Source organism: Equus caballus, chromosome 3, assembly GCF_041296265.1.
Source record: "Equus caballus isolate H_3958 breed thoroughbred chromosome 3, TB-T2T, whole genome shotgun sequence".
In the NCBI taxonomy this organism is placed as follows: Eukaryota; Metazoa; Chordata; class Mammalia; order Perissodactyla; family Equidae; genus Equus; species Equus caballus.
This window is the reverse complement of record NC_091686.1, coordinates 25,582,308-25,725,742: the sequence shown is the minus strand read 5'-3', so window position 1 is coordinate 25,725,742 and position 143,435 is coordinate 25,582,308. Positions and strand designations below refer to the sequence as shown.

The following is a 143,435-nucleotide window of genomic DNA, read 5'->3' as shown; positions in this document are numbered from 1 at the left end:
AAATACAAACCAAGATGCAAACCAACGGTCCATAAACAGTATAATTAGTAACTAGATTGTCACATATTCATACCATGGAATACTCTCCAGAAATGAAAAGACAAACGACAATTACTTACAATAACAAGGATTAATCACACAAACATAATGTTGAATGAAGGCAGCCAGATACCCCCCACCTCCACCCTGCACCACCACCATCAAAGTAAGGCAAAACCGATCGATGACATTTGAAGTCAAGATACTAGTTACCCAGTCTCTATACTGAAAGGAGTCATAGAGTATTTCTGGTGTCCTGGTCATGATTTGTTTATTCATCTGACAGTTGATCACTCTGGTTTCATTTGTGAAAATTCACTGAGCTATAATAGTTATGATGTCTGCATTTTTCTGTATGCACGTTATACTTCAATAACATTTTCCCCCCAAAAGAAGGAAATAATCAATATAATTCACTACTTAACAAAATAATGGAGAAAATAAAATATTCCCATTGTTGCAGAAAAAGCAATCTATAAAATTCAGCCTTCATTAATGAAAACTTTCTTACCAAAGGTGGAATAAAAGGGAACTTCATTCATCTGATAAAAAATATAAGAATCTTCCAGAAAACGTCATATTTTGTTGTGAAATACTGAAAGCTTTCCCTTGAGATCAGGAATAAGACAAGGAGGGCTGCTATCATCAGTTCTCCCCGACATTTTACTGAAAGTCCTGTGCAATGCAATAAGGCAAGCTTAGGAAATGAAGAAATAAGACTGCCATCATTCATAGATGACTTGGTACACATAGAACATCCAAATGAATGAAGAGAGAAGCTATTAAAAGGACATGTGAGTTTAGCAAGGTCATTGGATAGAGAGTAAATATAGCAAAAATCAATTTTGTTTCTAGATATGCACAATAAAAAAAGAAAATATAGAAATACAAAGAAGAAAAATACATCCAAATTTCAGCTTTGATCCATTACAAAGCCACTCAAGAACTTCATAGAGAACATTTCAAACCACTATTTTAAGAAATGAGAAAATATTTAAGAAGTCCTCAAAGACTATCAGGACTTCCTGGTCCTGATCCAGGACTTTAAGTGTTGACCAAAGCATTTTAGACTCTTTTTCCGAGTTTCATTTAGAAGTAGAAATGATTCAATGCCATATAGCTCCACTTTAGAATTAATAAAATATAGTCTACTTGGGTTTTCTTGTGAGGAAGATTGGTCCTGAGCTAATATCTGTTGCCAGTCTTCCTCTTTTTGCTTGAGGCTTGATGAGCGGTGCCAGGTCTGTGCCTAGGATCCAAACCTGCGAACCCCAGGCCGCAGAAGTGGAGTGCACGAACTTAACTGGTACCCCACCAGGCCAGCCTCTACTTCTTTCTTTTTAGTAACCAAATGACTTTCAGCTTCTTATAAAACACTAAACTTTCCATTTTAAGAAGGGAAAAAAGATAATGCCATAAGGGAAAATGGATAATGCCATAATTGGAACTATTGAAAATAATGGATCTCCAATTCTAAAATACATTTTAGAATTTCAGAAAAGCTTGTGTTTGAGCATCATTGCTGTAGCCTTTGAAGGGCTGGGGCTCTGGATGAAGGGCCAGGCATCTGGATGATTGGGAATATCCAGTCATCATTTGCGGCCACTCTCAATAAATGACATTGCCTTGAACTTCAGGCATCTTGTAAGCATGCATTTATTCAACACATATTGTTTGTGCTCATCAGTGACAGGCACTGTATTAGGAACTAAAGATATAATTGTGAGTCTGGTCTTCTCTAGAATCCCCCCTCTCTGCCCCTCCCTTTTAACTTATTCTTTCTCCCTCTCTCTTATATTTCAACTTCCAAAAAGGGCTCTGTTGTCACACTGCAGTGTTGTTTAACCACTGACATCCCTCACGAGTTTCTATGCTTTGCTTCCAGATTAAATAAGATACTCAAATTTGGCTTCCACTAATAATCTGAAGGAATTACCAAAGACAGGAAGAGACTCATTCCAAAACATTAAAATTGTGATAGAGCAGGTACCATTTCATTTTAATGGATTATTTGGTGGCTAAACACACACCCTCATGATATACATTATGACTAATTACTACAGATCACACTATGTCTTAGATACAGAAGTTTTCCCAGATACAATTTTCTCATACTGATTATCAAAAGGTAATTTGATAAGACTTGGAATTTTTATCTTAAAATATTGAATTTAAAGGCTCCATAAAGCAATGAATTGGGGATCTATTAAGTTTCAGCTTACAGTATTAAATAATTAAATTTACTTTTTAGAAATTTGTCTTCCTAAATGTAACACAACACAGAAGACGGTGATTAAGACGTGATTCAAGATATGTCTCAGCTTCCCGTAAATCTCCTTTTGATAATTATATATAAACTTTACAAACAAACAAAAAAAGGAAACAGCAGCTACTATTCTTGGAAATATCATTTCTTCTGTTTTCCTTACTTTGCATAAAACTTTTTCCAAATTTGTTTGTTTGTTTGTTTCTATCATGGCCATTCTGATGTCTTACTGGTGTTTTGCAGGGTTGCTATCGCAAGAGATTGATTTTTTTTCATTAAAATATCTGTCCATGTTTTTGCTGCTCTTTCTTATTTTTAGTGCATAAAAAAATTGTTTATTGATTCTAAAGTAAAAAAATGCATAATTTGACTTAATTCCTCATTTCTAAGATTTAGGATGTAATAAACTCTGGATAATCTAAAAGTAGTGTAATCTTATGACTTAGATTAGAATTGTTGAACTTGGAAATCTAAAATGTGCGTATGTTTTAGGATCTCTGAGGAGGATGGATGATAATACTTCCCCCCCCCTAAATACGCTTTTGAATATTGACTTACAATCACCAAGGGTTTTGAAGAGTTAAGAAACTTGATGATATTTATTTCTTTACAATATTTCTAATAAAAATAAACTAAAACCTTGTTGTACCTTGTTTGGTTCTTTTTCTAAGAAAATGAATTCAGAGTCCATCTGTAGTGGGTTCAATACACAAAATTCATGTCTACTCAGAAAATCAGAATGTAGCTTTGTTTGGAAATAAAGTCTTTTCAGATTTAATTAGTTAAGGATTGAAAGAAGATCCTGCTAGATTAGGGTGGGTTCTAAATCCAATAAGAACGTCCTTAGAAGAGGAGAAAAGGCTGCAGAGAAGCCCAGGGAAGAAGGCCGTGTGAAGGTGGAGGCAGAGGTCGGAGTGATGTGTCCACAAGCCAAGACACAGCAAGGATTTGCTACAACCCCCAGAGGCAGAGAGAGAAGCTGGGGACAGTCCCTCCCTCAGAGCCCCCAGAAGACACTCACCCTGTCAGCGCCTTCATGTCAGACGTCCAGCCTCCAGAACTGCGGATGGATACATTTCTGGGGCCTGAAGCCGCCCAGTTTGTGGTATTTTGTTCCAGCAGGCCTGGGAAGCTCGCCCACCATCACCTACAGGAAAGAATATTTGTTTACTAATAAAAACCATTTTCTTCATAAAGCCAAATGCCCCTTGGTTCCAGTGTCTCCTGAAATAAGTAATGTAGATTTTTCTACGGTGACTCTGGCAGTTGTGAGGAAGCAGAATCATTTATAGTATTTAGATTAACTTGCTGCTTTCCATTTGCAATTGCAAACAAAACAGCTAATTTGTGGTTGGTTTTATTTGAGGTATAGAGGCTCCTTCTAAATTTCTCTCCAGACTTCGATTTATTTTCTTATATTTTTATTCAACTGTTCTTCCTTTCTCAAAACAATTGAATTACAAACTCACTGAGAGCAGAAATCATGGCTGTGTGCATTGAGTTGATTACCTGTTGGACTGAACAATTGAAATACCATCCACTGCCTTTTTATCAATCCAAACCCCTGAAATGCATCACATTGTTCCACTTATCTCTAACTTCCTGAACATTCTACGTGTAACAAAACCCTGAAGAGAAACTTTTCTAGGGCTAAGAAAGAGAAAAATAACAATACTTTCTGTGAAGTTTTTAAATGTTGTGAGTGCAGGGCAACTTGCTGTCAGGCTCGGTGACCCACGTCTTAAATGCTTGCTTTCTCAGATTGAGTTTGCCCTTCATCTTGTCAATCATACCGCCATTATCCTACACAGGATGCAATGCATCCCTGGCAATCTTCTCATCTTTTTACCTCGCCTCTCCAATCTCACACAGCCCTTCCTTTTTATTTAAAGTCATATCAAGTTCACTTTTTTCCTGAAACTCATCTTCAGCAAAAATCAAAGTCATAATTCTCCAGAGAAATAATAATAAAGAATAGATTATGGCCCCAAATTTAATATTTTGAATCGGCTCATTTGTACAGCAGTTATGTAAACACAAGACCGTTTCTTTCTTGACCACTTCATTGTGCTCAGGGCTGAGAGACTGAGTATACAAACGGACGAGAGCCATGACACACATGAGAACAGAACTGACCCACAACCCGCAGCAACTAACATCTGCGGGAAGCCCGCCTGCAAACCCCCAACATGCAGCAACCAGTCCAGGACGCCTAACAACTACTCCTCTAGCGACTGGCCCAAAATGGCCGGCACTTCATTAATAACTGACAGGCTCCCTAATTTTTGCCCGGACTTCCAACTTAGGACCAGCAGGAGAAAGGCTCACTCCATGCAGCAGCAGGATGCGCCCCTAACCCATCACACAGGATGTCTATTTGGGTTAGCCCAGGGACAGCTTCCCCCAACAGCCTCCAGTCAGGCCACACCTGAAGTCTCTCTTTTCCGCACTGTAAAGCTTTCCTTCTCCGCTGCCTGCCTTTGAGTTTCTGCCAAATGCAAATCATGGTGGCTCTTGCCATAGCAGACTCTGAAGAAATAGCTTCTGCTTGCTCTCATTTGGGTGGTCTGCATTGTTTCCACAGGGTGGTGAGAAGCACTGTTTTCTGCTTGATTGGCACTTGAAAAAGAGGTTTCAGTGTGACTGTTCCAGGAGCAGAAACGTAGATTCTGCTCCTGCTGTGCTCAGGGGCTGGTTCTTCTCAGTAACTTGGGCCTTTGCAATAATTTGTCCTGTTTTTCAACATACTCTGTGCTCATAATCCAACTTTATAAATATCTGTGCAGGGGCAACTTGGTTCCTCGGATGTGGGATGTGTTCTCTAACACGTGATTCATTTTATTAGGTTCTCTCTTATAATACTTGTTTTTATTTTTATTTCTACTCTTCCATGTGGCTTCCAACGTATAAATGCCAGTATGCTATAAACTGAAAGGGAATCGCATAAGGGCTGACTTCTTATTTTCAGTTTGTGCCATGTATACAAGGAAAACTGAGGAATTATTTTGCATGATCCTCTGTTGTCTTTGCCTTACAGTATACAAATCGATACTTTAAAATTTTTTTAAAAAACTGAAAAATGGTAAGTGCTAATGTTGTAAGGGGAGCTGTAATCCCAGGGAGCAGAGTGAGGGGAAAGTGGCGAGAGGCCGGGACTGTTGGGAAGCAAAGACCACGTAGTGCGCTCCTCAGGTGGCCGCTGCTTCACAAAGAGAAACAGCTGGTCATCAGCCACACAGGACATCGCTGGACTGTGCACAGCAACTCCCGACTTCAGACCAGCACATCAGAGGACGGAGAACATGTATGTCCAGCCTCTTCTCATCTCCTGTCTCTCATTGGTCCAAGTTTGCCCCACTAAGAGTTGACTCCTCCTGGTTTCCAGCTTGTATCACCTGAGCTTTTCAGATCCCCACTGGTGATGATGACATGGCACACTCTGCCATGGCGCTTCATTCTTGCCCAGCGTGGGGGAAGGAACCAGAGCCTCATGGGTCCACCAGGTGGGGGCTGCCTGCCGGAGCTCCTGTGTCTCCCATCCAGTGGTGACACAGGAGTCCTTCCAGATGCCAGCAATGACCCTGGAGGAGGACAAGATCGCCTGTGCTGCAACTAGATGATGTGGCAGTGGCCATGGTTTGGAGGTGGCAGCAAAAGCCGGGACTCTATCCATGAACAAGTAGCCAAAAGCCTAAGATACAAAGAGGCCAAGAGAAATGTGACCCATCTAAGTTCAATATGGAAGACTCTGACCAATGAAGCATCAACACAGTGAAGCATCTGGAAAAAATAAATAATTCTGCCAAAAGTGGAAATAGAAAGCTATAGTTCCCCAGAATTTCCCTTATCGAAATATACAGCCACCTGTCCTCCCAACAGAGTGAGCAGAACACAGTCATAATGTTTAGTAGCGGTGACCCCACCATTTGTCTTCAGCTGGTGTCAGTACAGAGAAGTGACAGTGAGAATTAAATTAATCCCCCCCGAGATTAAGGATTTAAGTTAGGCTGACCAGGACTAAGACAAAATAGAATATAAGAGAATATAAGACAAAAGAGAATATAAGATCATTTTTATGCCTGAAAGTAGTTAGTTTGAGGGAAAAGATTACTAATGCCTTTGATTATATAAACATTCCTACATACACAAGGAAAGAGCATTAATTTAGGGAAAAGCCATGCTATATGAGATGCCACAATGCTTTCAACTGCTTAACTGCGTAAGAAAATATTAATATCATTTTAATTAATAGGTATTTGTGTTACAAGAACTTAGAAAATTTCCATTGAAAAATGATTACAAATTGTGTGTATGTGTCAGCCTCTGAATTATGAATGAATCCGGTCCTGGGCCACACATGGTCCTATAAGACTGTAATCCTCAAAAGTGGTCCTGGAGCATGTTAATATGAGCTCATATAGGTGAGACATTAGAGCCAATACATGTAGGATATGCAAATACTTGGATATTAGATTACTTTTCCCTCTGTATTTCTGTGATCCCTATAGCAGTAGCACAGCAATGAGCTCCCTGTTTGTGTGCAATACAGTCTCAGATGTGAGAGGACACTGATGCAGCTTGTCCTCCTCCCCAGCTGCCCAGGCAGGGCCCTCCTCTCACTCTCTCACAGGTTGCCTTCTTCACACTACATCATTTACTTAATAGTAAAACATTCCCAGAGACAGGACCACTAGTCAGTCAAGAAGTCAGTCAAGAGCAGTCTTGCGCCTCTGTTAAATCCCCAAGCTGGATGCCAGCACTGATTAATGAATGATTGATTGATTGGCTATGCAACAGGATGTAACGGAAATCACAGTGGACTTGGAGTTCAAAGATGTGGTTTAAAATGCTGAGCGTGCGAGTTTCAGCCCTGTGATGTGGGGAAAGCAATTTTACCTCTCTAAGCATCGGTTTCCTCACTTTCTAAGCATTTAATTCGAGTGTAGAGCCAATTGTTGTAACAAAAGCCCTAAATAGGAGTGGCTTAAACAAGGTAGAAGTTGATTTCCCCTCGGCCTAATGACAGGATCAGAGCAGGTCCAGGCCTGATGTGGTAGCTCTGCTGTGCAGGGAACTCAGGCTCCTTCGTATTGTTCTCCCATCCCCGCTGATGGAGTCGTGCCTACAGGGTGAAAAGCGGCCCATGATCATGTCTGCCGGGTTCACATTCCAGCTGACAGGAGGAAAGAACTGGGGAGTGGAACACATACCTGTCTCTTTTAAGGGCCCAGCCAGTGTTGCGCTGGGGGTGGCTAGCACCAGCTCATCAGAGCCGGTTAACTTTTCAGGAATTACATGAGCTGGTTGTTAAACACAGCCTTTATTAAAAATTAAATTACAGGGGGCCGGCCCCATGGCCGAGTGGTTAAGTTCGCACACTCCGCTGCGGCGACCCAGGGTTCAGATCCCGGGCGCGGACATGGCACTGCTCGTCAGGCTACTTTGGGGTGGCGTCCCACATGCCACAACTAGAAGGACCTGCAACTAAGATATACAACTATGTACGGGTGGGGGGTGGTTTGGGGAGATAAAGCAGGAAAAAAAGAAAAGAAGATTGGCAACAGTTGTTAGCTCAGGTGCCAATCTTTAAAAAAAAAATTAAATTACAGAAACTCACAATTAAACAAATTATACTAAAAACAAGTGCAGCAGATACTGAAAACTCAACCCTTCCTAATTATTTCACTATTATCTGTGCTCTTCTGGTCATTTACTCCTATTGTTTATACATGGAAACACTATATACAATATACTACTGCATCTCTTGTTCTGACAGTGAAGAAACTTCCTGTTGGCAGTTGAAGCCGACCATGGTGGGTGTATTTATGGTACAGAATTGGCAAACACTGCAGTCCAGGCCTTAATTTATTGTTTGTTGATTGTCTAGACCAGGAGCTGGTTAACCAGCCCACAACCTGTTTTGGTTCAATCCTTAAACTAAGAATGAATTTTTTACATTTTCAAGTACAAAAGGAAGAAAGGAGAGAAAATATATGACAGACAGTACATGGCTGCAAAGCCTTAAATATTTACCAGCAGGCCCTTTGCAAGAAATGTTTCCAGAACCTGATGGAGAAAATATTAATAATGCAAATGAGACTGAAAAGCTTCCTTGCTGGCTGTCAGCTGGATGTCACCCTCAGCTTATGGAAGCAGCCTCATTCCTTGTCACGTGGCCCCTTCTAGCTTCAAAGCCAGCAAGGGAGACTACCCCTGAGCTGAAGGAATCCCTCCCACACTGTGAATCTCTCTCACCAGGAAGCGCCCAGTCCCTTGTAAGGGCTCACCCTGGAGTCAGGCCCCCTGAGGATAATCGCCCTCTCTTGAAGGCAGCTGTGTCGCACAGCAGACTCTAAACACGAAGTGAGAGCCCGCCATGTTTATAGGTCCCCCACAATCAAGAGGACGGATTGCGCATGGCCTTGAATCACTGGGGTCATCCTAGAATTCTTCCTACTACAAAGGGAGCCTTATAGTTTCTGCCACATCTACCTCTTTCACTTACATTATTATTTTGAGAATTTAATGAGATCAAGGATACATAAAAGCACTTTACTACAATATAGAATCTACAGTGTTAAAAAGTGCTCTATAAAGTTAAAAGTGCTATAAAGTGCTATAAAGCATTGTTATGGACCTCCATGACTTCTCAAATTCACATATCTGAATTTTTGATAACAGAGTTCCTTTCCAATTCTTAGTTCAGAACCCAGGATGGAGGCACATCTTTGACCCCGCTTTGGTTTTGTAACTTCTTCCAAGTCACCCTGAAGAGCTTATTGAGTCCAGCCATAGGATGGGGTCTGGGGACATAGGTAACACAAAATCCCCTCCATGCTCTATCTAGCAAGTTCTCTGCTTACTGAATAATCCTTCCTTTGGTATCCCGAATGCAAGATTTTCCATTCTTCCTTCCTCCCCTCCTCTCCTTCCTTTTCCCCCTGCCTCTCCCCCTCCTCCTCCTCTTCCTCCCTCTTTCCTTCTATTTCTTTCACTAACATACTTAGAAAAGTCTGTAAACAACCAAGCCATCTAGAGTTTAGCAATAGGAAGTTAGCATGTACCTTTAGCCAGTTCCCAGACACTGTTTCTTTGGCCAGAGGCCAAAAGATAATAACAGTTATTAAAAATCCTCTCTGTAATGTGTGTCTGTTGCCCTTGGTGTCCATTCATAAGCTGTTCATAGATTCTGTAAGGAAATGACGGGGAAATGTGACAAATTCTTCTCTGAGCTGAGCCAAGCCTTTCAGCGAGATGCTTCATGTGCATGAACACTAGAATCTGATGCTACTTTCAGCAGAAAGAGTGATGACATCTGACTCCAGCTTCTTTTTAAACGAAAGCAGTACTTTAAGCCTTGATGGTTAACAGGAACTTACTTCAGGTGCAGAAATAAAGCAATAACCAACAAGCTGTGTTTCTCACGAAGTCTGCAGAAACACTTGGAACCCACGTGCACACAGATGCTCTATAAAGAAAATCCGCAACTGCTATTTCAAATGCCCAGGATGTCGCCTCCACTTTATTTTTTTTTTTTTAAGATTTTATTTTTTTCCTTTTTCTCCCCAAAGCCCCCCGGTACATAGTTGTATATTCTTCGTTGTGGGTCCTTCTAGTTGTGTCATGTGGGACGCTGCCTCAGTGTGGTTTGATGAGCAGTAGCCATGTCCGTGCCCAGGATTCGAACCAATGAAACACTGGGCTGCCTGCAGCGGATTGCGCGAACTTAATCACTGGGCCACGGGGTCAGCCCCTCCACTTTATCTTTTTAACGAGGGTAAAGCCTCCAGCCTTTGTTAAAAACAAGACAAAAGGCCCAAATGGAGTCAGTTATGCTAGGCCCCATGTCAGCAAATCAAGACTTAATTACAGTTTTGGCTCTGCCAGAAATGGAATCTTACACCAGGCCATCAGGAATCACCTGACCAGCTCTAGATACGTAATCTGCCTGACAGACCCCTGCCATCCCCTAAAGGAAAGTAACTTTGCAGTAACCAACCCGCTTTTTCGCCTGGTAAAACTTCCTTGTTCCCGCTCCCTTCTGCTTATCAAAATCTTTCATTTTGTACAGCTCCTCGGAGCTCCTTTCTATCTGCTGGATTGGATGCTGCCCAATTCAAATTGATTTTTGTTCAAATAAACTCTTTAAATTTTTCATACACCTCAGTTTATCTTTTAACAGTTCTAGTGCCAGAGAGGGAGCCCAAGGAGACCCCCGACAGCCCCCAGGAGCAAGGAGCAACCAGGTGAGGTACCTGCTGAGGGCCTTGCGCTCGCTGGTTTCTCGCTGCCTCCGGAGTTGCTGGGCACGTCTCTAGCATCCTGGATCCCAGCTCTGTGGCTTTTGCCATTATGAGCTTTAAGACTGAGCGTTTCTTCTTCTAGAGTGGATCCAAAAGGGCCAGGAGTAGAACCGGGTCTGACTTAAAAGCCGGACTGGCTCTGACTTAAGTTGGACCGGAGCCAGGGTGAGGCTTCAGGTGAATAAAATTTTGTTTTAAGTCTGAACAAGCAGGTTAACCTTATCAAAGACAAGATTGAATTACAGTGGCCACAGTGGAGACTTTCAGCCTAGATAAGCTTATCCATTTACCAGGTGCCCTGGAGAAAAAGGGGTCTCAGCCAGACACTCACCATAAAGGGTAGAGGGAAAATTATTTTTTCCTCCTCTGCAGTGTCTGGTGACCAGGATGAGACCTACTGGGACTTAAGGTAGGAAGACCTGGGCTTAAATACTAGTTCCATCTTGATTTTAGTTAAGTCGCCATTAGTTTCCTTTACTCACAAAATAAACGCTGTTGATTACCTAGAATTGATTACTGGGATGATGGCCAAATGAGGATATGAAAATTCTTTGTAATAATGATGGTGGCTACCATCAACAGAGTGCTGATGATGTGCCAAGTCTTGTTTTAAGCACTTTCTATCTATTATCAATTTATTTAACCCTCACAACAACCCTCTACAGATGAGGAAACTAAGGCAGAGAGAAGTTAAGTAACTGGCCTGCAGTCACACAGCTAGCGTGCAGCAGAGCTGGGATTCTGGGTTCTATTCTGTTATCTAGCATGCTCCACCACCTGCCCTCGGGGAGGAATTATTATGCACCTGGAGAGGTTAATGAAGTCACCTGGCCACTCCTTCATCCAGCTCATCCAGCTCAGGTGCGCACCTCTCCTCTGGCTCCTCTGCCTGGTTCTCACAGTTTCTCACATTCGTTAGGCATGCCCTTCAGCCTTTTGGCAATGCTGAGCTTCCTCAGGTCCATTCACATTTGAACCTGAGAGATAAAGATGCAAAGTTCTGCGAACAAATTATGGGAACTGAATACCAGGCCTGTGGACAGAGGAGGTAGGCAGGGGAGAAAGGAGCGCTATGGGAGGCAGTGAGTGAAGATACGCACAGCAGCCATCAATCACTTCAGTGTAAAGGGAACTGGCCCTGCCTCAAAGGTCAGTTGAGCTGGGAGAACACAGGGCAAATCAAAAGCCAAAGGACACAGATTTGCTGTTGATCAGGAAAGGCCACCACTGTGAGGGCAGAGTCATTTCTTGATGGCGGCTCCCATAGGGGAGGCAGGCTTCATTCTCCTTCTTAATTCCTGAACTCCCTGGCCAAGGAGAGAGTGGAAATATCTCCTGACAAGCAACAGAGATTGGGGAGAGATGAAAAGACCTTCGGTAACAGCCTGAAATGCACTTCTCGTTTCCAAGGCACTCAGTACCAATAAAGAAATTTCATTAAGAAGGCAGAGTTGGGCTTGGACCTAAGAAGAACATCATAAATGAGCAAGTTCAGTTCTGGAAAAAGAGTTTGAAGGAAGAAGTGTGCGTGTCTGGGGGACTCAGGGTAGATTCTCAATCCAGTTCTATGTGCTCATGGAAAATATAAAGGCTGCCATCTCAGGGACTCCTCCTTGGGAAGTCTGGGAGATAGGAGGGGCCACGGAAACTGAGCCCCAATTTACCACTTATTATTATTGGGTTTTCTTCCCTCATTTTTAAGAATTTCAAATCTACCAAAAAGAACCATACTATGAACATCTAGATTCAATGACCATTAATGCCTCTTCACATCCACTTCACCCTTCCCCCTCTCTGAATATGCACATGCACACACTTCCCCTCTGTCAAACCATCCAAAAATAGGGGGCAGACATCACAAAACTTGAAACCTACTTCAGCCCTCATCTCCGCAAAACAAGAACATTCTCCAACCAACCATATCGGCAGTGGCAGTACATCTGTTAGAAAATCAACACTAATTCCACAATGCCATCCAGTCTTAAGTCCGTACTTAAATTCCCCAAAGGCCCCCAAAAGGTCCTTTGTAGCTGTTTTCCCCCAGCCTTGATCCAGGCTGCAATCAATTTCCATGAATTGCCTTTGGTCTTTTTGGTCTCTCTCATTCAAGAACAGTTCCTGCAATGTGGTAAGCAGAATAACGGCCCCCAAAGAAATCCACATCCTAATGCACAGAACATGTGCATATGTTATCTTACGTGCTAAATGGACTTTGCAGCTATGATTTAGTTAAGGATCTTGAGTTGGGGGATTATCCTGGAGTGGCTAATGTAATCACAAGGGTCCTGATAAGAGAGAGGCAGGAGAGTGTGAGTCAATGAAGATGTGTTGTGGAAGCAAAGATCAGAGTAAGGTGAGTCAAGGACTTCAAGCAGCCTTGAGAAGCTAGAAAAGGTAAGGAATAGATTCTCTCTGAGAGCATCCAGCAGGAACACAGTCCTGAGGACACCTGGATTTTAGTCCTCCAGAACTGTGAAGTCTTCCAGAACTGAGACTTCTGACCTCCACAATTGTAAGGTAATGAATTTGTATTTTTAGCCACCAAGTTTGTGGTAGTTGTTACCACAGCGATAGGAAACTAATACCTCAGAGCCTCCTCTATTCTTCATGACACGACTCCTCTCAGGAGTCCAGGACAATTGTCCCACAGAACTTCTCACTGTGTCTCTTCCATGTTGATTAAATTGAAGTTAAACATTTTCATCAAGACCCCCACATGGGTGATGATGTGTACCTCCCACTCATTGCACCAAGAGGAACGTAGGTCAGACTGTCCCGCTGTTGGTCGTGCTCAACCTGGCCCTCGGTTCAGCAGTAGCACTCCGATCTCCCCACTGTAAAGGCACATGCCCCCTCAGAGTTAATAAATAAGCCGTAGGATAAATCTTTAAGAACACCTGCTCCTCAACAGCCATTCACCAGTGGTGGCAGCATCCATTCACTAATCATCCCTGAATCATTTAGTTCATTGTGGGTTACAAAATGGAGATCTTTAAATTCTCTCTCCTTTCTCATTTATTAGCTGTCATCATCTGTAAAAAAGAGCTCTTCCTTTTCCTCTTTCTCCTTTTTATTTTTATCAGTATCTTTATGGACTCTTTTTTTTAAATTTAGTGTTACTTGGCTGTTATGTCTCTTTAGTCTCCCCCAGTCTAGAACAGTCCCCTGCCTTCCCCATTACTGCCACTATTTATTAATGCTTGAACCAGCCTCAAACCGACCATTTTTGATGTATCCACTGTAGCAGGGCATAGGATTCACCCCAGCTTTACCAGGAACAGGCTGCAGGATCATGGATAAGTCATATCAGTTACACTCTTCTTGAAATAAAAGCTTGACACGAGACCCTTCAATAAATACACGTAAAGTAGCAAGTCTGTTGATAACACAGTTTGACAATGTACATGGGAGTTGTCCGTCTATATGTCTTATCCACTAGCTTTAGATTCTACACAAGTGATATTTACCCAGACGAAACAGACTGGGGACGGGGGGGGGGGTGTGTGGGGGGTGGTGGGGCATGTTTCAGGCAGAGGGAACGCCATGAGCAAAGGCAGGGTCGTGGGAGACAGCACTTTGCTGGTACAAGACCTCTAAGTGGGAGTGGGCTGAGGCGGAGACAGATGAGGCCGGGAAGGGAGGTGGGCCGGGGCATGAATGGCCTTGCATCCAGGCCAGGGCATTTAGTGATTTCTGTGACATTCTAAGCCCTGAGACGTTGTACCAGCCTTTGGCTTGCCACTTCACATCAAAGCCCAATATTTATGGATTTCTATCAGGCAAAGCCCAGAGTCTAAATAATGAAGGACATCAAAGGGAGGATGCAGGTAAATGGACTTGCAGTTTTGGTGGCACAGCAGAAGCGTGAAATGCATTCTGGAAGCCCAGTAATTTTGTAGTCTACAAATTTTGAGGTTCTTGCTAGCGGCATTAGAAGAAACTATCCTAATCTAGGTGTCCAGGGGATAAAATCAGCACTTTTGCCTGAGCTAGTGAAGAAATCTGGTTATACCAAGAATTTCCCAGCAATGTCCTTCAGATCCATAAAACATTTTCTGAAATGCAAGACTATGTGATCTCTTCATCCACAAATTGAGATACGTACACAGAGAAGGGAGCAGGGCGCAGAGACTTGTGTGTGTGCCCTGTGTACATGTCCATTCATCTCAGAGTCAGCACCCATTTGAAAAACTACTGCTCCGCTCTTCAGTGCTGCCCTTGTGGCACCAAAGGGATCAAGCTAGATCAGGACATTGGGTGGATCAGGAACCACAAGGCCTGCAGATAGTGGCTATAAAGGGGCCGGGAGCATAGCAGATGGCATGGCCCCACCCCCTCCCACACTCTCTAATAAAATAGTGCTGTCTGACAGAAATAAAATGTTGAGCCACGTATGTAATTTTAAATTTTCTATTAGCCACATTTGAAAAATTAAGGCAAAAAAGGGTGAAATTAACTTTAATATTTTATTTAATTCAATATATTAAGCATTATAAATATAACTATTCACAAAATATTATCATTTGAACATGTAATCAACATAAAAATCATTAATGATATATTTAAATGTTTTTTCTTGTTCCAAGACTTTGAGATCCAGTGTGTATATTGCACTTCGGGCACGTCTCAATTTGGACGAGCCACCTGAAAGTGCTCAGTAGCCGCATGTGGCCGTTACTGTCATATTGGATGGCACAGCTCTTACCGATGACCCAGTGTTTTAAAAGTGCAGTTCTCACATTGCTGTTCAACATTCCCCAATACCATTCTCCTGTCCTTTTTCTCTCCCCTTCCAAACCCACAATCCCAACATAATAAAGACGAAAAGCCTAAAAAAAGTTCCCTGACTAGAACACAATTCGATCCTTTCCTTTCTGGGGAATATATTTGACAACTGCTCTTACCTAAAAAGCAGATGACACAAGGAGACGTGTGGGAGCAAAGAAGAACCAGCCAAAGTGTAAGCCTTTGGGGAACTTCAGGAATATGGAATAAAGCAGTATTTATTTTAGATGGGAGAAGGAAAATAGTTAAGAATAAAACCTATCAGCACAGGGAAACAACAATCATCCTCAGCCTTCAGATCCAAGAAATTTCAGTGGCATTTCACACACGTCCAAAAATACACGGGCGGTCATGGAAAGGGGCGCTATTTTTAGTGTGTTTTCAGGCCTTTTACTAGAACCCAGGGAGACAGAGTGGGTGGGGTCAGTCTGGGAGAGACAATCCCGGGCTCCAGACACCTCCTCGCACCACACTGTACCCACATGAGGGGCAGTGTAGCTTATCGAGGGGTTCAGGGAGGTTTCTGTGAGGAGTGAGGAGTTGGCTAGGCTTATATGTTTTGCGCGGTTGGTATCACCATCTTGCAAATTTGGCAGTTGGGTTCTGGAGACATTAAGCAATTTGCTGAGGTCACTCAGCCAGTGAGCAGGAAAGCCAAGATTTGAATCCTAGGAGGAAAATGGTAAGTCAGCAGAATATCCAGGCTGTCCCCATTTGTGTGACACAGAGAGGATGATGAAGAAGACACTAAGGTTCCATAAAGATCCCTGGGGGCTGGCCTGAAGCAGGCGGGCAGTGGCAGTGGGACAGGGAATCGGAAGCCAGGCCCGTGGTCAGCTGGGCCTGGTGAGAGCTGTGGTACAGGCACTAAAGCTCCCTAGGCCTCATCTGTGGACTTGGAATGATAATAGCAAGAATGGCCTGAGACTCAACATTTATTGTGGGCTTACTGTACACATTCACTGCCTCAACTTTCCTTATCTCTAGATTGGGAATAAAAAGACTAGTATTGAGAAGAGTGAATGATAGGTACCATTCACTGAGCATTTACTGCATGCATATGTCTGTTCCAAGACATACACACAACTTGGTCTTCCTCATCTGTAGTCTGGGAATAACAACAATAATAATAAATTAAATGAACCATTTATTAAACACTTAGATTACAAGCCCCTGTTAAGTGCCTCACACACCTCAGTTTCCCTCACCGATGGACTGGGAATAAAAATGAATCCTCATCATGATAAGTGATAACGGACATTTACTGAGGGTTTGCTGCGTGCCAGGTCCTGTTCCTGGAATACTGCACAGACTAGACAGACAGGGCCCAAGTGGACTGGGTCCCCAGCAATTCTCCGCTCTTATCTCCCTGCCCTCTTCACCTCACTCTGCTCCACCACACTGGCCCCCTCCAGAAGCTCCTCCAACACAAGGAAGCTCAGTCCCACCTCACAGCCTGTGAGCGCCCACTCCCTCTGCCAGGTGCACCTTCCCCAGACACCCATAGTGCTCGCTGCCTCACCTGCCCCCTCACCTCCCTGCTCAGGCACCACTCACTTCCTCAGTGAGACCTTCCCTGACCACGCTAGTTACAACCCGGGGCCTTGTTTCATCCATACATGCTTGGTAAGCTGAGGCACCTGGAACTGGACCCCGCCCCCCCGCACCCCCCCGTACCCCCTCCCCCCTCCGCCGGCCAGCCCCTGGAGCAGCTGCCACTCTTCACAGACTTGCGGTCTGAGGAGACGGGAAGAAGGGCACCCCACCTAAGAACACAGTAGGGCAAAGGCCCTGGGATGCCACGGTGCTTAGAAAAGGATGGGAACGCAGCTGTGCGACCAGAACCGAACGTGCGAGGGGAGCCCAGGCAGGCGGGCAGGGCCCAGGGGTCCAGGGCGTCAGCAGGAGTCTGGGGGAATGCAGGGACTCTGGGAGGCTGGGATTTGACTCTGAACCCCAGGAGACCGTCAGGACCTCGCGTAAGTTTTTAACATGTTCTCCCCGGCTGTTGCGGGTAAAACAGACGGTACCGGAACCTGAGATGAGGCCGTAGAGACATAGTGACCTCCTCAAACCCTGCTCATTCACTGAGCGGCTCAGGAACATCTATTGAGCTTCTGCGGGAGCTGGCCAGGAGACTGAGGGTGCCCGGGACCCCTCCCACCTCCCGAGTCCCCTCCTTCTCCCCCCAAACCCCTGTCCTCCCCAAGGAGCTAGGGACGGCCCCCCACCCCCAACCACTCCTGGAGCACAGACTCAGCCCCGGAGGTGGAGGACGGTCCGCGATCATCGCCTTTATTTCTTGGCAGGCCTTGAAGGAAGGTGGGGACGCGCGGGAGGAGGGGAGGTCCTTCTGGCCTAGAGGGGGCGTCAGGGCCAGCTCCCCGGCCTCTCCAGGTCGTCCTCGTGGCGGGCGCGGGGGTGCTGGGGGCCAGCCTGCGGAAGTCAGGAGTCAGGCTGCGGGGCGGGGATCCGGAGCGCCCTGGTGGCTGCCCGGCCCCTGTCCCCTTCCCACTGCCCCCCGGGCGCCAAGCTCCCCACGCATCCCTCTCAGAGGGCCTCCAGGGACACCCCAGCGCCTCGCCTCCACCCCAGGGCTCCACCTCTCCGTGGCCGGCCCCGCCCTCTGCGGTGCCGTTGGTTTGGGCGGGGACGTGCCCCCCGACTTTCTCCAGCTCCGCCTGCAGCCTGCGAGGAAGGGGCACAGGAGAGAGGAGGAAGCAGAGAGCAAGTGTGGCGGGGACCGGGAGAAAGCCACTGACACACAGACGGAGGCCGGAGGACGCCAGGGAAGCCGGGGCAGGAGAGAGCCCACTGGCCCCCGAGCCAGCAGTCCTGGGGGGGGGGCTCTGGGGGCGGTGCTGGGGGCACGTCGGCCCACTCGCTCCTCCCAGCTCCTTCCCTCTCCCCAGGCCTCCCTTCCCCTCTCACCCGTCGTGCATTGCCGGGGTGCCCTGGACCCCAGGAGGCGAGCGCAGCAGCCGTGCCACCTGCTCCAGCTTGGCCTGCGCCAGTCTCTCTGCGGGAGGCCGGGCGTCATGGGCGGGGCCAGGAACTCCGGCAGGCCAGGCCCCGCCCCCTCGCCCCCGGCCCAACGCTGGAGTCCCACCTTCAGTGAGCAGCTGCTCCTTGCTGCTCTGCAAGGCACGGATCTCCCAGGTCAGGCGCTGCTCCAGCATCTGCGAGGAAAGAGAGGAGCCCTGTCCGTCAGTCTGTCCTCCTGGCCCCCTCCTCCTGCGCGCCTCTCAGAAAGTCCTTATCTGAATTAGGTCATTCACTCATTCATTCATTCATTCAACTATTTATTAACTCAATGTGCAGTGTCTGCTGTGGCTGGATGCTGATGGAGATGCATTTCTCGCCAATCGCTCCCCATGTCCCCTTGTAACTCTCAGACCTCATCTCTTCCCACTTTCCTCATCCTTTCCCCCACTTTTACTCTTCCTCAAATGCTTCAGGCTCAGTTCTGCCTCAGGGCCTTTGCACTGGCCTTTCCTTCTGCCAGGAACATTTACACCCAGATCCCTGCATGGCTTCCTCCCTCACTTTCTTCGTGTCTGCCTTCAGATGTCACCTGTTCAGAGAGTCCTTCCCCATTGACATTACATGATCTATCTACTTATTGTCTAGAATCTGGCTATGCCTCACCACCCCCGCCCCCCCCCTGCCCCCCCCGCCGCCCCTGGCCCGGCCAGCCTGGAGATGGCATGGATTTGCCCCTTTGGTTCCCACTACCTCCTCCTGCCTGAAATGCTGCCAGATGCAGCCAGTGACATTAGTTGAATGAAGGAATGCCCTGACCACTGCTTTTTCAGGGTTCCCGCTTGCCACTGCAAGGTGAGCACTCTCAGCGTGAGCAGGAGGAAAGCAGGATCAGCAATGGCTACTGCAAGAGTCTGGACAATAGATGCAGGATCTAGGGGGGTGATGGTGAGAGGTAGCCACATTTAAGGTAAAAGCTGAAGGATTCAGTGGGTAGCTGAGAGGAAGAAAGGAGTCAAGGGGACTATCCCACGGAGTTGGGCCTGAGCAGTAGGTGGACCCTCGGCCCGTCAGCGGAGACACTGAGGCCGGGAGAGGAGGGGCTTTGGTTGGAGGTGATGAGGATGACTCACGTGGAACTCCCAGAGGTCCTTGTGCTGACCCATCAGATCTTCCAGCTGTTCTTCCACATGCAACCTCGGGGCGGAAAGAGAGAACACGTGCTCCGACCGACACCCAGCCTGGCCCGGGCTGGGGTTCCTCATGCACAGGCCTTCAGGTCTTTGCTGGGGCTCCCTCTGCTAGGTGCCTCTTTATGGGCTTTATCCTCCAAGCCTTGGTTCTAGTAGCTCCTCTGCCAACAAACGCTCCCTGATGCAAGCCCCATTCCCACTCCCCACCCAGGGCCACACGAGGCCCTAGACCCGGGGTTACCCTAGCAGTTACCCCGGCTTCCTCTGTTTCTGGCTTTCTGCCATATGAGAGCTATGGATAGAAATTTGATCCGTGCAATCCTGCAACGTGTGCTTCCTGGGAAGGGAAAGATGACCCTCAGCCATGTTCTCTGAATGATCCCCGCTCCCTCCTGCAGGAGAGGAGTCCATTCATAGCCTTCGTCATTCTCCTTTCCTCTGTAGATTGAATGTGAAACCTGATGGGCCTCTATTGAGACCATCACCCTGTCCATCCCGTTCCCCATCATACCATGCCTTCCCAAGAAAACTTTGTGAGGGGGGCAGTGGTTTAGTTTCACAGATTTCTAAAGTCCTGGCTTAAAGCCTGGATCTGCTATTCCACTGTGACCCTGGACAAGTTGCTCAAATCCTCTGGGTCTCAGTTTCCTCATATGTAAAATGGTGGTGGTGATGGGAGGGTGACATTAGCCCTTAACTCCTATAATTGTCATTGTCAGGATTAGGTTGAGAAATGAACATAAAACGCTTATCAGACATGTGTGTGTGGTGTGGTTAAACATACACACACTTAAACTATCCATCATCAGATTTTCCCACACAATTAAAATCATGGTGTACTCGAGTATGAGACTTCTGGCCACAGGAATGTGTTAAGTAAAGGTTCAAAGGATGGAGAGATGGATGGATAGATGGTTGGATGGACAGTTAATTGGATGGGTGAGCGGCTGGCTGGAGAGACGATTGCTAGCCAGAGAAATGATGAGTGGAGAGATGGCTGGATAGAGAAATAGAGGAAGCACTGCTGGAAGGAAGGAAAGACATCTGGATGGCTGGCTGGGTGAAGAAATTAACAGACAGATGGACAGATGAGTGGAAAGACCGAGAGAGGATGAATGAATGATTACACGGACGATGATTAGATGGAAGGCTGGAGAGAGAATGTCTGGCTGGCTGGCTGGCTGAAGGGCTGGAGAGTAGAATAGATGTATGTATGAATGGACAGGTGGGTGAGTGGGTGGATAGGTGGATAAATGGATGGGTGGGTAAATGGATGACTAAATGAGTGGACAGATAAACACATGAATGGATGGCAAAAGAGCTGGATAATCAATAGGGGAAGACTTAGAATAATACCAGTGGATGAAATTTGATAAAGAAACTAGCAATGAATTATTAAACGAGTCAGTTAATCTTAACACCAGCACCTAATATGAGAGATGAGCAGAGAATTCTCTTGTGTAGTTACTCCATTTTATAGAAAGGGAAAATGGGGAGTGTGTGTCCAAGATTTATTTTCCCTAGCTCTTGCTCCCTCCTCCTTCAGGCTGGGAAATAAAGTGGGGACGAGCTGGGCAGGACGTCCTACCTCTGAGCTTCACTTTCCTTGCTTTGGCAGTGCAGCTGGAGGATCCTCAGTGCCTCTGTGGGGAGAGGAACCAAGGGTGCCCTGTGAGAGTTCTTGGGGAGTCAGGGTTGGGTGGAGGTAATGGGCCCCACATCACATCGGGCATTGGAGGGCCCTGAAAGGACTTTAGTGTTAACTCCAAGTGAGGTGGCAGCCAGGGGAGAGATCCGAGCTGAGGGGGAAGCACCCGGACTCAGGTTTCCACGGGATTCCTCTGGCTGTTCTGGGGACTGTGGGCTTTTGTGGAGGGATGGGGTAGAATAATGAAGACAGAACAGCTGGTAAATACCTTGCTTTTTGCTCAAGACCTCCTCCAGGTGCACTTTCTCTCCATTCACTGGAAAACAGAGTGACACTTTGAGCCTCCAGGGCACATTCTGTGCCCCCAATGCAACCTCATGCCAAGGGCATGCCCACTGTCACACAGGAGGGATGGTACAGCCCCAGCGGAGGGGAGGTATCTTCTTGCCACCCTACACCCATCTCCTACTGGGGACCATCCTGATCCAGCTTCTCCCCCTCGGTGCCCACATTCCCTGCAAATGCTAAAGGAGTGAAGACTCTGCAGAATGCACAAGCTTTATACTGGTGGGAGAAATGACTAGAAATAAATAAATACACCATGTCAAGTGGAAATAAAGGCTGTAAAGAAACAAATCAAGCCCTGGAGGGAGAGTGACAGAGAGAAGGTCATATCCATTTTGAGGTGGGACCAGCAAGTTAGACCTGTTAGGCGGAAGCTTGAGCTGACAGCTGAAAGATGACTTGAGATAGCAAGAGGCAATCTGGCTTCTGCAGGGTAAGAGCACTGTAGGTGGAGGGAACAGCCCATGCAAAGACCCCGAGGCATGCACAGGAATATCAGCAATGGTCATGGGATCTCTGGGTCCCTCTTTTGGTCTCACTTACAGGAGTCCAATTCCCTGTGCAGGGCCTCCCAGAGAGCTTGGGCTTCCCCCAGTTCCTCACTGGACTTCTTCTTTGCTGGGCCAAAGAAGGGAAGAAGACAGTGTATGAGCACAGCCTCTAGGCTTGCTATTCTCTCGCAGACCATGACATTGCACACCCATCTTCAAACAACCTGGAGGGGCCTGGGTTTTATAGATGAGGAAGCCGAGGCATTCAGAGTCCAGGTCCTTCCTGGCCAGCTGGCCAGCCAAGGTCCCGGAGTTTACCTTGCTGAAGCTCGTTAATCCGGTTAATCAGGTCTTCGATCTGTGGCTCCAGACTTCCCTCTGCAGAAAGAAAGAAAGATTGAGCCAGAGAAGACAGATGCCTGGTTGTCCAAGGCAGATGGAGGGTGTGGGTGTTGGCACTGTGCCTCTGCTGCTACCAATCAATATGCATTTATTGAGTGCCTGCTGTGTGCTGGGCCCTTTCCGGGCTTGCATTCCAAGTGGGAGAGTTGGACATTGAACAAAGATGTACGATATGCATGCAGGTAGCAGTAATGACTGTGAAGGGGTTGAAGAGTGCTTCTTGAGACGTGGAAAGGGCCGGAGGAAGTGGGGGAAGGCAGCCCTGCAGTTCTGTGGGGGTGGGGAGAGTGGAGGGGAACCATGCCAGCTGGAGGGACAAGTCAAAGCTCCTGCAGTGGGAGTGAGCAAGGCACACGCCCAAAGTAATGGCTGAGGGGCCGGTGTGGTGGCTGTGAGTTTGTGAGCAAGCGGAGAGAAGCAGGAGGCAAGGGGGGGATGTGGTGGTGGCAGGTCACACAGGGCCTCCTGGGACATGATGGAAGCTGCCAGATATAAATCTGAGTGTAGGGGAGCCAATGAAGACCTCCCGCCTGCCCCACCTTGTTAGAAGCCTGGCAGGGTGGGTTGTCACTTCTGCCCAGCTGGAATCTGGTATTGGCCACATTTGAGAGATGGGGCAAATTCTGCTTCCATTTTGTGGGTGACAGCTTTCAAGTTCTCCAGTGACAGGGAGATTGCTGTCTCTTTAGAAGGCTTCTCTAACATCTCACAGCCTCAAGTTCAGGGCTCCGTCTGAAGAAGCTCTCCTCCTCAGCCCTCGCTGGCCTCAAGGTCAGCAGCATGGAGTTGGGGCAAGAAGCTTCCCTACCCTTGCTGGGTCTCACTACCAACCCCAGACACTCTTGAGCTGATACGTTCAAGCCCTTGGTTTTCCGAGGCCACCAACTCGAGTTCCTGTGACATCTGGGAGAGTGGGTGCTGCAACAGATCCCGGGGGGTCTTTGCTTTACTGGAGATGGTCAGAGTCACTCTGCATTTCAAGTCTGGCAATTTCTCTACCTAATTTTAGCCCAGGCAGCAGCCCCCAGGCACTTCTGCAGGTGGCCACAGGGTAGGGGGAAGCAGGTGTTTCCTTTTATTTGGAACTGATAAATGGATGGTAAAATTTAACCTGGGAAGGGGCTGGGGGTGGGGTCTGACCTCAAACCCAACCAGCAGTGTGCTGTAGCCCTGACGTAGGCTGCTCACAGGCCCTCTCAACAAGCCAAGCAAGGTGCAAAGCCATTTGCATTGCCATTTTCCATTTGCATATACAAAGGGCAGACAAAGAATATACACCCACGAGTGTATTTAAAAATAAATCTCTGGAAAAATACCTAAGAATTTAAAAATAGTTGCTGCTAGCCTGTTGGTCAGGGAAATGGATGGCTAGTGTGTGTGTGTGTGTGTGTGTGTGTGTGTGTAAGAGGGTAGAGTTTTCCTTCCTCTTATACTTGAATTTTGAACCTGCATTTTTGGTTCAAAGAATTAAATTGTCTAAGAGGGAGAAAGTGTGGTGGGATCACTTCCCAAGGGTGTGAGTTGAGGGGCTGAGTTTGCACCACATGCCTGACTCCAAACCCCAGACCAAGCCTCAGACACAAGGAGACACGTGACCTTTCTGCAGCTTTTTCACCATTGCCAGCAAGTCTTCAGTCTTCTTCGAAGACCTGGTCTGCCCTGTGGAGATGAAAACAAGAATTACAGGATCCCGGGAGAGTCACAGGGACTGGGGAAAGGTCCAAGCCTATCTGGAAAAGGAGAAAGAAAGTCCCAGTGGGTTCTGCAGACCCCTCTGGGCTGGAACGGAGGAGAGGCTGAGGGGCAGGTTTCCAGCCAGAGTGGGGACCCTGCAGGACCCTGTCCCTGTGCCTGCAGTTTGTGGTGTGTGCTGGATAAATCAGCTCAGGGTCAGCTTCTCCCCGAGAGGTCAAAGGACACCACAGACATCCCCTTAATGAAACTCAGGGATGACAGAAGGGGGTGCACTTTTACTGCTGCTGCTGCTATTCAAAATCAGCATCAAGTTCTAACCAATGCAACAGGGCCGAAAGATTTCATGTGAATTTCTTTAAAATCATTATAGACCATGATTTGCAAATTCTTAAAGAACTCATGGATCCAGGAAACAGTTATTAACGACTGCTAATATCAAAAACAGAGAACCAGATACCATAGCCCCTGATGGAAGAACATAATATCACCTATGAAGGACCCTTGCCAACAACAAAAAGAATCTTATTAGGTTTCTATGTCTAAATACCGATTCAGGGGAAATATAAGGGGCAGAGAAATATGTTAAATGACATCATGGGAATGCGATCAGCATCATCCAGACTCTGGGAAACTCCACAGGACAATCTTGTGTCTTCAACAAATAAGTTGCAAAGAAGAAAAAGAGGGAGAGGGGAAACTATAGAATAAAAGAGACATGAGACATACATCAATTGACGGTAATGAATAGACCTTATTTGCATCCCGATTCAATCACTTTTCACCATATATAATTCTATTTTTAACATGAGCCTGTGTTACCTTTAAAATTATATGTATAATCCGACAATGTATACTGGTGATATTTTTATTCTTTTTAGTGGCTGCATAGTGGGCCACTGAATGGATATACGGTAATGTAAGATTAACAATCATAACTAATCTTAGATCATTACTATCATCCATTACGCAGAACATCCATGGTCTCCCTTGATTGTCCCCATATGTCATTTCAGCCAGCTTTTGCAACCATTTCTGCTAAAGATCTATTTGTGTTTTTCCTCCCCACTGCATTCCTAGTCCTAGTCAAGGGGTAAGATCATGGGTGATCGGTAAATCTTTTCAATAATCAATCTAACATCTGATAAAATTCTCCAAAAATCCACATTACAAAACAAAACAGCCTGTAGAGCATAAGCCCCCTTTTTGAACATTTTATTTTGAAATAATTTCAGACGTACACAAAGGTTGTAGAAATAGACCACAATGCTCCTATTTGCTCTTGTATCAGATTTCCCATTTGGGAGCGTTTCTGTCCCATAAATTGCACGCATCATTATTCCTTAGCAGTCCACTGTATATTTCCAATATACAAAGGGACTCTACCAGGTAACCACAATATAATCATCAAAACTGGGATGTTAATATTTATTAATATATCATCCTCAAATGCCATTCAAATTTTTCCATTTTAAAATTATATAGAACTACTTACATTTTCCCAAAAAACAAAAGTCACAAAAACGCCTCAACCTGTGTGCAGCCCGCCAAATCCAAGTCCCTTGTTTGGGTCATCTGGTAGGTCTTTAGCCTCCATTTTTCTGTGCTACATACACAGGGCTAGAGTTGACAGTGCCCCCTCTTTTTTTTTTTTTAATCCCAACTTGCTTTTCTCTCATAAAAATAGGATCTCTTTTGGAGCTCATTCTATGTCAATAAATCATGATCTTATCCTTTTAAAAATTAATTTTTCATCATTTTAAATTAAGTTAGAATTTAACTATTTTTTCCTGCCACTTAAAAAAAAAGCCCACCACGTGGGCATTCCACAAAAGGCATGGCTATACCTCAATGCAGCTATTTCTGTGATTGCTCCTCGTGTTTTCCTTCCATCAACAACACTCCAATGACCCTTCCTGGTCCACAGGTCTGTGTAGTCCTCCTATTACCAAGCACGGTGACTGAAGACATGGAGTAGCATTTGAGATGCTAAACATATTCTGCCTCCAGCAAAGCCTTTACTGGTCAGTTCTCCCAGTGAAGCAAGAGACGGCCTTTTTGCCCACAGAGTAATCAATATTAGATATTATTTCTCCCTTTATAAAGCCAATTTTGATGGGCCGGAAATGGTAACTTGACATGCTTTTATATTTTCTCCATTGCTGGTGAAATTAATAACTTCACTTTTGATGAATTTGAAAGATTGATATTAACATAGTTTTTTAGCACAGTGTCAGCTATAGTAAGTGCTTAATAAATGAGATCTATTTGCATCTATCTTATTTTTGTCTGTCCTTTGTTGAAAGCTGGCATTCAATGTGTGGTCCTAATCTAAGAGAGCTCTTGGTTTTAAGTTATTTCATTATTCACACAATAAAAAAAAAAATCATGGAGCACCCACTATGTGCCAAGCAGGCATTGTTTTAGGAGTTGGGGAAACAGCAGTAAATGGTTCTCATGGAGCTCACATCCTAGGACAGACAATAAACAAGCAAGTCATTATTATTGTTGATGTCTGCATAGATAGGTCTGGGAAAATGCCATCCAACGCGTTTATTAATATAGCAGTTGAAAGAGTCTGTAGGAAGAGGGGTTAGAGATTGATGAAAGGAGGGCAGAAAGTCAACAACTGTTGAAACAGTGATGGGGAGATGGACGTTCATCATTCCGTTTTCTGTACTTTGGTACATTTTGAAAATTTCTAATTAAAAAATGCTAGTGGCATAGTAGTGGCTCATTGTCTTGGAAGGTTTTCTTCTTTTGACTAGACTGCAGTTTCCAATTGTCTCCAGGATGATTTTATTTTTTCCCCTCTCACTAGGGGTTGGGGGACTATTATCCACAAAATGCCCTGGAGAAAAGAACCTGTCTGTGGAAGCGGCCGTTCTCAGTAAAACCGAAGAGTCCATGCACAGTGTGGTATGGGCCAGGTGTGAAATGATGATATTGGGCAATCACTGTTCACTTTCTTAGATGTGGCAGCAGCACGGTGATTTTTACGAGCACATCCACCTCTTTTCTCCGTTGAGATGCAAATTGAAGTACTGAGTCTATTGTTTACTTTAAAATACTTACCCCATATATCCAATAAAGCTGACAAGAGTTAATCTAGATGAGAATATTCATGTTATTTTTCTCCACTTTGTTGAACAGTATCTTTTTTTATAAAAGGCTTACAATTTTACCTTTTTTTTTAGTACTGCTATAAATATTTCATTACTGTAATGGGACGAAGGCTCCCTCCCTTCTGCCCCAGGAGAGAGGCCCGCCTGCCCTCGCTACCTTCAGTCTCCTCAGACTCCTCCGCGACTTCCAGTGGCTCCACTTTCAAAGGCTCCAGCTTGCCCGCCATTTTCCAACGCGAAGCTTGCACGGGTACGCCTTGTAACATGATGGGTTAAAAAAAAAAAACAAACACCACGCGAGGGCGAAAGGCCCTGCAACGCGCATGCGTGCAGTGCGCGTTTACCCATCAGTAGACCAGGGTGAGGAGCCATGGTCCAGGCAAACAGAGCGCGCCAAGCCCCTGAGCAACAGTTAGCGCGCATGCGTACACCACGAGCGAAAAGGAGGGCAGAATTAGGGTCTTAGTCGGTTGGAGAGTGTTGTGCACACACATACAAAACTGTAGGGAGGTCTCTCCCTCTCCAGGTTGCCTGTGTTGTGCAAGTTGTGCAAGGCTGGGACAAACGTGCATGTGCTCTGTAGTGGTGCACAAGAGTTTGAGTTCCTTTCTGTTCACACACTGAACAGCCTATGCGAGGTTAGTTATCTCCATTTCACGGATGAGTAGAATGAGCCTTAGAAGCCAAGTGCACATCCTGTGTAGAAATTCTGGATTTAAGCCACTGGGGGAAGTCAGGGACTTTGTCCTGGTTTACATAGACAGGGAGACCCTGAAGGGTACATTTTCGTTCATATTAGCAGCAGCCAGCGTTGATGGTCATTTTGGACAGGGTACAGATGAAGTGCATGAAGGGCAAAGAAATGTCCCTGTGGGGACGGGTTTCCAGCCTTTCATGTAAAGTTTTTCTTTAAAATATCCTCAGGCTGGTTCCAAGCACAGGCTGGCCCTGTACTCCCAGTTCCAGAATCCCTGTGGGCCACCCAAAGAGACCTTGGGCAGCTCTGGACACTCAGGGCTGAGATCCCCTCGCAGAGGCAGACTCCATGCAGTACAGAAGGGGTGGTGCCCAGGATAGGAGGAGGCAGCCCCTGACAGATGTCTGAACATCATCAAAGTGGAGAAGGTGAGGCAGAGAGAGGGGAAGAGGTTTTCCTAAGGATTTCCCCAGAGGTGGAGGTGCATGAGGGGGCTGGGGAAGCAGCCTGCTCACTGTGTGCAGTCGTGCTGCCACCCATCTCTCATTTGTGGGCAGACCCTCAGATCTTGCCCCTTTGTCCAGGGAGACAGGGACCAGCCACAGACACCACCACTAACGCCCCTGCCGCCCCACCCATGCCCCATTTCCAGGGTGGAGACAGAAGGTAAAAGCCAAAGGTGGTCCTTGCCAGCACTTCCCAATCTGGGATCTCCACCTCTCAAGGGCCAGTGAACAAGCCATTATGGGAAGCCTGGTCCGCAGAGGCAGCTGGGGCTGCTGGGGGTGTGGAGTACTTGGGTGGGTAACGAATAAAGAGCCGATCCTCTTCCTTCTTCACCCAGCGCAGGAGTTTGGTCACTACCAAGATGGCACCTGCCTTGGTCACCAGGGGGCTGAGGCAGGTATAGAGCTCAAATTTGGAAGTCACCTGTGGGTTTGAGAGGAGACAGAGTCAGCTGGGCCGGAGCTGGCCATGCCCAATTGTGTCCCCTCACCCTAGCCCCATGCCTATCTCCTGTCTGGACAATGCACTGGTACCAGCTCCACCTGGTGCCGCCTGGCCACTGTGCTAAAGCAAGTAAGTTGACATTATTGTGTCATGGGTGGGCCTGGGGTTTGCAGATGGGCCAAAGGATCAGCTAGATCTGGTGGCTTCAATTGGGTGACGCTGGCTGTATGTGTGTGTGTGTATTCTCTCTGGACCTTAGTTTGCTCATCTATAGACTGGGCATAACAACAAGAGTGCTTAACATTTATTGAGCAATTGTGGCATACAAGGTCCTCTTCTAAGCTCCACATACCTATGTTTTCATCCGCTGTAGCCTGGGCAAAATATGAGGATTATTTCACTTTAATCCTCACACCAATTTGGGAGACTTAACCAGGTCACACCTTTCTGCACCACCTCTCACTGCTCTTCACCTCGCTCCCTCTGTTCCAGCTATTCTAGCTTCTCCTTGCTGCTCCTCAAATACAACCAGGCTCAATCCCACTTCACAGCGTTTGCTCAGTCCTTTCCCTCTGCCAGGTGTACACTTCCTCCAGATACCCACATGGTCCACTGCCTCCCCTCCTACTTAGATGCCATCTCTTCAGTGAGGCATCCCCTGCCCACCCAATTTAAACTCCTGGGTCTACCATATCTTGATTGTGAAACACCATTCTCCACTAAAAGGTACAAGGGCTCCTTGGACAGATGGCTGATTTCAGGACTAGTACAGAGAAAGTACAAGATGAGCTTGGAATGTCTTGTGCCAGAAAGTAAGGAGTGTTCGAGCAGTGATGAGGATGTGTCAAAAAGACACAGGGACCAGCCTGACGAAATCACAGCTCCCACAGGCTAAATCAGAGGCAATCTGAGCATAAAAGTAAATGACAGAAAAGGCTTTTACCCCACTGAATAAAAGAAAAATCCATGAGACCATACTGATATAAAATTTAAAACTCTACAAACAAATAGGAAGAGAAGTTCTTCCATTTAGAAGAAATGCAACCAATAAATGTGGTAGGAACGATGGAGTTGGAAAAATCACCGTCTGGTAAACACCAGAGTAATAATGGCTGAAGGCAAAAATCATTAATGCTTATTAAAATTAGTGAATGAAAGACAGAACACTGATGTAATCACCACAAGACATTCACTAGTTACGAAGGGGAAAATTACTAACTCTGTGGTGGAGAAAATGGGCAGACACCATCTTAACTAAGTGATCACAGATAACAGCGTCAACAGTGGGGCAAACTGACATCGTGGGCCTCCTGATATGATACAGAGAAGGGCATATCACTTCTGTGATATTCTTGCCAAAAATGCATGACCTCAATTTAGTCATGATAAAATACTAGAAAAACCCAAGTTGAGGAACATTCTACAAACTAACTGGCTGGTACTCTTTAAAAGTGCCAAGGTCACAAAAGACAAAAAAGACCAACTGTTCCAGAATAAATGAGACTAAGGAGACACAATAAATAAATCCAACATGTGATCCTGGACCAGTAAAAGGACATTGGTGGGACAATTGGTGAAATCTGAATGAAGTCTGTAGATTAGATGTTACTGTACTGATATTAATTTCCCGATTTTGGTAAGTTCCTGTGGTTATGTTAACATATAGAGAAACTAGGTGAAGAACCTATTTATAGTAATCCTTTGCACTATTTTGCAACTTCTTTGTAGGTCTAACATTGCTTGAAAAGTAAAGTTAAAAAAATTTTAAATAAAATCCTCAGCCTAGAACGATGCCTGATACACAGAGGCGTGCAATGAATGATTTAATAAATGTGTGCTAAATGGCAGAGCCTGGGAGAAGGTGCTGTTTCCAACGGGGTCATCTTGACCAAACTCCCTGAATAGCTGACCTTTAATAGACTGATGGGAAGTGATGACAGGAGCCCGGAAGAGACCCTAGGGAAGGATACCCCAGGTGGAAGGCACAGCATGGGACCAAGCCTGTAGTGTTCAAGGAGTGCCAGGGACTTAAGAGTCCAAACTGAACTGGTGCCTGCAGACACATGGGCGGGGCTTATGGGAATTCGGCAGGCACAGTGATGGTTGTTAATGGAGCCTGTGGAAAGTTGAAGACACTGTATTATTTGCTAATGGGGGAAGAACAAACAGAAAGATGGGGCTAATGGAGAGGTGTAGACACTGTGATCAATCCTCATGGGTTTCAAAGACACATGTGTAATGGCAGGGACAAGCATTGGAAGCAAAGGCGTGGTGTGCTTGATGGAGGCTGTTACAGCCAGAGGGGATACAGTGGAGGGAGAAGAGGCTTGAAGTGGGGAATTAACTCCTGCAGAGCCCTCCCCAACTCACCCAGGCCAGCAGCGTCTCCTTCTCAGCCACGTGATAAATGAGTCGCAGGGGCCGGGAGGTGCTATGGAGGCGCGCGTGCAGGCGGTGGTATAGGTCTGACAGGCGCTGCCGCTCCTCCTCTCTGCTGTACGGGGCCTCTAGCTCAGGGCTGCAGTGATGGAGGGAGGTAGGGGACAAGGTCAGTCTAGGGCTTTCTCGGCAGGCCCATCTCCCCTCAGTCAAGGGAGTTCAATTAAGTCAGGGAGCTGAGCCTCCCCCATTAGACTGGAGGAGTCTCGGTGGTTTGAGGCCCAGCTTCCCCATCAAACTAGGGAATTCCTAGAATACTGGGGCCCTCTTCTCCATTAGAATAAAGGATTCCTTGATATTGGTGGTCAAGCCTCCCACATCAGACAGACACCCATTCCATTCCATCTTTCTAGAGCACAGTTGGCTCTCTCTCCAAGGTGAGGTCTATGCAGTGCTAAACTTTCCACTTAGATAAGCCTTCCTGCCTGGCCGGTTGCTCATAGGGTAACTATTGCCCACCTGGTAAACTGGGGCAGCTGGCGGTGATGGTCAGGGATGTCCAGCGGCTTATAGAGGAAGTGCCGGAGTCCAGGTGCCCCCACTGCCTGCACACTGTAGGCAGGGGCACTGGCTGATGAGGCATTAGAGAAGCTGGCAGCCTCCCGGAGGGCACGCATGGCACCAAGGGTGTGCATGCCGTCTTCAACCAAGCGCCGGCAGGTGGCCATGTCATGGAACGCCTCAGGGTCGGTGCCAAGCAGCAGCAGGCACACAGGCATGGCATCCAGGCGGGCCACGTAGGCATAGAAGAAACCATCGGGGTTGAAGCGGGGCAGGCACACAGGTGCCCACGCTTCTCCTGCTGCGAAGGCCGGTGCACCCACCCAGTCGAGCAGCAACTGCAGGTCAGCTGGGTCCAGCCTGCACTCGGCCAGCACAGTGCGCTCCTGGGCTGCTGTCACCAGTCGACCGCCAACCGCCAGCACTGACAGTGCCAGACCAGGTGCTGTGCATCGTCGTAGGAGTGCACCCAGTGCTTCCCGCAGCGGGCGAGCGAGGGGCACACAGCGCACAGCGCCCAGCAGCAGGGCACCTGGGTCCCGCTCCATACTGTCCAAAAGCCGGTCCAGTGTGCGCTCCGAGCCGGCCAGCAGGCGGCGGAGGTCGTAGTTCTGCTTGCGTGCGAAGATGCGGGCCACGCTTGCGCGCGTCAACGTGCTCACGATCTGTGCGTGCACAGCGAGCAGCTCCCCGCGCAGCTGGGATGCTGACTGAGGAGTCCTTGACACAGCCACCAGCAGCAGTGGGCCCTGCTGTAGGAACACCAGCTTGTGGTCCTCTGGGAGAGGGAAGGGTTGGGGCAGGGGGTAGAAATGGGTCAGTAGTGACCAGAGGGTGTCAGGTGGGGCTCTTCCACCCTTCCCCCCAACACACAAACCTCTAGCCCGAGCTCACATGGTCACTCGATGGACAGTTGGACTAGGGTAAGGACAAGCTGGGGGAGTTTGGACATTTGTAGAGATGTGATGGGATGGTCATGGAATCAGGTTAGACACACAGCATGAAGCGGGGGAAGATGGAGCAAGGACTGACAGAGAGCCAGAAAGGCACTCAAGTCACACTTTGAGAACAACAAGTAAGTATCCAGTCGTTCACTTAAATCCGTGAGTTAATCATTCAGAACCCAGCAGGCCAGACAGATGGAACCACCCAACACCCAGACACCTAGCCAGCCATCCACACATACTGACTCACCCATGGCTGGCTGGGTAGTCCCCCAGGCTACAGACAGACAGACAGACCTACAGCTAGCCAGACATATTCCCAATCACCATACCATCCTGCCTCGTGCTCCTTTGCTCACCAGCATAGATGGCGCGGATGGCATCTCCTGCACTCTGCACGAAGGACACCAAGGCTGTCATCACACCCATGGTAGTCGACAGTGCCTCCACACTACCGTACCTCGAGTAGATGGGCTTGCCTGCCTCGCTCAGCACAAACACGTGCTTCCGCTTGCTGCGCCAGTCCTCGTCACTGGGGTCCCCGCCCTGGCCCCCAGAGCCACTCTCGGGGCCACCCATGGGACTATTCTCAGAGGCTGCAGGACTCCAGAGCCCACAGGTGCATGATGGGGCCTCCAACTGTGGCAGTGGTGACAGCAGGTCAGGTGGCTGTTCCTTGGTCTCAGGTCCTGAAAGGGAACCCCTGGTGGGTCATCTGCCTGTGGACTTCCACTAACTCCATGTGCCCAGGGACCCACAAAATTCCTACCAGATCTCCAATGACCCCTGATACCGAAATAGACCTCCAGCGTATCTCCTCTGCCCCTCAGTGATGTCCACATGATTCCCCTAAAATCCCAATAATCTAATCTCTCATTCTCATTATTGAACCCCCTATGTCCCTAGAGGCCAATTATTCTTTCAATAACTGCTATTCCCAACTCTTCAAAGCACCCCATTGCCTCTGAATGACCACTATTAATATATTCATCTTCAATGAGCCCACATTAATACCTCTGACCTCTTATTTATTCTCCTGATATCTACTCACCCCTCAATGACCATCATTACCTCTACCAATATTTGGGTCTTTGATGGCTCCCCCTATCCTAATCCCTTATTTATTCTCATTGATGTCCACTGATCCCTAATAACCCCATTGACTCTCCTGGTCACCCATTTATATTCTTGGTGATGACCATTAATTCTCCCAGTGACTGCCATGAATATCCACTAACACCCTGATCTTCAGGACTCCCCCAATTCCCTCTTTACTCCCACTATTGTTCACTAATATTCCAATGACTCCACATTAACATCACTAATACCTGGGTTTTCCAACACTTAATGATTGCTCTGACCCACAATCTATTCTACTCCATGTCCACTCCATCCCCACCATGACCACCATTAACCTTCACTAATATCCAAGACCTCCAGCGACCTCAACTTTATTGTATTCTCCCTTCTCCCTAGTGACCACTATTAATCTCCACTAACACCCAGGACTTCAGTGACCTCCACTGACTCCCCTGACCCCTCTTGTTCTCAATGATAGCCATCTCCTCCTTACAATAACCACCACTTTATATACCAACACACAGGACTTTAATAATGACCAACATTGTTCTTCCCCATAACCATCAATAACAGTCACCAATGAAACCCATGACTTCATTGCCCCCTACTGATTCCCCTGACACCTCTCCCATTTATTCCAGTTGATGTCCACTGATCTCCTAAAGACAACCATTATTATCCATTGGCAACTATGTGTCAACAGTTTTCCCATAGAATCTCAATGACCTCATATTCCCTCATTCTCTCATTCACATTCACTGACTTCCCACGTCCTCAATTAACTGGTCCCCAATTACCTCCTCCCAATACCTGCCATTACTTGCCAATAATTCCTAAGTTCTCAAAGATTCCCCCATCCCCCCACCACTATTTATGCTCAGTGATGTCTACTAATCCTTCCCAATGACCCCATTAACATCCACTAATTTCAAAGTGGTCAATGAGCACTGATTCCCCAATGATTCCCATTGATTCTCCACCAAATACCTTCACACATCCACCCAGGTCTTCAAAAACCCTCCTACTGGTCCTTTGACTTCTCTAATAATCTCACTGACATCCACTGCCTCCCAACCAAGGATCACCATAATATCCACTAACATCTGGTTTCTTAAAGACTCTCTCCAACAACTCACCATTAACTCCTCAATGATGTAAACACTGAGTGCCCATTGGCCCCCAATGATCCCCTTTCCCACCTCAATGATTTAAATAACACCCTAAATAATCCCCCTTTGCTCCCATTAACTTTCTTTTGGCCATTGATTTACCTAAACATCCTAAATCCCTAACGCCCCTCTCTGACCCCAACTGACCCCTTTTTGATTCCTCAAAGATCTAAACTCACAAGTCCCCAGTGAACATTCATTGACACCCACTGATTTACTCTTCATTCCTCAATGATTTGAACTAAACCATGAGTTCACAATGACCTCCTACTGACGCTGCTATGGCTAAAGCTACTTCCTGAGTCCCCAAAGACTCCTCATTGGTCCCCTACTGACATCCTCCAACAATGACACTCTCTAGGGATTCCCTTCAAGACCCTAGTGAGGGGGCAGGCATACCTGTTTCCTCCAGGCCCCCATCTTCGGGATCCGGCGAGCCCTCGTGAACATCTCCACCGTTTCCAGCCTCCTCACTGGGGAACTGCGTGTCCTCCACGTCCTCCGCGTCCCCAGGGGCTGGGGCAGCAGCGTCTCCACCGGCCTCCATCTGCACATCCCTGTAGGGGAAAGGAACTGAGATTGACGGGCAGCGAAAGAAACTTTTTTAAAGCCTTTACTGAGCCTGGCCCCCTTGGGCACACTCCTAGGGCTCGTTTCCCCTCGGGTTTCAACAGGACGAGACATTCAAACACATGACCAAATACTTGCAACCTTCAACACGTTTGGAAAAGGGAGGCTCTGCTGAGCCTCAGCAAATAAATATACATAAACACCTGTTTTAACCCCGTATCTCAACTGGCCGGGTAGCATTACTTCCCGCAGCTGCAGTAGCATGACACTTCCGGGTGCAGCTGCTGTCTTGCCACACTTCCGGGTGCGACGCCGCTCTGAAGACACTTCCGGTTGCAGAGCTTGATTCCCTCCCCGCAGCGCCCGACCCCTCCCTCCCGCCGCCCACCGGTTTTCCCTCACCGTTCAGATGGCGCGCGCCACTCCCGGATCTACGTAGGTCTGGTTGGGAACCCAGTGAGACCCCTCTGCACTCCTTCCCGCAGCACTGGCTCCCTCGGCTAACGGAGGCCTGGCGGGCCCACTTCTCGTACTGAAGACTGTCGGCGTGAGGGGGGCGCGGCTCAGGTTCAGCCAATCCGGAGTACGGAGGGCGGCACTGCCTCCCTTAGGCCCAATCAGGAGACGCCGACTCCTTACGTCATGATAGGTACCCGTGCCCGACCAATAGACGTGCTCCCCAGAACTGAGGCGTCTTCACCCTCCCTTATCCACCAGCAGGGTTGAGGGAGAAGTGGAATAGAGTCTGGGCAGAGAGGGAATGCTTGACGGACAGTCGCCGCTTCCAATCGGAGTGCCGTGCGCAGCCTGGCCTGCCTATGGGACCTGGCTGCTAAATCGAGAGGCGGGCTTCTCCAAAGAGGGAGTATTCAGCCAGGCAAAAGGCTCTGCGGCCTGTGGAAAAAGGGGACCGCGAGGTGTGAACATGCTCATGGAGCCGGGGAATGAGTTTTCGAAGGCAGTGTGCAGACTGACCAGGGCTTGCCCCGATGGGCAAAAGGCCAAGCTGACCTCACTTCCGAAGAGAGATCTCTGTGGGCGGAGCTATGCAGATTAGGAGCCCAGGCGAAAACCAGGGGCAAGTGGGCATGGCTTCGAGAATCTTCTGAGTCCTCGTTGGTTGAGGAAAATGCCCCTCTGGCCTCTGCGCACCTCCATTGGCTGATCTTCTCATCCCGGGTGGCGTCAGGCGGTCTTAGCCACAATTTTGGAGAGAGGGCGAGCGCGGGTTTGCGCACGCCTACTCTAAACTCTCCTTCTCCTTTGCTCTAAATGTCTCTGCCTGCGACTCCCTGTCTAACTCTGAGTCTCTTTCTCTCTCTGTCTCTGGGTGTCTCTCTGCGTCTGCATTTCTGTCTCTCTTCCTGTGTCTGTGTCTGTGTCTCTATATGCCCTCCTCCTTGTCCCTTCAGCTCCGTCTCTGTGTCTTTCTCTAGATCTTTGTGTCTGTCAATTGTTCTTTAGTTCTCTGTCCTCCAGTATCTCGCTTTCTCCCTCTTCCTCTTCGTCGCTCTCACATTGCTCTTTCTTGGTTTCTGGCTTCCCACCCTCTCCCACTGCCTAGCCACGTGGCGCCCGCCCGGAGCCCGCGGGGCAAAGCCCCTGAGGACCGAAGGAGTGGATCCCCCCCAGTGCCATTGCCCCGCAGGATTTTCATTTACATTGGAGAATTTTAGGAGGAATAGACTCTGATTACTCTCTCCTCGGGAGATTGAGGAGTAAACTCTTCCATCCCTTGACAACAGGGGTTCCCTGAATTGTGACTCCCCTCCCCTCAGCGTGCTCTGCTAAATTCCATGGTCCTTGTCACGTCAGCAAGAATATCCTTTTTCATGAATCAACATCACCAGGTAAACAAACCAACTCTTCCCACATTCATGTTCCCACCAAAATACAAGATATTAAAAAACAGCTCTGGCCAAAAGAATGGAGTGAGTCTCCGGAGTCCAGTGAATCCTGATGAAATAGGAAGACACTGGATTTACATAAATATAAGTACTTTTCAATCCTCATTACAGAGGATCAAAGCAACTGAAGGGCGTTTGAGTTCATGTGTATGACTGCTAAGGAGAATACTTGTGCTTACTTCCCAAAGCGGGCATCCCCTTTGGGGTGAGTTGATCCATCTCCGGATCCTTGCCATCTCACTGTCTGCATGAACACTTCCGTACTGGGCCCCACTCACAAGCCCAGGAAAGAGTCCCTTTCCATGCACATTTTCTTTCTTGAGGTCACTAGAACATTATATTCCTAGCACTGAACAACTATATGTAGTTCTATATTTCCCCCAGGATGTCTTGAGCCTCTGGAACTGACAATTCATAAACCACTAGGAACTTGTCTATGCCTATCCTGATACATTGTGATGACCCTCACATTGCGGGATTTTTTTCCTTCTAGATTTCCTGAATGCTAGAAATTGAACTTGCATATATTCAGTGGGAATTGGGGTGGGAAGAGGAACACAACTATGAGCAGAAGCAAGATAACTTGCAGTGTATTTGTGTCATTGTGTAGTTGTGACTGCCTCCCTCAGATGTCCCTGCAGTTCAGGAACATTTGCTGCCTTCATGTCCCTCTTACCTGTCCTGTCTTGCTGTTCCTTGTTCCTTCTCCCTTTTCTGTGCCCCCTCACCTTGTTCCACGTCTTTCTTCTCTGATTTGGAATGCTGCTCCCTGCTCCTACTTTTTGTTCCCTGCCGCATCATGCTGTTCTCTGCTCTATTTCTTCAGTCCTTGCTCCCTCACTCTGTGCTTTGCCCCTTCTGTCTTTACCTTGTCACTCTTCTGGTCTGTGATCCCCTACTCTTATTATCTTTTCCAAATTGGGTTGGGAACAGGAATTGGGAGAAGAGGAATGATGATCTTAGCTTCATTTATCGCATTCTTCAAATAGACTTCCACAGTGGGAGGATTAGATGCTTTCTGAGACACATAGTTGTGAATGGAACATCCCCAGCCTTGCATTCATCAAATGCAATAATTGAATAAAGTCAGCACCTGCCTACCTTATTGGAACTAATCAATATAAATGGAACCACAAATGCAGAGCCTTCTGCGCTCCATCTATGTCACTCAACAGGGGTCTAGCCCCATTCCCAAACCTACCATCCTCCCCAAGCCAAACTGCTCTCTTCAAATTTCTAACATCCTCAAATCTACCAATTAAACCAAACCCTTAAACACAAAGTCATCAACCTCCATAAAATATGCAATGTCTCCAATTCTAAAACATCCCCAAACACCATGCCTCCCCAAATATGATAACCTCTCCCAAACCACATCCTCACCATGCCTAACAATGTTCCCCAAACTCTTCAAACCCAAGAAAATGTCCAAAACACTTAATCATCCCAAATACCTCAATATCCATGAACCTATCTACATCTCTAAAGTTGCCAACTTCTACAAATCTGCAACCTTCCAAAAAATACAAACCTCTAAAACAAACACACAGAAACCTCAATCTCCCCAAACTCACCATTGTCCCATGACCATCAAGCTCCTCAAGCCCAACAATATCCCATGTCCATCAACTGCCCCAAATCCACCAATATCCCTTGGCCATTCATCCTCTCCAAACCTGCAGACTTCCTGAAGACACCACACTGCTCGAATTTACCCCCTTGCTCAAACACATCAAACTCTCCAAACCTCTATCCTCCCCCAAGGCATTAATATTTCCAAACTTTCCAAGCTCCTCAAATCCCAGCTTCTCCATGATGCTCGAATCCCCATGTCTATTTAACTCCCCAAAGCCACCAATCTCATTAACTTGGAGTTTATCAAACCCTGATTCAATCCACCAGATTCCTCAGCCCACAAAATGGCTAATGTCTTTAAAATTCTCCAAATACTCTCTCGTCCCCTAATCCCACGTCCTCCACAAAGCCAAAATCTTCAAGTCTATCAACATCTCCAAACCCACAGTCACTCTCAATCTCCTGTCTTCCTCAAATAAACATATCCAAACTTCCCCAAAATATGAACTCTCCAACTTCTCAAAACCACTGACCTCTCCAAGCAAGCGACCCTCCCTAGCAGACAAAACTGCCCACACACTAGTCCCCACAATTCTACCAGATTACAGAGGTCACCAGCCTTTCCAAACCATCCCACCGCCCCAGGACTGTCAAGTAGTGTCAGTTTTTTGAGGTGCTCTCCATGGACTGTCTTTTGCTCTGGGTGCTCATAAGAGGGGCTGTGAACGTAAAAAAACTTCACACAGATGTACACCCATCACACGTACAAATTTCTTTATATAGTTTATATATCAATAAACTTTAAAAAGTTCCTGGACTTAAAAAAGCTATCCAGAAACACCATTGGTACCTTCATTCAATTCTTCTTGTATACGCTTGACCTCTTCTTCATCCAGCAACACAGCCATGTGTCTGTTCCTTCTTACCTGGAGGCACATTGTATCTCCTCACTGGGAGCAATAAAACTCTGGGATAAGACCACAGTGGGGCATGGCATGACCATTCCTTAATGTTCTTTCAAATGTAAAGATCTCTGTGGGTTTGGGTCCAGTCTTTTGTGCAGGGCCCAGTCCTAGGTTGAACCCTTTATCTCCACAGAGAGTACACACAAGCCTGGACAGTTGGGCCTGACAAGTGACAGCCGTCCAAGGGGTAAGGCCAGGCCAAGTGTCAGTGTCAGGATTGTGGTGATTTTTTTCCCAACATGCCTGTGGCATTCCTCTATCTGTCTGACCAGGGAGTGGGGTGGGGAGATTGATCTCCTGTGTAGTGATAAGGGATGTGGAAGCTGCTAGTATGTGGAAGATGGGTCAGAAGAAAGAAGAGGAGGCCTCCATCACATAGACAGTTTTAAAGCTAAATCTAAACTCCTCTCCCATAAGAGAGCCTGACCTGACCTAGGACCAACCTACTGTCTGGCATCCTGAGGTTAGGGTAGAGTGGGTGCATAGACACGATTTCTGCCCTGTGTGTAATCTCATGACTAGTCCTGGATAGGCACTGGGTTGGGGAGAGCCTGGGGCAGACCATCCGTGGGATGTATGCCTAGCTCTGAGAGGAGGGCCTGGTCAGGACCATAAGCTTTGCCCTGCGTGTGATCTCCAATGAGCACCAGCCAGTTCTCTCTTTCCTTTTTTTTTTTTTTTTGCCTTAGGCTTAAATAAGGTAAAACCTCATTTATAAAGCTTTGCTATTTATTGCTGCAATTTGATTCTAATAAATATTAATGCTAGTAATTTTTGGTGTTCAGAATAATGGCTTCCTAAAAATGCCTGCATCCCAATCCCCTGGACCTCCGAATATACGACCTAACTTGGTGAATGGGACTTTGTAGATGTGCTTAGGTTAAGGGACTTGAGTTGAGGAGATTTGCCCTGGAATATCCGGTGGCTCCATGTTATGACATGAGTCCTTAAAAGTGGAGAACATTTCCCGCAAATCAAAACTACACTAAGATATCACCTTACACCTGTTAGACTGGCAAAAACATCCAAATCCAAGAGCGACAAATGTTGGAGAGGTTGTGGAGAAAAAGGAACCCTCATACACTGTTGGTGGGAATGCAAACTGGTACAGCCACTATGGAAAACAGTATGGAGATTTCTCAAAAAGTTAAAAATAGAAATACCCTATGACTCAGCCATCCCATTACTGGGTATCTATCCTAAGAACCTGAAATCAGAAATCCCAAGAGTCCCTTGCACCCCTATGTTCATCGCAGCATTATTTACAATAGCCAAGACGTGGAACCAACCTGCATGCCCAGAAACTGATGATTGGATAAAGAAGATATGGTTTATATACACAATGGAATACTACTCAGCCATAAAAAAAAGACAAAATTGGCCCATTCACAGCAACGTGGATGGACCTCGAGGATATTATGTTAAGCGAAATAAGCCAGTCAGAGAAAGACGAACTCTATATGACTCCACTCATAGGTGGAAGTTAGTATATGGACAAGGAGATCTGATCGGTGGTTACCAGGGAAAAGGGGGGGGGGGTGGGGGGAGGGCACAAAGGGGGAAGTGGTGTACCCACAACATGACTAACAAAAATGTACAACTGAAATCTCACAAGGTTGTAATCTATCATAACATTAATAAAAAAATATAAAAAAATAAAAAGTGGAGAACATTTCCCAAATTGAATCGTAAATAGTTAGGAAAATGAAGTAAGAGCCAGAGGGATTCTACGTTGTTGCTTTCGAATATGCACAGAGGAGGCCAAGAGCCAAGGAATGTTGGCAGCCTCTGAAATTTCCTAAAGCCAGGCACAGATACTTCTTCAGAGCCTCCAGAAGGGAAGGTAGCATTGTTGATACCTCAATTTTAGCCCAGTGAGACTTTTGCTGCGGTTCTGACATACGGAAATATAAGATAATAAATTTGCATTATTTCTGTGGCTAAGGTTGTGGTATTATGTTATATACATAATAAGAGAAAACTAATGAAGAAATGAATGAAAACGATAATAATGGCAACAGGCATTGAGGGATTACCATGTACCAGACACACCTTTGTGTCTTATGTGTGCTTTACATTATTTAACACTGTTTTCCCACCATCTTGGTAGACAAAATTGTTCTCATATTACATTAAAGAATCTGAAGGACAGAGAGTGTAAATGTCCTTTCCCGAGGAAAGGCAGCCAGGAAGGAGTATATCTTAGATTTGATTCTAGGATAGTTTGAGACCTGGCTCCATTCTTCTCAACACTTTTCCTCTCAGGGTGATTAAACAGAAACTTGTTACAAGTCTCTAGTATCTATATTTTGTCCATGTTATATTTCATATACTGCTGGTGTCAATATATCAATCAATATTGATGTCAGAAGATCGGGTGAAAAGATGCAGCTTCAGGAGTTTGACAAGAGGAAGACAATGCCATCGATGCTTTCCCAGACTCATCTGCCCACAGCACAATGGCCTTGACTCTGCTGTGATTGAGAGAGCGAGGAGGGTCTCGGACATCCAACAAGTCCTGGTGAAATATCATGACTCTTTTCCCTCACCCCATCAAAGTTCTTCAGTTTCTTTTCTTTCACACACTTTCTCCTCAGATGATTAAAAGGCCTGAAGGACAGTATGATATCCTCAAATTAGCTAAGTCAGTGATTCTGTGTTCTAAAGCCAACAAGTTTAGCTTTCCAACAAAGATTTCCTCTCATAGAGCATGTTGACCCCTGCCATGTTTCCTGTTGTGTGAACTCTCAGAATGGACCCCTGCAGCTTAGGCCCCATGCATGCCCGAAGTCACACAGGAGGCCCCACTCCAAGAATTCCACCCACTGAGTTACTCTCTGGTGGTTCTATTTACATAAAACTAGCAGTTCTTGGCTCCTTCTGTACCTGCTTCAGGGGTTCTGAGCCTCTGGGACTGACCACCTATGACCTCCCAGCAGTGTGTGCTTGCCGGTGGACATCTGGACAAAGTGTACTGACTCTTTTGCTATTGAATCTGTTTCTGCCTGATGATTTGGATAGTAATAAATTACACTTGAGCAAGTGTGATATGATTTCTTGGGGAAAGGTCAACAAAGACCAGAAACAAGATTTTATTTTGAAAGAAACTATAGAGAAGAATGTAACTCCAGTTTAAGCAGCCTCTCAGCAGTTCCTGCAGCGAGGCCCTGTGGTCCATTTTCACTTCTTATCGTCTATTTCTTCTCCATTTCTTGCTCCCTTAACCTGAGCAATGCTCCTTCTCTTTGCTCTTGGCACATGCCCTGTGCTTTCATACCTGTCACATTTCTTTATTACAAATGGAGTAGGACTTAAGGAAGAAGGGATGGGGGGTCAGCTTGCTGAGGTTTTTCCACTTCCCAGATTGTTATATGACATAAGTCAGTATCATAATACAATGGTGCTGTTGGCCCTCTATCCTCCCTGATGGCTTGCTGTGCTCACATACTTGTACAAGACCAGTATTTGCATCTCCTGGTGTCACGCTTCGGCATATCCTCCAGTCCTCCATGTCATGCCATCTTGTGCATGTCCAAAGATCTCAAGCCCACAAGCTCCCAAAGAACACTTACTCATGCAGCCCGTGAGCCTCCCCAGGCATTTCAAATATTATCTTTATAGGTGTTATTCGTGACTTTCTCTTCAGCTGAGGGCTGCAATGAATGAGAGGTGCATTTGTCAAAATGTGTAGATGTGCACGTAATTCTTTATCTACATTATGCATCAATAAACTTAAGAAAATTCAAATATTAATAAACTACAAAGCATGTCAAAACCTCATCATGTTGACAGATTCTATTTTTACCTTCATTCAGTTCCTCTTCCCATCGCATTATTTTTATTTCTATAATTGCAATTAATGTTGCTTTAAAAATTTAGATGTTCTTGTAAAGTAGGGTTAGACGATTCATACTTTGAAGGTTTTTTAAATGTCAGAATTTTATTTGTAAAGCAGTGTTAAATACTGCTGCGTTTTTATTCCTAATAAATAGTACTGAAAGTAATATGTAGAAATAATAACAATAACTCCTAAAGATCTTCATTTCCTTTTCCCCAAAACCTGTGAATGTGTTATCTCACATGGCGGAAAGGACTTTGCGCATGTGATTAAGTCTGAAGATCGTCAGAAGGAAAATTTTTTCTGGGTTATCCAGGTTGGTCCAATCCTAAAATACAAGTCCTAAGACCAGAGAACCTTTCCTGGCTGTACTCAGAATTAATTTTAACAATGGAAGGAGGACATCAGAGTGATGATATGTTATTTGCTTTGAAGATGGAAGAAGGTGTCCAAGAGCCAAGGAATGACAGTGTCCTATAGAATCTTCAAAAATAAGGAAATAGATTCTCCCTTAGGACCTCCAGGGGGAAAGCGGTGATGTTGGCACCTTGATTTTAGCCTAGTTAGACCCATTTGGGACTTCTGAGTTACATAACTGTAATGTAAATAGATTTGTGTCACTTTAAGCTGCTATGATTGTGATGCCCTCTTACAGCAGTAAGAGGAGTGAATACGTAACGATTTTGGAGACTTATGAAAACAAAACATGAGCGATATGTATTGAGTCATTAGTGTGTGCCACGTACTTCTCCAAGTGCTTAAATTTTAATACTGTATTTTGAGGAACAGAGATGATAAATATCCTGATCTTGGATGCCACAGTGTGGGAGGAACGTATCTCCGACTTGATCCTAGGGTAGTTTGAGGCTGACTTCATTCATTTCAACATTGTTCTTCTCAGGGTGATTAAAGAAGAACTTCTGGGGAATCTTGAACACGTGTTTCCATGTTCTATCAATATTATATTGATACTTTGATGGTGGCAATGTCAGCAGGCTCACATGAAGCAGATCAGGTCATAAGGTCTGAGGCTGGTGGGCATGGACATAGAATGCTTATAGAAGATTCATTAATCTTCAACTTGCATCTGATTTTCCTACAACTCAGGCTAAGAATGTCAATAAAATTAAATGGGAAAAAAGCTTAGAAAAAACATAATTCCTCGTCCTGAGTAAGTGAATCATGGCTGCCTCTGTTCTATAGCTTGATTCCTGCTCCCAACTTGTCCTACCTGCCTCAAGTTTTCTGCCTGAAGGAAGACACAAAATATCTACAGTTGTGGTATATTGATCCATGGTGTGGCTAGGGTTTACTGTAATCACTAAAAGGGTCAAGTTTCCTTCCTTTCCTTTGTGTGTGGCTAACACAGGATTTGACATTTTCCTGTTTATCAAAGGGTCCTACTTGGTTTTCCAGGGCATGGTGTGGGAATTCCCATGCCAAGAATGGTGCCCACCATTCATGGAAGGAAAGAGGAATGATGATCTAAGAGTTCCCTTTGGAAGTAAAAGTGCATGTAGCTAAGAAAAGATGATGATCTGAAAGTCTGATTAAGAAACTCTTAAAGCCCCAGCTACTTCCATCTGTTTCCTCTTCCTCACTTTGCTATATGGCCAGAGCTTGATCTGTAGAAGGATTTAGAGTGAGAGGTGTGGCTCATAGGCCCATGAATGTCCAGGCCACACCCTCCTGAGGATGATTATCCACTCTTGAGCTTTGGCTCTCTGCAGAAGCTTCCAGACTGGCAAAGGTAGGTAGGAACTCAGTGTGAGTTCTACCATTAGTCTCTGGGGAAACACTCCATTTCCCCCAGGGCCACAGAAATTGAGGCTGGTACATGTTTTGACAAAATTCGCCCTATCTTAGACATTAGTGGGTGGAATGGAGTAAGTTTTGCTGTGAGAGAGTTGTAATTTACCTCTCCTTCATGCCTTTTAGGTCTCCACCATGGAATGCACCCTCCTGCTGACCTCTGCTGTGGTGATGTCCCTGTTTGTCACCCCTGCTGTACAGGATTGTAATTGCTTCCAGGATCACCTTCAAACTATTTACTGCAACTCAGACGTTGGTATGCCTGGATGGACCCAAGAAGAGCCACCACCATGGGTCCCATGGGGATTCTCACCCGAGGTTACTGGAGGGCAAAAAATCTCCTCCTCTAAAAGGTGGCTAGACAGGGAAACTCATTGGTTTCCATAAACTCTGTCCCTTGGAGGCTTGGATATCGGTGAATGAGGAGAAACTTGAATGCCTAAACATGAGGAGGGGCAGAGTTTTTCCTGACTATTTTTTTCTTACCCACAGTCTTTGTTGGTAAATACCTGAGAATCCTCGATCTTAGCACATCCAAGCTGCTTTATGATATCACCATTGTCCAGGTAAATCCAGCATCTCCTCCCCAGATTCATCTTCCCACAGACACACAAGACCCTGGACCTTGCTGCGGCGGGAGGAGTGAGGAGGTCTCAGAAGTGCAGTGGGTCCTGGTGATGTAGCAAGCCCACAGTCCACCACCCCCTCAGAGCTCCTCCTTTCCAAATGACTTTCCTGCTTTCTTCTCACAGATGATCAAGGGCCCTGCACCCTTGCAATTTTTTGAATATGCATCAATTTTTGCCTGTAGTCATGTCCATTCGAAGATGTTATATTCTAACGACGAGTATCTCATATGGGGTGAGTTGACCTAACCCAAGCCCCGTGTCCACTTAGCCCCTGCATGGACTCCTTGACATGAGACACATTCGTGAAGATGATGACACAGTAACTCCTGCCCCAAAGCCTCTCCCCATGGAATTTTCCACAGGATACTCTGTCCTCTGACTTGGCTGAATCTATACCTGCCTGGGGGTGTCACGAGACTCTGAGACTTTGGTCTATGGACCAAAGCATATCCCTGTCTGTGGACATCTGGACGTATTGTGTTGATCTTTTTGTTATAGTATCTCTTCTTTTCAGGTCCTCTGATTAATAAAAATCAACTAAATGTGACAGAGTGTGATATCATGCCTTGGGAGAACATCAGTGAACACCAGAAACAAGGTCTCTTCACATACTATAAGGCAGGATGTAACTGCACTGTGAGTAGTCCTCTCAGCTGTTCCCACAGCTGAGGATTGGTTGGTTATTTCTCTTTTCCTACTGTCTGCTTCACGTCTTTGCCTCTTGCTCCCCCAACCTGAAACTTCCTCTTCTCTATTTAGATCAGCTCTCTGTTCTCTGGCACCTCCCACGCTTCTTTCTAATGGGATGGAACTGAGAACCGGGAGGAAAAGTGATGAGCTTTGCTACGATTTCTCCACTCTCCAGATACTGCCCAAGAAAGAAAGAGCTTCAATTGGTGAACCAGTCCGGGCATGCCTTTGGGACAACTCCTACCTCAAACCCATGGAGTACTCACACTTTTACAATACCGGTGCCTGCATCCCTGTGTCTCCTTTGGTTTGCCAATGGAAAAATATAAGTGAGCCCAACTAACATCTCTCTTTATTTCTCCCGTGTCTTGTCATCTCATGCATTTCCAAATATCTGCCCAAAGACCAGGAGACTCATGAAGAACACCATTCTCGTAAAGCTCACAAAACACTCCAAGCGTTTTAGTTATCATCTTTTTAGGATGTTCTTCAAAGGCTGTTTCGTCATCAGAGTGCTGCAATGAGGGGTGTGTAAGCTTTGTCCAGATCCATAGACATGGGCATTTATGATGTGCACATATTTTGTTATGTAGTTTCTGCATCAAATATCAATAAACTCCAAAGAAATGGCTGCATCCTTATCCTGTTTACAGATCCTTTCGGCACCTATAATTCTTCTTCTCTCCTCCCTGGGCTCTTCTTCATTGAGGAATAACTTCCATAACCATGCTCCTTGTTACCCTGAAGCATGCTGTCTCTCATTCTGCTTCTCCCTTAACGGCATAAGACATGGGGACTAAAGAAGGTGCTAGATACAGAGATCTCTGAGAACTGACTAGACAGGTCACGTTATAAAACTTCCTTAAAGATCTTTGGGATGTAAAAATACCTATGGGTTGGGGTCCAGGGAGAGGACTGAATGTGTGCAAGGCAGAGTCTTAGGTTGTCCCTGTACCTCCCCAGAAAATACATACAAGCCTGAACAATTGGTCCTGGGCAGTCTGAGGACCAGAGCCAGGCCTAGTGTGCCCTCCACAGGTCTGTGACATCCCTCGTTGTGTCTGGCCCTGAGATTGGAACTGGAGGATTGGCTTCCTATGTAGTGGTCAGAGGATAAGGATGCTGTTAGTGCAGGACAAATGGGTCGTGAGAAAGCAAATGAGGCCTCTATCACATAGACATATTTAAGGTTGAGTCCAAGTTCTTCTCTCATAATAGCATGGAAACTGACCCAGGGTGAAGCTTCTGTAGGGACAGCGCTAGGTGTAAGATAGAGTAGGTACATATTCACAATCACCCACCTGTGTGTAATCTCATGACTAGTCCTGGATATGCACTGAGTAGGGGAGCAGGGGGCAGACCATCCCTGGAACGTCTGTCCAGTCCAGAGGGGATGGCCCAGTTGAGACCACAGGCTTTATCCTCTGTGTGACCTTCAGAGAGTTCCTGCCTGTCTATTGGCTTGTACCTGGTGAAAGCCATCATTGTCACCACAGCCCCTTCTCTATTCCTTACTGTAAAATGGAGGTGCTCTTCTTCCATTATTCATTTGCATTATGATACCATGTAGCAATAATTAGTGCCACACTAGAAAGTCCTGTTACGCTCTGTCATCACGTGGATGTAGGGATAAATATGATGCTTTATTGACATTATTGTCTTTTCAATTTTTATAATTCTAATTAATAGTATTTAAATGTGCAGATGTTCTTGTAGAGTAGGGTAAGAAAATCCTTACAGCACATGAGTTTTTATGAGTTTTAAATTAGTTAGAACCCTCGTTGTAGAGCAGTGCTAATTACTGGTATAATTTTATTCCTCATAAGTAATAGCGACAGTAATGTGAGGGAAGCAGAATAATGGCCAATAATGGCCCTTGAAGATGTCCAAATCTTATTTCCTAGAACCTGTGAATGTTACCTCATGAGGCAGGACAGCCTTTGCAGATATAAGCAAGCTTAAGGATATTAAGAATGGGAGATTTTTCTGGACAACCTGCATTGGTGCCATCTCGAGGGATCCTACAAGGGATGGTGTAACTGAGCTGTAAGGAGCCCCCTCAGCTGTTCCTGAACTCCAGGGCCTGTTGCTTATTTTTTTCTTCTCATTGTCTGTGTTCTCTACCTGTTTTTTTGCTCCCTAAATCTGAAACTGATCCTTTTATAGACTACTTGGATCTGCTTTCTGATCTCTAGCACCTGCCACACTTCTGTTTTCTAAATGGGTTGGTACCCAGGACTGGGAAGGCTGGTGAGCTCCACTAGGCATGGCTTCTCCACTCCCTAGGCAAAGCATAACTCTTCCATGATTCCTGGCTAAGACATAATTCAATTCTGCCTGGCTTGACACATACAGTCCTCATACATGTGGAGACCAGCACCACCATGTCCCCTGGTTTCTGCAAATGGGTAATATAAATAAGGCTATCCAGCATATCCCTCCATTTCTTGTGGGACAAGCCTTCCAATGAAGATTCAAAAGACCCACCCAAAGACCACAAAACTCCCAAAGAACTCGTTGCTCAAGAAGCTCATAACCACCTCCAAACATTTCAAATTTCGTCATTCTTGGAGTGCTGTACAAAGACTATATCTTGATCTGGGTGCTGCGAAAGAAGTGTGTATCCTTTGTCAAAATGTGTAGACGTGCATTTCGAATGTGAACAGATTTCTTTATTTCTATTATGCATCAATAGATTTCTAAAAAAATCAAGCATCAATAAACTACAAAAAATGAGAGAAAACTCACCCTTGTAAGATCCTATCTGCTCCTTCATTCAAAGCCTGTTTTATGCCGTCATACTCTCCTTCATCCAATAATTCCATCCTTAACCGTGTTCCTTCTTATCTTGAAGCAGGGTCGCTCTCACCCACTGAGGGCATAAATCCTGGGCCTAAAGAAGGTGTTGGATCCAGAGATCTCTTGGATTCTACCAGACAATACATGTCATGAAACTTTCGTAAGGGTATTTGGGATGTAGAAAGGACAGTGGTGGTGTCAAGGAAGGGGCCTTTGGATGTGTGGAGGGACAGAGTTCTAGGTGGGCCCTCTATGATCCCAGGGGATACATACAGGCCTGGACAGTGGGCCTGAGAAGTGAATGCAGCCTGAGGGGCAAGGTCAGGACAAATGTGTGTATGTGTTTCAAGGGTATGGTAGTTTTTCCTCAACATGCCTGTGACATCCTTCCATGTGACCGGCCCTGGGAGAGGAGTGAGGAGATCAAGCTCCTGTGTAAGGATAAGGGATGTGAAGGCTGCCAGTGAAGGGCAGATGGGTCAAAAGAAAACAGAGGAGGCCCCCATCACTTGGACAATCTTAAATCTAAATTCAGACTCTGCTCTGACCCAGGGTGAGGCTGCTGTATGGCCATCCTGGGGTTAGGGTGGAATGAGGTACATAGACACAATCACTGCCCTGTGTGTAATCTCATGACTAGTCTTGGAGAGGCACTGGGTAGGGGAGAACCTGGGGCAGACCATCCATGGAGTGTCTGCACAGCCCTGAGAGGAGGGCCTGGGTGGGACCATAGGCTTTGCCCTGTGTCACCTCCACAGATCACCTTCCAGTGCATGGGTTTGTGCCTGGTGAAAGACATCACTGTCAGGACAGCACCTTTTTGGTTTCCTCATGTGAAATGGTGCCCTTCTCATTGTTCATTTGCATTATGCTGCCTTTGTAGCAGTAGTTAGTATCACTTTTTGACAATCTTGTTGTGCTCTGCCATCAACTGTGAAATAAGCAGAAATGTGATGCCTCATTGACATTATAATTATTTTTTACCAACATAATTGCAATTAGTACTGCTATAAACAGGAAGATGTTTTATAAAATAGAGTTAGATAATCCATATTTTAAAGTATTTTTTGAGAGACCTAAAAGAGGTGTAACCTCATTTATAGCAGAATATTAATTATTGTTACCATATAATAACTACAGTATTTATTTTAAGTAAATTAACAAAAGTAATACTAGAGTCACATTTATTATGTGCTGGACACTGCTCCATGCCCTTCATATTTTTAATAGTTTAATTATTTAGTAATTATGTAATTACTCATAACTATCTTGGAAGTAAAAATTATTCCCATTTTAAATGCAGAACCATAAGGAACACAGGTGATACCCTAGATTTGATCCTAGGGTAGTTTGAGGTTGACTTCTATTCTTTTTGATACTGTTTCTTACAGAAACTTGTTACAAGTTTCTAGTATCTATGATTCATCCATATCACATTGATACAATGTTGGTGATGAAGCCAGCAAGGTCAGCTGAGAAGACGCACTTTCATAAGTTCAACTTGAGCAAGGTAAATCCTTTAAGGCTTCCCCAAACTCGTATCCCCAAGACACCCCCCACCTTGACTCTGCTGTCGCTGAGGGTGCGTGGAGGGTCTCAGGTCTCCAGCAGGTCCTGTTGAAATAACAAGACTCTGGCCTCTCACCCCACAGAATCTCTTCAGGCCAGCTTCATGAATTCCTTTTCTCCTCATAGAGGATCAAAAGCTTTGAAAGAACATTTGCTATCTTCTAATTAGCTACATCAGTGATTCTGTGTGAGAACACCAATGAGGCAGAATACCCCGGCAAAGATTTCCTCACATGGGATATTGACCCATACCAATACCCTTCCCCTGCAGGAATCCCTCTACATGGCTTCCATTCACAGATCTGGTAACACAGAATCCTTCACATCAGGCGCTCTGCTCTGAGTTGTCCTCAGGACATTGTGCTGGCAGAATGTGCAGTCTTTATGGATTCTTTATCTGCCTCAGGGTGTGCTGAGCCTCTGAAACTGCCCACTGTAAACCATGTGTGTCCTTTTGTGGGTCTATCCAGGCACGTTGTGCTGGCTCTAATGGCGTACCATGTGTTCCCTCAAAGTTATCTGCATAACAAGGAACTATATTTTAATATGTGCCATATGGATTCCTAGGAGGTGCTCCTTTTTGAGCAAAACCAATGCTTCCTGGTGGGGTAAAGGTAGGAGGGAACTGTGCCTTAAGCATCCCCCAAAGCTGTTCCTGCAGCTCTCAGACTGTCACTTATGTTCTCTCCCCATTCCCTGCTGCTTTTCCATCTTCCCGTTCCCTGCTTTCTCTTCATCTCCCTGGATTCTCTCACTGGCCCTGCACTCTCTCCTCTTACCCAGTGCCACTCATCATCCCAATCTCTTTGACCATGTTTCCTGATCTCTCTCTCTGCTTTCTGATCCCATTGCAATCTGTGCATCTGTTGTCTGTTCTTTCTCCCTGTTCCTCTCCACCTTACTCTCAACCTGTCACCATCTCCCTGCTCTGTGGCTTCACGGTGGCTTCATTTCATCCTCTCAATACCTGATTCACTTCTCTTCTCTAATTAGAGGAGACTACAGTAACGGAGAGCAAAGGAGAACTGATTTTGCTGTACTTTGAGTCCTGTGGATAGATTTCAAAACTCATATGGGTTGCTGCTTTCCTGAATTCCTGCCCTGTCTATGGGCTCTGTCTGCTGGAAAACATTGAGTTCATTCATTTGTCCATGATCAGTTCCTGCCCACCCTCTCTACCTGGGCACTGTGAATGGGACTACATAAATAAGAGCCTCATGCATTTCACTCCGCCTCACTCAACTGGTGAGTTGTCTTAATCCCTAGGCTTAAAAACACTCCCTGAGCCCATCAACATTCCTAAACACCTTAAGACTCCAGGATGCACCAATCTTCCCAAACACACCATTCTCACAAATCCCATCAGCCTCCTCCAAACCCTGAAAGCTCACCAAGCATAGGAATCCTTATCTGTGCTTGGGCACTTGTTTTGTTCTGTTTCTTCATCTGAGTGCTGCAGGTGCATGGGTGTGCAGACTTTGTTACAATTCATGGAGCTGTATGCCTATGATATCCACACATTTCCTCATATAGTTTAGGCATCAACATAATATAATAAACAAATACCCAGGTTGACAAACCTCCTCTCTGCTTCTTCATCCTATTTTACTTTGCCACTTTGAGTTCTCCTTCATCTGCAAGTCACATTCCTGACCCTGTTTTTTCCTTAATCTCAAGTACAGTCTACGACCTTATCCCGCTGAAAGTATAAAATCTGGAGTTAGAAAAGGTGCCAGATCCAGACTGCTCTGGGGTGAGGAAACTTGTTGCATCTTGTGAACCTCCCTGAAAGATTGCGGAACCCAGGAGTCACCTGGATGGGGGAGACAGGGAGGATACTGGCCTCTTTGGAGGGTTGAGTGCTTATCTGACCCCTAAACCCTACAAGGTCTTGGCCAAGCACAGGAGATGGACTTGAGACGGAAGTGTAGTGTAAGGAGTAGGGCTGTGCCTCATAGATGTCATCGGCAGCTTGACTCTTTTTCTCTGATGAGCCTATGAGGCTGGCTCCCACTCCAAGGCAGGGTAGGGCTATGGATCATGAGGTAATGGACAGGCCTGTGGAAAAGGGCACAATGCATGGGGAAAGTTTCCTGTGACATCCTCTTATCTAGAATCTGATTATTCCCTGAATCTCAATGACCCAACATATCTCTTCTTGGTCTCTTGCTCTCAGAGCCATTTTGGAGAACTACACAGCTCAAGACAGGGAGCACTTACATTGGGAGTTCACGAGTCATCGTGGCAGACTAGATGAGCCAAACAAGACCAAGACTGTCAAACCGTATCTCCTCCAAAACACCATGGGGACTTGGAGAGGCCCAGGGGTGCAGTTTATCAAGTGAATTTATTTCTGATGTGCGTGGTCTCCTGCCATGGACAGAGAAGGTCACGGGAAATGGTTATGGCCTGAGTTCACAGTCCAAAAGGAGGTTCTGGGCCATTGATGTCTGACCAGCCTATGACCTCTAACCCAATGCCTGCTTAGCCCTGGGCCTTCCCAGAGCTGGGAAGAATCTAGGGGTCTGGCTTTAGATGGGTGTGTCCAGAATATATGAAGGCATGGTGACTGCTTCCTGACCTGTAATTGTCCACTCATTAAGTCCTTGATTCAATCTACACATTTCCTTGCTTGACTTGTGCTCTTCTGTGACCCCTGCACACTGGCTCTCCAGTGGTCAAGGAGTCCTGAGACTTTTTAGGGAGTCAACAAGCTGTAGTGCAGGCCAGATGAGCTAGTTAAGGCCTCAAAGACTTAGATAAGAGGAAGCTTGCTTCTCTCCCCCATCCCATGAGGAGGCATGGACTGGCCTTGGTAATGGCTTGGGCATAGCCACCCCAGTAGTTTGGAGTAGGAGCCATGAGCATTGATCATTGACCTGTGTGTAACCCTCCAGTGAGGGCCTGACAGGTCTTGGACATTCTTAAGATAGAGGTGAAACCATTAATGTTGCACGTGATTGGCCTAGCCTAGGACCTGGTTGGTTCATAACTGGCCTTAGATCTTTGTGTGACCTCCCACAGAGGTCTACTCAAGGCTTTCGCAGGACCTGCTGTGTGGTTACATAAATAGTTGAGATCTCTGTTCTCTTCCATCAAATGGAATGATTCTGATAATTCAGTAGTTTGTGTAAGAGACTACACCAGAGGAGCTTCATCCATTCCTGGCCTTGACCTAGATGATGAGATTCTGGATTTTTGAGCTAATCTTTCAATGGAATGAGAATTTGGGGGACCATGGGAAGGGCTGAGAGTATTTTACCTGTGGAGGTGTGGTGATTTGGGGTGCTGGAAGGTGAACTGTATCAAACAGCCTTTAAGATATCCTCCAATTATTCCTGCCTCTTGGTATTCATACTTTGTGTAAACCCTTCCATTTAAGTATGTACTGGATTTAATGACTCAGTTCTGAGGCATAAAATATGGTAGAATGATGGGATGTCTTTTGTTCGGTTATAAAGACTGCATCTTCTTTCTTGGACAAACTCTTTTGATTTCCTTTCTCTCTCTTGCTCTAGGAGAAGCCAGCTGCCATGTCATGAGGTAGATGAAGAGGGTCTCAAGGCAAAAAACTGAGGTCTATCAAGAGCCAAGTAAGTTAGCTAGGGGGCAGATCCTTCTACAGTTGAGTCTTGAGATGACTGTAGTCCTGGTTTTCACCTTGATTGCAGCCTCACAGAACACCCTAAGCCATAATCACCAAAGCTAAGAAAGAGAATTTTGAAACATACTTAACTAAATTTGAAAATTTATGCTCTTTGAAAGGCACTGTTAAAAGAATGAAAGATGAGCCACAGTTTGGGGAAAAAAATTACATATCTAATAAGGGACTTTATCCTGAAAATATAAAGACCTCTCAAATCTCAACAAGAGAATGAATAACCAAATACAAAATTGGTGAAAACTGAACAACTACTATATCAAGGAACTTATATGGTAAATGAGTATATAAAAGATGCTCAACTAGTTAGTCATTGGCAAAATGCAAATTAAAACCACAAAAAGATACCACTGCATACCAATTAGAATGTATAAAATTAAAAAGTAATGAAATTTTTGGGCCAGGCCTAGTGACCTAGTAGTTAAGTTTGGCATGCTCAGCTTTGGAGGCCCAGGTTCAGTTCCCGGGTGTGAACCTACACCACTTGTCTGTCAGCAGCCATCTGGTGGCGGTTCACACACAAAAAGAGGAAGATTGGCAGTGGACATTAGCTCAGGGCAAATCTTCCTCAGCAAAACAAACAAAGAAACAAACAAAAACCAGCTCTGGCTGATGGGGTTGGGTGAGTTCCTGGAGCCCAACAAATTCTCATGAGATATCAAGACTCTAGACTCCCATAAACAGCTTTGTATTAATTATGGATTGCTGCTGTAGCAATTGACCACAAACTTAGTGGCTTAAAACAATACAAATTTATTTTCTTACAGTCCTATAGGTTAGGAATCCAACATGGGTCTCACCAGGCTAAAACTCGAAGTGTCAGTGAGTCTGTTCTTTTCGGGAGGTTCTAGGGCAGAATCTGTTTCCTCACCTTTTCTAGCTGCTACCAACTTCCTGCATTCTGTGGGTCATGGTCTTCTTCCTCCGCTTCCAAAGTTGGCAGTGTTGCATCTCTCTGACCATTCTTCTGTAGCCACATTTACTTTTCTGACTGAGGACCAGGAAAGGTTCTCTACTTTCCAAGATTCACAAGATTAAACTGGACCCACTCAGATAATCCAGAATAATCTCCCCAAATCAATGTCCTTAAATTGAATCACACCTGCAAAGTCCCTTTTGCTATGTAAGGTAACATAGTCACAGGTTCTTGGGATCAGGATGTGGACATCTTGGGGGGGAGGGGCATTATTCTGCCTTCCTGCTATGGACCAAATTATGTCCCCTCCACCCCAAATTCGTATGTTGAAGCCATAACCCCCAATGTGACAGTATTTGGACATGGGACCTTTGGGAGATAATTAGGTTTAGAGGGTCAGAAACGACTCTACAGAGTTAGTCCAGGCAAGTCACTAAACAAACAAAGAAATAAAATCCAGCAACCACAACCACCTACCAAGAAAGAGCAGAATTCAAAGTTGGTACAATATACTATCTAAAATCCCAGTTTTTCAATAATGCATGCAAAGAAAAAGGAAGGTATGCCTTTGTGCAGGAAAAAATTCTCAATAGAATTGCTCTCTGAGGAGGCTGAGATATTGGACTTAGCAGAAAAGGACTTCAAAACAGGAGTTATAAATATGCTTTAAAAACTAATGGAAACCATATTTAAAAAATTAAAGAAAATACAATTCCATAACTCATATAATAGATAAGAAAAATAAATAGAAATTATAAATATGAACCAACAGGAATATCAAGAGTTAAAAAATTACAATAACTGATATGGGTAATTCATTAGAGGTGTTCAACAGCAGATTTGAGCCAGCAGAAGGAAGAATCTGCAAAACTGAAGACAGATCAATAGAGATTGTCCAATTGGGGAACAGAAAGATAAAAGAATGCAGAGAAATGAACAAATCCTAAAAGACCCTTGGGAAACCATTAAACATATTATATTAAACATACAATGCTTGTCCCAGAAAGAGAAGGGAGAGAGAAAGAGGCAGACAAATTTAATGGATGTGAGCTCCTCAAATTTGAGAAAAAGTATTAATATGTGTATTTAAGAAGGTCAACAAATTTCAAATAGCTTAAACGCAAAGATATCTACATCTAGATCCTGTGGACAAGGTGCATCCAGCCTAGGCCACTGTTCTGAAGTGCCTGCCTTTGGCAATCATGGCTGAGACACTCCACAAAGTTTCTGCTGGGCTCTCAAGCTCCTTGGGGGATAAGTAGTCCACTGCATTTTATTGTCTTCTTTTGGGCATATCCATCAGGGAAATACAGGTTGATGATGGGTTCACAAATCAATTGGAATCATTCTTCTTAGTCACCTTTACACTGGGTACCAACTCTACCCACCCTTGGATTCCTTTAATTTTGTTTACTCTTTTTAGGGCTTTTTACAATTTTGTTTTTATGTTGTAACTTTTTTAATGAACTTTTAATTTTGGAATAATTTCAGATTCATAGAAAAGTTGGAAATTTATTATGGAGTTTCTGTGTACCTTTCACCCAGTTTCTCCAAGGTTAACATCTTCCGTAACCATGGTATATTTGTCAAAACTATGAAATTAGTATTGATACCATACTAAGAGCTAAACTATAAACATTTTTTTAAAGTGCTAGTTCTTTTTTTTATTGTGGTAACATTGGTTTACAACATTATATGAATTTTGGGTGTACATCATTATATTTTGATTTCTGTGTAGATCATATCATGTTCACCATCCAAAGACTAATTACAATCCATCACCATACACATGTGCCTAATCACCCCTTTCACCCTCCTCCCTCCCTGCTACCCACCTGGTAACCACTAATCTCTGCCTCTATGTGTTTGTTTGTTGTTGTTTTTATTTTCTATTTATAAGTGAGATCATATGTATTTGCCTTTCTCCCTCTGACTTTTATTTCGCTTAGCATAATACCCTCAAGGTCCATCCATATTGTCGCAAATGGCCAGATTTCATCCTTTTTCTGTTTGAGTAGTATTCCATTGTGTATATATACCACATCTTCTTTATCCATTTGTCCCTTGATGGGCACCTAGGTTGCTTCCAAGTCTTGGCTATTGTGAATAATGCTGCAGTGAACATAGGGGTACATATATCTTTACACATTTGTGTTTTGATGTTCTTTGGATAAAGACCCAGCAGCAGAACAGCTGCATTGTATGGTAGTAAACTACAAACTTCATTCGTGTCAGATAATTCTTGCCCCCAAATCTTTTTTACTTCCCTGACCAAAGCCAGGATAACAGATTACCCATGTGCCATTAGTCTTCTATATTATGTGGCAGATTTCTATCTTTCCTAGTTTTTCATGATCTTGAGAGTTTTGAAGAGTACTAATCAGGTACTCTTTTTTGTAGAATGCCCCTGATTGTTGGTTTTTCTGATGTTTTCTATTGGTTAGATTTGGATTACAGGTTTTTGAGAAGAATACCACTGAAGGGTATTCTCCTTCTCATTGCATCATATCAGGTGATGCCTGATATCATATGAATTATCACCTGATGATATTCACTTTGATCACTTGGTTAAGAAGATGTCTGCTAGGTTTCTCTGCCATGCAGTCACTGTTTTTACCTTTCCATACTTTTCATGCTTTTATTTGGAAGTGGGTAAATCACTAATTTCAGCCTACACCCAAAGAAGAGGAAGTGAAGTCCTGGGTGGATATCTATGTATGTTATTTGGAATTCTTTTATAGGAAAGATTTGCCTCTTCTTCTCATTTATTTCTTTATTCAGTCTTTTATCTACATCCGTATGATTATAGATATTTATTTTATTCTTTTGGGGTATAATCCTATACAATCATGTATTTTGGGAAATTATTCCAGTTTTAGCCTTTTGAGCTCTTTTAGATCAACTCCTGTGTCTTTTTGGTATATCTGTAACTTTTATTTATTTATTTAAAAATTGTCCATCCTTATAGACTATGTTTACGGGGCGGGGGGATGGGGGATGGAAAGAGCTTGGTTAAAGAGTACAAACTGTCTGTTATAAGATGAATAAGCTCTAGGGATCGAATGTATAGTTAACAATATAGTTAACAATATCGTATACTTGAAATTTGTTAAGAGAGTAGATATTAAGTGTTTTCACCATACCAAAAAAAGATAACTATATGAGATGAAAGATGTACTAGGTTAGCTTGCCTGTGATAATCATTTTACAATGTATATGTATATCAAAGCATCATGCCGAAAACCTCAAATGTATACATTTTTTATTAACTATATCTCAGTAAGGGTGGGAAAAAATTGTACATCCTTGATTGATGGCACTAGATGATGTCCCAGGATCACTTTGCATTTTCCCTGCTTCAGCCCTGGGATCAGCCATTTCTCCAAGGCGCTGCACTCTTTGTCACATCCTACCAAATCCTTTCCTAACCCAGGGCCTCCCAAGGGCTCCCCACAGTCAATACCTAGGAAAAAGTCCTAATATATCAAGCCAGGGACATGCTGAGCCTGCCAGTAAAGTAAGAACAATATCTCAATATAATGGTAGCGCCTAGATGTCACGAACTGGCAAGAGCCTCGGAGTGGACACAGGACCAGAATCTGAGGTTGCTGGCCAAGTGGTACATATTGAAGATTACATTTGGATGGGGGTCCCGAAGGATATAGGATTTAACACCATGGCAGGAACTGCATTAGATGGTGTGGACATGTTTCCACATGGAATGACTAAAGTACTTAAGGGAGAAATGCCAGAATCACTATGGCGGACAGTAGAAGTAGGAAGCATAGACCCATAGAAGTAGGCATGTTAGAGTGGATAAACTCCATAAGACCAGGTAATTTTTCCCCCATGCATCTGAGGGTTGTTATGAGGCCTTGAAGTGCTTTTGAGCAATACCTGAGACTTTTCTGACCTGCTCTCCTATGCTGACTTCTAAGTCAGATGAAACAGAGATGAACAACTTGCATCAGCTGTTCAGGTAGCCCCCACGCTGGTTTGAACAGACACCTACAATAAGATCTCCTCTGTTCCTTCCTGATTCAGGCACCAGGGTGCCTCTCTGGGAATGCAGGTTGCTACTGCTTTAAAACCACTGCATGGCTGGGGAGGGGTGGAACAAGGCAAGTGAAATCACCAAATAACTTTCCTATGATTTTGAAGTCACATTTTTTTTTCTTGATTCAGCATTTGCTTGATTGCTATAAGTTGTTGATTGTTTTGCAGAGTTCTGATAAAACGGGTTCTGACATAGTCTGCTTGTTTTGTGATGTGTCTGTGAGGAGATGAGAGCTTGGAGCTGGCTACGCTGCCATTTTGCTGACATTACTTCTCCAGATATAGGTTTTTAAATACCATTCTCTGGTTTAAAAAAATATAGGCTTTGCAAACTGGTGCAGAAGCCAACCTGAAATTGCTCCCAACAGGCAAAGTTGGAACAATTTGAGCAAATACCCAAATAATAATAGTACTGGATTATAACTCAAGAAACAAAATAAATATCCACGAGTCCACAATAATATAGATGAATAATCGAATAAATAAATAGATAGGGGAAAAGGGGTGGATCTTCCTTACAGAACTTGAATTAATTCCAATTACCTTCTCTCCCCTGGAATGTGGGCTGGATTCAGTGACTCACTTCCAAAAGAGGGTATAGGAAAGGAATGTGAAAAGTGGCTTTACAGTGGTTGACATCACCAGAGAGATGTGCAGAGATAATGCATCCCTGATGTGACTTGAGAAGGGCACTTGTTTGTGGTGCTTTTTTCCATAAAAGCCATAACCTCAGCCTAATAATGAGAATACAGGAGACAAACAAAAATTGAGAGACATGGTACAAAATACATGAACAATACTCTTTAAATTTTCTAAGCTATGGAAAACAAAGAAGGACTAAGAGACTGTCACAGATCAGGGGGAGGCATAGGAGATATGGTGACTAAATGCTGTGATATTCTATATTAGATTCTGGCACAGCAAAAGGACATCAGTAGAGAAACTGATAAAATCTGAATAGAGTCTGGCATTCAGTTAATGATACTGTACCCAAGCTAATTTTTCAGTTTTGACAAATGTACCCTGGTTATGTAAGATGTTCTCATTAAGGCAAACCAGGTGAAGGGTATAAAAAATTCTATGTATCATCTTAGAATATTTTCTGCAAATCTAAATTTATTCTAAAATCAAAAATTGAATAGAATAAAAAATAGAGAACACACTGTTTCTGACGGACTCTGGAAAAGTTCGATGTTGATAAATTATGTTAAAAGGATCAGTTCAATCAGCTCCCCCGAACATTCGTTGTTCACACCTCATTTATGCTGTAAATCCTCTTCAGTTCCAACTTGCATCTTATAGTGTTTAGGGTACTTTGTTTTGCTTTCTGAAATGTTTTAAAGTAGTCAAATTTATTAATGACTGCCTTCATATATTGTACCTTATGTATCTTGAAGTCCTAAAGATTCTCCTTTGTGTCATCATGAAAGTTTAGAAGTTTTGTGCTGTGGGAATTAGAATATCCTCCCCTCTCTCACCCAGTGATTCTTGCTTCAGCAAAGCATCTAGCAAGGCTTCAGAGAATGTCAGGTGGAGTTTGATCCTGGGTCTCTCCGGATCCACTTCTTCATCTAGGCTCTGCTTTGCTTTGGATGGAGTGAGGAGATAGGAATTTTGGAAGGAGAAGGGTTAGGGTCAGGCTTGAGGTTGCTGTATGAATAAGAGCTAAAAGGTGAATAAAGAATTCAGAGGATCAAGGGTATTTGTCATCAGGGTGGCGTTTGTCACCCTGAGATTTATTTTATTTTTGTAAATTTTATTGATGCATATACTACTGGCAGAAAGTGAACAAAAATTAAGTGTGCAACTAAATAAACTTTCATAAAGTTATCCCAGCTTGTCACCACATCAAGGAACCGAACACTATAACCCAAGCAGTCCTTGGGTTCAGAGTTGTAAACGGACTGGCTGGAGGAGTCTTTGGAGTGAAAGTGAAGTGGTCGAGGGGAGCTTCTGCATTCAGAGTTGTTATTTGTGGACTGGATGGAAGAAGGGTCATTGGATTTAGAATTGGGTGGGTTGGTGGGATCATTGGATGGGATGGTGGACTGGTGTCCAGAGGGGTTATCAGATGGGGAGGAATTGTTGGAATTCAGGTTGTAAGCGGGCAGGTATGTATCAGGATTCATCACTGGAGGGGGACCATTAGGCTACACCTCAACTTGCCTCCGTGAACAGTGATCAGATTCTGAGGGGCCACACATGGAAGATATGGACTGGCTTCCTTCCCATATACTATAGTCACAGTCTCTTTGTTTCCACACACACTCTGTGAAACCAGGTTGAAGGCAGGGGCATACAGACAGCGGAGGCAGGGTTGAACCTAGGGGTGGAGGGAGATACAGGACTTGTTGCCACTCTTTTCCCACCTCTAGTTCACAAGCCCCATCCTGAAAAGACAAGGGCAGCAGGGGTCTGAATACAAGTAGAGGCTAAGGGGGGACAGTGAGAGGTGCCAGGGAACAGGAAGGAAGCAGAGGGGAGGCCAGGGAGCAGGAAGGAAGTGGGGGGGGGGGCAGGGAACAGGAAGGAGGCAGGGAGGAGGCCAGGAAACAGGAAGGAAGCAGGCGAAGAGGGCAGGAACAGGAAAGAGGCAGTGGGGACACCAGAAAACAGGAAGAGGGTGAGGGAGCAGAGGTCATTGAGAGAGGGAGACAACAGGCAGGAAGATCTAGGAACAAGGAAATGGGACAAGGACCAGTGCCTGGGCTGCAGAGAAAAAATACTAAGGAGGACACTCACTTGACAGCTGCATCCCATTCTGTATGCGGCCTGGAAACCTAATCTCTGCTCTGTGGTGAGCCGGTACCAGAAATAAACCAGATGACATCTTGTGAAGTGCAGTTTCCCCCTCCTCAGATAGCCTGCAGTGATCAGAGAGCATGGCCTGAGAGTCAGCAGAGTGTGTATGGATGTCCCTGGGAAGGACATGCTATGGGCCCTAGGTAGTCAGCCCCAGAGGATCTGGAAACCCTGAGGCTGGTCCCGTCAGCCATGAATGATGGTCTAGCATTTGCCCAGATCGTGGAGAGGGGGCCCTTGGTCCTTGTTGGTGTAGAGTTGCAGAAGTAGAGTGCTCCATTCACGGGGAGTAGCAAGGTTGAGGGCCTGTCCATGGACGGGGCGCTCACCTGTGATGAGTAATTGTGATTGTTGAGTAGGCCTCAGTTCATAACCACAGTCCTCACAATGGATGGGCAAAAGGGATATTGGGTCTCTGGAGTTCCAAGGGAGTGTTGAGTACGTCGTGGAGAGAAGAAACGGGGACGGAATCTTATGTCTTCACTATAAGTTGTTAGATACCAGGGACCATCAAACTCCCTCAGAAGGAGCAATTTGGAGAGATTTTTTTTTATAAGAGTGGAAATGGAAAAGGAAAAGGTATTGGATTTACCTCAGTGACGGTGATTTTGAAACCTCATTTATTTTTGGTGTTGTTCCAGTTCTAGTACATCAGCACCCAAGACTAAGAGGAGGAAGAAATGGATCAGGCGGCACACGGAGTTCATGGACTTAAGATTCCCTGCATCCCAAGTCTCCTGGAGACTGTTCAGATGCTACAGCTCTCTTACCGCTGCATTTTCAGATGTCCTCCCTCCCTGGTGAGTGTTGCTAGGCAACCTGCCCTTGAACTTCTCAGGTGTAAGTGGCTGGTACAAGGAGGGCAAGGAGAGACCAAAGAAAAAGGCAGACCACTCCAGATCGGTAGGTGGCAAGTTTGATCAGTAAGGGAACTTACTTGCGAGGCGTGTCTTGGGTGGTTGCAAGACAAGTAGATTTCCGCACCTGCCCACCAGAATCTTAAGAATATATATAGGCCTTAACTATGTTCATTCATTTACCTAGTCCAGGTAGTCTTAACACCACACTTCTTTCTCAAGGCTGTATCCTTGCAGCAGCTTCTGGGAGCAAGGAAGTCAAGCAGACTGCCCATTCCAAGGACAGGGGACGGGGTGGCGAGCCTCCAACTGCCTGGGTCCTGCTCATGGGTCCAACTGTTGGTCACGTCCTCTTGATGACCTCGCCCCAAAGTGAGGACCTGTGTGGTATCCCCCAGATTCACCAACATCTGGCTGGATCAAATACTGGAAATTTGCTAAAAGAACAGATTTCAGGTGATCTCATCACAAAACAACATGGTAGCTATGTGAGATGATATGTTAATCAGCTTGACTGTAGTAATCATTACACCACATGGATGTAGAGCAAATCATCATGTTGTACATCTTAAATAAATATAATTTTTATTTAAAAAAATCAGGGTGACTGGGGACAAAGCTTACACACTAGCATCCCCTGAGGGTGAGCCTGGAGGCTGCCATGAATGGTGCTTTAGCCTAAGATTGCTCCCTACTTTCTTCCCTCCCTATCTTGCTTCTACAACTCTCTTGTTGGTTGTGTCAGGAGCATATCCTTCACAAATAATGATAATTTGAATCTTTATCTTAAAATCTAATTTTAGAGAGTCTCAGATACAATGTACCTTTCCATTCATTCAAGTTGGTTTTTGTGTCTTCTGAGAATGTTTATAGTTCACATGTGTTTTGGAGCTTCTTATTTGTCAATATTTTTAAAACTTTTTGAAAATTACATGCACGTTTTAGTGCTTGACCACTTGGAAGGTAAATTGCAGACATTAAGATATTTCACCCCTGAATATATGCATCTCCTGAGAACTAGGATATTTTCATACACAGCCAAGAAATTGCAAGTTGATCCAATAAGCTTACTTAATATATAATCAGTTTTCAAAACTTTTTGTCAATCCAGTAATGACTTTACAGATGGATTTTTTTTTTCGAGGAAGATTAGCCCTGAGCTAATATCCACTTCCAATCCTCCTCTTCTTTTGCTGAGGAAGATTGGCCCTGAGCTAACATCTGTGCCCATGTTCCTCTACTTTATATGTGGGACGCCTGCCACAGCATGGCTTGATGAGTAGTGCTAAGTCTGCACCCGGGATCCGAACTGGCAAACACCCCAGCCGCCAAAGCAGAGCACGTGAACTTAACCACTGCGCCACTGGGCTGGCCCCCTACAGATAGATTTTTTTTTTTTTAAATCTGGGCGATCCACTCAATCATCACCCATTGTATTTAGTTATCACACCTCTTTAGACTTCTTTACTATGAAACAGTTCCTCAGTTCTTCTTTTTATTTCATTACTTCCACATTTTGGAACAGTTCAGTCAGCTTATTGTGTAGAAACTTCCTCCCTTTTGGTTTGTCTGATATCTCTTGTGATTAAACTCAGATTATGCATATTTTTAGTAATCAAAAACATTAATTAGGTAATGTGTGTCCTTGTGCTGGTCCTTTTGGGGTTACATTTGTGCCTAGTCATTCATTTACTTATTTATTTATTTACTTGTGATTGCTAACAGGGTATTTTCACTCCATTCTATCTTCTACTGGTTTATATAGGTATGTATCAAGCGTATTGATTTTTGTTTGTTGCTTCTATGATTTGCTATTTTAACAAATACTATGGTTGTTTGTAGTGACTTCTGATTATTCTTTTGGGTTTTCCACAATTATAATCTTATTCTTTGTTTTAGTTTATGGTGTAGGGCACAGCCAATCCCTCTTTCAGGGCTCAGGCATTTGGGAACGATGGGTGCTAACATCTTACATCTGAGTCAGTCTCAAGGAATTGCCCCTATTTGATAGAACTGCATCAGTCATGTGTATGTCTGCTTCCTGCAGGCAGCCTGTCTCTAATGACTGGTAGAGGTGGGGATATAAAAGCCCACAGACAATACATTACTGAAACTATATGCCCCATTCCTTCCTCACAGGCCCATACTCACTACCTAAAACCCAGACTCACTTGTCCTACAGACCCAAATTCTGACAGTAAAGACCTTCCATCGCCCACATACTGACTCTACAGCCTCCCATTACTGATCCTAGAGACCCCATCACTATATCCAGAGCTGATATATCAGCAAACTCACAGACTAGCATCACTACTACAGGAACCCAACCTCACTAACATAACGCCCCACACCCTGAGCCTCCAGACTCCATATCACAGACACCTCGTCTAAACATCCCTTACCCCATAGGCTGTGTACCATAGACAAAATGGATTCTGCATCTCAAATATTTCAACCTTTAATTCTAGACATTACTTGCAGAGACCATGTCATTAACTACAGGGAAACTCCACTTCTGATTCCATAGCCTTTCCATCACTCAGCCTCCAGCCTCACTCACTGACCCACAGCCTCTGGCTACTGAACCCACAGACACTCATCACTGATCCCACACACGTCCATCAGTGTCTTCGTGCACCACCATCAGCAACCCCAAAAGCCCTATCACTGACTCCACAAACCCATTTCCACACCCCACAGTTCAAGTGAGCTTTGTGGGCAAGGCCCCAGGTGGGCCAAGAAAGAAAAGAGGCATCAAAGACCCCACCATCTTTGCTCAAAGACTGTTGTCCTTCTCAAAAATGACCAGTAGATGGCAGAAAACCCCATGATTTTGATATGTAGACACGCTCCAAAGATTATAAAGCTTTGGGAGTCTAGAGTTTTTCTGAGGAAACCAGCTCACCTGCCTGGTAAATACTGAGAATTAGGGATTGTTGTGATATCAACAAATTTTCAATCAAGATATTGTCTTCTCAGCCCACTTCAGCCCACCACTTAAAACACAACTTACCCCGCTCCCGTGTGACCACTCCAAATCTGTACCTGTCTGAAGAGTTTTATGGTGAATCTCAACGATCTCATTAAAAGCCATTAACAGGAAATAATCTTTGAAAGCTTTATAAGAGTCTTGAGTGTGGTATTGCATGTTTCTCTGAGTTGCTAGAGTTTTGTTACTACAGTTTTCTGCATTACCATAGAGATTATTTAGCAACACAAAGTGAAGAATATGTAATGGCCACAGTGGTGCATGTAATATTTTTCAACAAGGGAAGAGGTCATCTGTCTCTGAAATTAAGATGATGGAGGCAGCCCTATATTTTCAGTAATAATAATGAGCTGATATTTATTCAGCACTTCCTATGTGCTGGGCACCGTACTAAGCACTTTATATTGGCAAATTTAATCCTAACAATAACCCTATGAAGTGATGGCTATTTAACTAAGAAAAATGTTCGCTGATACCCAGGGAATTCAAGCAATTTGCTCAAAGTCCTCCAATTAGAAAGATGCTCAGGCCCATTGTTTTCAATCTATTCATGCTACATGTAATTAACAATAAGGGGTTAGTATTGTTGGGGCTTTATGAATTCAGATGAAAAGTTATCCTTCTCTTGATCCTGTGAAACATGTGTTAAAATCTTCTCCTTACTAGATCTGGGAATCAGTTTTAGCTGTGTTACCATGAGTGAGTGTGACCATAAATGAGTTCCTAAGGGGCCATTGTGACAATATCTAGGCTGATGTTAGCAGAATATTTAAACCAGGACTGTCCTGCTGGCTCCAGGTTACATGATCCTTTTTAGAGCAATGGAGTGTTGTTGGTTTTTTTTGTTGTGAGGAAGATTGGCCTCTAGCTAACATCTGTGTCAATCTTCCTCTGTTTTATGTGGGATGCTACCACAGTGTGGCTGGATGAGTGGTGCTAGGTCCGTGGCCAGGGTCCGAACCTGAGAACACTGGGCTGCCGAAGTGGAGTGCAAGAACTTAACCACTACAACCCCAGGCTGGCTCCCAGTGGAGTGTTTAAATTACACATCCCAGCTGCTGCCAGGATCCAATTCAAGTCTATCCTCTCCCTCCCCCCCAGGCAAAACTTCACTCAATTCTTCCAAACCGAGGCGGTTCTCTGGTGGTACAGCTTGATGCTCAAGAGCTCTGTGCAACAACTCACCTTCAGCACCCTTGGGGCATGGTGAGTTTTCTCAGAGAGGTAGTGTGTTGTGTCACAGTCTTGTGTCTGGAAAACAGCCTCCCTACTCACTGGCCCGTTTCCTGAAACTCGCCATGGGGGTTATGATTCTGGGCTGAAAGTAAGAGAAACGAACTCTAGGGAGCTCATTAAAAAGGGAGTTAAGAAATCAGAGTGTACCTCATGGCATGCAGCATGGAAAACAGCTGGACCTCAGGAGGGGTGGAATCAGAAACTGGAAAGATTCTGAGATCTCTTTCTCTGCCCTCTGCCTATACGGCTCTCTGCATATCTTTGTTATATGTGTATGTGTATATATACATTTCTCTCTCCACTTATCTCTCTGTGTCTTTGTTACTTATTTCTCAGCCCCCGGCTTTTCTTGTTTCAAAATAAAAATCCTGGCCACACAAAGCTCTCGAATTCCCATGTTTTGTGTCCAGCCACACAGGAAAATCTCCCTTATTGGCCCCGATTCCAAATTCCTCAGCAAATAACCTGATGAGCTCAGTTCTGAGACTTGCCTCTTACATCACCTGCGGGCAGAGCGGGATCACGTGGTACAAACATGGCTTCTGGGAGCCTGTCCCTACGGTGTGTGGGAGAGGAGCACTGCATTGAGGATGCAGATCGACAAGGCTGCAACAGACAGAGAGAGGCTTCTCTTTGTAGTTTTGCTCTGAGTAGACCCTGCATGGAACAGGAAAGGGGGAGTGGATGGTGTATGAGGCCCCATCTGGGGCACTTGATAGGTGCCTGCGGACGATTGCTGTATGATCACAGTCTCTCTGGTCGGAGAACACTCTCGCCTGAGATTGCCATTCCGTGACTTCTGACAGTGTTGCTCGTCTTCCTCTTTTAGGAACTTCTCCCTCACCCGTGTGGCCCTTTTGGCCCATGAATCACGCAGTCCCACTCCTCCCTGGACACACGAGTAGAAGGCCTGGGCCAAGCCAGTCCCATTAGAGTACCCCAGGGCAGACCATGTAATGAGGATTTTAGGCTGGTTACTTTTAAAACTGCAGATGAGAAGCAGGCTCCGAGGAGCAGAGTTTGCTTGCCCTTTGTTGGGAACATTTACATTTGTAAGGAAACTCTCCATGCCTCCCCCTCTGCACCAGGAGGAAGGCAGGATGGCCTTATCTCTGGAAACTCTTAATGCAGAAGGCAAGGACTTAAGTTGGTTACTGCCTGGCAACCTCAAGTAACTGAGTTAGGGTAGTGGCTTCTGGCCTTTACTTACTCCGATTTGATCCTTATCTAAAAGTTTTGGGACCACCCAATGGCCAGACCCCACCTGCACTGATACCATTTTAACTTTTTTACATGTTCTTTCCTTTGTCTTATAAAGAGATGGCTCACATACCTATGCCTTAAATTTAGCCTTACTCTTCACCCATGTTGGCAGCAGAAGCAGCAGCAGCATCTCCTCCTGCCCGTGGGTCCTGTCCCCACGCAGCAGCTCTGCCTGCCCACAGGTCCTGTCCCCATGCCGGCAGCAGTACTGGGGGGAGCAGCAGCAGCTCCTCCTGCCATGGGCCCTGTCCCCACGCAGCAGCCTGACTGCCCATGGGTCCTGTCCCCATGCTACACTATTCTCTAAATAAAAGAGCACTACCGCCAGATCTTGAGAGTCCGAGAAATCTTTCTTTCGACTCCTCGGCTCACCGACCCCGCATCACATGGTGATTGGTCAGTGAAGGGCACATGACACAATGAGCATTCTCCTTGGAACTTTTTATGCCTGAGAACAAAAAAGCTGCCTTTTCTGAGTGGGGTTGCTGAGTTGGCAGATCCTGGGAGCCTGTCTGAGGAACAATGCCAGGAGAGTCAGGCAGAGCTGTGAGGTGGGAAGACAGACCGAGAGCCCTACAGGTACTGAGTCTTTGGGCCAAGCCAGGCCTGAAGCCAGGGGGCAGGTCTGTGTTCCCTAATAAGGAGAGCTTGTAAGTCCCTCCTCTTAAGCTTAAGTGACTTTGAGCTAGTTTTCTGTCACCAACAATCTGATGTACTGGCTTATATGCCTCAACCCACAATAGACTCTGAGGGTCCCCACAGGCCCTGTTTAATTATTTCCTTAATGGTTGATCGTTTTGTCTGTAAAGATCTTCAAATGAGATCGTCTAATTAATCGGCAACAGACCCCCAGAAGATCACCATTCATCACCCTTGAAAACAGCCTCACTATCTAGTGCTGGGATTAATATATTTAGTGTTGCATCATGAATGAATTCATAGGTGTAGCGATGTTATCTTGTTACTATCTGTTTTTTCTTAGGTGAAAAATTTAGGGAGGAGATAATGAGATAATTTTTATGAAAGCTAACTGTCTGACTTTAGGGGAAAGTCCACCAAAATTTTTTTGACCTTAATATTAGGCATTCCTAAAGCCTCAATACAGATCCGTATGCAGAATGGAGGGATAGTTATGTCCAGGCAGAAATGTTGTGGTGTCAAGAGCATACCCAGGTCGCTTAAAGTAGTGCAAATGATCTGATCCCTATCATTTGTTTGCCATGTCCACCTGCCTGACGAACGATGGTGGCATCAACCAAATGTTGTAGAGATCCTTAATTCCCCTCAGCCTGCAAAACCAGAAGCTGAGCTTGGAGTATGTGAAAGAGAGAAATTTGGAGCATGCTTATAAGAAAATCTAGAAATTACCAAATACATCATTTTCAACATATATGTGCCAAGCATCACGAAGGCGAAGACATCTCCATCTTCTGTCAGTAGCATTGTGAATTGGTTATCTCACAGGCAAGTACCTAATTTGAGTCACATTCTCAACAAACATCCTAAAAGACTGGAAGGTGAGACCCCTACACTCCAGTGGTCACATTTTAAGATTAATTGTTTGCATTGAGTTAGTGGGTTCTAGATGAAAAGATTCAACAAAAGATGAGGACAAATCTGTAATGGTCAGCATATAATTTTGTTGCATTATTTTATAGTAGTTATAGTTACGGCCACATAAATTTAGTATAACAGAGGTTTACAAAGGAATTGTAATTCAAATACAATGCATTATATTACATATTAAGTAAATTTTACTTTGAAAACAGAAAAAATATATTTCTAAAGTATACTTAGAGGTGGAATATGTTTCTCATTGCATCATATCAAGAGGGTACATGATATCAGCATAAATTATCGCTGCTGATATTAGCGTTGACCACTTGGTTAAGACGCTTTCTTCAATGGTTCTCTATTAAAAAGTCACTATTTTCTCCTTTCCATTTTTTATTCTTTGGGATATAGTAAGTCCCCCCCCATACTTAAGGTGAAGGAAATGAATTTCTACCTCTCAGAAGGCAAGTCTCTACACATACTGTTTGGAATTCTTCTGTAAGAAAGATTTGTTCATTTGCCCCATTTATTTATTTATTCAATATTTTATTAATATTGGTATGGATGGATGAATATTCATTTTATTCTTTGAGTCATAATTCAATTCTATATATATTTATTTTGCTGGGAAAATTGTCCCATATTTTAATTGTTTCAATTGTTATATATTTTGCTGGGAAAATTGTTCCAGCCTTAACTCTTGGGATTTTTTTCATATTGCTTCATGTGTCCTTTTAACATACACAGGATCAGCTTGTGTTTTACCTGTCCCAGCCCTATACTCAGCCCTTTCTACAAAGGGCCCTGGTTTCTTTTAATGGGTAATGGTGTTTAGAAACCAATATCTGGGCACTAGGTGTGCTCGTTGCTATCAGAGTGTCAATGCTTCTAGGTCTGTTTAGGAGACAGAGCCAGGAAGCAAATAAATAAATATGTATTTTATATATATGTATATTTGATATATATATTTACATATATATTTGCTAATCTTTGTATATAAGCATATCCATAATTACTTCTACATCTGATTATCTGAATATATATTAAAATAAACATGATTCACACTGCACTGGTATCTCTGACTAATCTATCACCACAGGATACAATGTAGCATTTTCCCCCCTTGCTTATGCAAGGGGATTGGATGAGTTCATTAGTGGCACTGAGAGACCCTGGAATGGGGCATGGGGACAATCACCTGATTCTTGACCTGTGTGTGGCCTCCTCCTGAGGAAAAAGGCTGGGTGTTTGTCATGGCCTAAAAAAGATTATATGTCATATGCTGGGGTATGTTGTATATTACAGGCCCCTGATCTCCAAGTAAGGTCCTTCTACACGCCTGTCTGGGCTTGGACATTTTCAGAGGATGGGGAGAGACTAGGTCATGACCTCACCCTGGTCAGTGGCCAGCATGAGATGAGGATGTAGGGCCGTGGCTCTGTCCAAGAAAATTTACGGCCAACTTTGAAGGACAATGGGGAATAATGATTATGAGGACTAATCTCTGAGCAATGTTGTGACCTCCTACAGAGTTCTTTAATATCTCAGGACCTTTCCAGTGCTGCAGGGGATCATAGCAGCATTCTTGCTAGGCTTTAAGCCTAAAGAAACTAAATTCCAAATGGGTGACTGGGGAGGATATGTGATCTGCTGATTCTCATAATCATTATACCAGATTGCTTGTGCTTTGGACTGTCAGGCCAGAGGGGGATATGTTATTGGGCATGAAGGCAAGGGGCTTAGGAACCCCCAGCCCTTGCAGGAACAGAATGCCGCCTGCATACCTTGCTGATTGTCCTTGAGATATTCCCCAAGGGAATGACCTGGGATGGACTGGTGTGCTTCAGGGGATGATGAATAGAACCTTTGGACTCTGGCCTGCGTGTCCCTGCAGGCATGAGTTCCTGCTATTGTACATGCTTGTGATTCTTTACCTGCAAATAAATATGTGGTGATCCGAGGGACCTCACCTCAGTCCTTGAGGCTGATGGTCGCCTGTCCCAGTGAATAATATAGATTGTGTTCTGTCCATTAATTCTGTCCACCCATTCGGCTGGCTGCCTAGCTGGTCTCAGCAGCAAGTGGCGCACAACGTGAGGCAGGAAGGAAGGGTCGCCAAAGAATGACGGTGGAGTTTCAGCGGTGCGGAACCTGGAAGCAGTGTGAGGCCTCAGAAGATTCCCCGTGTGGGTAAGTGCTTCCAGAAGTTTTAACAGGGTAAATGGGTAATTTTGAAAGTACAGAACGGTATCGCCCTTATATCTGCTTACTCAGGCAATTGCTGAGGGCAGGGTTGGCTATGGTCAGTAAAAATAAATTGAGATGTTGCAAATCATTGAGAAGCATTGTACTTGGTTTCCTACTCTAGGTACGTTAGATTTACAACCATGGGAAAAGGTGGGAACTGAATTAAAGAATATCAGAAGGGCATTCCGATGCCTGTGACTATATGGAACACTTGGTTGTTAATTCCTTCCGTACTAGAGCCCCTCCAAACCCATGACTCCTCAGAGGAAAGACAGACAGAGAAGATGGAGGCTCCTTTACTGATGACATAAAGAGTCCTGAATATGCAGTCCCTGAAGGGACAGCTACTAAGAGGAAGGAGCACATGTGGCTGACGGCAGCTGAGCCTGATGATATGTTTCCACCGCCCCCCTCTGGTCCCATTCCTTCCCTGACTCCGGTTCCGGAGTTTGTTGGTGGCACCATAGCTAAGCGTCCTCCGGCTTCCACACTTTCACCCTTACAAATGGGGATTAGACCAGCAGTAAAGGAGGGAGATGTGGAAGCTCTTCACATGGCATTCCCTGTAATGGTTCATGAGAGAGCGGCCCCTGGTGTTGATCCTCAAAATCCCCACGGCATGTATGAAGCTGTTCATGATCCTTTTCCTTTGAAGATCTTAAAAGAGTTAAACCATGCAGTTCAGAATTATGGAGTTAACTCTCCCTTCACAGTCGGGGTAGTTCAGGGGATTGCTAAGGGCAATGGACTGATGCCTGCGGACTGGTCAACTTTGACAAAGACTGTCTTAGCCCCTGGGGAGGTTTTACAATTTCGTAGGTGGTGGCAAGATCATGCTGAGACAGCAGCCGCCAGACAGATCCCGATCTCTTTAGAATGACTGATGGGCATCGGACCTTAGGCTGAAGTACAAAATCAGCTAAGGATGGAGGATCAGGCTGGAGAACAATTAAAACGCTGATGCCTGAGATCCTGGGAAAAGGTTGAGACGAAAAGTTCTGCCACGGTCTCATTTCAGAGAATCAAGGGGCTAAAGAACCACACACAATGTATTCCTAAGACTACAAGAAGCTATTAAACGACAGATAACTGATGGAGAGGCAGCAGACACTATTTTACAATTATTGGCTTATGAGAATGCTAATTCTGATTGTAAGAAGCTACTGGGGCCATTTAAGGGAAAGGGTAATTTGACGGATTATATAAAAATGTGCCAGGGAGTGGGAACTGAGACTTTTAAGGCGGAGATGTTAGCACAAGCCATGGCAGGGCTGTGAGTGGGCGAATTTCCCGGAGTATGTTTTAGTTGTGGGAAATTGGGCCACACTCGAAAGGAATGCAGGATAAAAAGGCAGAAAAGTGATAATGGCTCTAACCGAAAAATAAGGAAAACACCTGCCGTTCCTGGGCTGTGTCCTTGTTGCTAGAAAGGGAATCACCGGGCTAGTCAATGCCAATCTAAATCTCATAAGAATAGGAATGTACTATGGGGAAACTACCGGAGGGGCGGGCTCCCAGCCCCGACAAACGAGGGGGCCTTCCCTGCTTAGAAGCAGGAAAACAGCAACAATTACAACGCCGTGCCTTGGATTTATCCCCAGCCACGAGCAGAAGTGCCACAGTAGACCTAACCAGCAGTAAGAATTGTATGGTCACTCCCGCTGAAACTCCTACTCTGATTAACACTGGGATGTATGGTCCCTTACTTAAAGGCATGGTTGGGCTACTTTTAGGGAGGTCAGGATTGACTTCACAAGGGGTTAGGTTGCATACTGGGGTTATAGATAGTGATTATCAAGGGGGAATAAAGGTTATGGTGTCTACACCAATTCCCTGGTGGATAAAAAAGGGAGATCACATTGCTCAACTTTTAATCTTGCCCTATATTGCTCTAGGAAACTCACAACAAACTAGAGGGCAACAAGGATTTGGCAGTATGCGACAAGTGGGGGTTTTCCTTATTGAAAAAATTTTAGAATTTTCACCAAGCTGCAAAATTAACATCAATGGAAAAACATTTGATGGGTTAACTGATACTGGGGCAGATGTCTCTATCATCAGCTCTAAACACTGGCCTTATCGCTGGCCTACCATTCCTCCCCTGATTTCAGGTATCGGCCTTGGGGAAGCACAGGCGTTGCGGCAGAGTTCAAATGTATTACATTGCATGCGGCCGGATGGACAAAAGGCTACCTTACAGCCTTATGTCGCTGATCTTCCCATTAATCTACGGGGATGAGACTTGTTAGAACAATGGAAAACAGAAATATATATTCCTCCTCAGGTATTCTATAAGGAGCAGTCACAAAAAATTATGGAAAAACAACACTATGTCCCGGGTTTAGGAGTAGGAAAGCAATTACAGGGAGAAGTAAGCCCTGTAGTCCCTAGCGGGAAACAGAATAAACATGGATTTGGATACTTGCCTTTTTAATGGAGGCCACTGCTCATATAAAGCTTCCCCCACCGATGCCTATAGCATTGGCGTGGAAATCGGACAAACCTGTGTGGGTGGAGCAATGGCCTTTACAAAAGGAGAAATTGGAAGCTCTTAGAGAATTAGTTAATGAACAACTGGAAAAGGGGCAGATCAAGGAGATGTTTAGCCCGTGGAATTCTCCTGTTTTTGCAATTAAAAAGAAAACAGAAAAAATGGAGAATGTTAACCACTTTGAGAGCTATTAATGTTACTATAATTCCTATGGGTGCCTTACAACCTCGATTACTGAGTCCTAACATGATACCAAAGGACTGGAAAATTTTAGTCATAGATCTGAAAGATTGTTTCTTTACCATCCCTCTACATGAAAAGGATCAAATGTGCTTTGTTTTCTCTGTGCCCTCCATCAATTTGGCTGAGCCATACAAGAGGTTTCATTGGACTGTCCTACCACAAGGGATGTTGAATAGCCCTACTGTATGTCAAAATTATGTTGCTAAAGCTATAGACCCCATGAGGGCAAAATACCCACAAGCGTATATTATTCATTATATGGATGACATCCTTTGTGCAGCCCCAGACACTAATTTATTGTCTACTGTCTTCCAAGAATTACAACTTCATTTGAATCACGCGGGGCTAAAAATAGCCCCAGAAAAAGTTCAACTCACCGAACCTTATCTCTATTTAGGCACAATAGTAGAAAAAACCACTATCAGATCTCAAAAGGTTCAAATTCGGAGGGACTCCATCACTACTTTAAATGATTTACAAAAATTGCTTGGTGACATTAACTGGCTAAGACCAAAATTAGGAATACCTACATATGCTTTATCACATTTATTCTCTCTTCTGAGAGGAAATTCTGATTTATATAGCCCTAGAAGCTTGACAAAAGAAGCAAATCAAGAATTAGAACTAATTGAGCGATATGTTCAAACTGCCCAAATGCATAGAGTCAACCTTCATATTCCAATTTCATTACATGTTATTTCTATACCCATTTACCAGCAGGAATTCTAATGCAGCAAAATAATTTAATAAAATGGATATTCTTACCTAATAATATGTCTAAATCCGTTACCCCATACCTAGATCTTATTGCTGAAGTAATAAGTCGGGGATGAGAAAAAACTAAACAACTTTCTGGAAATGACCTAGATACTGTTTGCTTGTTGTTATCCCACGAAGAAGTATCACAATGTTTTCAAAATCATATGAAATGGCAATTGGCTTTTGCTGATTATGTGGGAAAAAATAGATTATCATTTTCCCAAAATACCTGTATTACAATTTTTACAAAGGACTCAGTGGATCGTTCCAGAGATCACAAAATTGACTCCTATATCTGATGCCAACATTATATTTACAGATGGCTCTAGTAATCATAAGGCTAGTTACACTGTAGCATATACCTGTGTGATAGATACCCCTGGATTATCAGCTCAGCAGGCTGAGTTAAAAGCGATCACTCATGCTTTGCAAAATATCCAGGAACCTATTAATATTTTATCTGATTCCCAATATGCTGTTCAAGTAACACGTTTGATTGAAACAGCACTTATCAAAGAAAATCTTCCCGATTCCTTATATGTTCTTTTCAATGATCTACAAACAACCATTCGTAACCGGCACCACATATTTTACATAACCCATATCAAAGCCCATGCTTCTCTTCCAGGACCTCTCACAGAGGGAAACGCCCGAGCAGATGCATTACTATTCCCAATTTTTTCTAACGCTCAACATCTTCATGCTTTAACTCACTGTAATGCTAAAGGTTTAAAGATGCAATGTGACTTATTATGGGCCCAAGCTAATCAAATTGTACGAACTTGTCCCACTTGTCAAGAAGTAAACATAGTCCCTGAAACTCATACAGGAGTTAATCCTAGAGGTTTAAAACCTAATGACCTCTGGCAAATGGATGTTACTCATATTACCTCCTTTGGGAAGATGTCATTTGTAGATGTACTGTAATGATACTTTTTCTCATTATATTTGGGCAACTGCCACCATGGGAAAGACTGCCAAACATGTGATTATGCACCTCCGTAGTTGTATGGCAGTAATGGGCCGACCTAAAGCCATAAAGACAGATAACGGTCCGGCCTATACCAGCGTCTCTCTTGCTAGATTCTCAACAGATTGGGGTATCCGCCATTCTACAGGCATTCCATACAATCCTCAGGGACAGGCCATTGTAGAACGAGCAAATCGAACTTTGAAAGCCATGCTACAAGAACAAAAAGGGGGAGATGGCACTATCTCCCCTCCACAAAGAATTTATAAAGCATTATTCACTTTGAATTTTTTGCAACCATATGAGGAAGGGACCCCAGCAGAAAAGCATTATGTACAAGAGCAGAAGAAGAAAAACAAACCATCTATCTGGTGGTTCGATCCTGGGAGTAATACATGGAATTGGGGGTCATTAATAACATGGGGACAAGGTTTTGCTTGCGTTTTGCCAGGAGATTTAGAAAAACCGATCTGGGTTCCTTCTAGACATCTTAAGCCATATCATGAGCACCCCGCCAAGAAAACGTCGATTCGCGTGGGACGTCGAACCACCGGTGACGAGTTTTCAGGGTCTAAGCCTGAAGACTACCAAAACCACATTCCTGCTGTCTCAGACGCATCGTGCATCAATTCCAACCTGGGCACAAATAGATTGACTCAACAAACAGAGAGGGTGTTAGAACAAGAGAAGAAACCTGTCACTCCATATAACTTGGCTCTGGTGATGTTCGCCCTTGGTGTTAGTGGCCATAAGTATACCCAGGGCCATAGCCCAGTCGAATAACAGTACTTACACATATTGGGCTTATATTCCTAATCCCCCATTGATCAGAGAATTGAACTGGGGAGAAAATTCTGTCCCTGTATATCTTAATGATTCATCTTGGGTCTTGGGGCCCGAGGATGTCTGTCTACCTATATTTGAAACGGAAGAAGCCACCTCGTATGAAATAAGTGATTTTGGTTTCAACCCTTGGCCTGTTTGCATAGGAAGAGGAAGAGGTTGTTTAAATTTCACTACACAGGCTTGGCTATCTACTTACATGCTCGATAGAAATCATAGCAAAGCACAGTTGCATATGTTATCGGGCTACAGTTTCCACTATTCTATTGCCCCTCAAAACAATCTTACAGCTCCAAATCGTCCAGTGTGTGCTGGCCAAAGATTATGGGTGGATAAAATTGATTGAATACATTGAGATATTTGTCGCGGGACAGCGGGGGTAATTTTGATTAATGGTTCCTGTGGAACAGTATGGGACTGGTCCCACAAGGGGTATGCAGTCTCAAATTGCTCCCACACAGACTCCGCCTGCAATCCCTATAAAAGGTTAAGATGGCAAATTTCAGGGTCTAAGCACATGACTATTACAACACATAGTGTATATCCCATTTTATGGTGTGGGGAAGGATTTTCTCCTCTGCAACCTCAATTTAATATGGGTCGATCACAGATTGACTTATGGAAACTAACCTTCAGTCTAAGGCGATTCAGAATTTGGGATGGAAACTATGAGAACACAAAATTGTCTTTCAGCACATCCGCCAATTGGACTTTTTACATCAAAGCCTGTGTCCGAGATCCATATGTATTGGCCATAGGCACAGTATCTATTAATGAAGCAGCTAAAACTGTGGATTGTAAGGACTGCAAATTATACACTTGTCTCAATAGCTCCTTATATGATGAGTCTTACTCATATATGCTATTGAGGCGACATTTGGGCGTTTGGCTTCCAGTAGGTCAAAATAGGCCATGGGAGGGATCTCCTGATACCCACGCCTTACTACAAATAATTCAGAAAATCTTAAAAAGATCTAAAAGATTTATAGGATTATTAATCACTGCTATACTAGGCATTATAGCAATAGCATCCACTGCTGCTGTTGCTGGGGTGGCACTGCATCAAACAATTCAAACCACTACCTTTGTTCAACAATGGCACAAAAATGCCTGTGAAGCATGGAACAGTCAGATAAGAATTGATCAGGGAATCAATGAATGGCTAGTGGATCTGGGAAATGCTGCATTAATATTGGGAGATGAAGTCCATAACTTAAAAAAGCTAGTCAGACTGCAATGTGAGTGGAATGTTACTGAGTTCTGTATCACACCACATCCTTATAATGATAGCAAGCATGCCTGGAGCACTAGAAGGCGGCACTTAAAGGGCCACCTCAAGGACAATCTCACATTAGATATAGATTTATTGCAAGCTAAAGTAAAACATATGCAAGATGATAAGTTATCATCGCTACCTGAATCTGAACTATTTCATGGTATACATACTGGCTTGTCAAAGATGCTTCCTACTGATTGGATAAAAACCATTGGCAGTGGCCTTATTGGAACTGTTATATCAGGATGTATATTTTTCATTATTTTCTGCTTAGTCCTCAGATGCATGAGATAAACCTTCTGAGAACTGACTAAGAGAGAAACTGCCCAGACCACCTACCTCCTCTTACAAAACCAAAAAGGGGGAAATGCTGAAGAAGATCATAGCAGCATTCTTGCTAGGTTTTAAGCCTAAGGAAAACTAAATTCCAAATGGGTGACTGGGGGGGATATGTGATCTGCTGATTCTCATAATCATTATACCATATTGCTTGTGCTTTGGACTGTCAGGCCGGAAGGGAATATGTTATTGGGCATGAAGGCAAGGGGCTTAGGAACGCCGGACCCTTGCAGGAACAGAATGCGGCCTGCATACCTTGCTGATTGTCCTTAAGATGCTCCCCAAGGGAATGACCTGGGATGGACTGGTGTGCTTCAGGGGATGAAGAATAGAACCTTTGGACTCTGGCCTGCGTGTCCCTGCAGGCATGAGTTTCTGCTATTGTACATGCTTGTGATTCTTTACCTGCAAATAAATATGTGGTGATCCGAGGGACCTCACCTCAGTCCTTGAGGCTGATGGTCCTCTGTCCATTGAATAATATAGATTGTGTTCTGTCTATTAATCCGTCTGCCCCTTCGGCTGGCTGCCTAGCTGGTCTCAGCAGCATTCCAGGGCTAAGTCATAAAAATATTGGCATTTTATTTAGGAGTATTGGTTTCCCTTTAGGAAATGGGGACAATTTCAGTACATCACTAATCTGGATTAACGTAACATTATAACCATGATTAATACTGCCCTGATGAATCCTGTTCTTCTCTCTTAATCTATATGAAATTGCGATAGTTATGATGCATCATTGATATTATATTTTGCATTTCTATTAATAGTATGATTGAAATTTGTCCTGCGATTAGGAATGAAGTGAAACTTGTAAACTAGAGGGATAAATCCATATTGTTATGCGTATTGTGAAGTTTGAAAAAGAGATAGATCCTTATTTATTAAAGCAGTGTTCATTATTGCTAAAATGTCAGTAATAATAATTACTAACCATATAGTATACAATACAAATCCAAACGTATTGAGTGTTTACTTGGTTTTCGGTAATATTCCAAGTGTATTCCATGTATTAAATGGTTAATTTTGGCAGTAGCCCTGTAAGAGAAGTTCTATAATTATTTACATTTCACAGTTGAGGAATCTGAGGCAAAGAGCTGTTCAATGACTTGTCCTCAGGTACCACAGCCAGGAATTAATACAGCTTGGATTATAACCTGAGCACCTTGAGTCCAGGTTCTATTGAGTTAACCTCTATGTTTCTCAGGGTGATTAAAAGAATACTTATCACAAGTCACTAATATTATTTATTCACATTCTGCCCATATTATAATATTATATCATTAAAGACAGAGGAACTGCAAGAAGGTCTTTTCCTAAATCCTTCCTTGTCCCTCTGGCTCTCGCCTGGCTCCCACCTTCTTGGCAGTCTTTGCATCCTCCTGATGCTCATCACCATTCCTGGGTGGGCCTGCTTTTGTGCACTATTCCACCACTGGATTGCTTACACAGAAGTTGGTGAGTCTGTTAAGAATGCAGAGTCCAGAGGCCGGCCCCATGGCCGAGTGGTTAAGTTCGCGCACACTGCTTCGGAGGCCCAGGGTTTCGCGGTTTCGGATCCTCAGTGGAGACCTATAGCCTCTCATCAAGCCATGCTGAGATGGCATCCTGCATAGCAGAACTAGAAGGACCTGCAACTAGAATATGTACAGCTATGTACTGGAGGACTTTGGGGAGAAGAAAAAGAAGACAAAAAAGATTGGTAACAGATGTTAGCTCAGGGCCAATTTTTTTGGGAAAAAAAAAGAACGCAGAGTGCCTCACCATGGCATTTCACCCTTTGGTTCAAGGGATGGGAATTCTCCCTACTCTGGTGGTTGAGTGGGGGATCCTGGGTGCGGGGATCTGCAGTGGGGGTGCATATTTTGTCTTTTTGTGACTAGGCTGGAGGCACATGGTGGAATCTTGACTACCTAAACACAAGGGGTCTCATGCATACTCTTTCCACCCGCTTAATCCTTATTGCTTTGTTTTAGGGCCTGGCCATTTCAACAGGAAAACATAGCTCTATGAAATCACTTTGCCAGGGTAACCCTACCAACTCATCCCCATAGAAGAAGATTCTCCATCCTGCTAGGACTGAGAGAATGTTCAGGGTGTCTGGAATCCAACAGGTCCTGGTTAAACACCAACACCCCAGCCTCCCATTCCACACATACTGCTGAGCACCATAGCATCGTTCCTCTTTCCTCCACAGATGATCAAGCAGGTGATCTCAGACATCCCTAGCCCTTTGCCTTCTCTGATCCCCTGCACGGAACCATCAGTTTTGGCCAACAGACCGGAAACACAGTCATTGGCTCTCCTTAGTAACTCAGGACACTGTGCTCCCAGGACTGCCCATCCATGGCTGATTTGGTTCCCTGCCCACGATATCCTGAGGCTGTAGGGCTGGATTCACTCAAACTGCAGAGCAGATGCAGTGTGCTGACCTGCCAAGTTTGAATTCTGTCTTCATGAACAGTTTTCAATAACAATACATTAAAATTGAAGAGATGCAGGTGAAATATGGAAAAGGTACACATAGGAGGAGAAAGAAGGCATCTTGATATCCACAAGACAGAAAGTCCTTCCACCATGAATCACCCACCTTTCCTCCCAGGATCCGTTGCTTCCACTCTCCCACTGTGCCCTGCTCCCTCTCCCTCTTCCCTTTCCCTCCTCCTTCTCTCTATCCCCCTTGCCTTTCCCCTGTTCCTTGTCTTCTCTGTTTTTGCCCTTTCCTTCTATGTGATGAGCCTGTTGATCTTTTTCCTATCATTGCAACCTGATCCTACTTGCTACTGTTTGCTGCACCTGCTGTCTTTTTGTTCCCTCCCTCTGCTCTATTTTCTTTTTCTCTCTTTACAGGACTCTCTTCTAGTGCTTCACCTCCTGCTCCACTTTTTTCTGTCGTCTACCTGTGACAGGGCACAGAATAAAGAGATGCTAAACTTTGCTCTGCTTTCTGTGCTCTCCAGAGAGACGTCCATAGACATAGCAGTCATTGCTGACTCATACTCATACAATCATACAGGTAAGATGGCTCCTGCTCTGTATTTATGTACAGTTTACCAACCCAGACACCTGGCTGCACTCTGTGAACAGTCATTCTGAAATACCTCAAAAAGACCCTCACAGATTCCACGCCAACCTCCTCATATCTACTAACACTTACATATTTTGTGTTCTTCTTGATCTGGATTCTGGTGAGAGGAGTACTCTGAATTGTCAAATTTCATAGAGCTATGTCCTTATGAAACATACACATTTATCGACAGAGTTGTTTGTATTTGATAAATTTAAAAGACTCTCAAGGACCATAGTGAGAATTTTTATATTCATCTTAAGTGTAAGAGGAAGCCACCAATGTATTTGGCTAGTGAAAGCAAGGCTGAACACTTCCCCCCAACCCCACCCTCCACCAAAAAAAAATTGTCTTCAGTATTGACAATGCAACTCGTAGGAAAAGCCTTTTGAAACCGGCAAAGTGTCTATAGGAGGGAAGAAGCTCTTGGATAGTAAGTGTTGGGACACAGCATTCTAAACAACCCTCATCCCAGACCTTGGAGCAAAAATTCAAAGAGAAGTGAGTCCTCACTACCAAGAATGTGAACTTGAAGCCCACAGTATCACCCCTTGTCCAGGCTCATTTCCTCTGTCTTTGATCTTTTTAGTAAGATGAGTTTCCTTCCCCGCCTAATCTTGGAGCCCTCAGTGTCCCTTGCAGGGACTTGGAAGTAGTAACTCATCGTGGGGAGTTACTGTGTAAGTCTGCACTGGGCTCTAGTTTGGAGCTCACAACAAAGGCAAACAGGGAACAAAATCCATTGAAGGAGAAAGTGTGGATTTAGGATAAGGTGAATAGAGTATTTAAGAGCCACCCTGGGTAAACTAAAGATGGGCAAGATAAAGCACTAAAGGAAAAAGAGAAAAAACAGCCGCCACTATTGGGAATAAAGAGGGGGCTTAGAGTATTGTAAAACGATTAAAACTCTATCTGCGTGTTCCTGAAAGCCATTGTTCGTAGCTCTGTCAACTGAGATAAGAGTGCATTTTATTTTTGTTAGCATTTCATGTAATCTTCACTTCACTGACATTAGGCCTACAATCACAGGTGTTCTGGAGTAAACTGAAGCCATTGCTAAAGGGCTAGGGTAGGACGAGGCCTAGGGTAATTTATGCTTTGATCGGAACAACAGGACATTATTTGTTTGTTTCGCCATTAAATCTCCTCTCGTTTGTACATCAAACATGTCCTACTGAGAACATTTCTACACTTGAAATTGTGGAGGGAAATGGTATAAAATACACTATGTTGCACACATCCTAAAAAATAAGTGAAAAAAAGTGTGCCAAAATATAATATACAGCTCATTTCTAAGTTTCCCCAGGGTCTGCCATCACTCTCTGATTGCTGTTCATATAGGAAAAGAGGTCGAAGTGAAAGGCGATATGGGACCAAGGCCAGGTACAATGGTCTGAGCAGCAGTAAGCTCAAATGCATGAATGAGTCTTTGAATATCCTGAGCTCAGACCAGCATGAACCTCGGGTATCTAGAATCCGTTGCTCTGGGCCACAGATACTTGGGATGGGGACATTTGGGCTGATGCACTCAAAAATCTTAAGACACCAGATTCCCAGCAACCTTATGATCCCACAGAATTGGTCTACTCTTCCTTATTAAGAGTTAGCATTTTCCCTTTTCTTGAAGAAGACGCAGAGGCCACACCAGCGCTGAGCTGATACCTATACCTGGAACTGAACGCAGAAGAGGATTGGTTCACAGGTGAGATGACCCTGGTAAACACCAGGGTAAGTTTATATGATGAAGATTTCACCAGTCCTTTCTTAGTAGGACTCAATGCTGTCTTTGTAACTGTACCTTGGAGCAAAGAGAGTAAGTAAGCATTTTAAAGACTGTAGGACACAGGTCAGAATTGCCTTTGATATTTGAAGCACCCAAGGATCATCCGGAATCCTTGTTTGATTGGGATCGTATGCGATCCAGGGAATTAATGGAGTCCTGGTCCTAAAGCAGATCACACTGTGTCTACTACATTTACAGACACATCCTGTGGTTTGGATCGTGGTCTCCAAACGCATAACTGGGATAGCTGTAAATGGTGATTGGCATAACCACTACATTGACGTTTTTCCTCTCTAAAGGATATCTTAATGATTAAGACCAAGTGGAAGCCTCTGAAATTGACCCCCTGGCCAAGGAAATAAAACAACATCATAATTTGGGTAGAAAATCAGAAATCAGAAATTTAGAAATTAGAAAATTAGAAATCAGTGATACTATCATCATCCTAAAGAAAGAATGAGGGACTGGCCCATTGGTGTAATGGTTTAGTTTGCACATTCCGCTTCAGCAGCCTGGGGTTCACCAGTTCATATCCTGGGTGCGGACCTACACACTGCTCATCAAGCCATACTGTGGCAGCATCCCACATAGAAGAACTAGAAGGGCGTACAGCTAGGATATTTAACTATGTTCTGGGGATTTGGGGAGAAAAAGGGAAATAAAAAGAGGGAAGACCAGCAACAGATGTTAGCTCGAGGCCAATCTTCCTCACCAAGAAAAAAGAAAGAAAGAAAGAAAGAAAGAATAAGTTAAAGCCCCCAGTATATTTGCATTTAAATTCCCAATATGACTCTTAAAAATACAGTTCATGGGAGGCTGCTGCACCGTGGTAGAGACAGACCCAGTGCTATGTGGCCAGAAGTGGGTGTGGTCAAACCTCCAAGTCATAGGTTCAAGCCAGCTCAACAAAAATTTATCAAAAGATGCAAGTTCTGCACCCAGGATTGAGTGTGAACAGATGTTGAGGGCAAAAAAAAAGCTGCTTGAGCAGGTAGCCCAGAACCAGCTCATACGGTAGTATTGCGCCAAAGCTTTTATCTTCACTCACAACTTTTGACCACCTCATGGACAAAGGCAAACCCAGACTGCTTAATAGATGGGTTGGCTTGGTATGTTGAAACAGGATGAATATGGTTGGCTGCCATACGATACGCCAACTCAAGGGTGATCTTGAAAGAAAGGGGTGAGAGAAAAGTTCTCCCAATATAGGCAGGATAAGGAAGTTCTCCTGGTCATATGGTTTCTGCGGAAAGAGAAGTGACCCGAAGTTAAAAGATATATGTATTGATTCACTAGGGCTATCATAACACAGTACCACGGACTGGGTGACTTAAACCACCAAAATGTATATTTTCTCACAATTGTGGAGGCTAAAAGTTAAGATCAAGCTGTTGGCAGAGTTGGTTTCTTCTGAGGGCCTCTCTCCTTGGCTTGTAGATGATGGTCTTCTCCTTGTGTCTTCACGTGGTCTTCTCTCTGAGTGAGTCTGTGTGCTAATCTCCTGGTTTTTTTTAAATAAAGATACCAGTCATATTGGATTAGGGCCCACCCTAAAGACCTCATTTTACCTTGATTAGCTCTTTAAAGACTTTATCTCTAAACACAGTCACATTCTGAGGGACTGGGGGTTATGACACTAACATATGAATTTGGGGGGTACACCATTCTGCCTATAACTATATATGAACTCATAGGCGGTGGCAAACGGATGTTCTGGTCCATTTCCATCTGCAGTTGATTGCAGGTCCAGATGGCATCACACGAAGAGGAAAATCCACCCAGCCAACCCATGGAATCATGAGAAGTAATAAAATGATGGTTGCCAATGTAATCAAATTTATAAGGGAAATGGACACACAATGCAGCACGCACATTTCAATCACATAGTCTAAAGACTTTTCATGAATAAATACGCCATGTAACAATACCTCAATCAAGATGTAGAGCGACAAGATAAATACTGCAATTCTCTCAGACCCCCAGGAGTTCATCATTTTTCTAAGCCAGCTTCAGACAAACATGGACGTAATTTCTATCACTATAGATTAATTTTGTATATTCCGGAATTTCATATAAATATGTTAACACAGGTTAAATGTTTTCTTTCTCTCAGTGAATACTTTTAAGATTCATTCATGTTGTTGCCTGTACTGTTAGTTCCTTCTCTTTCTTGCTGGTTACTGTGACATTGTATGAATAAATCTAAATTTGGTTTGTTCCTTCAGTTACTGATAGAAAATTATTTTTTCCCAGGATTTTGGCCATTATGAATAAAGCTGTTATATACATTCATTACAGCTGTCTTTCTTGTCATATATTTTCATTATTTGTGTAAATAGTAAGGCCGTCGATCATATGATAATTGAATCATTAACTACATAAGAAACTGTTGGACTTTTTTCAAATTGGTTGCAATATTTTATCCTCCCGAGAACAATTTAGAAGCCTTTCAGTTACTTCAAATCCTTGTCAACACTTGGTATTGTCAGTCTTTTTAGTTTTAGTCATTGTAGTGAATATGAAGTGGTATCTTATAGAAGTTTTATTTATATTTTTCCAATAGTAAGTATTTGTGGAGTCTGTTGACCATTCATATATCACGTTTTATGTAGCATCTATCCCAATATTTTGCCCATTTATATTTTTTCTTTTTCCTTTTATTCTTGAGTGCTAAGAGGTTTTTAATTTCTTTCTTTTTTTATTTTAATAAATTCAGGAGACAGTACGTTTGTCAGATGCGTGTTTTGCACATAGCTCCTCTCTCTGGGGCTTTCTCTTTTATTTTTAGCTTTTGAAGAGTGGGAGTTTTAAACTTTAATGAGGCGTAGTTAGCCACTTGGTCTTTTATAATTTTTACTTTTTGTGCCCTAAGAAACTATTGTCTATGCAACTGATAAATTTCATTTCATTTAGGTTCTCACCAGAGAAAGCTAGGAAATATGTTTCCTGTGTATACACAAATATTTATAAACACTTTTGTAACTCTGTGTGTGTGTGTGTGTGTGTAGCCTTGTAGCCACAGAAAACCTCCCTGTGCCCATATGGTTACCCAAGTCTCTGCCAGGTATGCCATCTGTCCTACAGGTGTTCTCTGTCCCAGATCCTCCTCTGATTCCAAGGTTGGTATTTGGACTCCAGGGAGGGGGAGATCTGGACAATTTATGCATGGATTTTTCAGCCTACTCTATGCCTATTAACCACAACTATGCCCACTCAGCTTCAGGATTCTTTGTAGGAGCTCTATCTTATTCTGAGGATTTTAAATAGGAAGACCTGCTTATGGGAAGATTGAAATCGGGGATCTGCATAAGTTAGATGGAGATCGTAGAGGTGTAAATATCAGGCAGTGCCTTTATTCCTGACACTGCATGTAAGTCCGCTCAGATTCTGGGACTGTGCCAGGAGCACCATCTCCCCTGCAGGGCTTCCCCTCCAGAAAGGACCCAGGTACACTTGGGTACCTTTGGTGCTTGAGGGTAGGGACCATGTGCATTTGAGTTTTAACAAATGGATTTATGTAAAACGACATGAATTTGGTACTCTGGTTGGTAAATTTATTTTCACAGACAATTCTGAGACTACTTTACCTGTTTACTAGGGTTGAACAAAGAAGTACATAAATTATATAAAATGGGAGTCAGGTTCTTATTGTCAGAGAAAAAGGATACAAATAATCAAGGGTCAAGGACTAGAATGAACCCTGTATTACATGTTGGAGACAGCATGAACTCATGTTTATTTTAATATATATGAGAGAGAGAGAAAAAGAGTTATAACTATGTGTATATACATGAATTAGTATACATACATATATTTCCAACTCTGTCTACTGAGAGGGCCTAGAAGCCATAACACTCCAGTAGCAATGAATAACCCAGTGCCCAGATATGGGTTTCTAAGTTCCATTGTCCAATTCAAAAAAATGGGAGGGGTCTAGCCCAGTGGTGTAGTGGTTAAGTTCACACGCTCAGCTTTGGTGGCCTGGGGTTCGCAGGTTCAGATCCCGAGCATGGACCTACGCATCACTTATCAAGTCAGGCTGTGGCAGGCATTCCACATATAAAATAGAGGAAGTTGGCCACAGATGTTAGCTCAGGGCCAGTCTTCCTCAGCAAAAAGAGGAGGCTTGGTGGTGGATGTTAGCTCAGGGTTAACCTTCCTCAACCCTCAACCAAAAAAAAAAAAAAAGGGGTATGGCCAATAGAGTATAGAAAAGGAAAAATCGTGGCTTTACAAGTGGAGAAACCTGGCAGACACCACGTTAACCAAGGTATCAATGTTAACACCACCACTGACATAATGTCAATACCATGTACTTGTGATATGGTGCAATGAGAAAAGTACTTCCTGTTTGTGGTATTCTTTCCCCAAATTAATATCCCCAGTCTAATCATGGAAATACACCAAACAAACCAAAATTGAGGGACAGTCTATGGAACACCTGACCAGAACTCTGTAAAATTGCCAAGTCGTCAAAAACAAAATTAAACTAAGAAGTTGTCACAGACCAGAGAAGGCTGAGGAGACAAGACAACTAATTTCTGCAGTGTCCTGGATTGGATTCTGGAACTGAAAAAAGGAAAAGCTGTAGAATTCTGAACAGAATTTAGCTGATAATATTATAGTCATATTAATTTCTTAGTTTTGATGAATGTGCTGTTGTTACATCAGATGTTATCATCAGGGCAAACTAGGTGAAGGGTATATATAAATCCTCTCTACCATCTTGGCACCTTTTTTTGTAAATCTAATATTATTCAAAACTTTTTAAAAAATAAGTAAAACAAAGACAGAAAGAAGAGACTATTTTTGGAAGGGCCCTATATTTTTTTTTATTTTGGTGGAGAAGATTGGCCCTGAGCGAACATCCTTGCCAATCTTACTTTATTTTGTATGTGGGATGCCTGCCACAGTGTGGCTTGATGAGCCATGTGTAGGTCCACGCCTGAGACCCGAATCCACAAACCCTGGCCTGCCAAAGCAGAGTGCACAATCTTAACCACTATGCCGCTGGGCCAGCCCCCTAAGTGGATAAATTATGTTCATAGGAACAGTTCAGTCAATTCCCCAAAACAATCATTGGTCAGACCTTATTTTTACCAGAAAGCTGTAAATCCTCTACGATTCCAATCTATGTCCACATGTTATATTTTTATAGTATTTATGGTGCTTTTATTTTTGGAAAGCTGTGTTATTTTAAAAAGTTGTCAAATTTATCAATATTTTCCTTCATATTTGGTGCCTTGTGTGATTTGAAATCCTAACGATATTCCCTTTTGTGCTCTTATAAAAATTGAAAAGTTTTATATTTTATTCTCAGGACTTTAACATGACGAGGAATGATTTTTATATTTGCAAAGAAGTCTTGATTCTGTGGGAACAAAGAATATCCTTTCCCCCTCACCCAGTGGCTTTTGGTTCTACAAATTATCTGGGGAAGGCCCAGGGCATGTCTGGTGGAGTCTGACCCAAGTCTCTCTGCATTTATTCCTTTGTCTGGACCCAGGGCTCTTGGTTTTAGTAAGATGAGGAAATGTCAGAAACCCTGGATTGGGAAGGCTTCAGGTCAGGCATGCTGTTGCTGGATGAATAAAAGGTAAAAGATAATTGTAGAATCGAGATGATAAAGGAAATTTGTCCCCAGGGTGGGCTTCGTCAGCTTGGGATTTATTTTTGTAAATTTTATTGATGCATGCACTACTTGCAGAAAGTAAAACTTACGCGAGTAACTCACTGAATATGTACAAAGCTAACTGAATTCTGTTAACATTAGCCAGGTCAAGGAAAAGACTATTAAAATCCTAAATTATTTTTATAGCACCAGGGACTGAAGAAGAAGGTGGAAATGGGGTCTGTTGTCGGTAGTTGTTCGGGACACGGGCCCATTCACAGTGACCAGATGCGGAGGGGATACACATGGAAAACATGGACTGGTTTCCCGCCCATATACTGTAGTCACAGTCTCTTTGTTTCCACACACACTCTGTCAAATCAGGTTCAGGACAGGGGCGCCAGCAGCCGATGCAGGGTTGAACCTAGGGGTGGAGGTAGATACAGGACTTGTTGCCACTCCCTTCACACCTCCTATTCACAAACCCCATCCTGAAAAGACAAGGGCAGCAGGGGTCTGAATACAGGGAGAGGCTAAGGGGGATAGTGAGATGGGCCAGGGAACAGGAAGGAAGCAGAGGGAAGGAGAGACCAGGAAACAGGAAGGAAGCGTGGGGGGCGGGGAGGCCAGGGAACAGGAGGAAGGTGAGGGAGCAGAGGTCATTGAGAGAGGGAGATAACAGGGAGGAAGATCTGGGAACAAGAAAATGGGACAAGGATCCATTCCTGGGCCACAGAGAAAAAATACTGAGGAGAACACTCACTTGACATCTGCATCCCATTCTGTATGCAGCCTGGAAACCTAATCTCTGCTCTGTGGTGAGCTGGTACCAGAAATAAACCAGATGACATCTTGTGAAGTGCAGTTTCCCCCTCCTCAGATAGCCTGCAGTGATCAGAGAGCATGGCCTGAGAGTCAGCAGAGTGTGTATGGATGCCCTTGGGAAGGACATACTATGGGCCCTAGGTAGTCAGCCCCAGAGGATCTGGAAACCCTGAGGCTGGTCCCGTCAGCCATGAATGATGGTCCAGCATTTGCCCAGATCGTGGAGAGGGGGCCCTTGGTCCTTGTTGGTGTAGAGTTGCAGAAGTAGAGTGCTCCTTTCAGGGGAGTAGCAAGGTTGAGGGATTGTACGTGGACGGGGCGCTCACCTGCAATGAGTAATTGTGATTGGAAATTAGTCCTCAGTTCATAACCACAGTCCTCAAATTTCAGGGGTGAGTAGATGTTCTGGATTCTCAGATTTTTCCCGGGAGCCTTGAGTATCTATGATAGGAGGGAAAGAGAGGCTAGGACCTTAGATTTTTTTTTTTTCTAAATATTGGCACCTGAGCTAACAAGTGTTGCCAATCTCTCTCTTTTGTTTTTTTTCTGCTTTATCTCCCCAAATCCCCCCAGTACATAGTTGTATATCTTAGTTGCACGTCCTGCTAGTTGTGGCATGTGGGACGCTGCCTCAACGTGGCCTGACGAGCAGTGCCATGTCCGTGCCCAGGATCCAAACCAGCAAAACCGTGGGCCACCACAGCCGAGTGCGCGGACTTAACTGCTCGGCCACGGGGCCGGCCCCCAGGACATTAGATTTTCATAGGAGTTGCTGGGCTCCAGTAAACCATCCCATTCCCTTAGCAAGAGCAGATTGGAGAGTCTTGTTTGTTTTGAGGGAAGGAGCTAAGAAGGAAGGAGGCGTTGGGTTTACCTGAGTGACATTGACTTGCAATCCTCGTTTTGTCTTGGTGTCTTTTCCTGGTCCTAATATATCAGCTATTACGACTGAGAGGAAGAAAAAATGGGTCAGAGACCCATAGGTTCATTGATTTAAGATGCCCTCATCCTAGTCTCTTAGAGACAATGTTCAGATCATCACGACTCTCCCACCTCTGCATTTCTACACCCTGGGGAGACCCCCCCCTTGGTGGAGACTCCTCTGGTGTCTCACCAGACTCACCCACATCTGATGTGCAGTAAAATGTCTGAGGGTGCTGAAGTTTACAAATACAAGCACTGCAAGGTGTTGACAGAGCCAGGAGCAAAGGAAAGGCCAGCAGGAATGAGGGATCCATGGTGGGCCCTGGGGGACACCAAGCATAAATCAACGTATGAACTTTTTCTAGCCCAGCTCCCCCATCCACTTGTAGACAGAAACTGGGCTGGCTGGCTTTGGAGGTCTGTCTACCTCCTTAATGTCAAGGGACCTAAAAGATTGGGCCCAGCTTCCACAATCTTGTGGATCAGATACACAAAGTCTGTGCCCCACGTCTCAAATGCCTTACCTCTGTCAATCTGAGCTGAGACGTACCACAGCTTCTGCAGAACATCCAGCACCATGAAAAATAAATAGTTGTCTGCATTTCCTTTTCACCCTAGGGCATGTCCATCGGAGGGTACAATCTGATTACTGGGTGTACTAGTCACTTGAACTCGTTTTTCTCTTATTCGCATTTCCATTTCATCCTTCAGGCATATCAACCAGGTAGGTGTGGTCTGATTATTGGGTGTGCTTGTCACTTGGAATCCTTCTCTGTATGGTTACCCAAAGAGCCACCAACTCCACCCACTCTTGGACAGTATTATGGGCAGAACTGTGTTCCCTAAAATTCACACGTTGATGTCCTAACCCTGGGTCCCTCAGAATGTGACTGTTTTCGGAGAGAGGGTCTTGAAAGAGGGAATTAAGGTAAACTGAGGTCATTAGGGTGGGCCCTAATCCAATATTACTGGTGTCCTTATAAGAAGAGGAGATTAGGACACAGACAGGCACAGAGGGAAGACCATGTGAAGGTACAAGGAGAAGGCAGCCATCTGTAAGCTAAGGAGATACCCATCAGAAGAAAGCAATCCTGCTGACACCTTGATCTCAGACTTCTAGCCTCCAGAACTCTAAGGAAATACATTTCTGTTGTTCGAGCCACCCAGACTGTGGTACTTTGTTGTGACAACCCTAGAAAACTGACTCCTTTGTTTTATTTTTAAAAATATATTCAGCGCCTTTATACAATTTAAATTTGCATTAGGATTTTGAGAAAACAAAATCACCTCCAACACCAAATCTACTAAACAAGATTTATCCAGGCACTCAACTTCTATGCCTTCCCCACAGCTCCATTCTCTGCTCCACCCTCTACAGGCTTCCATTTATTATATTATGGTTTACCCTTCCTTATTCTTTTAACTGAACCATCTATAAGCACAGACATAAGCACATTCATCCTCTCTCTTCGGTATAGTTGAACTACACTATATATCTCTTTTGCCATCTTGCCATTTTTATTTTATGGAGTATCTTAAGATGACAACATAGTAATATATACTCTTCATTTTTTATACAGTTGTATAATTCTCCATGTTGGTATTCTCTGGATTATCCAACTAGTTCCTATTTATTGGTCTTTTTGATGGTTTTTCACTGTTTGCCCTTACAAATAATACTTCAATGAATAGGCATGTGAATACATCTTTTCTTATATTTGAAAATGTGTTTTAGAAGTGATTTCTAGAAATAGGATTGGGTTAAGGGCCATTTGCATTTTATTTTTTCTGCGACTAGTCCATATCTTGCCCTATTTTTTCTATAGAGTTGATTGACTTTTCCTCTGTTTTTAGGATTTACGTATTAAACATATTAACTCTTCACGGTATGATTGCAAATATTTTTCTCATATAACATTTTACTCCTCTTGAATTAAAAAATTTTTTTTGAATGTAATCAGTTTAACAGTGCTTTGATTTACTGCTTCTATAGTTATCAAAGGTTTCCCATATTAACAAGGATAGTGGATTGTACCCATGGTTTCGTCGATCAGTTGCATAATTTCACTTTCTATATTTAGATCTCTAGCCCATTTGGAATTTCTCTTAATATCAGTATAATGCACAGAGAAAATTTTGTCTTTGTCTTTATGGATATCCATTTAACCCAATACTTCTATTACAAAGATATCTTTTCACTACTTAATCAAGACGTCACCATTGTCATATGCTAAATTTCCATCCGCATTTGAGACTATATCATGATTTTCTGTTCTATTCAATTTGCCTGTGTCTATTCCTTCATCAATACCACATTACAGAGACTTTAAAACAGAATTGAGTATATTCTAGATGTTTTAATATTCTTCTAGAGAAGAATTTTTTTTTCATTTTTTGCTTTTTTCAATGGCTAGAGGATACCCCTATCTTTTTGCCTCCATGTGCCTTTACTTTCCATCTTCAAAGCCAGCAATGGCTAGTTGAGTTTTTCTCACGTCACAGTACACTGGCTCTATTGCCTTCTTCTTCCACATTTAAAAGATCTCTGTGAGTACGGTGGCTCCTCTCTGATAAGTGAGGATAATCTCTTTAGTTTTAAGTCGGCTGATTCACAAACTTAATTCTATCTGCAACATTAATTCCCCCTGTAACATTTACAGGTTCCAAGGATGAGGATGTGGTTATCTTTGGAGGGACATTATTTTGAGTACCATAGGGGTGAACACACACAGACAGACAGACAGACACATACACACACACACAGGTTCTTCCTATCCCAGGACATAGAAATTCGGAGCTCCACCAGACACACTCCATCCCTTTCCCCTTTGTGAGGCATTTCATTAGAATACTATCCTCAGGCAAAATGAGCCACATTGCTGTATTTCAAGAAAGGGATAGTCACTTAATTGTTCTATTTTTCAACTTTATTGCATAAAATAGTCACTATTTTCTCTTAGTCTGGCTTGGTTTTTTTCCTCTCACAGTGTCTTTTAAATAACTGAAGTATTTTCTTTTAATTAAGTGAAAGTCATTTTTAAAACACTTCCTGCTTTTTGTGTCCAGTGTAGGAATTCTTGCCTATGCCAAGGTTGCCAAAATGTTCTGTTTTCTTCTAGACGTTGTAGGCATAAACTTTTACACTTATGTCTATGATCCACTTTGAGTTAATTTTTGTGTTTGGCCTGGGGACAGAATCAAAGTTAATTATTTCACATAGAACATCAACTTTGTTCTGGCATAATTTCTCGAAAAGACCCATTTTCTTCATTGTATTACCTTGGCATCTTTGTTGAAAATCAACTCATCCTATGTGTGTGGGTTGTTTCTGGATATTTTCTGCCATGATCTACATATCTATTTTCACACTAATACCCTATTTTGTTACTATAGCAATGATATACTTGAAACTTGGTAGTGCGATTCTTTCAAATGTTTTCTTTTTCAAAGCTAGTTTGGCTATTTCCATTGCATGTAAAGCCCATTGCATATATATTTCACATACTGCTGGTCAATATCTATGAAAATGCCTGCGTGGCTTTGACTGGGATTGATTTGAATCTAGAAATGATTTTAAGGAAAACTGACACCAATATTGAGTCTTCTGACCCATGAGCATTTCATATCTCTCCATTTATCATACCATTTTAAATTTCTCTCTGCAATGTTTGGTATTTACAGTGTTATGAATCGGGCACACATTTTGTTAAATTTGTTGTTAACTAGTTCTTATTTTTATGCTTCTGTAGCAGGTGTTAATTTTTAATTTCAATTGTAATTATTCCTGTCATATAGAAATACAAGTGAATTTTGCACATAGCTCTTGTCTCTGCAACCTAGCTAAATTCACTTATCAGTTATAGTATATTTTCTTCAGATTTCTAAGAAATTTTACATATAAGATTATGTCATCTGTGAGAAAAGACAGTTTTTCTTATTTGTTTCTAATCACTATGACTTTTATTTCTTTGAAGTGCTGTATAGACTGACTGGAACTTTTGTTACAATGAAGAATAGATTCGATGAGAGTAGAACCATGTACCCTGTTGCTAACCTTAAGGGGAAATGACTGTCTTTCACAATTAAGTATGATGTTAGTTGTAGGGCATTCTTATACATTGTTTAATAAGTTAATGTTCTCTTCTATTGCTGTGTTGCTGTGAGATAGTATCAAGAATGATCATTGAAGTTTGCCAGATTCTTTTTCTGCATCTACTTATATAATTAAACAGGTTTTCTTTAACCATTTATTTGGTTAATGTGGTGGATTGACATTATTTGGTTTTCCTAAAGATAAACCAACTTTGCTTTTGGTACCTAAATCCCAATCCTTCACATACTGCTACATTTAACTTGCTAATGTTTTCTTATCGAATTTGTGTGCATATTCATGAGAAATATTCATGTTAGGGGTGTTTTTTTTAATTTTCTTTTATTTCTGTGTCAGGATAATTTTTCAATGACAAAATAATTTAAGAAAAGATTTATTTCTCTGTTATTTTCTTAAAGAGTTTGTGAATGAATGTATTGTTTCTTCCTTAAGCGCTTGTTAGAATTAACCAGTGAAGCAAAGTTTATTTGTATTGTAAGAAAAATTCAGTATACAAAGTCAATTTCTTTAATTGATACAGTGTTACTGAAATTTTCTACTTTTTCTTGCATGTATTTTAGAATTTTTTATTTTTCAAGAAATTTGTCCAATTCACCTAAGCTTTCAAATTTATTAGCATAAAGTTCTTTACAATATTCCCTTATTCTACTTTTATGTATGTAAGATCTGTAGTGATGTTCTTTTATCACTTAAGATAATGGTAATCTGCACATTTTCTAATTTTTCCTTGATTAATATACCTACTGGGTCATCAATTAATTTGATTGCCCTTTTAAAAAAACAATCTTTTGGTTTAGTTGATATTCTCTATTTTTCTTTTGCTTTCCATTCACATTTATTGTTTTTCTCCTCTTGAGTTTTAATATAATATATATTTTTTCCAACATCTTAAGGTAAAAGCTTAGGTTATTGATATTAGACCTTTCTTCTTTTTCTAATATAGGCATTTAAAGCCATAAATTATACTCTCAGCACTCTTCTTCTCTTTCCCACAAATTTTGAAATGTTCTGGTTTAGTTTTATTCAATTCAAAAATATATTCTAATTCCCTCTATGATTTCCTCTTTGACCCATGGCTTATTTGAAAGTGTCTTGTTTAATTCCTAAATATCTGGAAATTTCCAAATAACTTCTGTTATACATTTAAAATGATAAAAATATCCCACACTAAAAAAATGGCAATTTCATATGACTGATGATATTAATTCTTCCTACTGTAACCCTTTGCAATCATCACGGATAATTTGGAACAGAATAGCCCACTTAAATGTTTTCTTCCACCAGATGAATATTTAAAGCTCTGTAATACCACTGTCAGCAGCAACGTGCCCCTCGCCCCCTAATCCATTGAACCAATACAGTGTATCATGTTTAGGAGACGTTTGATACATATTATCTCATTTAATCCTCAGCACTCTTTTTGAAGGGATACAATTACCCTATTTTAAAGATAAGGTAAACTGAAATTTAGAAAGGTTGAATTATTTAGTCAAGCCAAACTGGAGTTTGCATCTCAGACTTCGCAGCACCAAGTTCCGTGCCTCATCCACTATTCCACACCATCTCTGCTCCACCATAGTGTTCATATTGAAATGCAAAAACATGAGCAGTTTTCCAGAATGCAAGGCCACAATCATCTCATTATTTCTTTCGATAAATCTAATCTGGTCACTAAAAACTCAGAAGGTGTAAATTGCATAACAATGATGGGTGAGCGCCTCTGATTTCACAGGTCTCTGGGTACCTGATCTTTTTCCCTGTGGAAGTAATGAGGCCAGTCAGCATCATCATTCTTCAAAGAATTAGAAAACAAGAAGGAGCACAAAATCATTTCCAAGTCACCTGCTGCCTGTTAAATAAGATTTGAATGGATTTTCTAATGTTTCAAAGTACTTCCTTGCAGACGGCTAAGAAATTCATAAAACCAGCCATGAGAGTTATATTGCCTGTAAGTGTAAACAGTTATGATAGAGGAGTATCTGCCTACACCCAGAGAGCCTTTTAAGAGGAGGCCGATAAGAGTTTACACATCTCAGAGAGAGGGAAAAGGGCCCCTTTGATCATTCTCATGCAAATCCCCAACAGCTGACAGAAAGCTTCTTTATGTTGTGCCATATTTTCTTTTTAAAATGCATATGGAACAACCAGCTTAGAAGCAATGCTTTCCATTTGAAGACTTTTTTTTTTTTTCTTTAAATTGGGGACAATTATGGGAGCTAGACTCTTCCTCTTCTTAAATAGAAATTTTCTCTCTACCTTTTCCTCTGGAAAATTCCTTTAGAGGGAAAGACAGCAAAACAATGCAATTAGCTTCTGGGTTTGTTCATCAGAAGAGCTCAAAGTCCCCTCTTCTATCTCCCCATCTTGTCTGTAATCAGAAATAAGAAGCACAAAACGTCAGCACCAGCTGCCTCATTTCCTATTCCCTGGATTTCAATAGAGACATACCAAGTCATCTCCTGACTCAGCGGAAGGAGGGGGAGAGAGCAGTTCAGAGCCCCTTTTTGGTTTAATTTTTTGTGACCTATTTCTCCAAGCACAATCCCTCTACTTCTCTGATCCCTGCGATGGGTCATTGGTTATTAGGTGAGGTGGGATCCTTATTGGTTTCTTCACTCTGGCCTCTCTCCAGTTATTTGGAACAGTGATATAATCCTGCACGGTATAGTGGTACTCCCCAAGCGGATAGGGAGGCAGGAACACCTTTGCTTAAGCCCCTCTCTCAGCCTAAAATGCCCCACTTTCCTTCTTCCACCTATTTCTTCAAGGTACAGCTTGACCACTACCTCTTCCTCTGACAGACTCTCATTCCCACCAGCAGGCATCGCAGAACTTTTCAGAACTATTCACAATAGCCCAGACATGGAAGCGACCCAAGTGCCCATCAACTGATGAATGGATAAAGAAGATGTGGTATATATACGCAATGGAATACTACTCAGCCATTAAAAAGACAAAATTGTCACAGTTGCAACAACATGGATGGACCTTGAGGATATGATATTAAGCTAAATAAGCCAGACAGAGAAAGACAAATACTGCGTGATTTCACTCATACCTGGAAGATAAACAAACACATGGACAAAGAGAACAGATTAGTGGTTAGCAGAGGGGAAGGGGGTTGGGGGGAGGGCCAAAGGGGTAGAGAGGCACACATATGTTCGGTGAAGGAAAAAAATTAGACTATTGGTGGTGAGCACAATGCAGTCTATACAGAAACTGATAAATAATAATGTACACCTGAAATTACACAATGTTATAAACCATTATGACTTCAATAAAATAATGGGAAAATATACAGAACTTTTGGCAAACTTAATCATCAAGTTTAAGAGACTGGGGCTTAATTGTTCTTTAATTATTTTTGGATAATTCAGCTTTCATTTGCTTATTTCTTCATTGATTGAACATGTAGTCCTTGGGGTTGTCTGGGAGAGGGATTGAAGATGAGGAACACACAGTCCATGCCCCTGTAAGGACCACCAGCTTCCTGGGAATGGTAGACAAGCCAATGAGGTCTGCAGCTCAGTATGATAATTCTCCTCAAATTCAAGTTGTTCCGACCTGAACCTTGTCTCCTTCGCCCAAACTCATGTTTTCTCTTCGTTGATAGCAATAGCAGTCAGTCCCAAAGTGACTCAAGTCTGCCTCCTTGGGGTCATGCTTGCCTCTGCCTTCTCCCCGTGCTCAGGTCCAATTATTAATAACCAAGTCAGCACCCCCGGAACCTGATGAGCACTGCTGGGCCCTCACCCACACTGTCCATTCTGCCTGAATATTCTCCTTGAGTCTGGTGAAATAAGAAGAAAAGAGTCTATGAGGACTAACACAAATATATGGAAAGTATGCATGGGGCCTATATGAGTTATGGATTTTATTATTTTTTTTCTAAAAGTGGAAAACTCAATCCAAACTGCCTTAAATACACTTTATTGGCTAATAGAAGAGAAAGGGAAGGACTAGGTTCAGGTGAGACTTGATCCAGGCCTCCAATGATGTGACCAGGACTCGTTCCCCTCTCCACTTCTTTCTCTTCTTCCTTAGTGCTCACACCAAGTTCTAGTAGTCTCTCCTCCCTAGTTCCAGCAGCTTCTTTGGCTACATATGTCCTGCTTACATCCGGAAGGCACTAGAGAGAGTCTATTTCTTGGAACTCTCCAGGAATTTCATTGACTCAGGTTGGATCATGTGTCTACCCCTGAACCAACCACTATGGCCAGGAGAAGGGTCATTTGGAGTGGCCTAAGGCAATAAAGAGTCACTCTTGCCCTGGAAGTGAGATCAAGACTACTCAAGCCATAGCAGGGAGTAATTTTCCAAAGAAAATTCAGGGTGTTGCAGCTGGTGGTGGGGGGTGGGGGGTGAGGATGCTGAGGAAGCAATAAAAGAAAATGTCCCTTGTAGGGCCCATCAAGGAATGCGTTGATAGCATGATACAGGTTTGGAGTGAATGATGGCAGCAATGGGAAGCCAGTGGGATCTTTAGGTAGTCGATTATTTTCAGATTCCTCTCTCTTAATTATTGGATAGAATAACAATGAAGAGAAAGGAGAGATTTTAGAAGCAAGCAGAATGTTAAAGAATATATGGCAGTCCTTTTGGAGAGGGATTAAGCCAGTGCTGTGTCATGGAAAATTCTAGATCAAATAAAGCCAACACACGCATAAATAACTGTGTATTATTGGTGTGATTAAAGCTATTCTAGCATTCCTCAATGAATATCTGAGTGTTGGGAACAAACTACTTGCTCACTATTCTTTGCATTTTTCTCATGGGCATTGGAGTAAAGGAACCAATGATTCATACATTCTGTACAAGGCAATTAAGAGGACAGAGCTTCCCCAAGAGAAAGATGATGTCAAAAACATTATACTCAGCCACCTTATCACTGTGTTGTCCTAGGGAATAGCAATTAGTTAATTGTCTAAATGTTCTAGTTTCTCCTCAATTTAGTTTTATTAATGAAGGAAGTATAGACTTGCTTCTTTAAACAAAATTTTACAATCTGAGGGACACTAGAACACCAGAATATCAGAGCCAGCAGTGTGACTCATCTTATAGATGAGAAAACAGGTTGGGAGCGAGAAGTGACAGGTCTGAGACCACCAAGAGAATTGGTGGCTAAGCTAGCAGTCTTTAAATAGCTAGTCTGGGGCTTAATCCTCCCTGCAGATTCCCCTTTGGTTTTCTTCCCACCTCCTGTAAGATCTCAGGGTCAGCCCCTGCAAAGTGTAAGATGAAGAAGATGCCTGGGAGCCAGTGAGGTTCTTTCTTTTTCTAAACGGCCTGATTAAGGTATAATTGATATACAAAACCTGCACATATTTAATGCATAAAATTGGATAACTTTGGGCATATGTGTACACCTATGAAACCGTGATTCCACTAAAACAGTCAAACTCATAGAAACCAGTGAGATTTTCGTGTATGGTCCAGGATGGGACAATGCCTTCCTTGCTCACATAAAGAGTGTTGTCCTCAAAAATGACCACTAGATGGCAGAAAAAAGCCATGTACCTGAGAGGGAGGCACCTGTTCCTAAGCTTTTGGAGCTCTCAGTACCGCGGAGGAGACTAGCTCATCTGCTTGGTGAGTACAGAGAATTAGGCATCGTTGCATTATCAGCCCACTCCCGTGTCCATCCTCCACATCCGTACCTCTCTCAAGAGTCCGATGGTTAATCTCATCCTTCTTTTCATTGAAACATATTAGGAGGAAATAATCTACTTTGAAGACTATTTTACAAAAGGCTTGAATGACCATTAGGTAGTTTTTCACATTTCCTACCAGAATTTTTTGCATTACAGTAGAGATCATTTGACAACCCAGTGTGATGAATCTCTAATTGTCAGAGCGGCATCTGAAATATTTTTGGACAAGGGAGAGATCATCTGCCTCTGAAATTGAGTCGGTGGAGGCAGCTAGGTACTTCTAGTCATAATAATAAGAGCTTATATCTGTTCAGCACTTACATGTGCCAGGCGCCATACTAAGCACTTTATATTGGTAAATTTATTCAATATTTACAATAATCACATGAAGTAATGCATATTAAATCTGTTTTGCAGAAATAGACAGAGGCCCACAGAGTTTAAGTAATTTGCTCTAGGTCATATAATTAGAAAAATGTAAGTGATTTTTAAAAATTTATTTATACTAGATGGAATTAATAATATGGTGCTTGATGTTATCATGATTAGGGCTTTATGAATTCTGATACAAAGTAATTGCCCCTTTGGCCATGTGTTAAAATCTCCTCCTCATCACTGGACCACTGGAAAGAGTGGATCTGGGGAACAGTTTTAGCTGTGTCGCCCTAAGTAAGGATGAGCATAAATTCTTAAGGGGACATTGTGACAGTACCCAGGCTGATGTTAGCAGAATATTTTAAACCAGTACGGTCCTTCTGGCTCCAGGTTACACGGCCTTCTTTACTGTGATGGAGTGTTTAAATCACACATCCCAGCGGCTTCGAGACGCCAGCTCAGGTCTACCCTCCATCTCCTCTGCAGGCAAAGCACAGCCAATCTGATGTATTTCTCTGGTGTGTAACTTGATGTTCAAGAACTTCATGCGACACGTCAGCACCCTTGGGACAAGGGAGTTTTGTCAGTGATGGGGTATGCGGTGCCTAGAAAAAAGCCTCTCTACTCACTGGCCCATTTCCTAAAACTCTCTGTAGTTATTAGGATTCTGGTAGAAAGTAAGAGAATCCAGTTCCAGCCAGCTCATTTAAAAGGTGGCATGTGTGGTACAGCATGGTGACCGTAGTTAATAATACTGTACTGCTTATTTGAAAGTTGCTAAGAGAGTAGGTCTTAAAAGATCTCATCACAAGAAAAAAAATTGTCACTATGTATGGTGGTGGATGTTAATTAGACTCATGATAATTTCACAATATGTACAAATACTGAATCATTACGTTGTACACCTGAAACTAATATAATGTTATATGTCAATTATACCTCAATAAAAACATTAAAAAATAAATGATATTGTGTCTCTTTCAGATGTTACAAAAAAGGTGGCTATAAAATCGATTAAGATGTACCGAATGGCAGCTGGACTTTGATGGATGGAATCAGAAACTGGAAAGATCCTGAGATCTCTTTCTCTGTCTACCTCCTGCCCTCACTTATTCTTCTGTCTGTACATCTTCATTATTGATTTCTTAGCCCTGAACTTTTCCTGCTTCCTAGTGAAAATCCTGGCCACCCACAGCTCTAAAATCCCCATGTTATGTGTTCTGTCACACAAGAAAAATCTGATGTTTTGGCCCCAATTCCAAGATCCTCACAAAAATATATGAGGGGCTCATTCTGGGACCATATTATGCAAAGACCTTAATTATTCTTTGTCTCAGGCCATTGCACGCTTTAGAACTTTGTTGTTTCGCTTTCCCATCCTAAGGGGGCTGTTCTTGCTCACTTTCAGATAAGGCTGTATTAGCTCTGCTAATATAACCTGTTAATTTCAAAGGACTTTATAAGTTGGCTGTAATTAACATTCTCAGAATTGGGAAAAATCTGTGTCTTTTGAGATAGAAGAGTTATTTTCTTTTTCCTTTTAACTTTTGTTTTATTTTTTTTCCCCCTGAAATATCAGAATGCTATTTTTCCAGGTGCCATGTGGCTCTTTGAGAACACACAGGCTGCTTTAGTTGTTTTTAATGAACATTATCATCAGCTGCTCAGCTGTGAGGATGTTTGTTTTTTTTTAAATTTTCAGGAGTGACAGAGAGCCCCTTGGAAGATGTGCACTCTGAATGTTGTGGTCTGAATCATTGATGCCATCCTGGGTACCAGCACTCCTCAGTTCTCTAAGCATATGAGCAGGTACAGCCTTGGGTAAAATTGTCGAATGTTTGCCATATATGTTTGCACCCCAGCTACCTTTCTCCCCTGCATGTCTACCCTGGTGTGACGGGAGGTTGACCTGTGGCGCTTGTCTGGTTGCCTAAGAATTAATAAGTGGGACCAAAAATTGAGGAAAAAAAGGCGTTATAGACTAAACAACTAGAGTCAGATCTTAGATCCTCACAGAAGTCTCCACGCTGTCTCTGCTGCCTCAGTCATCATGCCAGTCACCTCCCCTGCCAACCCAATAGAAACAGAGGATTAGGAAGGGGGCGGGGGGGTCTACACTCTTCCCACCGTAATTTGCCACCTACACTCCAGCCTTTTAGAGATTCCCCGAGACCATCCTTTTTGAAAGACACAGGCTTTAGGAAGACACATGGGCAATCTCTTTTCCTAGTTGGGTGTGTCTGCTCGTACAGGAAACTGGCTTGAAGAGCAGGAAAGAGAACTGACACAGGCAGCAGGAAGAAGATAAAGGGCAGTGGAATCCCAGTAATTTTGGAGTGTCAAGGTCATGGGAGTGGCCCATGGATCAAGAAGAGTCAACTGAAGAATAAACTGATTTTGAGCCTCCTTGCTGGCTTTACCTTATAATCCATGGTTATTATAAATTCCCTTCCTTATACCATAAACAAATGTCAATTCCAGGTGGATTTTAGGTATAAATATGGGAGATAAAACAAATATTATTCTAGAACATAATTTAGGAGAATATCCTCATGACTCGGGGTGTGGCAACGATCTCTTCAACAGGACACACCCACACACTCACACGCACTGTGTCAATGCTGTGCAGAGCCAGGTGTTCACAAAGTTTATTTTCTACTCACACAATCCTGTGAGGTAAGAACAACTCCCCACTTCTGAGTCTCAGGAAATTGAAATTCCATATCTGACTGGCTGCAGGCTCTGCACACCTGATGGGTGCGTGATGAGAAGTCTGATTGGAGTTCACATCCAAGCTCTCATCTCAACACACAAGTTGGCTGCGATAATATTTGTAGTTAAAATTAGGGCTCTTTTCAAACAGGAGTGTTAAATACTCTCAAATTAAGAGAAAAAACATCTAATATTCATTAAGCACCTGTCACACCAGGGACTAAGCTGGCTCCTTTATACACATCACCTTGCTGAATCCGTACAATAGTCCTATGAGGCAAATATAATCATGCCCATTTTTATAGTTGATGAAACTGATTGATAGAGAAGCTAAATATCCTACACTAGGTCACAAAGGCAGCAACTGGAGTAGCCATGATTTGATCCAGATGGCCACCTTCATTTGCTCTCCACGAAGCAAAAACTGTAGGGGTCATTTGGCTTAGGAACTTTTCAGGACATGTGCTACCCACTGCTGGCCTGCATTATGGGATAATCTCAGTTTTCCTTCCATGGAACCACGGGGTTTCCAAGTTTCTCCTTTTCAACAGTCAGTCAAGTGGTTATTTTCCAACTAAGTTGGGAGAGGTTTGAGGCTGGATTCATTTGGCTTTAGGAAATCTTTGCTGAATGATTTTAAATGGCACGTCTAGCTACAGGACTATGGATGTTCTGTGCTTGATATGTCAGAGTAGTGATCAGTCTTCCTTTAGAAACATTTAAATTTTCAATTTTATCACACTCATAGAGTTGGAATAAATGTGGAAGAGTACCATGGAGTATAGTATAGTATTTATTTTGTTATTTCAGGAAATATTTCTTTATTAAAAAATTAAAAATAAAAGGTTCAGAAGCAGAGAGAATATCACTGATGAAGATCATTTATCCTATTCTTTGATTCGAACCTTTACATGTTTTGCCTGTCCTATTCCCCTCCAAGATTATACACAAAATTGTCTGTGAAATCTGTTTTTTGTTCATTCCCACCCACCCCTCCCCTGCCTCAGTAAGCATCAGAGACACAAGAAAAGCAATAGTTAGTATGCTTGCTATTGGTGGCATGAAGATGGAGATGGCCACGTGAAAATCGTGAGAAGGAAATGAATTCTGTCACCTTCTCCTCCCCTGTAATCAAGAATTGTGCAAAGGGCATTTCCCTTAGAACTGCAAGTTGACTTGGCGGGCAGCGCTTGCCATCTCTGTGGGATAGTCTCATAGACAATATCACAAACCAGCCTCAGAGAGAGATGCTAGTATAGCAGGTGGAACCAGAAATGTCCAGCCTTGGAATTCATAAAGCCATCCATGATCTTATTAGGAAATAACCATATATTATAATAGATTAAACCCACCCATGACACTTTTAGGAAACAACTGTATCACATTATCTCATGTTTTAAACTATTTTAGGTGTTTGGCTGAAAGTCATGAGTGAGTGCAGCTCCTTTGAGAAGTGGTTTATTCTGGATGGAAAGTCAGAGAATAATAAAGCTATGCAGTTGCTGAAATATTTATTTAGAAGGATGGAATTGAATCATGAGAAGTTTAGCAATTGGGACTGCAGAGTTGGGGGACAGTGGAAACCTATAGGATCAATAAAGTTCTTTCTTCTCTAGCTCACCTCAGGAGGAAAGCTGGTAGGATGGACTGAGAGGCAAAGTATGTTCAGATCTTACCTGTGAGGAGGGGCAGCCAAGTCACAGAATGCCTGAAGGGGACAGTGTCCCTGGATCCAGAAACCTCAGGCAGCAGCCCCAGGGAGACTACGCCAAGGTGATGGTGTTTGTGACAGAGTACATGGCTTCCTAACATCAGACGGCTTCAGTCTGATGGGTGGGAACTGGAGCTGAGTTTCAAAGAGTGGTACCTAACATGCCACTTGTCAGTTTAGTGTACCTGTCCTTGAGGAGGGGTCTCTTTCTTTAACTCTTGTGTCACATGATATTTAAGGCTCACACAAGAAAGAGGTTATGTTTGGTCAAAGTTAAGGGTTTTGGGGGTTTTTTTGAGTAAAAAAGTTAATTTCATTGAACAGCAGCAACAACAGCAACGAAACAGGAATGTTTGATGGAATTAACTAGAGTCTGAAATTAGATATTGTAGGTCTATGAGACCTTGATTTGCCACTTCTTAGCTGGATGACCTTAGTCAGATTGCTTAATTATTTCGGTTTTCAGCCTTCTCATCTGTAAAATTGGAAAAATGATATCTAACTTTCAGGGTTGTTGTGAAAGACGAATGAAATAATAAATGAAAACCCTAGTTCAGTGCCTGAAACTTAGTATGCATTCAGTAAACAATTTCGTATAAATGAAAATTACTTCAGTCTCTTGGTTACACACATCGAGGGAGTTATATTTACCCTTGAGTCCTTCCTTTCTGGTTGCCACCAATCTTTCTAACAAATATAGAACTTACAGGTGTAGAGTTCATAAAGAAACAACCAATTTCTTGATAACTTATTTTGCAAATGCAAAGTATTTTCGTAATAGCAAATTCACTACTCACAGCTATGAAACTTATGTTAAGTTTTATGCAGCCTCCTATTCTCTTCCCGTCATAAAATGCTAGAGAGAGTTGTACTGAGGAACAATTAGAATGAGTGGCAGATCATAACCAAGTCTTTCAAGTCCCCAAATACGACGAAAGTTGGGAATCTTTGCAGAGGAAACAAAGCCCTTCTTTACTTCAACCAACCAGATGAAACCACCATTCTTCTTCTCGAATAACAAAAAGAGTTGAAGTTGCATGTATGTCACGAGAAAACAGATGCTTCTTGGAGGATAAAATTTAAGAAGTACTTTAGAGTAATTCACAGATGTGTAGGTTTAGGTACAACATCAAAACTCGGCTTCATAAGGGACGGCTTGAGTGAGAACTCATTGTAGTAGTGTTTAAAAGATCAAAGGTTGGGGAGATCCAGGCCATCCCATTCCTCTTAACTCCCTTGTCCCAGAGATCAGCTCCTGGCGTGGAGGTGAGATCTGCAAGGCACTGGAGAGATTTGGCTCTGCTCAGTCGAGCTAGCCTGGGACCAGGTTAACTGTAGGTTGGCACAAATGCAAAGCTGATGGCTGTATTTCAACCAATTTATTTTTTATTCTGTCCTGTTCCTGTTGACATTAATATTTGCAGCCAGGGATAAAGGTTTTTAAATACTTTTTACAGCATTTCACTGTTTTGCAGAATCAGAATAACAGAAGGCTGTGGCTACACAGACTGGAAAATTACTCTACGTAGCTCAAATGCAAAAGGAAGTTATTTCAAGACTACTGGGTAGCTCATCAGTTTGCAGGAAGAACTGAAAAGCAATCAGGCACAGTATCAAGGCAGCTCCAAGAATCCAGTAGCAGGAGCGATTGGTATATAAAAACGGCTTAGGTTCATCTCCATTCCCATAGCATATCATTCCATTTGAGACTCAAGTTCTCGGAAAGGGAGTTGGATTGTCCTGAATGTCCAGTGGAGAAGGGAAGAGCATAGGGCACTGTGATTGACACAACCAACGGCATTGATCAGGTTTGCAAAGAAAAACTAGAGCACTGTTACTGAAAGAACGACGGAAGTATTCTGGGCAGGCAATTCCTGTCTCCACCAGTCAGGTCACACTGGCAGGTAATGATTTTACCTGGAGTAAAGCTTTCCCAGTAAATCAGTTGCTAATGATGAGTGAAGTGTAACAGCAGCTAATTATCTGACACCTCACTCCTATTAGAGTTCAGCAATGGCAGGCCATGGTGCCAAAGATAATTTTACAAAGAAGAGAAAAAGAGGAAAGAGCAAAGAAGAGGAAAAGGGAAGGAAAGGAAGAAGGAAGAAGAAAAAGTGGCTAAAATCACAGCCACCATATCCCAGTGAGGACTAGGGTGGTAGAATAAATACCTTTGGTTTTTACACCTTCCCTGTGTGCAATGCATTTCACATTGTTCCCTCCTCATGCCATGTGGTGGCTGGAAGAGCATACAGATACAGCCTAACCCCAGAAAAAAAAAAATCTTTCTTCAAGATCAGCACCATCTAACTGAGATATAATGCCAGCCATGTAATTTAACATTTTCCAGTAAGGCACAGTAAAAGTAAAAAGTAACAGGTGAAATTAATTCTAATAATATATTTTATTTAAATCATTATATCCAAAATACTACAAGTTCAACATATAATCAATGCAAAATGTGAATGAGATATGTTACCTTTTCTCATACTAAATCTTTGAAATCTGGGGTATAAATTACACTTACAGCACATCTCTGCTCGGACTAGCCACATTTCCACAGCCACACGGGGTTAGTGGCTCCCACACTGGACACAGAGGCTTCTAAGATTCTAACATTCTGGCTTTACTCTGAAACATCAAAGTGATTGTACAGTTGTGTCCAGGATGTGTGCGAAGGTGGGGTATTTCGGTTTTCTTTCATTTTAGGCAAAAGTAAAGGCAAACACACTTTATTTCCATTCCATGTTACCAAGTTAAGATGATTTCTTCGTGTTTCTGATTCACAGCTGTAATATTTTTCCAGTTCCTCTTCTGAGAAGTCACTGTTCTGCAAAACTTCAACGATGCTTACTTGGAGAGAAAAGAGAGGACCCCTCTAGAGATGAGGCACGTGAGTCCTGCTGAGACTAAATAACTTGCCCAAAGACTGCAGGCTGGATGGTTGCAGAGCTGGGATGGGAGCTGAATTCGCTTCATCCACCGTGTGGCCCTGAGCCTCGTCCTGCATCAGATCAGTTGGAGTTTGAATAGGGCAATTTCTGCAAGTCCCCACTTCTTTGCTACAGACCTTGGTGTGTAGATTACTGGCCCCTGAGCCTCCAGGTGGGGATGGAGCTGGTCAAAGGGTAGCCACTGGGCTCTGTGAAGGTGAGGATCCAGACTTGGGATAAGAAGGAGGTGCCTCGACTTCTTAGTGTGCTTACATGCATGACTTTAGAATTTGTGTGGTCCAGTGACTAAATGTTTGATGATGTGCACGTTTTAAAGCTCCATCCTCTTGGGGAACAGGGAAGCTATCTGTGGGGCACGGAAGAACTTGGAGAATGACTGTTTTTATTGGACTCACTTGCCTTCTTAATAGCCTCCTGCCAACTCACAGGCTGGTGTGGAGCATTTGTAATTTTTTTAACAGTACTTTTTAATCATTATAATAACAGTATATGCTTAGAAAAAATAGGTCTACATCTCAAACACAAATAAATAAATAAAAATCACCTGTATTCCCAGGAGTCCCAAAAGAAAACAAAGCTCCAAACTTTGAATTTTGATATATTTCCTTCGGGTGTTTTAAAAAAATATATGACTACAACATTTATACAGTTTGTTGTTTTAACAACGAGATTACACTGTACAATTTGTTTTTAACCTACTTATTTCTACCCTTTTCTTCATTGAGTCCTGTGAGTAGATTTAGGTTTCTGGTCGTTCTCCTGGGTCACCATAGTTGCTTTAAACAAGTCCTTTCTCATGGGCTTCACAATCCAGCTGAGGCTGTGCCCTGTGACCCGGACCTCCATGGGGGGAAGGCACAGACCAGCCACTCTAACTCCCACTGGATTCCTTGAGGAGTCTCAGGATTGAGTATTCCAATAGGTTAATTGTTCAGAATGTGTGGAAGCTTTCCGGATAGTTGCAAATGTAGCTGGAAGTATGTCTAAGGGCTTCTGGATTTAAAAGAAGGGTGTTTACCATTTTGAGGCTCCAGAGGGGGTGTTGGAAGGAAACAATGAATTCAACACATGTGAATGAATGCATGCTCTCACTTCAGTTTGTAGTGGGCAGACATGGTTACATGAAAGCTAGGACCCTGCTGTCTAGCCAGCCATGCCTTGTCCCCTCCACCCAAAAACACACACCAGCCATTCCAAGAGACAGTGAGACTAAGCTTTCCCTTCCTCCTTTATCTTCCTTTCCCTTCTTCCTTTATCTCCTTTATCTTTGGGGATATAGAACCCAGATGGGCCTCGGGAAGAGGAGTTGGCTGTCCTGGCGATAAGAGTCGGGGCAGAGGGTAGTGATCTTGACGCTGGCCTGCCCGTGGGAGTTGATGTTCCCATTTGTCAGGCACATTTGGTGGGAACACAGAGTTCACCTTCTGCTGAGGGAGAGCCCTTAGTTTCCTTCTCCCAAGAATCAGGAAGCAATTGATTATATTTTCACACTAACAAGCACCAAGAAGCTGTAAACATTTCATTTACTAGTTCTTTACAGGTACATTTGTTGACCTACTCCTGTTATTCATAACACGTTGTGCTGATGACTGCAGCAGAAAAGCAGGGGAGACAGCGTCTTCAGCTTGCTCACATAAACAACGGTGTCTCTGGCTTTTTTTCTTTAAAAAAGAAAGTGTACTGTCTACAAACACAGAAGATGACAAGAGTGTATGCATAGATAATTGCATGAATTTAGCTCTCCATTTGTCTAGGGAAATAAGCTCTATTTCAAAGAAGATTAAAAAGATGCTTTCTCAAAGTACTTTTCTCCTGTTGATCACCTTCTGATTGTTGACAGTTAAGGTTTGCCAATTTCTTTTTCCCAGAAACATTGTGCTCATGTCAGGGTTCTCTCCAGCCGTGTTCCTGCAGAGGTATTGATCGTTCTTTCCCTCAATAAAAGAACAGCCAAGCCCACCTTCAGGGAGACCACTCTGGCTCTAGGATGATCAAGCATTCTGCCATTTACACTCTGTAGCTCTGGGCAAATCACACCACCTTCCTGAGCCAGACTCCTCACCTGCAAGATGGGGATGATGCTATCCACCTCACGGGGGTGTGGTATGGATGCAACGAGACCATGATTGTGTATGCTCCTGAGAAGCGAATGGCTTATAAAAGCACCCAATAAGTGTTACTGTCCTCCTCTCCCTCAGAATAGAACAATAGTAACAATTCCTACCATTGAGCACGTGATGTGTGCCAGGCCTCTAGCCTGCAAGTTTTAGTTTAATCCTTGGAACATCGGAACAATCAGATGAGGTGAGCATTACAGACTCATTTTGCAGAGGAGGAAAATGAGACATTTAGGGATTCGACTCTGGTCCCTTCACTATAAATGACAGAGCCAGAATTTGAAGCCAGATGCATGTAACTTCAGAATGGATCATCTCAAACACTAGAGTTCTTCCTAATCCTGTTGTCTGATACATCCTAAACACGCTGGTTCAGAGGTGTGCGCGTGTGTGTCTGTTTATGTTTTACCACTTAGGAGAAAATATGAGTGCACGCTAGGCAGTCAAGAATCCTCCTCTTTTCCCATAAGGAGACACAGCCTGTTTCCCACATGTCTGCACTCGAGAGCAGGTGGAAACCAAGTCCTGTCTCAAGTTCCCTTCTGCCTGGTGGAGGACTCCCTTCCAGAGTAGAGGGACACACAGGGCCAGATTCCTGGGCTCCTGCCCTTCGGAGGCACCTGACCCCTCAGTCTCTTGTTATCCAAACTCAGAAGCTCACTGGAGAGGTTGCATCACCCCCTGCAAGCAGCATCTACCCCCGCCAACGTAGAGAGGTGCTGAACCAGCCCTGGGACACGGACCTTCCTCAACTTATCCACACACACTGCCTGTGAGTTGTCCCTTTCTCTGAAAATAGCCTACTTATTTTCATTATTAATACATGGTGCTTCCCTGCTACAAAAATGCTCTGTGTACCTTTTCTCCCATGAATTTCTTTGTGGGCCAAATCCTAGAGTATAAGCTGGGGATTCAGTGGTGACCAAAACAGATTATGAGAGGAGGGCCACATCCTCTGGTCAGGAGAACAGACATTACACAAAATATTCTAAATAAGTATTTGCAAGAGATCTGTGTGCAGTTAAGAGAAGTACAGAATGCTATGCAAACACCAGACCAGGGGGCTAAAAGGACCTGGGATATAGGAGTTGAGGGGTGTTAGTTTCCCCTTGCTGCTGTAACAATTTACAGTAACTTGATGAGTTAAAACAAATCTTAGTTTTGAAAGTCGGAAGTCTGAAATGTGTCTTGCAGGGCTAAAATCAAGGTGTTGTCTGGGCTGTGTTCCTCGTGGACGTTCAAACAGAGAATCTACTTCCTTATCTTTTCCAGCTTCTAGAGGTTTCCCTCATTCCTTGGCTTGTGGCCTCCAGCTAGTAATCACATCACTCCAGCTTGCTTCCCTCATCATCACATTTCCTTCTTTGACTCTCCTGCCTTCTGCTTTCCTTTATAAGAATCCTTGTGATTACATTGGGCCCACCTACATAATCCAGGATAATATTCCCATATGAAGATCCTTAACTTACTCACATCTGCAAAGTCCTTTTTGCCATGTAAGGTGACACATTCAGAGGTGTCAGAGATTAGGATGCAGACACCTTCGAGGAGGCCATTGTTCTGCCTACCACGTGGAATAAAGGAGGAGGTGAGAAAAAGTCATCAGGAAGAGACAGTGTTTGGAAGAATACATGAGAAAGAGCAGGAGGGAAGTAGGTGTAGTAGACAGCAATGACACACCACTCAGAGAGAGAGTCTTATGGAAAGGTCCAGAAGTGGGAAGAGCATTGGCTGCCTGGAACTGAAAGGGTCCTGGATAGGTATTGAGGAGAAGAGAAGGGAGAACAGATGAGATCAAAGCCGCTGGCAATGGCCCGCTCATGAAAGAGTTGACTGTGTTGTGAGAGGACTGAAGAAGGAGAATTTTGGCAGGGAAATGATGAATCTATACCTGTGCTTTAAAACATAACTTTGGTGGTTCCCTGGGGGATCATATTAGAGAGGGCAAGAATGACTTCTGGGAGGCCATGGCAATGAGAGGGAAGAGACGCTGGTTGCTGGTCTAGAATGGTGCAGATTCAGATGTTAAAGAGGTAGAGTCCACTGAGGTGGGTGATAGACGCCACTGGAGGGGTGAAGGTGAGGTGTCAGGGGTGACCTCAAGGCTTCTGGTGTGAACATCTGGGTGACTGGCAGTAACGGCGTGAAGACAGGATGCTTTGAAGGAGTGGAAGGTGTGTTCTAAGAGTTCATGAATAGAGCTTGAGTTACCTGTATGACACTCAAGTTGAGCTGTTGAGTAGGCACACTGATATGGAATAAAAGCCAAAGCTGGACCTCTTTTAGAGACATCTATCCAGGCAGTATGACACGCTGCAAGGAGCTATAATTTGGAAGCAAAGGCACCTGAGTCCAGTTTTTGTAACACTATATATGGACAGTTCAAGCCATATAAATCCTCAGAGCCTCAGTTTCCTCATCTTTAAAACTGGTAGTAAAATTTCTTGTCTTACTGATAACACCAGATTATTCTTGAGAAGCAAATTATAAAATAAACATGAAGTTCTTTGTGACCTTTAGATGTTTTAAAAATGTTATTTTTATGTTTTTGATAGGAATAATTATTATAATACCTAAATTATGAGGGGGCACATTACTATTATTGATTACAAAATAATCTTAATCACATTTAATATTTTCTCCACCTCCTCTACACATGGACTAAATAATTTCACTTCCTACATCTTCTTTGAGATCCCATCTTCTAATCATTTGACCATTTCTGTAGACAGAGCTGGTCCTGGACAAAACTGCCAGGAGAGCGGGGGGAGTGGAGGTCGTATGATGCGGTAGGGGGCAGAGGTGACAGGAGATTGCTTGGGGGTTAAAAGAACAGTCCTTGAATGTCTATTATCTGTGTGCATCTCATGACTGCTTTACAAGATGCGTGTTCTTTACCCATCTTGCTGATAAGGAAGCAGAGTTTTTAGGGTAGTTATTGACCTTGTCAAGGCCACTCTGTCGGTAGGTGGCACAGCCATCAGCATCTGGAGCTTATGTTCTCCCACAAGTCCCAGAAGCTTCCCGTGAACAGGAAGAGTGGGGCTCTGGTGTCTTTTTCCCTCCTGGGGGTGCTCATTGAGCTGACAATTTTCTGGTTTAATAAAGGGAATCTGATACTCACTGAAGTGTTTTGACTTAGCTGGAGCTCCCCATCCCAGAGCAGAGCAGAGCAACTTGAAAATGGAAACTCTCATGGAACCTCTCTCTTTCGTTGTTGTTCTTTAATACTCTGAAACTTCTAGTATGTATGCGATACAAATTTTAAAACTGAATTAAATGAGGGGCTGGCCCCATGGTGCAGCGGTTAAGTTTGCACATGCCACTTTGGCGGCCCGCGGTTCGCCGATTCGGATCCCAGGTGCGGACCTATGCACCACTTGGCAAGCCATGCTGTGGCAGGCGCCTCACATATAAAGTAGAGGAAGATGGGCACGGATGTTAGCTCAGGGCCAGTCTTCCTCAGCAAAAAGAGGAGGATTGGTGACAGATGTTAGCTCAGGGCTAATCTTCCTCAAAAAAAAAAAAAGAAAAAGAAAAAAAGAAAACTGAACTAAATTACCCCTCTCAGTGTCACTTCTATTATAAAAAATGGCTCAGAAATGGCAATGGCCCCCTTTGGCAGTATTTCAGACAGAGAGAAAGTCTAGAGGAACAATTAACGGTATGCATTCTGGAGTCCAAAGGGGCTCAAGTCTGGCCCCTTTCTCCACTGACTCGTAATTTTCACTGAGCTGGAGCTCTTCTCCGGAAGGCACTTCTCCAAGTTCTGCATCTGGCTCTGCTCTAATTCTTGGTGAGTACAACAAGGCCCGAGCTCTCTAGCCTGCCAGAATACAGGGTAATATTTCCTATTTACTTTCTCTCCTCAGAAAAACGGTTCAATGCACGGAATTTAAAAATGTAGCAGGGGCCGGCCTGGTGGCATAGTGGTTAAGTTTGCATGCTCTGTTTTGGTGGTCTGGGGTTGGCTGGTTTGGATCCTGGGCGTGGACCTAGCACCGGTTCTCAAACCATGATGAGGCAGTGTTCCACTTAGAAGGATGTACAACTAGGATATACAACTATGTACTGGGGCTTTGGGGAGAAAAAAGAGGAAGACTGGCAACAGACGTTAGCTCAGAGGCAATCTTCCTCACCAAAAAAAGCATACTTAAAAAAAAACTAAAACATTTTTTAAAAATGTAGTAAACACATACATTTTTATTTGTAGCAGCAGAGTCTGGGATAATTGCCCTTCTATAGCAATTAGACTTCTTACTTGTTCCTGTCAATCTCCATTAATACCTTACACTTTGTCCTGATTTCTGATGTGACATTTTCCTGTATAGGTATGATAAGATGTTGACACTCGCTTTGCATTTGAGAGGAAGTTGTTACTGCAGTACTTGTAGCTTAGGAAGATATAGGAAAATAAGTCATCTTTGCATGATTTATTCCCAGCAAAATGCCCCTGCTAATTCAAGTTCATATTAAATTTATGCCATTCAGCGAAAGGAGAATTTAGGCAAATAAGTGCTCATTAAAATTTATTTAGAGGGAATATTTTCCACTAGGGTATTTCATTATTTAAGAAGAAAATAGAAGCCTATGCAGTAACGCATAATCCCACACCAATGTGGCATTTCAGACAAATTACATTTGGATAAAGATGAACATGTTTGGGTCTGGAAGGCTGATTGATTCTAGCAAGTGCTGTAGTTGCATAATTCTAAGCCAGGTTGAAAGAAGTTGCTAAAAAACGAGGATGAGCCCAGAGAAATTCACCAAGTAGCCAATAAAAAGTTACACCACACTGGTCTAATTTTTGTTCATTTTGGAACTGAGGTTTTGGGCTTCAGTATTGGTGGAGCAGACCCGTGTGCATTACTGTGAATCTTGGGTGGGTAAGGGGCCAGACAGATAATATAAGGGGTGAACAGGAATCAGGGGCACCCTGAAAAATATAGACCTTGCCTCAAGGCACAACATTCCATTATGTTTAAGGCAAAGGAAGGATGACCTGGGCCAGATTTGGGATTCAGGCTACAAGTCAGCAGCCACGGAATTTAGGTAACCACACATCCCTCTTAAGGGCTTGCATTTTCCACTCACACCTTTGGCTTGATAACCTTCTTTCACGCAGCCTCACAGCAAGTTCTCAAGATGCCCACCTTCTCCATGAAGGCCCTTTGCCCAGACTCTCTGGAGATTTAACTTTCTCCCCATCTCCCCATCCAGGTCTCTTCAATGAGCCCCCTTTTCTGCCTCCACATCTTCTTCAAGTGGTGTCCTCTGCACACAGCTGCCATGGTGACTCTCTCTTGTCATTATTCTGTCTGTCATCTTCTGTCATTCCCACTACTCTTGGAATCCAACAGGTCTCACAACCCGCCTCCTTACCTCTCAGGGGGCATGTGGATACATCTGCCTTGCCTACCAACTGCAACTCCAGCTCCTTTGTTACCCCCCAGACCCCATGACTGTATCCTGCTGAGCCAGGAGAAAGAATGAGCAGAACACAGGAAGGGAGAGCACTGCGTGACCACCCACAGCTGTGGGACCTGGGTCAAGGAAGTCCATTAACTGTTTCAAGCCTCAACTTCATCATCTACAAAGTGGGCATAAAAAATACCTTACAGAGAAATTTTAGAGATGAAATGAGATACTGTATAGGAAAAGGCAAGCGAGTTGCTATCAATTTAACAAACATGAATTAAGCAACATTTTACATGCTGCATCCTACACAGTGTTTCCTGGTTCTTGTTTTCATTACGCTCATAGTCTGCTGTCTGGAATGTGATTGGCAGTCAATTAATGTTAAGTGAGAGTGGCACCACCAAACAACAAACATTTTCTTCATTCTATGCATTAAGTTAGATGCTTAACTTCTTTACTCAAAGGTGTATATGATCAACATTCATTTAAATTTCTAAGTGGGTTGCCTGTCATAGTTGAGAACTTTTGAATGACAAGGGCCAAATCAGACTCTCATCTCATACGAAGAAGCATTTGATAAAAGCTTCTGATGGATTTCAAACTTACGGCATTTAGCATATATTAGGAGCAAGCCTCATATATCCCATTCATGGAGGGATGTCCAACATGATTAAGATATGAAATATGTGCTTAACCCGCTGAAATAGACAGCTGCTAATAAGTTAAAAATTGGTATGATTCTCCCACATGTTATTTCACAAGTTAACTAACTGCTGACTAACTTGAACTTTAACAAGAATAATCGCCAAAACTTGTAACACCTATAAGGTAAAATGAATTTTAGCTCTAGATAGATGAATTTTAGTTCTAGACAGACCACTAATACTTCCCTTTTTCTTGTTTTACCTTTTCTTTTTTAACATCATTTATTGTGGTTACTTGAACAGCTCTTATCCTCAGGGAAACAAAACTGAAAGCAAGTTTCAGATATGCACTTTTCAGAACTATCAAAATAAATCAGAAAAGAGGAAATCAAGATATTTAATTTTTCCTAAGATATTTCTGGAAAACCTAGAGCTCTAGGTCTCATGCTTCTAGTTGACTACACCTTGTATTTACATGTTGCCACCCTACAAAGGGCCCAGTTTTGCATTCTCATGTTCTCTCACTGGAGTCAGGCTTGGGGAAATAATGGGGATATTCCAGGATGCGTCCTGCATGGAAGGTCAGTGCCACATTTTCAGTCGTGGAGCTGAGAAATGCTTGGACCTTAGAGAATCTTCAGACACCTAGATCTTCAAGTACCTACACTCCCCTAACCAACATATGTTTAGGTTAATTTTAAAGCCTTAACTTTAGAACTCAGATTGAGTTTTATTCTCACGTGAGATGCTCATAAAAGTTCAAGTGTTACTTATTTTATTCTATTGCAATTGTCATTTTCAATTCGGCTGCAGAACTTGACATTCATCCTCATTACCATTCAACTTAGTTTATCTCATTGTAAACGCAGACACCATGGAGAATTAACACAGGTGACCACATGTTTTTGTTTGTAATGAACTTTTACTTCCCTTCTATCCTGAGATTTTCTAAGATTAAATCTTTTTTATGGCTATCTGTTTGGAAAAGAAAATACAGATTTTGGCATTGTTCTACATAGAAGTATAAAGAAACTGTAACTTCTGTAACTTAGCAGTGATTAAATTAAACAGCACCATTCCCCCATCATCAATCACGTATGTTTCAAATTCACTTAAATAATGACTAGCAAATTTAACTACTTATAGAGGACAGAAATAAAGAAGGAATATTATCATTTCCTCTGAAAAAGTTACAATTTTTAAAACACATGAACAACTGGGACATTCTGTTAAGACTCCATAAAGTCAATGCCATATGGGTAAGGACATACGTGTTAGGACAAAACTGTAGTAGACTCAAAAACGTAACAAAAGCTAAAAGTGGGTCTCACCAGAAACAAAGTGATCTGTTGCTACTTTAGCTGCCACCTAGGACAAAAGTCAGCACTCTTTGGAGGAAGATAACATAATACAGAGTCTCACTCACAATGTCCAGCATGCAATAAAAAAGTTACCATACATGAAAAGAAGACAAGTGCCCAATAATAGTTAAAATAATCAATAGAAACAGACCTAGAGATGATTCAAAGGTGGCAGGCAAGGCCTTCAAAAAACTAGATGATATATGAAATAAAAGAGAAGAAAAGATAAAATGAATACGTAAAATGGAATATTTCAATGGAGAACTGTGATCTATAAAAAGAATCAAATGAATGTTCTAGAAACAACGAAATATGGTATTTGAAGTAAGGAACTCATCAAATGAGTTTAACTGCAGAATGAACACAACAAAAGACAAGATTAGTAAATTTGAAGAAATATCAAAGCAAAGGTCTATGTGCATGAAACACGAAGAGCAAAGAAAAACAATAACAACGACGACAAGGACCCAGAAATGAGCAAAAAGGAAATGTGGGACATTGTCAACAAGTCTACTGTTTGTGTCACTGCAAAACCAGAAAGAGAAGAGAAAAGATGTAAAGAAGTTATATTTGAATAGATAAGAGCCAAGACTCTTCCAAATCTGATGACCGACATTACTCTACGGATCAGGAACCTCAATTAACAGCAGGCCAAATAACTGCTAGAACACAACACCTGGGTATATTATATTTAAACTGCCAGACACCAAAGATAAAAACCTTAACAGTACATAGCTGAGCTAGGTGTGCATTTTGTGGTTACTATGGTTACCTTTTGTTCCACAGGGGAGGAGGATGCGGGTGGAGGTTTACGCGTCTGTACCACCCTGTCCCCCATCTTTCTTGCTAAGTACCCAGTGATGTTCATAAAGAATAACCCGTGAGTTGATGCAAGCTCCTTTTGTGTCTGAATCTCCCAGAGGATCCATACTCTCACACTTGCCTGTCCTTGGTCTTTTAGCAAGTTAAAATTTTTAGCTGAAATGTTACCTGCTTGTTTGTCTTGTGTGGCTTGGCTTGATGGAGAAATTAGAATGATCTCCTTATTGAAGGCAAAATTCTGTTTGTATAAAGCCTTTCTCTGATTCTGAGAAGCCCAGCTTATGATGGCGGAGGGAATATTTGGCCAACCTTGGCCCTGGGGTTAGTTCCTTTGATCCAAACTCACTCTCTGCACCCAGCTCCAATGCTAGGCAACTACTGTATTTGGATGGTTCCTTTTTGGGGAGCAAAGGGCTGTGGCTCCAAGCTATAGATTAATTAGTAAAACTGAGTATTTTATCACTTATCAAATCTTATACTTTTTAAGATTAAGTGTGAAAATCTAGCAAGTTCCTTATGGAATTTCATAATCTGTGGATACATGCAGAGCAGAAGGGATATTCCTAGACCCTTAATGGACCATGTGCACGCAGTATAAATTGTCCAAAGCCACAACTCACTGGCTGAAGCATGGCAAGTGATCTTTCTGGAGCAAGTGCACTTATAAGCTTTACTTTGAGGTGCAAACTCTAGAAAAATTAATTTAAAAATATCAAAAGGGGGAAAGTAATTATCATGGGGAGGAGGGACTCTTTTGCCACCTTACCAGAACCTATTGGTTGCTTATGCAGTACCCATTACCCCAATTTTGTTTTTTTAAAGGTTCCAGGTTTTACTGAGGTACCTACCTTCCTTGGCATGGTGAGATTGTTCATTAAGCCTGTCATCGCATTAATTCCCCTTGCCAGAGACTAGTTTAGGAACAGACATGGGAAAAATTGTGACCAGGGAGGTGTGTGTGTATGGGGGAGAGGACTGTGGGGTGGTTTCTTTGTTTTTTGAAGGAGACACTGTGAAAGGAGCCTTTCTCTTCTTTCACTGGATTTTGTTGGGTCTCTATATGACACCTGGGACAGTGGCAGCCAATCTACGTCCTAGCAGACTAGTAAGAGAGAAAGAACCTAGCTCCTTGATGCTGCTGCTGAGACAATGAAATACAAATAAACCAATCATCTAAATAACTAAGCAGTATAAATAGCTAAATAATGAAATGATAGTACAGATAACTTAAAAGTATGTGCCAACATTCTAATTTAATTTTAATTAATAGGCATCTTAATTTCCTCTAATAGTAAAATGAAAATATATCCTTAGTGGAAAAGACATAAAATACAAAAGTATATAAACTTAAACATGGACCTCTCCTTACCACAATCTCCCTCTCCTGTGCCCAGTCCCATCCTCCTTCTCAGACATAACTACTGGCCATTGTTGGGTATGTATTCTTCTCGTTCCTTTACTCTGCATATGAGTACTAATGTATGTTAACACATGCACATATAGTTTTATTCTACAAAATGGAATCGTAGTGTATGTATGTGTCTTCAAAGTGATTTTTTCACTTAATTTTAATGCCTTTAGCTTCTATTTCCAAGTCACCACATCTAGTGTATCTTTACGTATATAAAAAGTAATTCAGTAAGACAGACTCCTAGAAGAGGGCATGCTGCGTCAGTGGCTAACCCTACTTAAATTTTGGCTGATACCACCCAATTGCTATCTAAACCAGCTTTAGCAAGTTATGCTCTCACCAAAAGTGTATGAGAAAAAGCAATTTACATTTTCTGGAAAACTTTTCTGAGGGCAAAAGACAAACTAATAAACTGTTTTGTGATAGGTATTAGATTTTACATTTTTATACCGTTTGACACAGCAATTCCACTTCTAGAAATTAATCCTATGGAAACAATTACACGAAGGTAGACAAAGATATGTTGTAAGGATGGCAGGTAAAGCCATACTTATAATCTTGAAGAAGTGGAGACCGCTAACTGTCTCGCAAAAGGCAATTTGTTAAACGAATTATGATATGAGAGACTATGTACTCGAGAAGTCTACTATGTCAAATAGCCACCCAGCTCAGGGAATACATGTTCAAAGATCATGAACACTAAAATCTAATGCTTTTAGTTCTAGCTATCTTTGGACAGCTCCATAAACATTTACCCCACTGGTAAGGGGTTAAGATTTCATAAATGAGGCAACAGAACATAGGATTCCAAATTTATATTCTCAAATGTTTTATTGTGATTTTTTTTTTTCCCAAGGAAGATTAGCTCTGAGCTAACATCTGTTGCCAATCTTCCTCTTTTTTTGCTTGAGGAAGATTAGCCCTGAGCTAGCACCTGTGCCAATCTTTGTTCACTTTATATGTGGGATGCTGCCACAGCATGGCTGATGAGTGGGATAGGTCCACGCCTGGGATCGGAACTTGTGCTGCCCAAGTGGAGCGTGCCAAACTTAACCATTATCATGGGGCCAGCCCCTGTAATTTTTTAGAAAGACCAAAAATACACAAACTACTTGACTTCAGGACTTAAAAGATGAGTATCAAAATAAACCAATAAAAATTAGGAAGAAACATGAATTCAAATGAAACCTATGAAAATTTAAAGTAGATGTGGAGTAAGAAATGTTTGACAGGATACGTGAAATTGTAGCAGACACTTCCAGTTCTACCCAATATCCATTCCTGTTCTCTCATTTTTTAACAGAACTTTGATTTTTTTTTTTTTTTTCAAATGGAAATCTACTTGGGCTGCATTCCTAGCGCTCCCCTGCCTTACGGTGTGGCTCGATGACTAAGTTCTGGCAGATGATATATAAACAGAAGTGCAGTCAGGAACTTCTGGGAAGGCTAATAAAGGGAGGTGAATTATTGGTGAAGTGATCTTTTCATCTTTCCCTTCTTCTGCCTGCTGCTGGCCGGCAACAGGAATCTGATCATTAGAGCTCCAACAGTTACTGTGAATGATACAGATCACAAGGATGGACACCAGGTGTTGGGTATTGGAGAATGAAGACTAAGACTGGGTCCCTGATGATGCCAGGGTGCTGACACACGAGTCCCAGGCTGTGCACCTCGGCACCACTTTTACATGAGAGAGAAATGAACTTTTGTCTTGTTTAAGACACTGTTCCTCATTTTTTTGTAATGCACTACATATTCTATGTTATATGATACACATTTTGTTCTCTAAAAAGAATAAAAAATAAAAAAGGAAATCTGTGGCAAATGTATTAAGAGAGAGAGAGAATAAATATACAATTTTAATAATGAGATAGAATCTTCAATTACAGAAAAGCTGCAGATTTATATTAAACCATCTTGTATAAACTCACAGTAATAAATTTGGAAAACCTGAGAGAAACAGCTAACTTGTTATGAAAACATAAAATACCCCATTTGATCCAAAATGAGATAGAAAATTTGAACAGATCAATAACCATAGCTGAATTCGGTGACAGGCTCAGATGACTTTACTGCAGAGTTTAATCTAAACTCATACATCATGTAATTCCTGTCATTTAAATAATTCCAGTCCACAGAAAAAGATGATAGACCCCTACTTCACTGTATAAAGTATAGTAAAGATAGCTCAGGAGAGAAAATATGATGAATTCCAATTATGAGTACGGATGCAGATATTTCAAATAAACTATTATAAGTCTGCATCCAGCTATCCATTTATAAAATGATGACATAAACAAATGGGATTAATTTCAGTATTGCAAGGACTTCAGAAATAGGAACTTTATCAACATATTTCATTATAATAACAAACTAAAGGATATCAAAAGATGTTGAAAACTATTCAATAAAATATACAGCTATTGTGAATAACTACAAAGAAGGCAGAATTGGAAGGAAGCTACTTAAATAAATGCTATTTACTAAAAATAGCAAACTATTTTAAAGGGTAAAGTATTAAGGCCATTTACTAATGAAAACTGGAATCGGTACTAATCACTTCACATATTTACTCATGAAATCTTCACACCAGCCCTTTGAGGAAGAGACTAGTCATAGCCCCATTTTAAAGATGGAGAAAGTGAGGCAGAAAGAGGTTAAGGTCATTTACTCAATCAGGTTGGCAGTCAGCCAGGGTTTGTACTCAGGCAGCCTGGTTGCAGAACTTCCTCCCCCGCCCCCTGCATCCAAGCCCTTTTATTTGGTGCCCTGCATGCAGGCCTACATCACCCACCGACTTCTGGGCCTGTAGCTTCACTCCCGAGTCCGCGAGGCAGGTGCCGTCCCGCTGCCGCATGACGACGTCGCGGTCCCTGAGCTTGTCCCGGTTCACGGGCTACCACATCCCTCCGAATCACTTTCTCCACGCACTCAAGGGCGACCACGACCCCAGAGGGCCCACCACAGCTCATGCGCAGTGCGGCTCAGGCGATGGGTCGCTGCGCACGGTTGGCACTCACTGCGCGGGATTCCCACGCAGCCGTCGACCGGCGTGAAGCGCATGCGCGTCATGTCCGGACTTGCGCAGCGGCTACCATTCCCCTCAACCCCCAGCTTCTGCAGCTTGATGGCCTGGGCCTAGGGGTCAGTGACGGCATCCAAAGCTGGGCAGTGCTTTGTTCTTGTCCTTGCTTGCGGGTCGGCCATCATCTGGGCGGTCCCCCGAGGTAGTCTTGGACATGACAGGGTTGAGGGGCCGGCTGACGGACGTCTCAGGATGGCCAACTTCTCCTCCAGGAAGTCCTGCACCTGGTCCTGCACCGTGGCCGCTGCAGCTCTTGCTGCTCCTCACGCGGCGCACCCTGCTGCTTCTCGCAGGCCTTCATCTGCCACGCCATCTCCTTCTTCTGGTGCAGAATGGACTCCAGGATGGCCTCATGCTCATACAGGTAGCCATCTGGGGTGATGACAGGGTCGTGGCAGGGTTGCGTGAAAAGGCAGCTGCAGTCGAAGTCCTTGACAGCATCCGGGCTCAGTCGAATGTTCTAGGTCTCGTGGCCTGAGGCTACTGTGTCCTTCTTCCTCTCATGCCAAGTGTAGACTGTCCCTGCGGTGCAGTTTTTGCCTTGCTACATCATCCTCAAAAACGACTCCCCGTCCCTTTGTGGCTTCTTCAGCTGTGCCCCTACACCGGAAAGGGACGAGAATTTTGTCTCGTATTAACTTAAGCTCTCTTTTGATTGGTGTTTTCATGCTATATCTTTTCCCCACCCTTTTACTGTTAACCTGTGTATTCTTTATATTGAAAGTTGGTATTTTGTGCATAACAAGTAGTTAGTTCTTGCTTTTTATCCTGTTTGACAACCTGTGTCTTTTATTTGCGGGGTTTGGACAGTTTACTTTTAATGTTATTATTGATAGGGTTGGATTTAAATCTACCATCTTCCTAGTTGTTTTCTGTTTGTCCCTTCAGTTCTTGCCTCCTTTTTCCCTCTTTTCCTGCCTTCCTTTGGGTTGAGGTGTTTTTTTTTTTTTTTTTTAATGCCATTGTTCTGGTAAGCTCACCAGTTATCCAGATGAACGAACTCTTATCCTTATAAGAGTTGTTGTCCAAATTTGCAGACTAGTTGCCTAGATAAAGTGAATTGCAAGACTTTCCTGAAGATAATAGTGAAGCTGTTTATTAGGTTGCAATCTTATCTTTCTGCAAAAGGCTCTCCTGGAACAAATATGTTATGTTGACTCAGGTCATCTCAGCTCTCAACACAAATAGCTAAGTTTAACTTATCCACAGGGAAGGAGAATGGATAAAGTATGACCTGGTCACACACTTGAATATTATACAGCATTTAAAATTGATATAGCGATATGAATTAAGATGAACATGATGAATCTCAAAAACAGTGAAAAAAGCAAGTCGTTAATGAATACATATAGTATGAAATGATTCACATAAATTCAAGAACAGGTAAGTAGTAAGACTACAAATAAAAACAGAGGAGTGATGAAAACAAAACTCAGAACAGATCCTTGCCCCTTATTCCACAAGATAAATAAGGGAAGGATGTGATCCAGAAGAGTTACAGTGACAGCATCAGTGGTACTGCCCATTTATTAAGGTGAGTGGACTGTTCATGGTTCTTCAGTTTAAGCTCTGGATGCATTGTTTAAGCTCTGGATGCATTACATATTTTTTATTTTTAAAAATATTCATTAACTTAAGAAGGCAAAATGCTATATTTGTATAGGACTCAAAACACACCCTGTCATCCTCTTCTCTTCAAGTATCACCTGGCGGCCAATCACCAGTATATTTGGGGCATTTTCAAATTGCCTCCACACTCCAGCCCTCAGTTTTATCTCTGCAAGGTAAGGAGAAACTCTTTTTATGACCACTAAAGTTCCCTGCAGAAATAAAATGCTTCTATTTTGTATCTATGTTTGAACCTGCCAAAAAAAATAAAAACGAACTAGAATCAGAATCTATCATTACTTTTATTTTGATCTTTTTTTGGAGCAGCAGCTAATGCAATATGAACAAGAAATGAAATATTTACAATAAATGTTGGAGAAAAGAGGCATGTTGATGATATGATTTGTAAAGTTAAAAAAAACCATGAAACTTTACTGTAAACTATGAAAATTAAGAAGAGAATTTGATAAAGTTGTGAAAAAAATATACAAAATGCTAAGTGCTAAGTGTTCCTTATATGATAAGTGCTAAGAAGAAAAAAGTGAGATGTTGTGTTAGAGATTGTGAAGAGGCTATTTAATTTAGAGTGATCAAAGAAGGTATCTCTGAAGAGATGACATTTCAGCAAGATCTTAAATGACTAAATCTAACTTGACCTGAGGTGGAGGACAAGTGTCAAATGCCAAACTTTGAGGTACTTCTGGTGATGGTGCATGGGTTTAAAGAAGGAAGTGTTCGATTTAAAGGACCTCAAGGACACAAAGCTGTTTTCAGGGGGAAAGTTGGGAAATATTGGCTGGAGTTCCAGGAAGGAGCTTACTGTGCGTAGTCAGAGACAGACAGCATCTTTCCCAGCTTCCCAACCATTCTGCTGTTAGTGGGGGCTGGTTGATGGTGAGCCAGGCCAGGAGATGGGAATGGCTCTTTACAAATCTCAGATTTGTCCTCACTTTGAGGGAAGAACAAACTCCCCTACCTAAGCCTGCTGGTTTTGGATATGTTGGAAACATTCTTTTCCTGTAAGGGAGATGAAAAATTCCAATAGCCAAAGACCACCAGGAGCAAACATTGTGTCCAACAAAGTAGGTTTATTGACTTACTGCAATGAGGGAGGGCATGCTAGGCGAACAGTAAAGTGTCTCTTGGTAAGAAAGAGCAGGGAGGGTTTTTTTTAACTGAGGCTTGTGCTTGTGTTAAATGACTTTTAGGAAAGGGTAGGGGCAGCAAGAATCATCTTTGAATTGTTTGCTATCATGGAGAGGTGGAAGTTACAATGCTGGACTGGGACATCTTTTGTAAGAAATCGGTAGCACTCAAGGAGGAAGGTCATTATGATATTCTACAGTTGCAGCATGACCTTTGGAGAAACATTCTTTAATGTTAACTTTGCGGTTGGCTTTATTGTGTCTGTTATCACAATCTGGTTAATGGCAGGCCTGATACTTAATACCTCAGAGAAAAAGTATAGAATGCCCCTTACGTTTTTAGGAAATCAGGGCTGTTGATCGATAGTGTTTTTAGCCCCATTGTGCTTGAGCTGCAGAATAAACCCACAGAATAGCCACAGCCTGGTTTAACTTAGACTTGACTATCTTCCATCCAGGTCAGATCGCCCCTCGTTAGGAATAGAGGCTGAATTGGAATGGCCTGTTTTGCTGAACTACAAATCGAATCTACGTACTTTTTTCTTATTGAACCAAAAAAATGTTTTCCCAAAAATATTAACTAAGGAAAAACAACCTAACAAGCCAGTTCAAATGAAAATTTAACCAATCTAACTTTAAAAAGTTTTATTATTGTAAAAACACATAACATCACCTTTGCCATCTTAATCGTTTTTAAGTGTATAGTTCAGTAGTGTTGAGTATATACACGTTATTATGCAACAGATCTCCGGAACTTCTTCATTTTGCACCACTGAAACTCTATGTGCATTAAATACTGCTTCCTCTTCCCCCTCCCCTCTTCCCTTGGGAACTGCCTTTCTATTTTCTGTTTCTGTGATTTTGACTATTTTAGACATTTCATATGCATGGAATCATATAGTATTTATTCTTTTGTGCCCGACTAGTTTCATTTAGCATAAATGTCCTCAAGGTTTATCGATGTTGTAACCTGATAGGATTTCCTTATTTTTTAAGGGTACATAATATCCAGTTGTATGTGTATGCCACATGTTCTTTATCCATTCATCTGTTGATGGACATTTGGGTTGCTTCCACCTCTTGGCTATTGTGAATAAAACTGTGATGAACATGGATGTGCAAATATCTCTTCAAGGTCTTGCCTTGAGTTCATTTGGATGTGTACCCAGAAGAGGGATTGCTGGATCATGTGGCAATTGTATTTTTAGTTTTCTGAGGAACCAACATTCTGTTTTTCATAGTGGCTACACCATTTTACATTTCCATCCACAGTGCACAAGGGTTCCAACTTCTCCACATCCTCGCCAACATTTATTTTTGGTTCTTTTGATGCTGGCACTCCTGATGGGTGTGAGGTGATATCTCATTGTGGTTTTGATTTACATTTTCCTAATATTGGTGATGTTGGGCATCTTTTCATGTGCTTTTTCGTAATTTGCATATATTCTTTGGAAAAATATCTATTCAAGTTCTTTGCCCATCTTTTAATTGAGTTATTAATTTTTGTTGTTGAATTTTAGACATTTCTTGTATATTCAGGCTGTTAACTCCTTATCAAATATATGATTTTGTGATTTGCAGCTATTTTCTCCCATTTCTCATAGGTTACCTTTTCACTCTGTTGATGATTTCTTTGATGTGAAGAAGTTTTAAAGTTTGGTGTAGTCCCATGTGTCTATTTTTTATTTGTTGCTTGTGCTTTTGGTGTCGTATTCAAGAAATCATTACCAAATCCAATGTCCTGAAGCTTTTCCCCTATTTTTTTTTTTTTTTTTTTTTTAGGATTTAAATAGTTTTAGTCTTACATTTAGGTCTCTAATCCATTTTGAATGAACTTTTGTGAATTGTGTTATTGATGACACAAATTACCTTTTTTATATTGCCTATCTATTAACATAGATTTATAATTACTTTTTATGTTTGTAAAAAATTATTTACATATTTATAAGGGATTTACTCACCTATCTTACAATACTGCATACTTCTACGTTTGTCTATGTATTTACTCTTACAAGGGTCCTGATGAGACAGACTAGAGTGTCATGAATTCCCTGCTGGGTTTTGATGTGGTTGGCTGCGTGCTCACCTGGGGTGCAGGAACCTTTTAATTGGTTTCCGGATTTCTCACAAGGTATTTTGTTGGTTTTTTTGTTCTTGAATCCATATCCATGTCTCTATAGGGGTAGGAGGGTCTAGGGCTTCCTATTCCATTATCTTGCTAATATCACTCCTCCCAATCTTCTTTTTAAAACCAGAACCTCCAAACACTGTCCACTTGATTTAGTTAAGGATCTTTAGCACAGAGTTTGCAGAAAATCTGCATGGTTGGAAATGTCCAGAAGAGACTTAAAGAAAGCATACCAGTGTGCATCTGAGTTTATTAAGCAGAAGCAGTGTGCTTGCCTTCTCCCTTCCTCATCCTTCTCTTCAAAGATATTATGGGCAAATACTTTCAGATTTCATGCCAGGTGCTGGGGGGACAAAGAATGGCACTACTCATGTCCCCATTTTATATAATTATAAACTTAGGTTCAAAAAAGTTAAAAAAACTTAACCAAGAACTACATCTAGTAGTTGAGTAAGTTAGGATTTCAATTCATGCCTGTCTGAACTCAATACCTTCAAGAAAACCTTTGTTGGAAAGAAACCAAGACTTTTAGACAGCTCTAGACAACTATCGTAGGTGTCTCTTAGGTTTTTCCTTTCACACAGTCCTCTTTCCTCTTTAAAGTTGTTTTTTCCTTTTTTCACCTCTGCACTTCTACTTGATGGCTCATTCTCCCTTTGTTGCCGACCTACACTTAGAAACCCAACATAGCTTTGTATGAAGGAATGATGCAAGATAGGGCCATCTTTATCTTTCTCTGAGTTGAAAGGGAAAATTAGATTTCATTGAAGAACCAGAATTTGAGCTGTTGTATGATTTTCAGTAGAGTATCCTACATATTTTCTTGGCTTTGGGCTTCTTTTCTTCTATTTATAAGGTGAGGGTTAGTGAAACTCACCTCCCAGTGAGAACTTCTCCCCTCGAGATTGATAAAAACTCGGTGGAGGCAGCAGAGACATTTCAAAGAGCAGCGTCATTGAGCATCCCTGCAGTTTTCAATTAGAAGGTTACTGGGAATGTAGCTATCAGTGTAGAAAAAAAATCTTTGAATATCCACTCAAGAGTTTAGGCGACTGGCTTGGGAAACTAGTGGGGTATCAGGTAGTTATTATTGGAAGGAACGCCACCTCTTATTTTCCTCTCCTAATAAGAGATTTGAGCACATAGATGAAATGAGAACAAGATCCTAAATGCTGCATTTGAAGGCCTCCAGCCAAGAAAAGGATGCTCTTGCATTTACATCCAAACTGGAGAAAACAGTAAGACAGTAATGTGGTAGGATTTCTCTGTTAATTTTGTTTGGTTTTGGTTCTGAGGTAAAATCTAATGAGGGAATGAAATGCAGGGGAGTGAAAAAATATTTGATATTTCTCTTTGGGGTTTTCCCTCTTCCTTTCTTTCCATCCTATAAGGGCTACTCACAGAGAGAGCTCTTAATGAACTATGGCAACAGATGCCTGCTTTGCTATGTAGTTCTTCAGTTTATAAAGATACAGCAGACCTGAGGAGTGAATAGTATTTTTCTCCAATCAATCCAGAGTTGAGAGCTCTATCAACTGCTTTAAAGGAGAGGAGATCTTCTCTGGACAAGGACGATATTCTCTGGGCAATTGAAGAAGATTATTTTTTATTTTCTTAAATAGATGGACCAGATGATATCTGGGCCATATGAGTCTTAAGCAAAGAATCTTAACAGTGGGTATTCTCACGTCTCAGAGGGCTTTCAGTATTCCCAATATTAAATTTATGAATATACACATCCAGATGTTAGGGCACACTATGTGCTAGAGAAAAGTAACTTTTCAAAATATCTCCAAGTTCTGTTAAAAAAAAAAAGAGGATTACTTATTTTTCTCAGTGTCTTAAGGAGATTTAAATTTTTAGTAAACATTTGTTTGCTTTACTTTTCTATTACTGGAAAGTTGTGATATTTGTGAAATCTGGAAACTTAGAATTTTAGCTCCTACATAAAACCCCTTACTTAAGAAGCAAGCAACATGTATACACTGTATTTTCAAAATAAAATGAATAGTTTTTGGTTCACCTTTACATAAAGATTGCACCGTCACAAACGTAGACATTTCCTGTAATTTAATTTCCTAGGCACGGATTTAGGGCTTTTGTCTGCCTCCATCCTTCAGCATAGTTTTATCATTCAGGTGTAAAGGTATAGAAGGCAGGTGTTTTGAAAACACTAGTTAATGCTCCAAGCCCCATGGAAACTTACGTTCATCAACTAGGGTAAATTTGAGAGCGCTTCACTTGTTCATTCTTATAGTGATTATTCTGAAATAGATGACTCTTCTCAAGATGCACTAACAACTCTATTTTAACACAGCTCTGGAACCAAAACACAGAACCTCCATAAGTTCATATTGGATTCAAGAACCACCAACTTCCGATGTTATTATCTGTGTTACTGGCACGTATTGGATTTAAAAAGCAGGATACCTCAATAGAATAGAATTTCCTTAAAGTATATGTTTTCAGAAGGAGATCCTGGAAATGAGAGAGCCATAAAATGGCTGACATAAGCTCTCGACACGTCTCTGGCTGTCTAGGAAGCTACGTGTTCAGGAGAGACCTGAGGGAGTCCAGTGAAAAGAGAACAAGGGATATTGGAGAACTATGTGTGGCTTTGAATGCTTTCTCAAACACAGACACACGTTGGTTGGGAGAGGGTGGAAGAAGTATCAGCTTGAGATGCTTGAGCACAGATCTTTCCCAAATGATTAGCCAACCACTAGGCTATACAGACATGGGAGCAATCCCCAGGAAAACAAGAGAAAAAACAAAAATAAGAATCAAAAGAGCACACTACTTGGGAGAGACTTTTTGTAGTTTAAGTCTAGACAAGTAAATAATAATAATTTATGGAATAATAATCAAAAGAATACACAGCTCCTACAATATATTATCTCAAAAGGAATCCATAGTTTCTACACTATATTAGCTAAAGTGTCCAGTTTTCAATCAAAAAATCTAAAACATGCAGAGAAATGAATGTGTGAGTCATACATGGCTGGGGGTGGGGCGGGCAATAAAAACTGACTCTGTAAGGCCTGGATACTGGATTTAGCAGTCAAAGACCTCAAATCAATGCTTATAAATATGTTCAGAGATTTCAGGAAATTATATTCAAAAAATTAAAGGAAAATATAATGGAAATGATGCACCAAATGAGGACTCTCAGTAAAAAAATTGAAATTTTAAAAAAGAACCAAATGGTATTTATAGACTTGCAAATGACAACACTGAAATTAAAAATTTACTGAATGGGATCATCACCGCATTATAGATGTCAGAGGAAATAGTCAGTGAACTTTAAGATAGATCAATAGAAATTATCCAACCCAAAGAACAGAGAGAGAAAAAAAAGATTGAAGATAAGTGAACAGAGAAGGTCAGACTTAAAAATGGCAGAATAAGGAGCTTGGTGATTCCTGTCTCCAAAAAGCAATGATGAAAGTGAACAGAATTTTCAAAAACAACCATTTTAGGACTCTAGAAATTAACCAAAGGCATACAATTTGGCAAGCTTTATTAAAGGTCAATAATTGAACCTTGGATAAGAACCATGGGTGTCTGTGGCATTTTAGCCTGGAGGTGTTCTCACCCCACCATATCCTCCCCACCTCTCTCAGCTCCCTTGGCATAGTAGTTCTACCAGAGCAGGGTAAGATGTGAAAACCAGAACCTTTGCTATCAAAGAGGATTGGCTTAAATTGGAGTGTAGCATGGAAAAAAATGAGTGTCCCTGGGAGTTGTTGGAAACAGTCGCAAATGATTAAGGAAGACTAATATAACACCTAGGCTGATGTTGTGATCCTGGATGGGGCAAGCAATGGAGAGGGAGACTAGCCAGAAATCTTAACAGGGAAATCTTGGAATGAAGGAGCCATAGTGGACAATGATAAGCTCCCACGTAGCCTTGGAAGTCTACACAGTGGTGCACATGCGTAAGGCTGCATATGCTTAGGGGACGCCTAGCATTTTACATGTCCTAACTGAACATGATGCCCTGCACACATGCAGAGGTGATATGAGAAGGCCCAGTGGACTTATAAACTACTCGGATTTTTAATGCGTTTCCCAACCCACACAGATCCATTGGCAAAGAGAAGCAGCCTAACTGGTTCAAGGGATTTGAGCACAACCCATAACCAAATCATTGGCTAACCCCTAAGCTGACCTAAGGGTGACATTAGGAAGCCAGACTTAAAAGATAAAAACAGTATTTTTTTGAAAAAATGAGCAGAGACTTCAGTGCCTATACACTGCACGTCAGGTAGACTCTATAGTGTTAGTCCTGGTACGTCACTAAAGAAAAACAAACAGAAAACAGACTGCAACAACAAAATCCGTACTGGGAGCATCATAATCCAGATTTGCTGTAAAATATTATCTAAAGCATACAGTTTTCAACAACAAAATTATGAGACATGCAAGTAAATAGGCAAGTATGACCCATACACAGGGAAAATAATGAGTCAGTAGAAACTGTCTCTGAGGGATCTCAGATGTTGGGTTCAGAAGACAGAGAATTCAAAGTAGCTAGTATAAATAAATGCAAAAATCCAATGGAAAGCATGTTTTAATAATTAAAGGAAAATATGAGGACACTTTCCCATCTAATAAATGATCTAAATAAATTATAGAGAAAAGAACCCAATGGAAATTCTGGAGTTGGAAAATACAATAACTAAAATGAAAAATTCACTAAAGGTTCTCAACAGCAGACATGAAATGGCAGAAGAAAGAATAAGAAAACTTGAAGATAGATCAGTAGATTTATCCAATTTGAATAAAGGAAAGAAAAAAGAAGAAAGAAAAATGAACAAATCCTCAGAGACCTCGGAGGCACCATCAACCAAACAGTATATGCATAATGGGAATTCCAAAGAGAGAGAGAGGGAGATGAGTAGAAGACAGTTTTGAATAAATAATGGCTGCTATCTTCCCAAATTTGATGAAAAAAATTAATTTTACAGCCACTTAGGAAACATTTGACAGTCTCTTAAGATCTTAAATATAAAGTTATAATACAGTCCAGTTATTCTCTTTTTATGAATCTACCCAAGAGAAAGAAGACATATGTCCACACAAATATTTATTCATTATTCATAAAAGCTAAAAGCTGCAAACTACCCATTGTCTCTTTGTTGAGTGGATGAATAGAGTGTGGTATATCTACACAATACAGCGCTATTCAGCAATCAAGAGGAACAAGCTACCGATATATGCAACAACAAAGATGGATTTCAGAAACTTTATGCTAATTGAAAGTAGTCAGACACTTAAGACTACATATTGCCTGATTCCATTTACTTGAAATTTCTAGGAAAGGCAAAACTACGGAGACACAGAACAGAATACTAGTTGTCTAGGCTGCCTGTAGATACAGGGATTGACTAAAAATGGGCATGAGGAAACTTTTAGGGGTGGTAGAAGTATTCTCCGGAGTGTACAGATTTACTAAAACTCACCAAACGGTATACTGAAAATGGGTGAATTTTATGGTATGGAAATTTTACCTCAATAACCAAGGTCTCAGGGGACGTTACAGAGAGGCATACACTGATAGATTTGCATGCAGAGTAAACTGTCTCTGTGGGGGTCAAACTTCTTTACCTTTTATTGTTCTTAATAATATATGTATCACTATTATTAAACAAGGAGGTATTGCCAATCCCTAAATCAATGTGTAAAATGTGGGGATTTTATATTGGAAGAAATGCAATCTCAAAAAATCTGACTCTGTTGCCTACACTTTCTTGGTTGTGGAATTGAAGGTTATATCCTAATATCCCAGACTCCTGGAAAGCATACGGAGAATGCTGCTTGTCCTGGTCAGTTTCTTCTCGTTCTTCTGATGGCCTCTGGGCACGCTGATAGACTGTGGGAGAAAGCCGGACAGTACATTGTGGGAGAAAGCAGGACAGGAGGATAAGAAAACGGGTGCGTGCTCTGATGTTTTTCCGTTAAACTATAACTTGATACACTCTTCTTTCAGATCAGGAAAAATGCTAATCCATAGGACAAGATGGATATGCTGTTGAGTTTGTAATTTAAAAGGGAATGAAAACATTTCACCTGTCTTTGAAATAGCGGCTTTCCTTCTCTTGCTTGCACACATTTTTTTTGGGCTGGGGCTCTCAGCAAGAGAGCTCAGAGTTTCAAAGCAGAGAGCTGCAAATGGGACTTTCAGGATCAGTGTTGAGCTGCCGAGAGACTTCATCAGGCTTTGTCAGAAGGCGTCTCATCACAATCAAAAATAAACTCAGTGTCTTTAGAAAGAGACTGCACAGTGCCAGTCCTGGATTAATACGTGCAATTGCCTCTCTCAGGAAAACAAATCACTTCCTTATTCAATCCTAGCAGAGATGAGAGCCAGAGCATCCTCTCAAACCTGTGGATGTTGTTGAAAGGCAGATTCCACGTCAGCAGGTCTGGGTTGGGGCTCCTAGGTCACACTTTGAGTAGCAAAGAATGAGAGGGTTTTGTAAATTTTCAGAGAATAAGTACAATTTATTTGAAGAGTGACTCAGGAAGAAATGATTTCCTTTTTCATTAATGTTGCTTTCATTTCAGCCAGAGATAATGAGATTTTTGGGAACTCAAGGAGCTGCAGAATAATTTGATGATTGTTTTTGAAGACTTCAGAAAGAAACAGCTGTTCTCACTTAGCTAAAGGACTAATCAAGGTCTCAAGTGATGTTTCAGAGGTTTACGCTGAGTCATTCCGCCATGGTGTCAGGGAGGGCAGCTCTGGTAGAATCCTGCATTCGGGAAGAAACCTTCTCTAAGAAGATCACATTCTTTACCTTGTTTATTACTTCTTTATTACTTATAACAATATTTGTATTATTATTGTTAATCAAGAAGAAATCACCTGTCAAGTTGCTTCCAAAGTTGCTGTTACAGGGATGTGCGCATCCTGGAGACATGTAAAGGATCCTCTGGGTTTGAGAAGAAGAGATTAGAATTTCCATACTTTGTAAAGTGTAAGAATGAAAAAATAAATTAAACTTTACTATTAGTCAGTATAATTTCATCAAATGTAAAATGTCATTGTTAAGATGTACCATTATTGGGTATTCCAGGAAGAAAAAAAAATGCTGACAATTAAACCGTGACACAATGCCTTCTTTTTAACTTTATACTTATCAAAAGAGTCCTTTTCTACTTATTTAGATGTAATGTAGATTTTTAAAATCGTATATCGCTCTTGTGCACACATGAAAAGGAGAAAAGAGGTACGACAAAGTTCACACATGGTCAGGTAATAACTAGGCCACAGCTGCTGTCTGGCCAACAGTGATCAATCGTAAGACACATCTCGATTTCAGAGCCGTCAGGATGTGAAAACCTGTGTCTTCAAATCATTGAAATACAGTGAAGTGTAGAATGACTCTGTATTGCCGCTTAGTTATCTACATTTCTAAAGAAATCCTAAAGGAAAAAGGAGGTGACCTGAAGTTGCCCCAGGCCCTTTGCTCCTCGTCCTGACCCAAGGACAGTTTGGTGCTCACTCTCAGGGATGCAGGATTAGGAATGTCACAGGACGTGGACACTTCTGCTCCCCAAGTCCCCCCTGCCTTATCTTCCCTGAGCGATCAAGGGATTCTGCATAGGGGTCTAAATTCACTTCCTGAAGCTCAGTGAAGTTAGCACCTGGTTAAGAAAGTTTACTCAGTTAAGCCCGGCTTATTTTCCCAGGAATTAAGAAGCAAACTACCAGGCTTTGCTGACTAGTCAGAAGTGAGATCTGGTGAAGAAGATGGGAAAAATCCTAACCTAGCTGCTCCTCTCTCTCTCTCCCTCTGTCTCTCTCTCCCAGTTTATATTATGTTTATGACTTCATTGTTTCACGAAAGGGCTGTACCAGTGAGAGGACCCTTTTCTGTGCTTGCAGTTTATAACTGATCCCCGCAGATCTTCATACTGGAGAGAGTGATAAGCCAAGCATCTGATATTATCTTTATTTAGGATGCTTGTTTTAAGTATATGATAAACCCAATATTAGCTAGGCCTGCAGGGAAAAAAAAAACACATTTAAAAGCAGATGAAAAACTGAGAAGTGAAATATGCTTTCTATCAAATAGCAAAATGGTTCTTAAGAAAAGTAGGCAGGATAAAATAAGCTTTATTAGGAAATATTTTCTTATCTTTATAGTTTATGCCCATTTGGATACAACAAGAAAATCTGCTTTGTCCAGTTTCCCATGGTGATGAGAACCAAATATTTTTAGAATGCTCAACAAAAATGAAGAGGGCATAAATAAATGTTTTTTATAGTTTCCTTAATGGATGATCTGTAATGCCAAACTGATCATAAATAGAAGCCTAAGAAGTAATAAATAATTAAGGAAGCTTAAAATATGAAATAAATGTCAGCAATTCATTCATGCATAAAGCCTATCTTTAAAAATAATATATCTGTATACAGTAATTGTCATATCATTTGTAGATTTTGTTTAGTGTTGTAGTAGCTAATTATCTTAAAATCTTTAGAGTAATTTATCAATAAGAGAGAAAAATAGGATATACTTACCTTAATTAAAAGGAGCACTCACTTATGCAGGTCTAGCTGTTTTTAAAATATCCAGTTGGCTCCCAAATCTGGATGACCTCTGATCTTGCTTGGTATGGTTGCGCGGGAACAGTTCCTCACTCATGCTAGAGGAACGAGGCTCTCTCTTTCCTTAGTGAATTGAAGACTCCAAGGAAGCTGAGTCTGCACCTCCCTGCATTTGAGGGTCACTTTACTTGGTCCCTGAGATGAGTGCACATGACATAAGATGGATATTGTAGGAAACCCCACAACTCTCCTCCCTTGGCCTGGATCATGACGACAGTGGTGGAGTAGCCTGAGTAATGCTAGCCAAAGTCTTCTACGTGCCTAGGACCTACCTCTGATGAGCAGTGATGATGGCAGAATCTTAAAGCTACTTCCCCGCTGCTCTCCCCTCAAGCCCAACTACTAGAGGTGTAGCCCTTGGGGTCACCCGTAGTGATTTTCAAACTAACATTGGTTACAGTGCTAAATTCCTCATCTTAAAAATTATAGAACAGGTATTTATACATCCAATGTTTATAGCAGCGTTATTCACAACAGCCATAAAGATGAAAACAACTGTCCATTGACAGATGAATGGATAAACAAAATGTGGTACATCCATACAGTAGAATTTGTTTAACTTTAAAAGGAAATGAAGTTTTGACACATGCTTTAACATAGATGAACTGGGAAACATTATGCTAAATGAAATAAGCCAGACACAATATGACAAATATTGTATGATTCCACTTCTATGAAGTACTTAGAGTAGTCACATTCATAGAAACAAAGTAGAATGGTGGTTGCCAGGGGCTGGGAGAGGGAGGAATGGGAAATTAGTGTTTAATGGTGACAGAGTTTCAGTTTGGGAAGATAAAGTTCTGGAGATGGGTCGTGATAATGTTTGCACAACAATGTGCAGGTACTTAATGCCACTGAAGTACACACTTAAAAATGATTAAAGTGGGAAATTTTATGTTACATTTATTTTACCACAATAAAAAAATTAAAAATATAAAACAAGAAGACTGTCCTTTCCCCCCACCATAATAAATTGCACCAAAAACCAAAATTCCCTTACAAAAAACAAGAAAGTAATCACAAAGAGATACTTGGTTTTATTAGTATTGTGGACAAACGTATCAAATAGTGTGCTAGTGTTAGACATAAAAGTGGCCAAATGAACAATATTGCTGATGAACATAGAAACAGAAATCCTCAACAAAATATTAGCAAATTGAATACAACAGCATGTTAAAAGGATCATACGCCACGATCAAGTGGGATGTATTCCAGGGGTGCAGGAATGGTTCAACATCTGCAAATCAGTCAGTGTGATGCACCATGTTTATAACAAAATGAAGAATAAGAATCATGATCATTTCAGTAGATGTGTAGAAAACATTTGACAAGATCCAACATCCATTTATGATAAAAATTCTCAATAAGATGGGAATTAAAGGAAAGTACCTCAACATAATAAAGGCCATATATGACAAAGACACAGCCAACATCGTACTCAACAATGAAAAACTGAAACCAATCCTCTTGAGAACAGGAGCAGGACAAGGGTACCGATGCTCACCACTCTTATTCAACGTAGTACTGGAAGTTTTAGCCAGAGCAATTAGGCAAAAAAGAGAAATGAAAGGTATGCAAATCAGAAAGGAAGAAGTACATCTCTCACCATTTGCAGATGACATGATTCTGTATATAGAAAACCCTAAAGAATTCACCAAAAAACTGTTGGAAATAATCAACAAATACACCAAAGTTGCAGGGTACAAAACTAACATACAATAATCTGTTGCATTTCTATACACTAATAACGAACTGGCAGAAAGAGAAGAATATAATCCTGTTTATAATTGCAAGAAAAAGAATAAAATACCTAGGAATAAATTTAAACAAGGAGGTGAAAGATCTGTACACTGAAAACTATAAGACATTGTTGAAAGAAATCGAAGATGACATAAAGAGATGGAAAGATAGTCCATGCTCATGGACTGGAAGAATAAACATAGTTAAAAAGTCCACATTACCTAGAGCAATCTAGAGACTCAGTGCAATCCCAATCATAACACCCATGACATTCTTCTTGGAAATAGGACAAAGAATCCTAAAATTTATATGAAACAACAAAAGATCCCAAACAGCCAAAACAATCCTGAGAGAAAAGAACAAAGTTGGAGATATCACACTCCCTCAATTCAAAATATACTGTGAAGCTATATTAAATCAAAACAGCATGGTACTGGCAGAAAAAACAGACACACAGATCAATGGAACAGAATTGAGAGCCCAGAAATAAAACCACGCAATATGGACATTTAATCTTTGACAAAAGAGCCACGGACATACAGTGGAGAAAGGAAAGTCTCTTCAATAAATGTGTTGGGAAACTGGACAGCCACATGCAAGAAAATGAAAGTAGACCATTATCTTACACCATACACACAAATTAACTCAAAGTGGATTAAAGACGATTGTAAGACCTGAAACCATAAACTTCTTAGAAGAAAATAGAGGCAGTACTTTCTTTGACATCAGTGTTAGCAGTATCTTTTCGAATACCATGCCTGCTCAGGCAAGGGAAACAAAAGAAAAAGTAAACAAACGGGGCTATGTCAAGCTAAAAAGCTTCTGCACGGCAAAGGAAACCATCAGCAAAACGAAAAGACGCCACCTGGGAGAAAATATTTGCAAATCATATATCTGATAGAGTTAATTTCCAAAATATGTAAAGAACTCATACAACTCAACAGCAACAACAACAAAAACCCTATCAAAAAACAGGCAGAGGATCTGAACAGACATTTTTCCAAAGAAGATATACAGATGCCCAACAGGCACATGAAATGATGTTCAACATCACTAATTATTAGGGAAATGCAAATCATAACTACAATGAGATATCCCCTCACACCTGTTACCAGAGAGGAGGTGGTGAGGGGAGAGTGTAAGGGGTAAAGGGGCATGTGTGTATGGTGACGGATGAGAACTGACTATTGGTAGTGAGCACGATACAGTCTATACAGAAACTGAAATATAATAATGTGCACCTGAAATTTATGCAATGTTGTAAGCCAGTATGACCTCAATTAAAAAAAAAAATGGCCAAAAGATTTTGAGAGATTTAGAAATGCTTTTTGGGTGAGGCACTCAACATTGTAGGCGTGAACAAAAATGCATGTATGCAGTAAATACTAAAATATGCAACTGTATGTTTCCAATGCTTTCTTTCCTTCCTCGCCAACATGAGTTTGTCATGTCCATTAGCCACTGTAGGTCTGCATGAGGTTAACCATCATCAAGGAGTTGTTTAGTGCGGCAGATACTAAGTGCTTTTCTTGATCCATTTACAGCCCAGGAACGGATAGGGAACCAACAAGAGTGTTTGTTAAATAAGTAAAATCCGTTATTTTGAAGACTAATTTTACAGTTTTGTCTCAGACACTCCACATTTTTCTCTTACATCTTGAAGGAATCAGATTTGTATAGTGGAAAGAACATGGACTTTGGAGCCATACAGTTCCTCTCTTTTAGTGTTGTTAACCTTGAACTTCTCAGTATCGGTTTCCTCATTTGTGGATTGGGGGAAATGACCCTGACCTTTCAGAGTTTCTTGAGAAGTGAATGAGGTAAGGAGAAGTGCCGGATATAACAGCCTAACACTCAGCAAACGTTCAGTAGATGCTACTTTGCCTTCCTCTCCCTTCTCCCCTTCACAGTTGATCAAGATGTCAGAGTGTGGGTTTTAAGTTGGAAGGCGTAGTGTGGAGTGGTGGGTAAGAATGTGAGTAATAATGAATGCCAGCTGTCAGGAGTGGAATCCCAGCTCAGCAGTCTGCCAGCTGTGTAACTTCAGGCATGTTTCTCTAATCTCTCATTTTTCACAGGAATATATGCAGCATATAAAATTATAAATACACTCTACATTTTTTATGGAAACATTTTTATTAAAGTGTGAAATAGGCTTTATCAGAATCTCTGTGTTTGTAGGACACTCTTCTGTAGTAAAACAGAAGGTACATCTGTATGTGAAGGTGCATGTTTTATGAACACCAACTATCAAAACTCAAAAAAAGTCAATCAACCGTGCTAGAGGAAAGGCTAAATTACCATCCTTTCTTTCTAGAGAAAATGAAATTACAAAATTGTTCCCATATAAGAAAGCGATCGAAGACTATGCAGGTTACAAAAAGAGTAGAAAAATGTTTTCTGGATGTGTGCTAGGAACCTAATTAATAAAAAATGTCGTATGTCTGGAGTTTGTGATAACAGTGGTATTTTTCAGATTTTTATGGATAATTTTTGTGATTTCTCTTTCTAAATAGGCACACACATTTGTGCATAACTCTGTATTCATCATTTTATGTTCTTTTTCTTAAATTGGGCACCATGATTGGTTCCTGGAATTGCCTCTTACCAGATCCTCATTTCGAGAGAGTTGGCGGGGGGAGCCCAGACTAGAGGAGATGGTTCAGGGGGGATGGGAGGCAAGGATTCTACCTATAGAATCAAGTCGTCTTTCTGTAACTATCCCAGAACCTTGAGTGATGAAAATAAATAGAATAAAAAACATAATTCCATAACTACTTTTTGGCATTCTATCATTATTATTTTCACATTTTGAGATTTTTTAATGCCAGACACTGAGACCATTCCTCATGCATTATCTCACTTAATAACCACAACTCTGTGGGGGACAAAGTGTTATGATCTCAATTTAATAAGTGAGGAAAGTGAGTTTTGGGAAGGTAGTCCCTTGTGCACAGTCTCCAGGCTAGAGACCACGTTATCATGTGTTTGAAAAGCATGACACACACACAGATGATGAGCATCGGGTGGGTGGTAGGCATTCCCATCTATTTGAAGGCACGTGTAGGCACATTACTTGGTGAGTAACTACGTGCTGTTTTCTACCTACACTCTGCTGTAGGTTGATGAATGAAAAGACTTGGGGGCCTCTGCTGAGACTTTGTAAGCCTAAATTTTTCTAGTTGCTAAATAGGGACTGTGGCACTTTTATAAGCTTCCCTTTATCACAACTAAAGAGGGCTCGTTGGGAGAAGTGGTCAGAGTTTTTTAATTGTTTGTGATTTTAATATGAAAAAATGCTTTCCCGAACTAGCATGTTTTTGCCATGATTAAAATGATCTTTCTACTTCATTTCATTTTTTTAAACCTCTAAATGTGAGGGCTCAACTCCCTTGACATTTCTACTTAATTAAAATGATTTATAAACTAAATAAACAAATAAGTGAATTAATCATGCTAACTGCAATAACATTACCATTTTGTGACCCAGATTGAGGTCAGTATGGGTGAATGATGCAAAATAAAGAGAACAGGGCCTCACCTTTTCTTTGGACAGTGAAAAATGATGTCACAGGTCAGGTACTTTATTTTCCAAATTAATTTTTAGATTATTTAATTTTTGCATAATTAATTTATATAAATGGAAATACATTTTATGACTCAGTCAATAGGAGCTTTTGTATAAAATAAACGGTTTATATTAA

General features: G+C 42.6%; 5 protein-coding genes and 1 pseudogene across 16 annotated transcripts in view; 2 read left to right on the top strand and 4 right to left on the bottom strand.

The window, feature by feature from the left end:
* The window catches only part of SYCE1L (synaptonemal complex central element protein 1 like), a 120,407-nt gene extending 92,846 nt beyond the window's left edge, over nt 1-27,561 (bottom strand). Inside the window, exons 1-12 of one of the 8 annotated variants that reach the window (XM_003364604.5) lie at nt 27,429-27,561; nt 24,051-24,113; nt 22,371-22,430; nt 22,105-22,179; nt 21,485-21,532; nt 21,157-21,211; nt 19,822-19,905; nt 19,509-19,572; nt 18,503-18,572; nt 18,325-18,412; nt 17,997-18,081; nt 17,668-17,829 (exon numbers count right to left, since the gene is read on the bottom strand). In XM_003364604.5, the coding sequence (XP_003364652.3) occupies nt 17,764-17,829; nt 17,997-18,081; nt 18,325-18,412; nt 18,503-18,572; nt 19,509-19,572; nt 19,822-19,905; nt 21,157-21,211; nt 21,485-21,532; nt 22,105-22,179; nt 22,371-22,430; nt 24,051-24,113; nt 27,429-27,537 (867 nt within the window). In that variant the 5' untranslated portion in view covers nt 27,538-27,561 and the 3' untranslated portion in view covers nt 17,668-17,763. Of the gene's footprint in view, nt 1-3,326; nt 3,453-17,587; nt 17,830-17,996; nt 18,082-18,324; nt 18,413-18,502; nt 18,573-19,508; nt 19,573-19,821; nt 19,906-21,156; nt 21,212-21,484; nt 21,533-22,104; nt 22,180-22,370; nt 22,431-24,050; nt 24,114-27,428 lie in introns of those variants that run through there. The other 7 variants (XR_011437408.1, XM_014738403.3, XM_023637358.2 and 4 more) reach the window with 7 other exon arrangements.
* On the bottom strand, nt 25,346-36,222 carry MON1B (MON1 homolog B, secretory trafficking associated). Of its 2 annotated transcripts, none has more exons than XM_023637355.2 (6): nt 36,025-36,222; nt 35,452-35,609; nt 33,163-33,492; nt 31,818-32,637; nt 31,290-31,437; nt 25,346-28,898 (listed from the first exon to the last, which is right to left on the bottom strand). In XM_023637355.2, the coding sequence occupies exons 2-6, from the start codon at nt 35,597-35,599 to the stop codon at nt 28,689-28,691; spliced, it is 1,656 nt and encodes a 551-aa protein (XP_023493123.1). In that variant the 5' UTR covers nt 35,600-35,609; nt 36,025-36,222; the 3' UTR covers nt 25,346-28,688. The 2 variants fall into 2 exon arrangements, with proteins under 2 accessions (XP_023493123.1, XP_070119232.1); XM_070263131.1 differs by having other exon boundaries at nt 35,826-36,033.
* Nucleotides 36,223-43,119: 6,897 nt separating this feature from the next.
* On the bottom strand, nt 43,120-92,814 carry LOC100069257 (metalloproteinase inhibitor 1). 2 transcript variants are annotated; one of them, XM_070263127.1, is made up of 12 exons: nt 92,643-92,814; nt 92,318-92,440; nt 92,069-92,142; nt 91,521-91,635; nt 62,782-62,903; nt 61,421-62,362; nt 60,583-60,773; nt 54,669-55,111; nt 53,627-53,776; nt 50,654-50,768; nt 49,787-49,967; nt 43,120-43,722 (listed from the first exon to the last, which is right to left on the bottom strand). In XM_070263127.1, exons 1-6 carry the CDS (start codon nt 92,695-92,697, stop codon nt 62,168-62,170), a joined length of 684 nt encoding a protein of 227 aa, XP_070119228.1. In that variant the 5' UTR covers nt 92,698-92,814; the 3' UTR covers nt 43,120-43,722; nt 49,787-49,967; nt 50,654-50,768; nt 53,627-53,776; nt 54,669-55,111; nt 60,583-60,773; nt 61,421-62,167. The 2 variants fall into 2 exon arrangements, with proteins under 2 accessions (XP_070119228.1, XP_070119227.1); XM_070263126.1 differs by lacking the exons at nt 43,120-43,722; nt 49,787-49,967; nt 50,654-50,768; ... (3 more) ...; nt 61,421-62,362; nt 62,782-62,903 and adding exons at nt 90,405-90,793; nt 91,133-91,254 and having other exon boundaries at nt 92,643-92,807.
* LOC106782950 (metalloproteinase inhibitor 1) lies at nt 45,667-47,679 on the top strand. Its single transcript, XM_014738308.3, has 6 exons — nt 45,667-45,674; nt 45,846-45,975; nt 46,212-46,285; nt 46,472-46,580; nt 46,863-46,984; nt 47,214-47,679. The coding sequence occupies exons 2-6, from the start codon at nt 45,855-45,857 to the stop codon at nt 47,379-47,381; spliced, it is 594 nt and encodes a 197-aa protein (XP_014593794.3). The 5' UTR covers nt 45,667-45,674; nt 45,846-45,854; the 3' UTR covers nt 47,382-47,679.
* On the top strand, nt 62,615-87,053 carry LOC138923591 (uncharacterized). Of its 3 annotated transcripts, XM_070263129.1 has the most exons (5): nt 62,615-63,641; nt 67,789-67,893; nt 72,806-72,930; nt 84,603-84,677; nt 86,493-87,053. In XM_070263129.1, the coding sequence occupies exons 1-5, from the start codon at nt 63,522-63,524 to the stop codon at nt 86,494-86,496; spliced, it is 429 nt and encodes a 142-aa protein (XP_070119230.1). In that variant the 5' UTR covers nt 62,615-63,521; the 3' UTR covers nt 86,497-87,053. The 3 variants fall into 3 exon arrangements, 2 of the variants coding, with proteins under 2 accessions (XP_070119230.1, XP_070119229.1); XR_011437407.1 differs by lacking the exons at nt 84,603-84,677; nt 86,493-87,053 and adding an exon at nt 77,936-81,758 and having other exon boundaries at nt 67,789-70,703; XM_070263128.1 differs by lacking the exons at nt 84,603-84,677; nt 86,493-87,053 and adding an exon at nt 77,936-81,758 and having other exon boundaries at nt 62,779-63,641.
* Nucleotides 92,815-124,109: 31,295 nt separating the features above from the next.
* Nucleotides 124,110-125,043, bottom strand: LOC138923550 (nitric oxide synthase-interacting protein pseudogene; annotated as a pseudogene).
* Between the last annotated feature and the right edge of the window lie 18,392 nt (nt 125,044-143,435).

Coding starts and splice junctions, on each gene's coding strand:
- MON1B (XM_023637355.2), bottom strand. CDS start 35,599: ATGGAGGCCGGTGGAGACGCTGCTGCCCCAGCCCCTGGGGACGCGGAG. Junction 32,638..33,162: donor CATCCGCGCCATCTATGCTG/GTGAGCAAAGGA, acceptor TCCCTCTCCCAG/AGGACCACAAGCTGGTGTTC. Junction 28,899..31,289: donor AGGAGACGCTGCTGGCCTGG/GTGAGTTGGGGA, acceptor TCAAACCCACAG/GTGACTTCCAAATTTGAGCT.
- LOC106782950 (XM_014738308.3), top strand. CDS start 45,855: ATGGAATGCACCCTCCTGCTGACCTCTGCTGTGGTGATGTCCCTGTTT. Junction 45,976..46,211: donor TTACTGCAACTCAGACGTTG/GTATGCCTGGAT, acceptor TCTTACCCACAG/TCTTTGTTGGTAAATACCTG. Junction 46,286..46,471: donor ATGATATCACCATTGTCCAG/GTAAATCCAGCA, acceptor TTCTTCTCACAG/ATGATCAAGGGCCCTGCACC.
- LOC138923591 (XM_070263128.1), top strand. CDS start 63,522: ATGGATCAGGCGGCACACGGAGTTCATGGACTTAAGATTCCCTGCATC. Junction 63,642..67,788: donor TCAGATGTCCTCCCTCCCTG/GTGAGTGTTGCT, acceptor CCTCCCCCCCAG/GCAAAACTTCACTCAATTCT. Junction 67,894..72,805: donor TTCAGCACCCTTGGGGCATG/GTGAGTTTTCTC, acceptor CTGGCTGCCTAG/CTGGTCTCAGCAGCAAGTGG.
- LOC100069257 (XM_070263126.1), bottom strand. CDS start 92,697: ATGGTGCTGGATGTTCTGCAGAAGCTGTGGTACGTCTCAGCTCAGATT. Junction 92,143..92,317: donor TTACTGCACATCAGATGTGG/GTGAGTCTGGTG, acceptor TCTTCCTCTCAG/TCGTAATAGCTGATATATTA. Junction 91,255..91,520: donor ATCACAATTACTCATTGCAG/GTGAGCGCCCCG, acceptor TGATCACTGCAG/GCTATCTGAGGAGGGGGAAA.